The 132253-nt window shown below is 37.3% G+C and overlaps 1 protein-coding gene across 2 annotated transcripts; it reads right to left on the bottom strand.

The window, feature by feature from the left end:
- Positions 1 to 16865: 16865 nt before the first annotated feature.
- SV2C (synaptic vesicle glycoprotein 2C) lies at positions 16866 to 114884 on the bottom strand. 2 transcript variants are annotated; one of them, XM_072416285.1, is made up of 13 exons: positions 114730 to 114884; positions 79744 to 80412; positions 57816 to 57996; positions 50873 to 51024; positions 34484 to 34617; positions 34010 to 34099; positions 31436 to 31546; positions 27862 to 27950; positions 25920 to 26084; positions 24956 to 25089; positions 21750 to 21953; positions 21492 to 21651; positions 16866 to 19138 (listed from the first exon to the last, which is right to left on the bottom strand). In XM_072416285.1, exons 2-13 carry the CDS (start codon positions 80300 to 80302, stop codon positions 18955 to 18957), a joined length of 2163 nt encoding a protein of 720 aa, XP_072272386.1. In that variant the 5' UTR covers positions 80303 to 80412; positions 114730 to 114884; the 3' UTR covers positions 16866 to 18954. The 2 variants fall into 2 exon arrangements, with proteins under 2 accessions (XP_072272386.1, XP_072272385.1); XM_072416284.1 differs by lacking the exon at positions 114730 to 114884 and adding an exon at positions 100818 to 100952.
- Between the last annotated feature and the right edge of the window lie 17369 nt (positions 114885 to 132253).

The raw sequence follows: 132253 nt of genomic DNA, 5'->3' as shown, positions 1-132253 counted from the left end.
ATATATATATATATATATATATATATATATAAAATATATTTAAATAACCATTACAAATATGTAAAATTTAAATGAACAAATAAATATGCAATATTATGACAAATTACAACAAACAATAACATTACAGTACCCTTTTAATTATTGTTGTTTTCTAGTTGCAGGTCCTTGGAGGTCCACCACTTTTAACAAACCTTGGACTCTGCACCTTACAACAAATTGGTCCCAGCCGCCCCATACTCAGATCGGGAACGCAATAACCTTACTTGTGCAGACCCACCAACAAATTTACTAAAACCGTTAACTAAACCGGGGGACTCCATACCTTAGATGTGTCCCCCCCAACATACTATCAACAAAAAACCCACTCCCCCCTAGAACCTCAACCGCCACAACGCCCTCAGAGGGACACCCCACTCTAAACAGGGAGGGAGGGTGGGAAAAACTTCACCCTTCCTGCTGTCTCTTGTGAAAAAGGATTCTATTTCCGTTTTCTGACCTTTTTAACTCCTACTGACCCCTCCTATCATCCCCTCCTTACGTCTCCCCCTCCTCCTCGATTCCGGATCGCTAATACGAATGCGCGACCGATAATCCGATTTTGCTTGATGAATCAGGGGCAATGAGAGAAACATCTGTCCTAATTGCATTTATTAAACTAATGTATATGTCCTGACTTACATACAAATTCAACTTATGAGAAGCCATGAGATAACCATTGTGTCACTGGTAGGATTAGAAAGTAAGCACTCGGGCATGTAGTTTGCAGGTAAAGTGGTGGTGGAGGAGGTGCACTTGGGAAACGAGAGATGGCGCTAGGAAGGCGAGGCCTTGGTGTTAGTTCTGAGGGATTATATGCTTTATTTCTGCCTGGCGGCCATACTGAGGATGGTAAATACTATTGCTCCCTGCTGTCAGTGCTGTGGGATGGTATACACTGGTTCTCCCAGGTATTAGTGAACTTGCTATTACTCCCTGGTGTTAGTACCGTGGGGGGGGGGGGTTTACACTATTTCTCCCGGGTGTCAGTACAATGGAATAATATTTGCTATTGCTCCCTGGTGTCAGTACTGTGGGATGGTATTTGCTATTACTCCCTTGTGTCAGATCTGTGGAATAGTATTTGGTATTGCTACCTGGTTTCAGTACTGTGGGATGGTATTTGCTATTACTCCCTGGTGTAAGTGCTATGAAATGGTATTACCCCCTGGGGTCAGTACTGTGGGAGGGTATTTTTGTATAACCCCCTGGTGTCAGTACTGTGGGAGGGTATTTTGTATTACTCCTTGGTGTCAGTACTGTGGGATGGGATACATTCTTTCCAACAGTTGTCAGTACAATTGGTTGGTTTTTTGCTATTACTCCCTGGTGTCAGTACTGTGGGAGGGTATTTTGTATTACTCCTTGGTGTCGGTACTGTGGGATGGTATACATTCTTTCCAACAGTTGTCAGTACAGTGGGTTGGTTTTTTGCTATTACTCCCTGGTGTCGGTACTGTGGGATCTTATTTGCTACTACGCCCCCGTGTCAGTACCGGGGGAATCTGTATGCTATTGCTCCCTGGTGTTGGGGCTGGGGGATGGTTTACACTATTTATCCCAGGTGTCAATACAGTGGGGATGGAATTTGCTATTACTCCCTGGTGTCAGGACAGTGGGATGGTATTTTATATTGCACCCTGGGGTCAGTACGGTAGGCTGGTATTTGCTATTACTTCCTCGTGTCGGTATTGGGGGAGGGTATGGGAGGGGAAGGTAGACTCGAGTACTCCCGGGGTTCAGTGCTGTGGGATGGTATTTCCTATTACTCATGTGTGTCAGTGCTGTGGGTTGGTATTCACTATTTCTCCCTGGTGTTGGTACGGCGGGATGGTATTTGCTATTGTCTAGGCTCTATAAAGATTTTTTTGTTTGTTTGTGATTAACTCAAACACTCAAAGTGAGGATTTTATACATTAACTGACACTTCACTTTCTAAAAAATATATTGAGAGAAACATCTGTCCTAATTGCATTTATTAAACTAATGTATATGTTCTGACATACATACAAATTCAACTTAAGAACAAAACTACAGGCCCTATCCTGTATGTAACCTGGGGACTACCTGTATTATTACCAGCCCTGCAAAGTTTACTGTTGCAAACTACAGAACCTCCCTAATGTGTTATGCAGATGATGGGAAGCCATGAGATAACCATTGTGTCACTGGTAGGATTAGAAAGTAAGCACTCGGGCATGTAGTTTGCAGGTAAAGTGGTGGTGGAGGAGGTGCACCTGGGAAAAGAGAGATGGCGCTAGGAAGGCGAGGCCTTGGTGTCAGTTCTGAGGGATTATATGCTTTATTTCTGCCTAGCGGCCATACTGAGGATGGTAAATACTATTGCTCCCTGGTGTCAGTGCTGTGGGATGGTATACACTGGTTCTCCCAGGTATTAGTGAACTTGCTATTACTGCCTGGTGTCAGTACTGTGGAAAGGGATACATTCTTTCCAACAGTTGTCAGTACAATGGGTTGGTTTTTTGCTATTACTCCCTGGTGTCAGTACTGTGGGAGGGTATTTTGTATTACTCCTTGGTGTCGGTACTGTGGGATGGTATGTGTGTTGTGAGGGGGGGTGAAGTTACGGGACAGAGTCCGGGGGGTAGGCTCATTGTGGTTGTTTTATTGTTGGTTGTTGATTTAGTTAGCAGGTGATTCTGGGGTTGGTGGGGTACAAGGAGGCAGTTGGTGGTTTACTGTGCACGGTTCCTGTTGGGGGTTCAGCCGGGGTTGCATTGGGTTATATGTTGGGCACTATAGAATTAGGCAGTGTGCTCACCTGGAGCGGAAGTGGTGGTATATTGGATCAAAGTACCTGGATTATCATGAAGTGGAATTGTGTCAGAGTCCCTCCACATTTAGGTTGTGTGAGTGGCCCCTGGCCTAGTAAGGTCCATGCTGGGGGAGGAGGGGCAGTTTCGAGGTGTCAGCTGAGGGTGCCCAGGTGTGTTGCGGTCTGGTTGGAGACGGTGGCCAGGACCAGATAGATGGGCGCCCACTCGAGGGCATGGTTGAACGCTGGTTGGAGTGAGGTGAATACGGTGGTGGGCCATTTCCGTGGCCAGGAATGAGAGTAGCCTAAGTTCGTGGCAGGTGAGCTGCTCCTTAGCATGGTAGGGCTCCATGCTAGGGCTGGCTATGATTCGGGTAATATTCCAAGTGGGACATATTTTGTGCTGTTAAGCTGGTTTTCGAAGTGGCGGCTGGAGTGACCTGGTGTTGCGGTCTGGTCGGTTACAGTGGCCAGGACCATTATGGGTAGTGCTACATCATGAGTTGGCAAGTTTGTGGTGGGTGAGCGGCCCCATGGCATGATAGGGCTCCATGCCCAGGTGGACTATGATTTGGGTAATCTTCCAAGTGGCACATATTTCGTGTTGTTAAGCTGGTTTTCGAGGAGGCCGCTGGAGTGACCTGGTGTTGCTATCTGGTCGGTTACGGTGGCCAGGACCATTTTGGAAGGGTGATGGCTTAATGGAAGGATTCAATACAGCTCGGAGTATGGTGAATATTGCGGTGGGCAATTTCTGCAGCCCGGAGTGAAGGAAGACTAACTGGCATGCTGGAATTCAACAAGCTGGGCGAGTGTGGAGGTAGCGCTCAAGTGTAAGGTTTTACACCTGAGCGCTGTGGTGGTTGGGGCCTTGGAAGGCAAGGATCCAGTACATTGTAAAGTGGTGGATTTTGGCAGGGGGGGTTCCTCTTTGGTGGGGTCTCCCCCTTTATGGTGAACGGATCATTAGGGCTCCTGAGGCGGTCCTGGGCAGCTAGGGGCCAAGGTGGAGATGTTGGAAGGGTTCAATTCTTGTTGGGTGGGATTTTGCCTTCTGAGACCTGCAGCCTTGTTGTTTGGGTGTATACCTGGGAGTTCGGAGTTTAATAACATGGATATAGTGGTTATGGGTATGAATTATTAAAAGTTGGGAATAAGGTTGTCGGCTAATTAGGTATATTCAATGTAATATGTTGGTGTTATATAATCCCGGTTTAGTAATAATAATTATAATAATGGAGTGATATGTTAATGTATGCTTGCATATCAAAAGTGTAAAATGCATTTATTTATTTGTTATTTATTTATTATAGGATATTTGTATTTTAATTACTTGAATGGTTAACTTCTTTAATGATGATTAAATAAACAGCTGCTTGCCAGCCAGTTTAAGATTAAGATTGGTGTATTTATTGGTGGGGCAATGGTTGGTAAGCAGATGGGGGGTCTGGGGGAGGCCGAGGTTCTGATGGGGTGATAAAGGATGGGCTAAAAGGTCTGAGCTACCCTGGTCATGCCTCTTAGGTCTACTTCCATTCTTTAAAGCTGGTATGAGGTTCTTCTGAAATGCAGTCTTTGGTTTGTTGTAAACATGTCTGCCAGTTCTGTGGACAAAAAAAACAGCCTGGTTTGTGCCTGACTTGTGTGTCTATCTATGTTCAATGAACATTCAAACTTTCTGATTGTAGATACATACACGTTGACAACAACTATGGAATAATTACCTGCAGACCTCACAAAATTTCCTGAAGAAAGTTCCCGAAAACACAAATTAGCATCCATTCGCCATCAACACCATTTACAGATAGTTTTTCATATAGTGGAATGTTTACATTTAATACAGATAATTTGGTAAACTTTTTAAAGCTCCTGCCAGTTCATGGACAATCATAACCTGCCTTACAAGAGCCTTTCATCTCATCAACCATACGCATCAATGTAAAGAGAACACCAGAACCTATACACGTATATATGGGGTTGAAATGCATACTCATTTAATCCCATAATTTGGAACATTTACTACTAATTTTATGGATTTGAAATTGTAGCAAATGTAGAGATGTACCTAATTTTTCATGTGACAAATTTGTATTGTCATTCATTTAGATTTGAAAAATGGGTATATATGAGAGATATGTGTCATTTGATCAGATGCAGGTGTCAATGTTATTTGTAGGTCTTGACTCAAATACTAATGCTTAGCAAGGCACAATTTCCCAATCTAGTCCTCAGCTTCAGACAAGGCCCTGTTCAGCCACAGGAAGCTATTTGCACTGTTCCAGCATTCAGTTGTCCCCAGGATTGACCTCACAATCAGAGGGACAAAGTAATACTGAAGAGCCCAGAGGGCAGACAGGTGTGATATAACAAAAGGGCTATAACATCAGTCAAAACCATACAGAAAGAGATGGTCAGAGAACAGTGCCAATGTTATATTATATATATATGAGCCAGGCTAAACACAAGGTAAGAGTACAGGCACAGGCGTATCCAGGTGGCAAATAGGCGGAGGATCAGGCAAAGGCAAGATTAGCACTGGTCTGAGATAAAATAACACACCGAAAACACTCTGAAATTCACTTGTACTGAGGAGTAGATACTGACATGCTGTTTCAATGAAGATCTAACGTTTGCCCGTTCAAATATTTTGGAAAAAAAATCCCATGGAGTGTCCTTTAAATCACTATAAAAACATGCAGTTAGGTTGATTGTCTTCCCCCAAATATGACCTTAGACTGTATTAGAGACATACGACTATGGTAAGGACATTACATTGTGAGCCGCTTTGAGGGACAGGTAGTGACATGACAATGGACTTAGTACAGCGACGCATAATATGTCAGCACTATATAAATACTGTGTAATAATAATACTACTACTAATAATAATATAACACCGGACCATTGTAAGCAGTGTTTTATTATGCTGCATCACATGTAAATATTTGACTTAGTATAGTTATTTAGAGACTCTGAAACCTTGCCTGTTTACAGGAAAAATGAATATCAAATAAATATCATAATATTTATATTATAAAATAATATATCATAATCAGGCTGGGTTTCTACAGAACCCAATAGGAACAAAATGACTGTGACTTCTGGAACAGTACATCTTTGCAGATTGACAATACATTTTATGTAGTGAGAAGTTTGTAAAATTGTAAAAATCCAGTTTACCTGGTGAAAAAGCAAATCAACTGTAAAACATAGTACATGACCACATATTGAACAGAATCCAGACAGTACAATTAGTTAAACAATCTGACACAACCTTTTTATTCAGTGCTGAAAGTCGTGCTGTAAGCTGGCTGCCAGGATATAAGAAAATGTATAGCTTGTGTGAGCTGAGGTATGCACAACAAATCTTTTTTAAATAGCTTCCATGTTATTTCTTTTTATATCTTCCAGGGCAAATTTATTGTGGTGGCTTTCCAGCTTCAGTGTTATAGATAGATAGAGAGTTAAACCGCTTCCTGATAAAATGCTAAGAGCTTTTGCCTTTACTTTAAACAAGCAACCAGTCTTAGTGTTCTGATAACAAACGTTGTCCGCCTGCCTATCCTTAATGCAGAACAGCTTTACTTTGCTATAATGGATGTACTTAGAATTAACTCAAAACTTCACTTTATCCAGAAACTGCAATTACTTTGTCAGAAATATATAAAGTCATTGTTATAATGGATCTGGTATTTATAACACAGGTACTTGTCTGCTGATTAAAAATGTGAGTTTAATGCAAAGTCTTCTTAATGAAAACTGCTCACTTGTGTGCAGGACCGAGGCTTGATAGGGGGCCGGTTTGCATGACTTGCAGAAGAAATCTTTTGCTTAACACAGCTAAGTTTGTGGGTGATCTGAAGAAATGAGCTGATCTGTAACTCTTTAATGACCAAGACAAACTCTGCAGTTGTTTCTTTTTGCATATCAATGCACAGCTTGCTCCAGAAGTTAATGAATGTCTAGGCTCCATAAAGTTTTTTTTTTTTTTTTTGATTAACTTACAGTGAGGTTTTTTACAGACACCATGTTGCCTAATAATATGTGGAGACAAACATCTGTCCTAATTAAATTTATTAAAATAATGTACCTGTTCCGACTTACATACAAATTCACCTTAAGATCAAACCTAGAGTCCCTATCTCGTATGTAAACCAGGCATGTGGCAGGCGCAGCACCATGAGGTGCCTTGTGCGCTGTGGCATTAGAAGAATTATTATCTCTGTCTCTCTTTAGTCTGATCAGACTGTCTTTACCCTATAATTCCTCTAATACCGTTCCATAAAAGTAGTAGGTTTAAAGAGCACACCAAATACTTCAAATAACTTCTTTAATAACTTCAAACTTTCTTCATATAACACTGCTGATTCTGCAGCAGAAAGTCTATGTACAAACATATGTTGAATGAGATATCACAAAATGTTGAAGTTGGATAGTTTGTTCAGCAGACAGTCCCAATCACTATTAAACTACAGTAATCTATATAACTGCATTAAATACCTTTTTGGCCTTTTGTCTACTTCTATGGAACTCTCTGGCTGGATCTCTCTCTCTCTCTCTCTCTCTCTCTCTCGCCCCCCCCCCCCCCCCCAACCATAAACACAGGGCACTACCTGTATTGTTTTCCCACTGTTGTAATATTGTAGTATTGTATATTGTACTCTGTACTAGAATAGTATTGTTAAAAGGATGCGCACAGATTTTATCTGTTACCACCTCAACTTCCAATGTTTTATTTTAGAAAGAGTAGCATAGAATATTCTCCTATGGGAACAAACTTTTTCCCCCTATGTCAGACTTTTTAAACCTTACAGTTTTAATACTGATCATAGAGAGGAGCAGCAAAACACATCTCTTCATATAAAAAAGAAATTAGATGTGTCAAAGAAATATTCAATTTATTTACATAGGAAATGTTTCCCTGGAATATATTATAGTAGTTTTTTTTTTTGTTTAGCTAAATTTATATTTTATATTTAGCTTTAATATTTAACTGAAGCCAGTATTGGCAAATGTAGCAACCATTCTACACAACTGTTTGCACAAAGGAAAACGAATACATCTTGTATAAGGAAATCTTTTACAGACTCAGTATATTTTCCTCTATGAATGTTCTTGTTTTTGTACCAAATGTACATGCTGTACTGTGTTAGAAACATTTCTCAACAGACATTTTACAATGACTCAGATCTGTAAAATTCATAGCAATTGTTTCAGAGATGCCCAGTGGTTTTAGCTAAATTTTTACATGCCCTCTTTTAAAATGGTGTTTCTATGAATGAAATAAAAATTCTGTATAGTTTGTAAATTACATCCCTAGATTATTCTCTCGGGTGATGGAAAAATCCACTATCAGGCATCTGTGTGCCATCTAGTGACAACAATCTTATAATACTGATAGCCTATTATTATTATAGTAAGTATTTGCTATTATTAAAGTGTATTTATATAGCGCCAGCATACTATGATGTGCGTGCAATGACACAGGAGGAGGAGGGTACCCTGTTCAAAAGAGCTTACAATCTAATTTACCTCTCCACTGCCTCCTCAAATGCTACCCCAATTTAGTTTGATATTATACATATCATTATAGTTTACTAGAAATAAAGTGGAAATAATTTTTTTTTCTAGGACTAATACAATAACAGCATCAATAGCAAAATGAAATTTTGTTCTTTCCTGAAGAAAATGCTGCTTTGGCTTCCCTTCAGTGCTGATCACTTGAAGGTTGAGATGTATGATTATATGATCTCTGCTAAAATTGAAAGTTAGTGTTAGTGTTAGAATAATCAATCATGATTTTAAGATGCGCAGCTAGTGGAAAGTTAGGCAACTACAGTATGACGTGAAATAATACAACTATATAAATTACAGGAAATACATTACAGGTTTTTTTCCCCCCAAAATAAATATACTAACCTGCAGTATGATTGTGTGCTTGTAAATTATAGTGGAAGGGTGAAGTGTATATTTAAAGAAGGTAAAAGGGCAATTCAAACCATTCACAGATCCCATTGCAGAATAAATGAATGAATGGTTGAAAGCCCTGTGACTACCACTTACCAAAACTTCCTCTATGAATATACTTACAATTTCAGTGAGCCCAGAAGAAGGCAAAAGGGGTCAGAAGTGGCAATTGGTGTCTATTAATGATAACAAAACACCAAGTAATCAGCAGTAGAATATGTCTTCATCTTGAAACTTTTTCCCAATCACTTTTGATAATTTATTGATTAACTCTATATAGTTATTGTTTGTTTGCTTTTATCCTTGTAAGCTCCTTCTTGTGTGTCATACTTCTGTACTTAATGCTGTAAAGAGCCGGTGTCCTATGTACTATATACTGTTATATATACAGTATATATATATATATATATATATATATATAAATAAAGGAAGGAAATGATATGGTTTCATTAAAGCAGCAATGATAAATGATAATGAACAACTACATCAGGTATTATTGCAGTACTACATGTGTTGCCATTATTCCCCCAGTGATCCCCTTCTTTAATGTGTGGGTGCTTCTTGCTTACTGTTAGCTAATAGGAGGAAAAAAAATCATGATTAAATGATATGGTCACCTTTAAACCTTGATGATATTCTTCCACACACATAAAAAAGAAAACTCTAGAAGGAGTAGTAGCTGTCATCCATACTTGTTCATTATTTTTCCCATATAGGAGTACCTACAGGCAATCATAGAGCAAAAGTAGGCAGGCCCGCCATCAGTTCCGGGTGTACTTCTGACCTAGACCCTGATGAAATGAGTTTGATTTTTGTAATGCTGAAACTTTTAAACAAGTGGAGGAGACCCAGGAAAATTTCCGGATATTCCTAATGATGGCCCTCCAGGTAGGTGTTGAGGGACTTTCTAATACCCTGTATAAGTGAGTTGGAATGTTGGCGAGTTATGTGAATTTTCATTCTGATTGTAAGCTTTTATTCCCAGGGGACCATGATGATTTCTCAGCAATACCTACTAGTAGGGGTTCTTTAACAACAAACTGCAGGAAAACTGCTAAATACAACATGATATAAGTGTAAGCGAGCTGTTTTACCTGCCAAAGAATTTGCATTACTCTCCATCCAGACCTGAGGTTTAGACAGCTTAGCCCTGGCTGGCAGGAAAGAAGACCTGATTTTTTTCTGCTGTTAACACAGGTCTTGTTTGCCTAACTTGTAAATGGACAATGAAAGGAGAAGCAGCAAACTCATGCACTCCTGTCTATGTCCCATATTTCTTGCACCTCCTATCAGCATATTTCTTGTTAGTACAGCAGCACAGCTGACCACTTCCATTCTTCCAACCTGAGCTCTGTTATATTAGGATTGAAAGAAACTTATACGAAATGCAAGAACTTATCCAGTCTATGTTACAAAAAAAGAAAAATTACATTTAATGATGCATTATGACTAAAGAGCTGAATTATTTGCTTATTTTATATTTGATTAGGTTTGATTTTATAACTTTCATACAACATATCCGCAACACCAATCTCATTATAATGACTTCATAAAGAGTATGAAAATAGCTCTGCTCAGTCCATAAATCTAACGTTACGCTGCTGGTCTTTTCAGTTGATTAATCCCATATAATATGTAATAATGTATGTGGCTTAGAAGGTAATATAGATAATCAATCTTTATTAGTATACAGCAGGGGGGAAAAATACTCTTTTTTAATTATTTTGTGTGTCAATAAATAGTTTTTGTGTTTAATTACCAGTAGAATGGAAGGTTGTGAGATCAATGTGTACACATGTGATATTTTATTGTACAAATGGTCATGCCACACACAGCATTCCTCTTCAATTATACATAATGTATTGGCTTATGGTGCCATGGTCTGTGAAAAGGTTGGACAAAGATATGGCAACTGGGCACAGTGGACTATGAGAGCATACACGACCATGAGGACACAACAAGCATATTATGAACAATCAGCTCTGACCACAAGAAGTAAATAATGCAAAATAATAATATTAATAATAATAATAATAATAATAAAGGGATGAGGTAGGGAGTACCAAACCTTCAAGGAAACCTGTAATGAAGGAAATATAGGCTCATCCATTGTTTATCACTAGCTGCCTCTCTTTAGCTTCTCAACTATAGGAGGCTGACCTGTACTGACCAACACAAGTCACAAAAAAATCAGAGCCCCTAAATTGCAAAATTGGTCCAAGTCAATGGATTAGACCCGAGTTTTACCTGGGGTTCCATGGAGCCATAAGAGGTCCAGAAGCTGCTAAGGGTTTTTTGAGCAATTAGCAAATTGAGCCTCTTGGGGAAGTTAAGGTGACACCAATTATCTTTTTTTCTATCTGACATTCTTCCCAATGGCCAGCAATGTAAGAATTATTCTCTCCTTTTTGACCACCATGCTAATGAATTGTGAGCTGTAATTAAGGAAAAGGTTCCCTGAAAATTTTAAAGTTATTTCAATGGTTCCCCCATGTTAAAAAGGATTAGGCTGGCTTAGACCACAGTATCAGCATAACAAACAGGAAATTAGTATATTTGGAAGGAGAAGTCAACAGTGGCAATCTATATGATTCTTCAATATAGGTTTCCTTTAAAGAGACATTGCATTTTGCTGATGCAGGGCAAAGAGACAGTGTCTTTGTAAAATGCACCCTTATTTCTAGCCTATGCTACTTCACTGCTGTTCTGTCTGTCAAGCTATGCTTGTCATCGTATGTATGACCCAGAGAAGTGATAACATCTCTCCAGCAGTCATTGGCCATTGGCTTTTAGGTCTATGCATTGTCACAATGAAGAAGGTAACATGCTCCTTTTATTCCCACAAGCAAAGGTAAGAGAGCGCAGGTAAGATATGAGGGGGTACTACAGTATTAAAGGGTCATGGGAAGGGTCTCTTTGCAGGGACACTGTCTCTATAAAGACCTAAACATTAGGTCAGCAAATGCCATACATCTAAAGACTTTATAATCACTTTTCAGCTACACAGTAAAGGAGTTAACTCCTGGGCTGGGATACAATGCCTGACACACTGATTGACAATTCGTACCAGGGAGAACAGAAATTATATGCAGTCTATCCACAAAAACGTTTACATCAAGCTGCCTTCAAGCTTTAAACAGATCATTAAAAGAACTCAAGCTGGGACGGCCCAGTCAACCATACGAGTAAACTTTGATAAACAAGCAGAAAAAAAATTCACTTTCAAATAGGAGTTTTTAATTGCACATATCATGCTAGCACATTCATTAGGGAAAAAAATGAAAATACACTCTCGGTAAAGCTGGTTTTGCACAATTATTACAAGTTAGTCTGCAGGGCCTGGCTTCAGAATAAAAAGCAGTGTGATTGTGATGAACTGATTCTTTTACAGGAAAGGCACACTCAATAGTAGATATGTTAAATATGTTCAGTTCCTTTCTATTTAATTCATAGTTTTATGGCTCAGCATTTCATAAATAAAAAGTTACAAAAAAACTTTAATCATTCTGATCAATGATCAGCAAGAGTGACAGAAAGCATTATAATGCTGTGTGACATAAACAGGAATAAAATGCAGGACACCAACCATGTCTAAGTACAATATGCTGTTTTTTGGAAGTCAACCCAGAACTAATATTTCACTTTTGGGTAGATGTTGGTGAACTTTATCATCTTTTGGCCTCTTGTATTTGTACAAATGTGTGATGTCTTAACCAAAGCCCTGAGCCCACATGCTGCAAGTGCCATGAAGGGTTGTGCAGTCACTTTTTGAATTCCATTCTATATTAATTACTGGACCCTACAAAAGAAGGGGTGAGACTTTTCAAACAGAACTGGGAGCACCATGGTGAGACATAGCAGACTGGGAGATGTGAAAGAGGAGACGGGACGTTGCAAAAGCTGGGTCTTCTATTGTGTCTCTGATTTTGGTCATCTTCCAGCCCCTGTTTTTTGGCAGAGTGTTGGGTAGTTGGAAAATCAACACCTATAGGGCTGAAAACTTAATTAAAAATGCATAGTAAGGTAACTAGGCACAAAGAACCCACATGGGATTTGCTGCAGGATGTTATAAAGGTACTTTTTTTGATACGCTTATCTGCTAAAAAGACTTTCTGTACGTCTTCTTCTAAAGATCATCCTACCCAAAACTGACATGAATGTTTGGTTAACTAGAGCCTAGGGATCATTCTGTTTATTTTCCGAAATGTAACCGAAATGTCAGTTCACAAGAAATCAAATAATATTGCACTAAAAAGCTTATGAAAAAAAGAGACACCTGCTCTCAGTAAATAATATGAAATAGGTACAACCAACTAAACCCAAAACTGAGAAAAGTAAATCATGCTGAATAAAATCATATAGTGTAATCATATAGTGTGATCATATTAGTGTAAACTTAGTTATCCTTGAACTTTTCAAATTCAAAACCATATTGTGTGCCATGCCTGTAGCTGTGCACCTATCGGTGAACTTTAAGACCCCTGGTGGCTTTTAGTATCCTGTTAACAGATTGAGATCTTCTTCTTGTTTACCAATTAAGTCCTATAAGCTGTAAGTCCTGCCCTTCTTATATAGACACATGATTTCTGCTGGAAAGCTTGGATGTTGGGAAATCATTTAGCATCTATTGTTCTGCCTACTTTGGGTGTTACATGGGTGCCACACCATACTGACCTACTTGCCAGCCTAATCCAGATATTAGAGGAAATGGGCTGTAGTGCAGTTTGCAAGCACATTTGATCCAATTAATAGGAATTCTGCCACCCACTTTTCTTCTATTTCCTATTCCTATTCCCTTGTAATCAACTGTTTTTGTGAATTAGATTTTGTCTTGTTCAATTTTGGATTTAGTTAGGTGAGCAGGATTATTATTTCCGGGATAATTTAACATACATGAATAAACACATTATGTTCTATATATGATAATAGAGTGGAAGATCAAGCAATAACCCAGAGGGCTAGCACACTGATCTTTGCAAGGCTTTTCTTTTAAAAAAAGGGAAAGAGCAATGTACAAATTTCTGTCTTTTTTAAACTAATACAATGTCATATCTGATTGGTTGTTTTGCATCACTTTATTACAGTCCTAAAATTCACAAATGTATCTTGCAATGATGACGCTTTATATACAATAAAAAATATTTAACACTTTGTACAATGTAACCACAAAATAATAATTTCTTTTCAGCACGATAACAGCATATAGTGTAAACATTACAGGAAGTTGTCATCCCCTGTTAAATCAGCATTACATAACTTCCGCCTAGTTCTGAACTGGTTTGTCATAAAAACACGTATGAATTCAGAGACAAAAAGATAAAAATGAATTCTGTCTCAAATAAACACTTACAAATAAACAACAAAACCTGCGGTGTATAGAAATCTGTTCAGCGTAGTAACTAAACTAGGTCTTACCCCATCTAAAACTAATGAATGAGTTTACAGAGAAAATGTAAAAAATGTAACTTATTCTAATGTTTTGAAGGTTAAACATTGTTCGATTGTTTGGAAAATAACCCTCTAAGTTTTACTGACATAGGCCTAAAGTGTAATGTTATCTATCTAAAAAAGTTTTAAAGCCTTCTTGAAAACATAGATTTTGTTTCAAATTTTGGTAAATTTTCATAAATTCTAGAATACCTCATTTTGTAATGCATAAAGGTTCTCCTTTAACCAAGTCATGTTTTATCCAATTGTAGTATGTCACATACAGCTAGATGGTAACCAGATTCTGTAATGTTGAAGACATTTTTCTACATTTCCAAGAAGCTTATGTAGCATTAAAATCTTTATGTGTAATTCACCCTTCTGCACCCAATCACCATAGAATATGTCAAGGAATGTGCTACTTGGCAAGGAACTTGATGATGTAATATGAAAAGGGAGATTTTCCAACTTCCATACCTCCCAACATCTTTTTAAAGAACCAACAAATTTCTTATCTCATTTTACTCTGATTGGATTTAAATGGAACTAAAGTTAATAATGAAAAAATATGAGCAGGTTGGTTCTTTATTGCATAAAGCTACATACACACTTCCAATTTTTATCGTTGGTAAACGAACGACGAACGATCCTGCACGATATCTGCGAACGATCGTATGGCACAGATCCTGTACCTACAGATAACGACACGATACAATATCGTTCAAAGATATTGTACACACGATAGATGCGATCGTTTGAACGATACAGGAAGTGACGTGCACCACAGGAAGTGAGCGAACGTTAACTGCTAACACTTTCTGAAACTTACAAAACAGGTAGGTTTGGCATTTTCTTCAATATGGTTACATTAATATGGTAAATTATTTTTTAAAAATACATATTTCCAAATATATTCAGATAGTAACACATGAATAAAAAAGGTATGAACTTAAAACAAAAATAAATTAGACTTCATTACAGAGAAGCCACATTTTTTATCTGCTGGTGTTTTTATGTAACCCAGAACCTACCATTATTTCTCATTAATTCTTCTGAACAGATTCTCATACCACCCACACATTAACCTAGTGCTAACCTTGGCACAAACACCATACAACAGGATAACGTTACATTTAGCCACCTCTATATTTCTTAAAAGGATTTGCAAATCTTTCACATTTTTATTTGCCTTTTGTTTTATGGATGTGCATATAATAAATGTTTATTACTATTTCTCCACGGCCCAATTTTCCTATTGATCACAATGGAATCATACATACTTGTTACGTGTTAGGTCAGTAAAAATATGGATGCACTTACAGCATGGTATAGTGGCATAAGTAAAATGATAATATATAGTCTTAAAACAAATATAGATATTGAATATATATCATAAATTATTTCATGGAACATAAAACATATATTTATTTTGTTCAATTTCTTATTTCTCTTGTTTATATTACCCTTTTAATCCAAACATAGCTAATCAAGTACTACCTACACGGGAGATTGTTTACTTAGCAGCATGCTATTGATTCCCATATTTTTCGAATGCAGGTATATTGAAGTGTTCAGAGCAGATCACTTACCCCTATGAGATTTAGATCTTCTGCATAGCATAGTCCTTAATTTAAGGTGTATCACAGTTCTTATATTATGCTTATTTAAAATAGCCAATCAGGATTTGTGGAAATATTTTTTTCCTTAAGAAAAATCATATTGTGTCAAAAAAATCAAAAAATGTTACAAACGAAAATGTAATACAGGAAAGTCCTGTATTGCATGTTTGGAGACAAGATATGTGCAGCTGAATCAGTTAGGACCATTTCACAACTGCAGAGGACTCAGCATTCAGTCTTGGGCTCACAGTCCCAATCTCTCCCATATGAATGAATGGGAGTAGTTGGGAATCATTTCATTTCATGGTATACATGCGACTGCTGCAGATTCTGGTGCGGTTCTAGAAAGAGACAAATTGATTCAGGCCCATGCCATCCCATGACTGCAACCAAGTGCAACTGCGTTACCTGTGTTGCAGTTTGCAGTATGATGTGTGTTCAGGATTGGTCAACCGTGCAGTTTTACACTGCAGGGATCACATATCCCATAGACCAGGGGTCAGCAAACTCTGGCCTTTAGGCCAGATACAGTCTAGCCAGTAGTCCATAGTATAATCCCTCTTTCCTTTCAAGGGCGTTCCTCGTGGGTGGGGGAGCCATCAGTGTGGGACTTGAGAGAGACTCTGGCCTAGTGTGCCTTCTTGACTCCTAAAATTGCCTAGTAGCCAAAAAAGTTTGCTGATTCTGCCATTGACAGTCTGGCCAGACCTAACTTTATTTGGAGAAAGAGGTCTCTCCTCTGTAATTTAATCTGCAGTGTTTGTAATCTCCCTGCCATTCAATTTCATAATAGTAGGAGGAGTAGATGTTGTTTAAGCCTCTCAAAATCTGCCGGCTCCAAGTGGTAAATACACTACTTGTTTTTATAATAAACTTTAACTTTTAAATTATTTACATTTGATTTTATATTCCCCGTTCTACAAAAATGAATATATTAAAACCAAATATATACCGTGTTTCCCCGATGATAAGGCAGGGCCATCAAATAAGACAGCCCCCCCTTTTTAGAGAAAAATGTAAAATAAGGCCCCCCCCCAAATAGCTTTTAAAATCTATAGGGCTTCAGCATCGCTCACAGGCCCAGTTTTTGAACATGTGCAAAAAAGTTTTAATTTCATCACAAAATAATTTATTTTAGTTTTTAATTAAATGTAAAATGGTTTGCTTTACTTATACATAGATATTTCAATTATTCTAGATATTGTTTATATAAATCCTATTGTAGCATTGATCTTTTTTTCACTGAAATAAAATATATATCTGCCCAAAATATAATAATAGAGTTTATATCCTCCAGAAAGTACAGTAATTCATGATATTTGAGCGTTTTCATTGATGTTTAAACAGTATTAAAATATAGCAGTGTAAATTGCTGCTATTGCGTGGGCTTATTGCTGTGAACCCATCCCAATAAACTTTATGATATATACAACAGCATACAAGAAATAAGCAAAAAGTCTGCTTATAGCAATCCACTTAGGCTGTAATTTTTATAGTGCAAGTTAGAAAATGAAAGAGATATTGAGATTGGTGGGCCTCTGGCAGCACCCAAACTATCAGTTATTATTTATTGGTTTGCTGATTTGCATGGAAGAAGCTAAGTACACACACTAGATCATCTTGGGGGAATGGAACTGAACAGTGCTGTGTGTACAGTGCTCACTCATTCTTCTGTCACAAATATAATATGTATAGAGGACACAGCAAGAAAAAGCAGCACAGGACATGTGCTGTTTTATATTGTTACTACATAACATTGTTTATTTAGTTCTGTGTGTTTATTGTGACACATTACAACTGAACTGTGGCATGAGAATTGGATTTCTGCCAATGACATATCAGTTCCATCATAGGTTTACCCTTGGTATCCTCTTTGTCCACTTTATGAGCATGCATACCGGTAGTTCTCTGCCTGGCTCCTCTGAATCCCCATTAGATCAAAGGATTAAAAAAAGAATAAATGACACCTATTTAGGTTGAGTAACACATTAGATTATAGAAAAGAATATAAAAAGCATTAAAGCTAATGATTCTAATTGGATGTAAAAAATCTTTTTGTTCAAGTATTTACCAAAAGTTCCACAAAAATCCATCAAAAAACACTTGTAACAGATATAATTGACAAAACTTAAATCTTCCAGTTACAGATGTACCTTCATAGAGGCCTGACTGAATGGAGTAAGGTATGAGGTCAGTTACATGGAATCAACCCCAGAGAAAACCTTAAACAGACCAGTGCTTTGTCCATGAAGGGCAAAGGAATAACTTTAATACCATCTTCAATGCCTCCCTGTTTAACTGCCAAGAGAAAGGAAAATACCTAGTATTTCCAAGTATACATATTCCCATTTCAAGGACAATGCTGGTGCTTGGTCTAGCGCTGTCACACAGATCAGAAACAGCCCTCGGCCTTGTGTAAGCTCCAACTATAGCAAATCGATATAAGCACAGGTTTGTCTAAGTTCCAAAGGACATTCCTAACAATGTAGTGTGATTATGCCATCACAAACTGCACCCCATGACACTGACTTTATATACTTAAATCCAGGGCTTCCAGGTATCTGCATGGCTCATTCATTGGACATCTTCTCATGCACAGGAATAGAAGATGGGGACCAAGATCTCCTACTGCAGGTGCATCCGTACCAGCTACCTTGATGACCCTAGATAAATAGTTTCTGCAGTATAGCTGTTACTTTTAACACTGCATAAAGCTAGTTTTTTAATAACTGAAGCATGCAGAATCTTGGGCAATGGGGCGGGAGTGGGGGATTTAGCTTCATGGCCCATGCACAGATTGTTCTGTTCCTATCCATTTGTATAACTTAATGTAAGTGCCTGTATTCTGTGAGGATATACATACTGTATTATGCTGAAAAGATCACTCAAAAATGTACATTTGGATGAAGTAGTAAAAAGAAACACACACTTTAAAGCTTGTGAAAATGGTAAGTAACAGCAGGGTAAGTCAGACAGATTTTGTTCTACATACATAACACAGCAAAAACATCTATATTTGGGAACAGAATGTTTGGTCTTCTCAATGAATTTTTGAGTATTTTTGTAGGCTGATTGGTATGAAGAACAATTAAAAAAAAAAAGAAATATCGGAGATGGCTTTTGTTTCCGTTTACATCAACACCTGGTTTCTTGTGTCTGGCAGTCGAAGTCCCACCAGACCACCGCAGACCAGCACGGCTGAGGCAAGGAGAATCGGTATGGCTTTGGTGATTCCAACGAGGGAGCCAAATATTACGTTTCCTAGTACAGCTGCTGCTTTGCACAGTGCATTCAAAAAGCCAAATCCTGTGGATCTGTAAGGAAACATAAATGGCAAGAGTGTTTGTTGGCAACACATGTTTGTTGGCAAATGTTTGTAAGTGTATCCTCCATGTCACACTGTATGCAGTCATTTTGGAGCGCAATTTATAGTGTAATGTCTCTAGGTAAGAATTTAAGGATTTCTTAGTCTCTAATACCTAAAAAGTGCCTTCTAATGTTTGTTTCAAAATTTTTAAATTGCACATATCTGATATGTTGGGGTCAACAATAGAGTAAGAAAAAAGCAGTTCTAAATTTTGTATTTGACCCTTCTATGTAAAGTGTTTAGAAAAACAGATGGCCAATTGTATCATTTTCTTGTGCACTGTATAGAAAAGAAAACGGCACTAATTCTTGGTGGTATGTTCACTGGTGCTAGAATAAGCAGGTGTCTGATCACTTAGCATTCTTAACTGCATAAGGTGTGAAACCATGAAAAAGGGAGCAGAGAAGTCTGAAGATGTCATGGCTGTCAAGACATATAAATGTTAGCGTTCAGTAAATAAAATTACTGCAGTTGGATTATGTGGACCTATTTACAGGATACAAAGGACAGAGAGGACTTTTCTGATTTTGCACTGTAACAACAGCTTTTCCGGACAGCCTTACTTAGCTTTGTGTCTGGTCCATATAGATATACAGAGCTAATGACCTCCAATCTCCTTCACCACCTTCCACGTGCCGGGGTTTGATGATTGGCCTCCAAAGTATTGAGAATTACTGAATCATTTAATGAGAAATTTGCATGTTCCACAAAGGTTGTAAGGTTTTGACTAATCCAGATTTATTCATTCAGACTTATCCATCCTTCCCACTGCTCCTCTTAGGCTGCTTCTCTTTGTATTTCTTTTCATTGGCTTCCATTTCACCTTAGAATAAAATTCAAGCTTCTCCACAGTTCTTGTCCCACTTACCTGTCTGCTCTGATAGGAAATATAACCCCCATCAGCTCTCTTCGTTCCTCCAATGACCTACTACTGATTTGCTCTTTCATATCCTCATCACACGCACGTCTCCAGGACTTTCTAGAGCTGCCCTAACTCTATGGAATGATTATCCACATCCTATTTGGCTTAATCTTACTTTCTTCTTATTTAAAAGAGCAGTCAAACCCATCTTTTCAAACTCACTTACCTGTCTTCTGTCTCTTAAACCCTCACTACTTCCCACCATTCCATATCCCCCTCTTATTGAATGATACTTCCCCCACTTTCTAGATTGTAAGCTCTTCTGGGCAGGGCCCTCTCCTCCTGTGTCACTGTCTGTATCTGTACGTCATTTGCAACTCCTATTTAATGTACAGCGCTACATAATATGTTGGTGCTATATAAATCCTGTTTTTTATTATTATTAATATTATTATTATTATTAATAATAATAATAATAATAGTGAAGAAACAGCAGGAGACAATGGTAAAGTTGAGTATCAGTGTAATGGGTAAAAGTATTTTCAAAACATCCAGTTATGTTGGCTAATATAGGGAAATGGACAGGTTTACTTATTACATTAAATTGAGAGAGTAGATGGGTGTGGATAAAATTGTAAAGGTTTAATATCTGCTAGCATTTAAATAAAATCTATTAATTAACTCCACTGACAACCTCTCCTTATGACTACCAATGGTATCAAATAGGCAATAACTGTATATAGGCAATAACTGTAACTGTAAATAGGCAATAACTGTAATAAAATCTATAGGCAATAATAATATAGGCAATAAAATCAAATAGGCAATCACTGTATATAGGCAATAACTGTTATAGGCAATAACTGTAACTGTAAATAGGCAATAACTGTAATAAAATCTATTATTTAACTCCACTGACAACCTCTCCTTATGACTACCAATGGTATCAAATAGCCTTTAGGGAATTTTCCACCTACTGTATTCTATAGAAGCTATTAGAGACAGTGTCCATCATTCAGCATAAATGATAGCAAGATACAGACAACAGAAGATAAGCGCTTATGGAGCTTTCTTGCATTATTCTTGTGAGTTTTAACAGGTCCACATTTTAAAAACTTTCCTTCTCATCCTTTTCCTATATATCCTTTCTATGTTGATGTTCGTTTCTGGCCTGTTTTAAAAGCCCTGATGCCAATTATGTTCCCTGATGGTTAAAAATTCAATCAGACTTGTAAAACCAATCACTCATAACAAAATGCCAAATGTTTCTAAAATTGAATGAAGGATTCTTAATAAATGGAAGAACAACCTTGTTAGAAGTAAACCTTTACCAATGTTGATTATAATAATTCCACCTGAATGAGGGCAGATCAATAAAAGATAAAGCTTTTCCACGATTGCCTATACAATATAGAATCTTTCTCCTTGTTGTGCTTACCGTTTATCTGTTGGATACAGTTCCACAGTGACTACATCAAGGGAGTTCCAAGCCGAAATAGTAAGACCATTATATACACACAGCATTCCCACCATCATTGACTCACTTGTACCAAACCATAGGAAGAAACAGCTGATGCCAGAAAGTACCATAGAACCTCCTACATAACACAAAATAATAGACACATTGCATCAACTGGTTAAAGTACTATAAAAATTAATATTAAAGTAATTTTAGTGGTGAGATATAATAACATACCCAGCATAGTTAACCTGCCAATCTTATCCATTAGAAGAGCTGATACAATATTGCCTGGAAGAACAGCCAAGGTGCCCAGGAAATTCACAAAATAGATCCAATAGGCACTGTAATCATCATCAAAGGTGATCTGACATCCCACCTTCATGTCAGTAAATGTGCAGTTCATAAGTACGCTGTCAGTGAACTTGTATTTTTCAAAATCTGAGGAAACAAGCAAATAAAAAATAACAACAAAACTCAAAATATATACATATATATATATATATATATATATATATATATATATACACACACACACACACACACACACACACACAAACACCAACATAGACCGAGAAAAAACATTCATAGTATTGCAACTAGTTAAATCATTAATAATTAAAGTGTATTTGTTTTGTTTTTTTTGGAGAACAAAATAAACCCATTCATTCCAATATTAACTTTTTTTGGGCGAAGCTAAATGATTTTTAACTGCATGGTACCGTTTAAAGAAACCATTAGTGTGGACTAGCCTATGGAAGAACTCACCTCCCATGCCGCTTCCATTCATGCATCATAATGCAAAGGAAAAATTGGGCATGAACACACTTTTCTTCACCAATAAATTGAAAAAAAACTCCAAAAAACTACATGCTAACAATTGTTAACTAAATTAGCCTATTATGTGTACCTATGTCTGTCTGTAATTCATATCCAAGTTATTCCTCAGAGGTACAGTAGGTGGCACTATACTCATATGTTCCAGGCCTGGGTAAAAATAGGCAATATCTGCAGTAATAAAACACAAATTGGTGGGACAACACTATTTGTTAGAAATAGGTTTCTCTACAAAATTCAGGCTTTGTTATTTTATATTCTGTAGATTCTATGAGGTTTAGTCCTCCAGCAGTAAATGACCACAGAACAGACTGTAATACCATTTGAATTGGAAACATTATTAATTTGTTCTGTGTATGGAGGTTTCTGATTTACTTTTCATAGCTACAAATCCATACAGACAGCTATTTACTAGCATGGTATGGTAACGTGAATACAAAACTATTTGTGATGATTTTTACAAAAAAGAATGTATATAAACTCAATATTGTATTATTATTATTATTATTATTAATATTATTATTATTAATAATAATAATAATAATAATAATAATGATAAAAAACAGGATTTTTATAGCGCCAACATATTACTTAGCGATGTACATTAAATAGGGGTTACAAAAGACAGACAGATACAGACATACAAGCAGGACTCACTCCAAGATTTGTTTAATTACTGCTACATTATACTACAAGACTGTATGAACTTATTAAATGTATTAGGTACTATTTTATTTTGCACACTTTATATAAATTTCACAGGCAGATGTGAGTGAAATAGTCCTGGGATTTTTACAGCAACATGGATGACTGGAAAAGGGAAAACAATAATCTATGGTATAATCTTTCTTTAACACAGTAGCATGATGAAAATGATAAGTTTCCAGCACTGCTAGTTTTAACCATGACTGCAGTAACAAAAATCTTATCTCTAACTGCTTCCCTTCTTCCATAATTACCACTTTACTTACCCCTAAAATAAGCCCTTAATTATTAACCTCTTCTTAAAGACAATTGCTTCCTGAACAGAGCTGCTGATTAAATCACTGGGCAAGAGGCAGATGTCCAGGAAATAAAAATGAATTACAAATAAAAAAACGCCATCCAAAATTTTTATGCAGCTTCGATTCACCCAAAATATATTTTGTTTTAAGAAGGAGAGAAAATGAGAAAGTCATGTTTTGTCTGTTGACTTTCGCCCTATTTTACTCTAAATAATTCATTTGAAGAGGCCACAACTTTTAAAGGTGGATGAAGTAGGACTTTCCGAGATTTTGGTGTTGTTTCATTTTGGTGTCAGAGTGCACTCATATGTACTTCTGACCTTCACACTCAATTCTAACCCCTAAAATAAACCTTAACAATTACCACCTTACTTCTTAAATTCTGAATCATACGTTTAGGAATTTATGTTTAAATGTTGTTATTTATGTGTAACTGTAACAGTTTATCGAGAGATCTTCATCAAGAACTCAATTTTTATTTGTTTTGGATAGTTCTAAATCTGTTTAATAGTAGTACAATCCAGAGAACCTGACAGTTTCCTGAATTGTATGAAGCTCACGGTGATTTAAAAGCAGTTGTCCTTGTGTAACCAAGCTAGGCCAAAATGCAAGTTGTCAACAGGACAAGAGATGAGGAGAAATCTATTAATGCCCCTGATAAATTCTAATTCTCCACATCTTATCCAAAACTAGAGAAAAGTTTTTTGAGGGACATACACTGGGCAGCACGGTGGCTCAGTGGTTAGCCCTCTTTGCAGCCTTTGCAGCGCTGGGTTACAGGTTCGAATCTTAGCCAGGAAACTATCTGCATGGAGTTTGCATGCTCTCCTTGTGTTTGTGTGGGTTTCCTCTGGGTACTCCAGTTTCCTTCCACACTCCAAAAACATGTAGTTAGAATAATTGGCTTCTACCCTTTACCTTAAACTGTGGTAAAGACATATGATTATGGTAGGGGGATTGTGAGAATTGTGATTGAGTCACATGACTATGGACTTTGTACAGCACTGTGTAATATGTTGGCGCTATATAAATACTGTGTAATAATAATAATAATACACTTTAGATCAGCCAATCCTTATTAAGGTTCCACCAGAAGTTGCTACGGGTTCCTCAAAGCCTGCCTGCATAGTTCTGGGGCCAATACCACCTGGTAGAGTCAGCTTCTTTCCACCAATTAAAAATTATTTTTCCCCTCTGATTCCCATATAAATTGGTTTAATCACGGGTTCACTAAAACCTGAAACTTGTTTCAAGGATTCTTCAGGGGTAAAAATATAAAGACTTCTTTAGGCTATATTCACTAACCACTACAACAGAACACTTATCCTTTTATTTGTTGGACACATTAGTAGCAATGAATGCAGCTAAAAATGAATAAAGATGGTTTCTGGGATTTGTAGCTTAGTTAAGTAACCAGAGTCCTTTGTACAGAATGACAGCAGCAATGCGCACTCCCGCAGAGAATCCCCATAACAGTGTGCTATAGTAATAACTGACAGTACTTACTGAAATCATCTCAACCACCGGCTGTGCAGAAAAAAACAAATCACAGGTGATCAGAGCCATTTTTGTAGTTTACTGTGTGAATTCATGAAGCCCTACCTGTATTTTTAAAATGTGATTCTATGAAGGTGCAATTCCTAAAGTATGTATTCAGCGATGTCACATCTTCAAAGTAACATCTCTCAAACAGTGAATCCTGAAACACCACAGACTTAAATTTCATCGACATGAACCTGTGACATACAAAGGTATCAGTTAAGTGATGCAAGAAAGAGTAATGGTAAATAATCACATGCAAATAATAACTTGTCAAATGTTAATCTGTACTAATCTATTGGAATGAAAAGCAAGGAGCTTACTTGTAAAAGTAAAGAACAAGAATATTGCAATAAAAATCCACAATATGACCAAAAGTTTACAAACACCTGACCATCAGACCTATACAAATGTTTTGGGCTTTCTATTCCAAAACTGTGGGATTTAGGTAGATTTGTCAACCCCCTCCCCCCATCCCAACCTCCAAATATACAGGTATACTAGCCTACACTGTTCTAGAAGGGCTTCCCATGATATGATTAAGTGTGTTTGTTGGAATTTGTGCCAAAAAACCTTTGTGAGGTCAGATACTAATTTTCAACCAGAAGAACTGACCCAGAATCTTTTTTCTAAATTATCCCAGAAAGTAAGTGTCAGGGCTCTGCTTGTTAAATTGTGTTTTCATGGAACTGGATTTATGCACAGGAAAATATTCATAGTGAAACAGAAAAACACCCATCACTAAACTGTTGCCACAAGGTTAAAATTGTACAATTGTCTAAATGTCTTTGTATGTCAAAGCATTAACATTAGCCTTTCCTGGAAACATCTCAGGTGGGAGTCCACATATATTTGGTCACAAAATGTGTGATGTCCCAGTGTCTACATATGTTTGGCCTTACAATCCAATACTTCTAGCACTAGGTCCATAGATCAGGTATTAGGATCACCTTCCTAGGTATCCTGTGTCATGCTTGCCCTTTGTAATAAAGTAGAATCAAAAAGCATAAGAAACAGAAAAAACTACTTGTCATTGATGAACTCTCCGTTTTTATGGATCTGATTCTCCAAAGTGAAATTAAAATTGTAGTTGGATATATTTTCTCCACTGAAATTTTTTACTCTCAAGGCATATTCATTAGCTTGGAGGTGTTTAATGACATCTGAGAACCAAACAGATAGCCCATAGTAGCTGCAGAAATAAAACAATATGTCATAAGACAAAGATAAGAAAAATAACAAAAGAGAAACAACTATCAAAGCTCAACTTCAACCATAACTTATGTCATGTTATTATTGGTGTCTGTGTCCATGCTGGGGGAAATATACTTCAACACTCACTCCAACATAAACTCCAATTTATTTATTACAAAAAAATAAACTTGGCATGAGTGAGACTTTTACAGAGTTCACTGCCATTGCTTGCCTGATTTATTAAAGCTCTCCAAGACTGGAGAAAATAGACTATCCTTGGAGAATAGGGTCATCCAACAAACTTGGAATGTATTTCTTAAAATCAATTGCTATTAGTTGGCAAATGTTTTCAAACCTGAACCAGATCCATTTCAGGTTTGCTGGATCACCAAGATTCTCCCATGACAGTCTATGTTATCCAGTCTTGGAGAGCTTTAATAAATCAGGCCCATATAATTGGATATAGACAAGAACTGCCCCTCATTTGTAGGACTTTTCTCCGTTAGAACTGAATCCCTCTGTCCCTCCTGCCTCTTTAGATGAATGCATCTCAATAAGAAGGTTGTCTATGTTAGCATAGAGTGACACTCTTTCTCATATTTAATTTAGTAAGTATGTGTACACATTACATTAGGAAATACACTACTTCCCATCACTCCATATCACCCTTCATATTGTATGAGACTTCCCCCTGCTGCCTAGATTGTAAGCTCTTCGGGACAGGGTCCTCTCCTCCTCCTGTGTCCATGTCTGTATCTGTCTGTCATTTGAAACCTGGTATTAATGACAGTGCTGCGTAATATGTTGGAGCTACATAAATCCTGTTTAATAATAATATTATTAATAATAGTAATAATAATATTAATAAAAAATACACTGCTTGGCCAGAAAAAAGGCCCTAAGCCTGTGGTATCAGTGTTATGACCTAGGGTTGCTTCAGTTGTTTCAGTTGGTTGGTTTAATTGCAGCAACATGATGTGCCCAAAAATGTGGTAGTCAGTGGACTACCCGAATATACTGAATGACCAGGTTTTTCCACCAATGGATTTTTCTTATTTTCTGATGGCACGGCCTATACAAGTCGACAATGCTAGGACTCAAAGGGCTCAAGTTGTAAAAGATAGGTTCAGGGATCATGAGAGATCGTTTTCTCGCATGGATTGTCCACCACAGTGTCTAACTGTTGTCCAAGTGGTCCAACAAAATGTTAGAGTTTTCTTTTTGGGGCCAGTCAGTGTATACCAAGTGATAATATAGTAATACACCCTTCTTTGGTATTTTTTTACTCATCTATGATTCCCTATAGAGAGGTGCTTGGAACACGCATTCCTAACAGGCTATAAATGCTCTTTGACTCCTTTCTAGTAGTTCTATCTATGATTCTCTATAGGAAGGTGCTTGGAACACGTGATAAGTGCTCTTTGATTTTGTTCTAGTATTTGGGGTACATGGCACATGGGTGTGTAGTCTAGTACTGATGTGGGTTAATACAAACATTTTGGGAAGCACCACCAAATGTAAACTGAATAGACATAATAGGCCTGATTTTTTAAAGCTCTCCAAGGCTGGAGAGAATACACTTTCAACAGTAAAGCTGGGTGATCCAGCAAACCTTGAATGGATTTCCTAAAAGTATTTTATTAACAAATATGTTCAATCCTGGACCAGATCCATTTCAGGATCACCCAGCTTCAATGGTGAAAGTGTATCCTCTCCAGCCTTTCAAAGCTTTAAATAAGGCCCAATAAATCTTTATTTTAACAAGTAATCCTTACCCGAATGACAGAGTGAGCCACACCACAGTTAGTTTAATTGTGTTCTCTTTGACAGGATAATCAAAGCACCTCATGAACGTTAACCATATCTGCAAAATAATAAATAATATTAACAATAATTTCAGTAAAATGATAGCCCACATCACAACACAACACATCTCACAACAAAATGATCAAGAGTAATTAGTGGACTAGATAATTACATGCTTTCACTTTTATTCATTTTTCTATGAAACTAAAATAGCAGCAGTGTAGGAGGGAGCTTTATGCCCTTTACAAGATTACAGGGATGTAGTTGGAATAATGCATTCACAACATTGTGAAATCTGCTATTGTTTGTTTAGTAGTAAGGTTTTCGAAGCAAACAAAAACTTTTTTTTTTATTATAAAAATGTTATTCATTTTTTTTTGACCATTGATATTCACAAGCTCCCAACTATTTTCTTTTACTGTTTGTTCCCTATCACTGATCCAATAAATGGTCAGTCGTACCATACATTTTAGCAAAGACAGATTAATGAGTTAAAGATTGCTGTACCAAACATAATGCTACACCAATAAAAGTAAGTTTCCATTATCAGTGCTAGGAATAGTTTGCATGACATTTTGATATAGTGGTAGGAGATGATTATCTGGCTGCTAATCCCGTGCTGTGCATCTTCACAGTATCAAACAATGTATATTCTGTGCAGCAATGTCACTTGCAGCAGCAAGGATCACTAAGAAATTGCAGCAGCCCCTGCTTCCCTTTAGCCGTGCAGCCTGATGTATTTTATTGGCATCCCCAGCACACACTGTGAGGCTGTGCACAGCTGAAGGGATGTCTAGAGGCAGATTCGTTCCTGAATCTACCCTGTGCTGCTATTGGCTGGTGGGGCTTTAAATCCTCTCTGCTCCCATTCACCAGTGCCTGTTGTAGTGTTAAGCCAGGCTGACTTGCCGCTGGTCTATGTATTCACATGATTTTCTGTTGCTGACTTTGTCTGTTCCTGGCCCTTGGATTGTACACTGCCTAAACCGACCTTTTGCCTGAGACCCAATTCTGCTTTCTGTTTCCCCTTGCTTACCCCGTCTAGTGGACTGTTTATTTGTGTATGACCTCTGGCTTAGTATTCTGGATTTGCCTTTTTAAGAACCTTGTGCTGCTTTATCTGTGGGCCCCTGGTGGTCTGCCAGCCCCTCCCCAGACACCATCCCTTTTGCACAAGTCCTGGGGGCCCCCGTGTACTGGGAAATGTAACCAGTCTCTGAGGCTGAGCTGGGGCTTGCTATAGGCGAATACTATGGGCCTGGTGTCAGGCAAATACTGGTGCTGGACCAGGGCCTTACATGTACTGTTTGTAGATGAGGGTATCAAAATAGATAGCTGGACACCAGAGCAAGGTTGGTCAACACACCCCCCCAAAAAAAAGAAATGTGTTTATCCATAGCACTGTAACCTGTATACCCAGTGAAATAGAATAAAAATGTCCCTCACCAGAACTGTGTATATAGTCAGAATAGTACAATAAAATTCATTCAAAATTCAGGAAATTATTGGGATAAGAACAAAACTTAACATTTTACCAATATATAAACATTAAATGGACACATGTAAAAATATGGACAGTGATAACTATTTTGGAGAATATTTGGGACAGTAAAACAAATTTACTGTTGGTATTTTGCAAAGACAACAAGTGAGCATATGTGGCATTATTTGGACAAAAATGGACAGTTGTGACAATATACAGAATAAAATGGGCATTAGACCCCACAACAAAAACACGGACAATACCTAAAATTCAGTTAGTGGGAACAAAGCCAATTGGCTAGAGAGAATGAATTTCCTTATGTTGGTGGCAGGAAAGAATGTTTCAAAGGCAATCTTCCTTTCCAAAATGATCAAAGTGAATGGGCTTTTTGCTACATTGTGAATTTGAAAATTCCCTATAGGGGGCAAGTAGGAGGAACAGCCCCCCACCATGTATGCAACCCCTTCCTCCCAGTTTCCATTAGCATCAAATGGAGGCTTGGGATGGGTACTCCTGTTTTTGGGGATCTTTTTTTGTGCTGGACTGGTTAGCTCTGGTTGGGGGAGGGACATAACTTTTTTTTTATTTGATAGGATAAATGCTATACAAATCTCTGGAAAACTGCATAGTACATTTGTTCTTGAACTGAGCATAAATATAACTAGTATGCATGGTTTTATTACAACAATACAGGAAATACTGTATGACAAATGCTATATTTGTGGAAGGTAGCACCTATCTTCAATGCAATCCTTTTTTAGCAACATGCCCTTCAAAACCACAGGTGCTCTTTACAGGTCAATGATGACAATGTAGTATGCATGTATGTTTTATTATGCAAAGATTTTTAAGTCATTCTTTGCTATCAAACAAGAGATCTGCTAAAATGCACGCTTGATCATTGAATGTGCTCATGGTTCTGCTCTGTGTTCTGCTTTAAAGATTGCTATCTGCTTTGCACTTCAAAGGTTAAACAGATTTGTATTATTTGAAAGCTTTTTTCCTGCTTATTCTGTGTAATGCTGTGTTTGCCTTTTCATCTTATAAGGAGATACATATCTGAAATTCACTTTTGAAATACTGTGCATATACAAATACTGAGAGCTACAGAGAACTAAGAAGTAGTCAGAAAAATGCTGCTACTGAAAGTATTTCACTATCCTAAGATTATCCATGTAAAGTATGTTTTATAATATTAAAAAAGGTGTATTTAGCTTTTCACTCATGGCTTTTCCTTTGGCGGTTTTGCCAAAAAAAAGGTTGACATTGGCACTACATGCAGTGTCGAGTGTAAATGTGACCCCTAATATTGGTAGGTAATTAAAATTTGCCCCTTTGCATTGGTGGCCAATGTAGAGGTCAAAATGCTCCCTACTCAAGCAACCCCAAGCAACCATTAGAGGAATCTTAGGCTGTGCACACACATAAGATAATTTTCTCCTGAAATGGATAGTTGTGCTCATCTCAGGTGAGAATATGACAACAATCTACAGTGGTTGCCCAACCTGGTTCATCAATCTGCCATGGCGGATCCATTAAGAATGGAACAACTGTTATGCATGTCAATGGAGGTGTCGCTTGTTCACCTTCCCTTTCCATGTTTCCCAACCAGAACAACAGGAAAAAGGCTCAAGAAAAGAATCAACACTCTAGAATACACCAGCAACAACCAAATGCATGCCAACCACAATACTTATTACTGCTTTGCTGAATGGCACTGCTATAGGTAGGAAGGTCCCTGAGATGTATAATCAATACATTAGCACCTCTGGATCTGTGCTTGAATAACTTAATAAATATGGCCAAAATCTTCGGTTTGTAAAAATAATATGGAGGGAGCACAGATCATTTTGTGATCTTTAATAAAGGTTTTCTTGTGTGTTTTATAAAAGATTTTTGTAAGGCCGACTTAAAAAAAAAGTTTAAATTGAAAGCAAAAAGATTGTAATACAAATCTTATCTCTTTGGTTGTATCAAGCAGACTTTAGCTATATCCAGACTCTATGTACTTACTGTATGTAGATAATAGCGAATATCAAAAAATATAAGGAATCACTTACACCATACAGCTCTGTGCGAATCCTCACAAAGCATCTTCTGTACCAAGTCCCTGTGTCTGTTTCAATTTCAATAAAGTCATCTATTTGCTTAGGAGTCTTTATTCTTTGAACCTAAAATAAAAAAAATATACCTTATTATTGTATGAATTAAATAAAGCTGGATCTTAATTTATATCACATTACACAGTGTGGTTGACTGAGGGGCAAAGCATGTTCCTTATGCAAACTAAATGTTGTGAATGTACTAAAAATTCACTTTGCAAAAATAGCTAAATATGTGCAAAGAAAAAAACAAGTCTATACCCAAGAATACGTACTTGTTAAATTAAATGTATTTTATATTGGAATTTACCAGACCTTAGACTAAAAATAGTTTTTTATTTTCACCTGGTTATCTCAAACTTCCCATCCTAGGCTAACAGGGCACATTTACTGTACTATACAGAGAAGTATATAACAGAGAAGCTGTATAGGCCCTCTCCTCTTCTCCAGATCAAAGAAAGGACTGCAGTGTTCAAATATCTTAGAGACAGCTAAGAATAATAAAATCACCCCCAGTGTTACATGCAGTGAATCAAGAATGCATAAATGTGTAAAATTTGCAACACGAGACGCCTCCTAATAATAAATCATATTACATAATAATGGCCTGGAACTAATTGCTTATTAGGACCCATTGACCATAACACTAGTTGCACAGAAAGTGGTAAGGGAAGCTCATTTCATTGCAGCCGAACCTCATTAAAGCACCCTAATTTCACCCACCCCACACTTTGGATTTTATTCATCATATGCACAACAAATTCAGCGTACATTTTGCAGAACCAACATTTTTAAAATTTCATATTGTCCTATGTTCATTCCCTGTATTTCAGACTGTGCCTGATAGTGTTGGTGTTCGATTTCGGGTTGTCCTTATATTCGACCTGAATATGGACATTGGAATTCAGATAGACCCGACCCAAAAAACACGGGATTTGATGGCGCAAATTCAGCGCTCTGCGTTTTCCCCAACCATGGGGAATAAATACAGGGGTACATAATAGTATTATGTATTATTAAGTATCTTTTTATTATGTATCTTTTTAAATGTATTTGGAGGCTGTACAACCTCTACAGAGTCCCGAATATCCCCCCATTGACTTTATGGGTGTTCATACTCGATGTTCAATCACTAGAACAAAATTGGCCTATTCGATCGAAAAGCCATCAAATCGAATAGTGAGATATTGGACCAACACTAGTGCCTGATATTTGTATCTGCTCTGCCACATTAGGTCCTGGTAGTCAACAGCTGGCATGTTACCATTTGTCCGGGCTCATCTTACATACTTGCATTGTCTACAGCAGCTTTGTACTCCAGTGTCTGATTTACAGATATCTGATAAGGACTGTGGTAATAAACAGATCAATATCTGGCCTTGGTTGACCTAGTAATACATGAGCGGCCATGGCCAAGAGCATGAGTTATCTGTTCATACAGAGCTATTTCTAAGACGGGAGGAATAGTAATCGGCGATATGAATGGGAATGACAAAGCACCAGGTAAGAAATGGATTTTTTTCAGGTATTAATGAATGTTGTTCCAGAGTAGTGATCTTTAGATTATTTCTCCTTCTCTTTCTTACATGAATGTTTTCTACATTGGGCCATTTTAGATTATAATGGGTTAGGATTATTTAATTGTAAAAAATGTTTTAACAAAATAAAAAATTGAAATGATAATAACAGGAACATAACACAGAAATAGTCATGAATTGTCTTATACAAGAGTCTCACTTTGCAGGCTTATTTATCAAAGACTTACTTATCTGTTCCCTTTATTTGCACTGATAATGCTGGCAGAATATGAATTGTAAACATTGCTGTGTGTCTGAACCTCATGCAGTCCCTCTAGCAATTTGGCATGCATAATAAAAATATTGTTGTTGGTTGCAGTCATCCTAAATATCTAATTTAATGGTGAATGGTCATTTCTTTTAGTTAGCAGAGTTCTCTTCTCTTAGCGACCACCAACCTTTTTTTTAATACAGACCAGTTTCAAGCAACACATTTTTTACATGGGATTGGTTTGAGAGAAATAAGTTTCAGATAATAAGGATGGAAATGACAGAGGACACAGATCTTCCAGTCCTAGTGACCAATGACAGCCAACAATGATGGCTACATCCCATTTCGGAACAGCCAATGGTCCATTACCAACCTGCTGACTGGTGCTTGGGGATCCCGGCTGCAGAACACAGACCATGTTAAACTGTGTCTGACATATATCAATGTGCAGCTACTTTTTTATTCACAAAAAAAGATGAACATCTTTAAGCAAAATGATTTGCAGAACAGTTGATCTGATGAATTTAGCTAACGAAACGTACAGTTTTTATTTTTAAGGATTTATTAGGTGTATGATTCCTAGTGGATGGAAGAATCTGAGAATCCCAATTTACCAGGAAAGGTTTAATAAATTCAATCCCTAGGCTACTTATTTTAAAATTTTTATCTTTGTCATTGGTTGAAGATTTCTTATAATGTGAACAATACAAAATTTGTGTGTTGTGACAAATAAAACACACTTACGGTAAAGACTTTCTCTGGTTGTCCACGAGCTCTCATATTTGTGTCGTGAATCTGTTTCAGAATCATCCAGGCTTCATCGTGCTTTCCAACCTATAAAAAAAACAAATGCAGGAACATATTGAAGAAAATAATTAGCAACACAACATTAACACATTTATTTATTTTATTAGAAAATCTGACAGTTAAGGAGTTGCACTACAGTAGTTCAGAGTGAGTGCTGAGATCCTTGCACTGACAACACACTCTTCCCAGCACATAATAGTAGAAATGCCGCATGCACTATAAATTTTATGCATTGCACTCTTCGTGTATTGGTATTTAGGCGCCATGGATGACGAGGTGCTGAATATTCAGAGTACATTTTGTGCCCTGGAGGTAAAAACACTCAATAAGTACCAGATACTGTATATCCCTTACATTCTTATCTTTGAATATAACTTTTTAGGAGACACGAAATAAAATATCCATCCTCACCTCTAAGAGGAAGCGTGGACTTTCAGGCATAAAGGTGAGTGCCACTACAGCAGATACACAAGGCAGGGCGCACACAATGACAAACACCCTCCAGCTGTGGAACTGATAGGCTGATCCCATGCTAAAACTCCATCCTAGAAGGAAAAATATATGGTTTAGAAATATAATAATATCTAATAAAGATACCACCAACATATAAATACAAATGTAGTTATCTTGAATCATTCCACCCAAGCTACACAAACCCAGCCTAGTCCATTCAACCATATCTATATTTATTCTTCACAACAACTGTTTTGTTTATTAGACAATCTTGACATTGCTTTAAAATGAGTACTTTGAATTTAAATAAAGTCTCTTTAGGTAATTTAGACATATTTTGCAAGTATTATTTGCTTTGGAAAAGAGTCACTGCTTTCCCTAAAGTAGAACTAAACCCGGGATTCTCACCTTTCCCTGTTCCACCACAGGGCCCCACCATGTTCCATTTTTGTTTCTTCATGAAGACAATTTTCAACCATGCCAATAAAATGAAACTAGAATAGCGTGCACAGCTCAGCAAAATTTGACAGCTCGGCAGTGATCAGGCAGGAAAAAACAGTTATTGTTATACATCGCTTGCCTCTTTCTGTGTTATCCACCTGCCTGAATTGTTCCAAAGTTCAAAGTGGGACTCTAGTTCAAAATAATCAAGACCATGCAAATGACAGTAAAATGATGGCTGCATGTGATCAAAGGATCAGTCAGATCACAAGTAATACAGTAAACATATTTACTTTTTTAAGTACACCTGTTCAACTGCTTGAATGTATCTAATTAGCCAATCACTTAGTAACTCAATGCATTTAGGCTTGTAGACATTGACATTGACGACCTGCTAAAGTATTTTAGGTGACTTGGAACATTGCATGGTTGTTGGTTTCAGAATGGCTGGTCTGACCTTTCGATATATAAAAATAGCCAGGTTGGTTGAAGTTAGCTAGCAAGCAAGTTATGCAGCATCTCTGAACACGTCAAACTTTGGAGAAGATGGGCTACAGCAGCAGAAGACCACACTAGATGACACTCTTGTCAGCTGAAAACAGGAACCTGAGACTACAATTTACATGGACTCCTCAAAATTGGATAGGAAGAGAAGTTTGTAAAAACTTTGACTTGTTTAATATGTCTTAGTTAAGTCACACCAGTGCCGAGATGTATCTCCTGCTAATAGGAGTCTTAGTCACCATCCTGGTTTTGGTGCTTAGTTGTAAAAACAAGAATGGATAGGGATAGGTTGCTTAGTTGACATTTCCTCCATTGTAAAGTTATTTGAAGATCTTTTAGTGGTGTCCTTTTTACTAGCTCCAAAAGATGAACTTAATAGAGGACCCCATGTCAGTCATCACATTTGTGTAATATCTCTTTAGTAGCCTAGTAGTCTTACTGGAGGACATTCAAGCTGGCCTGGTATCTCTGCAACCTCAGAGATTTATTGATGATGGTAATTGATTTTATTATAATGGGAAAGTTGCTTTAACAACAGTATTTTTGCTATAGATAAAAGGTAGTAATTCTAATATCATTTGCAAACAATGAAGGGGTTGCCTTATGAACAATGTGTAGTACTAAGTTGCAAAAGATTATTGTTATATCAAAGATTTAAACTCTGTCTGCATGCCATCCTCATTGCCATGTTCAGTTCTTATTCTACTATTCAACACAGGCAGTGTATTCTATTTATTACTCTTTGTCCTTTGATGACATATCAGTGTTACCTGCTGAGCCTGGCTGTTCTTGTGGCTATTCTCCATTCAGACCATACACCATCTATCACTGACTCTGCATTCCAGATTTATTCCTGTCACCCTTTAGCTCACAAAAGGTGCAATGAATGTAGATTCCTCCTTGGCTATAATAACAGCATAATGCAGAAAGTGGCCTTGATAAAATGATTAATGATCTGCAGCTGAGTCATTTTCTTCATCCCTATATCCACGCTGCGGTGAACGTATTTCAACCCTTTGTATTATGTGCTTATCTTATCTGCTACAGTCATGGATGAAACCGTTTAATTACTTTCCTCTGTGTACCTAGGGCTCTGCTAACCATTTCCTGCCATTGCTGTAACTGCTTTGCTCCATTGGGTGTAAACAGATTCATTGATATTAAAAGTTTCTCCATATTTGTCTCTCACTAAAGGAGAAAAGGATTTCTGTGTAAAAGTTATTTTTACTTTGCAGGACTTAACACCAAAGCTTACCCTGGCCATGGCTGGGCCAGAACACTGACCATTGTATAGTACTGTTTAGAGACTAGCCTTCTACGGGTGAGGACTGGTGGTTCTGATTTGCATGAAATGCAATAAAGGAATGATTTAACTAGTGAAAAAACGAATATATAGAGAAATTTCCCAGATTTTACCATAAAAGCAGAAGTAATATCAAAGCATATAAAGCATGTGCTGAGAGCAGAGCTGTGGCTGAGCCAACATACTACAGGCTGCCTGTAAATTACTGTGACCTACCAGCCCTTGCTGTGCATCCTGATATGTCCTGGGTCCACCATCTGTTGGGTCTTGCTGGACCCTAGCAATGCTGGAAGATTTTATTGCTTCCACTGACACCAATGCGTGGGGTATTTTTTAGCCACTGACACCACAGTGCAAAACATGCAGCAGGACCCAACATTCTTGGGTGTTGAGGTGCATTGCTTCCCATAACTTTTTGAATTAGCTACCTAACTTGACGTAATGCACCATAAGGAATGAACATATTCTGCTAATGTGCTGACCTCTGTACATGTTGGTTGCCACACTTCAGGCTTTTTATAATTATCTAGTTGACCACCACTATATTGGATCATCCGCTCTACACATTGCTCTCAAAAGCTTGTAAAGGATACAATTTCATCAGTGAAGCTGGGTGATCCAGCAAACCTGGAATAAATCTGGTCCAGAATTGAAAACATTTGCTAAGAAATAGTGAATGACTTTTAAGAAAATCCATTCCAGGTTTGCTGGATAACCCAGCTTCACGGATGAAAGTGTATCCTCTCCAGGCTTGGAGAGCTCCAATAAATCAGGCCCATAAGGGGGAAAGTACAAGTGACCACTTCTTGTATAAGGAAACTTCTGTATAGAAGCAAATAGTTTTATGTAGAATTACTGTATAATTCTGCAAGAAATACAGAAATGAAACACAGATTCAAAAAGTAGGAATATATACGGCTCTTGTATTTAGATAATATTTATTAGGCCTAGATTTCAGGTTCCAACATTACTTTTAAAGGTCATAAAGAAGTGCTCTGTTTAAAGCAATTATGTGATTTTCCAATGCAGAGTTAAACAGTTTCTTTTATGGCCACTTTCCTGGAAATATATATTGTGCTTTTTATTTAAATTAGGCATTTTGTCTGAAGTTGAGCTTTCATTTCATTTTTGTTATATTCTATATTTGGTCTTTTTAAACTAAGACCTTATATTACTTGTGTATTTATCATTACCAAATTCTACAACACATTACAACGTGTGGGCATACAGGGACTATATTATTTACATTGAGAAAAAAACCCTACCTATGGCAGGATAAAAGTATATTGTTCCCAAAATCTCAGACACGTGTGAAGATACAAAGATATATTTACCGTACTTACTAGTTTATACCTTCTTTGGTTTATTAGTTTTTTGTTTAGAAATAAACTTGGTTTGCCTGGATTTGCCCCTGCTTTATCCAATAATTTCTAAAAACCAGCAATCAGGTAAGATAGAACTTAATGATGCAGAACAGTTTGTTATTTGCAGTAAACCTTGAGTGGAATTTGTACAATAATGTATGTGTTTTGTTTTACCGAATCAGTGGAGTCTAATAAATAACAGCTTGGTCTTTCTAGATGCTGTGCTTTTGAATAAACTAGATTTCTATGCAATGCTTGCAAAAAAAAAAAAAAATTAAACACATAATCTCCAAAATCAAATAAAAGCGTCAGTTGAAAGAGAACTAATTAGTCTTAATTGACCTTATATTCAATCTCTTTAAGATTAGATGTAATTAAAGAATTCATCCACACAGTGAATAAGACAGATTTAAAAAAAAATGAACATAAAGAACAATTTTGTAGGGTTGTTTTTAAACTCTGGTGTCTTTACACTCACCCTGCTTGGAATTTGTATTACTGAAAAACCTGAACGTACTAATGGAGGCAGCAGGGAGTCAGTTTATTACCAATGAACCATGCAGTCTAGCAATGATAAACATGCATTGGGTGTTACAGGAGCTGTATGAAAACTAAACTCTGGGCAAATGGCTTATACACAAAATAAATCTTTTTCCAAAGAATTTGTCTTTGTCTAAGAATTTACTCTACAGCCCTATGTGTCAGCCTCCAGATCCAGTCCTTCTCTTCTGCAATTCCATGTACAAGTTTGCTGGATCACCCAGGTTCACTGATGATAGTGCATCTTCTTCAGTCTTGGAGAACTTTAATAAATCAAGCCCAATGTGTGTTGGTTGGCTCTTTGTGTTGTTTCGCCTTCCCACAGGTTTGCTGTACAGTAAACTGTAGAAGGCTGGTTCGATGCCAAATGTAGGGACTTATAATGCCTAATGATAGAAAACATGTTTTCGGTTTGTTTATTGAATACAGAGCTGAAATATTGTGTGTCTTGTATATCTGCCTAGAGTGAAGCTTTAAAAAGACATTGTTACCTTCAAAAGCAAAGGGCTACCCCAATTACCTGGTAGTCACCTTGACATTGCTCACCTGGTTTTCTTTGCTCTGGCTTGGTCAGAGACAATACAGCTTCCAGGTGATTTTACTGTTCAGAGAAAGGCTAGCAAGGAAAAAAGGCCTTCTGTTTTAAATGAATTTATTTATAAGCACCTCCTATTAAAGCCAACAACTATGTATATAAATAAATTCAAAACTGAGATATATTGCAAAGAGCAATCTTTTCTGGAAATAAATCATTAACATGTGATCCCGGAATCCAGGTAAATTGTCTCCTCTAAAACATAGACAACACTTGGAGAAGAGGCACCATGAATAATCCTATTGCTCTAATATTACGCACACAAAATAATTTTTCACACTTCAATGTCACCTAAACTTCAGCTAGAGAACTACAATTCTCAGATTTATAACCACAGTATAAGTAGCCTGGTGCAGAGACTTACTCAATATCACCTTCTCAGTCTGCTGCTCTCATGGAATGACTAAATAAATCACCAAGACTCGCTAATCACTCAAAGTGATTGATTATAAAGCAAAAACTGAGAGAAAAAACAGCTAAATGAATTACTAGAAAACCGCATTTACTAATGGAATCTTATGGTAATCATACCTACTTTATGCTGTCCATTGCAATTAGCAAAACCATCCAGAGTATGTTTTTATTTATGTTTATTAACACTCTGCAATTCTAAGAGTATATTGTTAAATATGTGATTTTATTGCGAGCAAGTCTACATGACCTCGAAATGTCAGGTAAGGCCAGTTTGAGATAATTTCTTTTCTTCTTTTATTACTTTTTTACACAAGTCAATGTAAATGCATGGCAAATGCATAAAAGCAATCAACTTTTTGCTGACGCTTGGTGAATGCATCCCAAACACCTCTATATACTCATGAGAAAAAAAACTTTTCCCTTTGTTAATTCCAAGGCTTTTACTTATCAAGACAAAAGAAAACATCTGGTCGCTACAATTAGGTTAATACAACGTCAGGTGACAACAGTACATGGCATATTACACGGTGTCATTTATTTATTTAGGTTAAAATGCAGAAGCAGCGTAGGATGAATTACCTACACACTTACCACGCTTATTGGAATTGAGAGGGTAAGTAGCCAGGTGCCTGTTTCTCCCCCTGTAATTGTGTTACATTCAGTCACAGTCGACAGCAAGGCTAAGAGGATGTGAATGCAGCTGTGGACCTTTACATGTCACTTAGACCTGGGGGACTCTCTATTATAGAATGTCGATGAATATCACATTGACTGCTTTATAAATAGACCCCCAAGTCTTTATCAGTGTATCAAAATATTTGTGTGACATAAATATGACTGGTAGTGTGGAAATGTGGTCAGCGTATAAGCTAAAAATGAGCACACCCACTATTATTAGCACTATTATTATTATTATTAGTAATAAACAGTGTTTATATACGTCACACAGTAGGAGGGGGATATGGAATGGTGGGCAATTAATGAGGGTTATAACAGACAGAAGAAAATGGTTGAGCAAGTTTTAAAAGTTGTTTTTTTTAGTTTTTTTTTAAATGTTCGGAAAGTAGGAGAAGGTGAATAGGACAAACAAGTGAGTTCCAGAGAGTCAGGGCAGCTCTAGAAAAGTCTTGGAGCCAGGCATGTGATGTGGTTATGAGTGAGGAACTCATTAGTAGGTCACTGGAGAGTTGCTATGGGTGCACTAGGATCCTAGGTTTGAATCCCAGTCTGGACACTATTTTGATGAACACACGAGTTTGTGTGTTCTCCTCCGGTTTGCATGGGTTTCCTCTGGGCACAATGGTTTCCAACCATATCCCAAAAGCATACAGTTAACTGCCCCCCCCCCCAAAAAAAAAAATACCCTAGACTTTATTAGTGGCATATGACTATGATAGTTTAGATCAGGCAACAATTTTTACATGGTGGAACCCTTGAAATAACTTTCAGGTCTTCTGGGAACCCCTTGTATAATTACTATATACACAGCTCACTTTGTATTAGAGGGGTGGTCAATAGGAAGAATGTCTCTCACATTGCTGGCCATTGGGAAGAATGCCTCCCTTACAAAAACATCATTGGTATCAGTTAAACTGACCTGACAGGCACAAACTGTTCATTCCTCAAGGAACCCCCAGTAGCCTCTGGAGGACCCGGGTTGAGAAACATTACTCTAGACATTAGAGTAGGAACATCTCTGAAGAATAGTTAATGATATCACTATGGACTATGGCGCTATACAAATACAAGTTAAAAAACCAAGTTAGTAATAAGGATATCATTCTCATCATCTTAGACTACATACACACGTTAGGTGATTCTCGTCTTATAATCTTCTCAGGGCTGATATCAGACAAGAATCTGCTGTGTGTACAGTGCTCGTCATTCATGGATCCGTCCTGGTGATCGTAATGGAAGTGAAGGGGAGAGAGCGCTCCGTTGTTCTACCCCTCCCCTTTGTATGTACAGCACTCATTCTTACATCGTTCATGAAAGATCCTTTCCCGTGACAATTATTGAACATATCTGCACAGTCTTAGAAGTTTTCAAGGTATGTTTTTACCAATGTAAGTTTACTTGTAATTACTTCACAAGAACAAAGCAGCACAATGATGCCTTATGATGGCTGTTGTGCTGGGAAGCCCCAGAAGGAGCTAATGATAAGCTGACACTAGTGAAAATCTCATTACAGTGATGTAGTCATGTGGTGCAATTGAGCTGCTATATGGCTGACTGAGTCAGCAGGCAGAGAGATTTATATACCCATAGCTCTCTAGATTCAGTTTACTTCAATGCTGTAATTTACTGTGAATGCTCTACAATGTAAGAGAAAAGCTAAGACATTCTCCATGAATCAGCTACAAAGCTGTTACGCAGCAACCTGCCAGGACAGTTAATGCCGGTGCTATTCTGGCCTTTCAGGTCTTACTTTATATGTAGCTAATGGAATAAAAGTGCTCTATAATGTAACTGCGCCATTTCATGCATAATGCAAAGGTGTACAAGTGGCCATACATAGACTAGAAGGTCATTTTAAAATTCTGGTATAATAACCAATTATATCCCAAAAACAGGAAAATGAAGAATTATGGTACCTCTACAATGGAGCAACAAATTATTTCCAAAAATTGCTGAGAAACATTGGCATATTTATCCATTTGTATGCCCACATATATTGTCCCAATCTGAAAGGTTCATTTCTTTTTTTACTCATGGTAAATCTTGATTTTCTCATTATATTGCACTGCAAATCATCACCTAATGTTATTATTAGCCCCATCTCTCTGGAGTTAAGGTTTTGCTTAGATTGGGGATAAAAGTATAATATTGTGTAAGTATATAGAAGAAGTCCTCTAAGCTACATCAGATTTATACACCTGCAGAAAGAATACACAGAGAAAAAAGTCTAACAAAATTAAAGGGCAATAGTTTCTGAGAACATACGAGTTTAAAAGGGTATGAAAAGAAAAATTATGTAAATGCATCATACTGATAAATACAATGGTACTTGTCTAATTTATCCAGGCATCATTCCAAACTATTAGCAAGTGTCAGTCTTTACATTCCTATAATTCAACAAATGGAACAAAACATATTTAAGTATATGCTAGACTTCTTATGCTTATTTTTAAAGAAGAAAGAACAAGGACATCTACTAACACTTCAGTGCTTGCATTGTGTTTAACCAACTCAAAACCAAATGTCTGATGTAGGGGTGTACATAGAACTGTTCATCATGTGTAAATGCACAAGGGTCCCGGCAAAGCTTTTTAAAACACTGTCTGCCACTTTGGGGCCACAGCTTCCTTGTGGACTCCCAGGATTTTCTTGATATGTGAGCTCAATATTGTCCTCAGTGTGTACTCCCCCTAAGCCTGCCAGCACCTTGCAACAGCTGAAAAAGTGTTTAGGGATGGGAAGGGGTATTGCGGGAAGTGATTGCAGAAGGTTGCATTGGTGTAGAATGTGCAATAAGTATTCCTGATCTTTCTGCTTTGTGTATTGGGTATAGAGCAGCCAAGCGTGTGTAACATGCAGCACAGCATACAGATTGCAGCAGTCAAAAATTGAAATCAACATGGTGTGCACATTACCTATACTCATTAGTTTTTTAAAAGGTACATCTGTTAAACTGCTGTTCTCTAATTAGCCAATCAAACAGTAGCACCTCAATCTATTTAGGTATGTAAACAACATAAAGACATTCTGCTAAAGCAGCGAGATACCACACTTGGTGCCACTTCTTTCAGCTAAGAACAGGCACATGAAGCTACAATTTGCACACACTCACCAAAAACGGACAGGGCGCTGGCGTAATGGCGTGGGAGATATTTTGTTGGCCAAATTAAGCATTGTTTAAAGGCCACAGCCTACCTTAGTACTGCTGATTACCATGTCCATCCCTTTATGATTGCAGAACTTCTGATGGCTACTTTTAGCAGGAAAACATGTCACAAAGGTAAAATCATATCAAACTGATTTCTTGAACAAGAGTGTATTGACCTCAGATGGTCTCCAGAGTCACCAGATCTCAATCCATTACAGTGGCTTTGGAATGTGGTGGAACAGGTCAAAAAAACGGCAGTTCTGTTTTCATCAATATGTACCAAATCCCTGAGGAATGTTTCCAGCACCTTGTTGCTTATGGCTGTTGTGCAGGAAAAAGGAGTGCCAAGACCTAGTAACGATCTGCCTACTAGGTAAAAAATATGGTACCTAATAAAAAAGTGGATATTCAGGAAAGGCAAACTTTGAGCAGAATAAACTTAAGCTTGTGTCAGTTATTTTTATTTTTAGTAGCAGTGCATTTGTGGTAAATATTGGGTAAAGCTGAAGTCTCTTTGGCTGTAGCCAACATTTAATTACAATGACTACAAACTCCAAACACCCGCCGTTCGCTGATTAGTAAAGTGATGTCAACATGGCTTCTTCAACAGTCAGAGCCGGACTAGAAATCTTTGATTGTGTACTCTGCAGATGCAAGAGGTGTAGACAGCACATACCACCTACAGCTCTTCTCTCCTCTGCAGTGTTCAATTAATGTTGTCAGAGATTCAGATTGTCGATGGACAGAGGTAGGGGTAATGGCTGGAAGAACAAGTAGGAATATGCTGTGTGTGGCTATGGCCTAATGCTGAGTACTGGGCAGGGGATGGCTGGTGTCTGCTGTGGGCAAAGAAAGAACTTTTCCTCAATATGGCTTTTCCATAATTTGTCATTGGTTGCTATGAATAAGAACATAGCAGAATAGCTGTTTTTTGCTACAAATAACCACACACTTATCCTTGTTTGTAAGAGTAACATCCATTTGAGCACTTAATCATACTTTGAGCACTTAATCATATCTTTTTACTCCTACACAATCCTATTCTGCAAGATCCAGCAGCAGGGGATTAATAAATTTTATATCAATGGAATATAATGCATATCAAGTGCATAGTCATGTCACTAACTGTTTCTCAAAGGGGCACACAATCTAGTATCATATGTCATTATACAGTCCAGGGTCAATTTTGGGGGAAGCCAATTAACCTATCTGCAAGTCTCCAAGTTTTTATAATGAGAAAGTACTGTTGTAGCAAGTTTTTATTGAATTCTCCTGCTTCAATATTTCATGGTTCATTAATGAAAACCATTACTGAAACCTGATTCGTGGATTTTAAATCTTTTAGCTTGTCCCTGACATGGCTCAGAATCTCACATCTATGGCCTGTTTTTTATTTATTTTATTGGGGGACATCGTGTTGGTTGGGTCTTGGTTGCACATGACAGAGGCTGAATTTGGAACGGTATGGAAGCACATGTTCGGGGAAGGGTTGGGTTTGGAGAATACTATTGGATGTCAGAGGAATGACGAAGGCTATGTACACATAGTGCATAGTTGTTGCCTGAGACAAACAATTGTTATTGTCTTATAATATATATATAATGTCAGTAATTGATTCACTGTGACATTTTCTATGGAGGAATATGTAATGGGGTGCCTTGCATTCATCCTCCCCTCTGTACAGAACATCGCTTACTACTATCAGTAAACTATCATGAATGATCATTTCCAGCAAAAATTTTCTGTCTTTACATGCCTAAATGTTAAACGTCAATAATGCAGCCTCAAACTGGACATTACAAAAAGAAGCAGCAACCCAATAAGCTCATTTCTGTCACCACTCCCTACTCCTGGCAGCATGCTTATTTTTTAGCACTACAGCACAACCGAATGGCCTTTTGTATATTTTCTTCCACCCTGTTTGAGCTCTGATATAAAGGGACATCAAGAGGCTGATAATAACTCAAATGTAGGTACCTATACTACTTTCAATAAAACAGAATTATGTATTAGTAAATGCAAAGCTACATTTATTTATTGTACAGCGCTGCGTAATATGTTGGCGCTATATAAATCCTGTTTAATAATAATAATAATAATAATGTGCCTGGAATATAGCTTTAAGGACAATGGTAATAATAATGGTCTGGTTTATGCCCCCCTTTCCTTGCTGCCTCAGACACTGCTCCAGCAGATCCATGATAAATATAAACCTTGCCAAATCATTATGAATGTAACGGCATCAATGGGGTTAACAGAAAAAAAAGGCAGAGCTGGCACTGAGGTGTTCAATTATTATTTTGAAGAAGCTACACACTTTCTGATGCGCCTTGCATCTCCACAGTATATTCAAAGCAGGTAATAATCACTTCTCAACCCACACAATGTCTTTCATAGCTCTTCACACAATACTCTTATGCAACAGCATTATATGGGAGAGCTTTAAGTGGGGGCAGATTGTAGTGAAGACATGAGATGAATGTAAAGTTAGTTCTGAGTCGGGTAAGTACAAGAATGCATCTGATAATGTCTCTTGTGTGTTATTATTCATAGTATATACAAACTTTATTGTGCTATGCAGAAAATAATCTAAAAATTCCAAACAAGAATAGAAAAGCCATATCTGTATCCTGGTCCATTTTAAATAACCCCAGGGTACTTCAGGATATCTACTGGTATGCTATTGACAAGGAAAACTATGGACTTCCTTTGGCTTCCATTTCACCTAAGAATCAAATTCAAGCTTCTGTGATTTGCCTTCAAATTCCTTCATAGTTCTCTTCCCCCTTACCTTTCTGTCTTGAAAGAAAAATACTCCCCCAGCCGCTTTCTTTGTTACAGCAATGACTTCCTCACTCATAACCCCATCAACCACTACATATCTCCCCTCCTATTGTGTGATACTTCCTCCACCTCGTAGATTGTAAGCTCTTCGGGGCAGGGTCCTCTTCATCTCCTGTGTCACTGTCTGTTTCTGTCTCTCATTTACAACTCCTATTTCATGTGCAGTGCTGCGTAATATTTTGGTGCTATATAAATCCTGTTTATTATTATTGATAATATTATTATTAATAATAATAATAATAATAATAATATAATGGACTCCTACCCAACTGATCCTAGTTGGGCTACAGATTTATGTGTTATATAAAACGAATGAACACAAGATATTTTTAATTATTAATATTAATAATTGTCTATAGTAAGTGTGCAGGCATGGTTACTAATTATATGTATGATATTGATATTAGGTTGAATCTTTTTTATATTGATTTTTGTATATATCATATAATACAAAAAGGAACAGAAAAACAAAACAACAAGGGTAAATGAAAACACAAAGGAAAATAATATAAATACTATGTCATTGGAGTAGCACTGCTGCTTCAATGACATATTGGTTGTTCAATCATCAGTTTAAAAACATTTTAATAGTTTAAATGAGTATTATGACTGTTCTTGTCTTAAACAAATAAAACATACAGGCCCAAATTGCAAAATAAAAGAGGAAAAAATAACAAAATATTTTCCATATAAGTGTTCTCACTGATTTCACATCTAAGTCCCTTTTGGCAAATAAACCTGTGTGCCTTGAAGAAAGCATTATTGCTAATGACAGCTCTGCATTGTGTTCTATAAACCCTTGGCTGTGCGGTCAGGCAGCTGCACAGATAGGAAGACAGAGTCCTGAGCTATGGGTAATGAACTGTAACATGCCTGAATGATTTCACACACTGTAGTCACTTCGGTAATAAAACTCAGCAGAAAGTAGAAATTCACTGTACACTGGTTAGATAATCCAACACCAACTATACTCGAGACAAAACAAGCTTCCTAAATGAAACCAATCCTACAGAAGAAAAGTAAGGGATTTGTATTTTCAGTATCATTTTGCCCTTCTTGCTTGGATTTGTTCTACTGGTTGGCTTCTTATTTGTTGAAAAAAAACCCAAAATTAGCTGCATACTATGTATAAGGGATTCAAACAATGTAGTGTTTAAATACATTTCTTTATTTCTTTGTAAATTTAACTTGGCCTTAAAAGTACCTATGGTCTCTTGCTGCCTTTTTTTGCTTCACCTGCACCCTTACTTCTTTGCTATAATAAAGTGGGGCTATGAATGTGACAGTGCTGTGTCCTAAATCACCTGGGACGAACACCTATAATTATCCATAAACTAATAAACTTTACTTTGATCAGTTTTCTGCTTTAGTATTTATCTTGGATGTTTTGGATGTTAAACAAAGTATAAGAATAAATATAGGATACAGGCAAAATTAAAGACAATTGAAAAGAAGCACAAAGACATTCCAAAGCATGAATCATATACACAACTCTCACTCTATGAAAAACTATATAAACTCACAGATATGAAGCAGCATTAACAAAAGAAGCCATAAACAGCCATGTCCCAATAAATGCTACACGCTTAAGGTCTTGCAGCCTTACACTGGCTAGCTAGAGTAGAGGGTTTCAAGGTAGGAAGGAAGTAAGAAGAGGAAATGTAGAAAGTAATCTGTAGTCACGATGAGAGAATTGAGGAAAGTAAAGGGGAGGGTAGAGTGGTAGATTGGGTACAAATCAACTTCAAAGATAGAAATTGGTGTCAAAGTTGCTTGGAAAGTAATGTACAATCCAAGGTGATTATGTTTTTCAAAAAGCAGGCAACCTATTTGGTAAGTTGGCTGCCAAAGATTTATTAGAGAAATACTACATGACTTTCCACTTGACCCGAGCCTTGCTTGACCACCTAGGCGCTTGAGCACCATGCTTTTGCTAGGGTCTGTTTCGCAGCTGTAAATACAAACATAAGCAACTTGGTCTGATGTTTGGTCCAACCATGAGGTGTAACAGGAGGGCTTCATACAGGTCCTTCTGGAGGCTTCTTTCCAGAAGAGTATAGATAATCTGGTACGTGCTTATCCAAAAGCATTTTATTTGAAGACAATCCCATCAGATGTGAGATAGCGAACCTACAGATCCACAAACATGAAAGCAGAGAGGGAATACCTAAATGTAGCCAGGGGAAGTGGTACCATGTACAAGCATAGGAAGACTTCATTGGCTTCAAAAAATGTCACATTCAAGAAACCACAAGCTACCACATGTCATATTTGCTCCCACTGGGACTTGTCTAGTCGACAGCGGATATCTGATTCCCACTGGGAACAATAGATGCCCGATGATAGGTGGTAGATCAGAGAAGGGATACCTTTGCCGAGCGGGTTCCTGGTGCAAATGCTCTCAAACCAACAAGAACAAAGGGGAGCTTGAGAAGCCCATAGTGGTCTGTACATGTGCTTATTTTGAAAGTATGGGAAGAGTTTGGAGGGGGACATCATATGAATTCTGGAGTGAGGCAAAGAAGTAAACCCGGTTTTTGGTAATGAAGTCTTTGACTCCTTGAAAACCCTTCCCTATCCAACAAGAAAAGCGGGTGGAGTCATCCTAGGCAGGCAAGTTTGATCAATTTTCAATTTGATTACCTTCAATTTGATAAATGTTGACTGTTGATCACAAATCAATGAATCAAACTATTGCACACCACAATTAATTCTTGTAACAATTCTTTGTAACCAATGGGATTTCAAATCGATCACTGTATTTTCACATGATTGACTCGATTTCTCAGCTATTAAAGAAAAGTGTATGTGCACATGTTCCAAAATTTGTACAGTATTTGTATTGTATTTGTTCCCAAAACCTGAAGTTTTCTGACAAGACCCAGAGCCCACATTCATGTAAGCACCATGTACCATTATGGAAAGGAATGCTTTGTCTAAAACTTGTTTTGTATAGAGTAGATAATATATGGACCCATTTCAGGTTCCTGATACTTACTGAGTCCCTATTAGGGATGTCCACCTTCTAGATTGGACTTGGTGAACCACTGCTACTGCTATTTGTGTTAGATAGCATGTTCCCTACCGGCCTTATTTCCCCAAAACCCCAAATGTCACTACAGGACACAATAATGGTGTGCAGTCATTTGAATGAACCACAGCACCCATCAGGGGATCAGGTATCCAACACACCCAGATGGGTAATTTAGCTGCGGCACCCAGAGCTCTACGAAAAGGAAAATTAACCCGCCATCCCCACCTGCAAGCTAGGAAAGAATAACCCTTCTTCTTTTACAGAGTACACTCTAGGTTCTCAGGTTTTAGGAACCCCTTACAGTCACCAGGAGTGTGCTCTCAATACCATGTGCTGACTCTTATTTGTACAGGGCCTTCAAAGAAGAAAAAATATTTTAGGTGAAAAGAGTACACATATGCACAATGGTATTTGCATGCTGTCCACATTTCCCTTCACATTTATTGATAAGCATCTCTTGAATACATTTTCCTTAACGTTAGTTTATTTAATAAAACATCTGCCCAAACATTTTTCATTTCACTCGGGGCTGAGCAATCTGGATGTTTTACCTTTCCTATTAGCTGTTTTATTTTCTGAGAAACAGTTGGTGCATTTCCATTAATTTTGTTTCCTGTAGGCTAAGTGCAGCAGTATTTTAGCTAGGTGAATTAAAGTTATACAAGCAAAACTCATCGAACTGTCTGGAAATTGGATTCATTTTTTACTTTGGATTTCCCTAAACTGTTATGTCTGCCAGGGACAAACTAATCTAAATTAAATTTAGATGTTGGATTTATTATAGCCTGATACCTGAATAAGTAAAATGTATCCTGCTTAAGCCCTCAGATGCCCCAAAAGTTGCAATGAAGCTGGCATGTTCTACCATTGGAACAAGTTAAGCTCCAAGCATACTAGGGGAGGTTGGCATGCATGATAATTTGTGTAACTGGCATTTCCATGAGCATCAACATCAGAGATATGTTGCCAAAAATCATAGATTATCTCCTAAAATTCCCTAATAGATATGCCTAAAATGCTGTTCTGGCTTTTTAGAAAATAAGTTAATATAAAAAGCAAAGATATTACTAGATTTTTTGCAAAATCTCCGGATTCACTTTTGCAGTAACAATTGTCATAGTCACAAGAATGATTCTGGGTGTACCCATTTCTGTGTACCCTGGGATTCCGCCCAATGTGTGTGTGGGAAAGAGACATTTAGAATATTGCTACAAGGTAATAAAGTTATGGTTTTCTCAGTGCGAAAAGTATCAATAGTAAAATTTGGGGTGTTTTTCCTTGATATGTGGTGCTTCCGTCCCACCCAAAAACACAAGAAAATGATGAAAATAGCATGACATAGAATCTTTGAGCCACAGTTTAATAAATTACCCTCTTAAACAAATGACTGAGATTAAACTCCACTGTAGCTCCAATATATAAATTGGCACCATATATATGTGTTTTCTATCCTTCTGGGTAGGAAGAGAAGATTTTGCTTACCGTAGTGTGGAATTATAGCCCAGGCCATGGCTGATGCATATATTCCACCGATCATCCAAAACATACACAACCAGCTCAGGTGCTCCCCTCGCTTCTCTCTTGCAAGAACTTCCGAAAAATATGAAAATGCAGTTGGTAGTGCTCCTCCAATCCTAAAAAAATTATGAAATCATCAAAGAATAATAGGTATTTAATAAGTTAAATGACAACTGCAGTTTTCATATCTATACTAAATCTAAAAACGACACTCAGAAAAACATTGTTCTGCTCTGTTTTAGGATCATTGGGAGCAATGCCAAGTCTGTCATCAATAAAGGTCAATACCAGGAAATGAATAAAATCCCCATTTATTATGCAGTTATACATTAAACAATTTGCAGAGAGGTAGGGGCAGCAACATTTCCACATTAAAAATATTATATATGTAAAAAAGTTTGTGTGTGTTAACCCCTGAATTCTCTGTTATGTGCTACTTACGTAATACCTTACAGATTACTGACTCCTGCACCCTGTGTTAGATACATATGACCTTTGTTCCCTGTCTTCATTATGCATTCAAAATGCATATGTAATGGGTTTCTGTAGGTATAAGCTACTGTATGTGCATTGAATACTTGCTCTGCTAAGGATGCCCTGAGTCAGGTCATCCACATGGATCACTGAATTCAAATTTTAAGAAAACATTAAGTGATAGAAATTAAAATAAGTTGGTATTAGAGTAATTGTGGTATAACATTACCTATCTTCATATTCACTTTTACCTTTATATTTCTTGCAGACTACTAAACAATGACTTTCTGCTGATGCCTTTTGTGGCTGGGTTTAGGATATTTACTAAGGCTCACAGATTGCTAAAGGGGTGGTGAAATTCAGAGTACAGCAAATTTAGCTGCAAAATTAAGGTTAAAAGTAAGTCCCCTGTACTGCCCCCTGACCATACCACAATGTATGCACATCATTAGTCTTTGTTGTTGTACTGACTATTCTTACAGCTTCTTTGCTATCTGTCTTTGATTTAAGCATATGCTGAGAATAATTACAATGATCACCAGGTGCCACCTAAGGGAGGTCATTGGGGGTAAAAGGCATCAAAGCTTTGCTGTTGAGCCCTCGTGGCATGTAATTATTATTTGCATTATGGCTACGTAGATAACATTTATATAAAGGTTGCTTTAACAATATTTTTTTGAGAGTAAATTAGAAAAAAATACAAAATAAAGAGTAGTCACACATTAGAAATCAACTAACATGGTACAAGTATAAAGCAAACAGAACACAAAGAAGCTTGATCAATAAAAACATAGCAATAGTAATTGTAAAATATGTAAAAAAGAAAAAAAACAATTCCCTGGCACAATGAGAAGGTGAAAGTAATGTTCCATCTATTAAAAATGAGGAACAATACACACAGGAAAGGGAAAAAGGGGAAGGGGAAGAGAGGGAAAAGAGGCTCCAGACAGGATTTGATATCTATAATCTCAAACCAATAAAGATTCAAGCATTGGTTCAGTATGATCAATCCATGGAGACCATATATTGAGAAATATGGCATGTTTATCCAATGTAATGGAACTCAATGTTTCATTAATCATAACAACATTTATTCAATGGATAACTACTTGAATGCAAAGGGAGGGTGATTTCCAGGAATGCACAATAGTCTGTTTAGCAGCACTAAATATAAAACCAACCAATTCCTGCACAGCCTTAGAAATGGTGAGTATTGGTTTATTTAGCCAGCCCTATAGGGGGTTTCACCAAAGCTCAATGTGAAGAATAGTACATATAGGAATATATATACTCTCATCTACAATTTTACTGCTCTAGGACAGGACCAAAAATGGAACTTTGTGCCATCAGGTGAGCATTTCTGAAAACACTGCAATATGAGCAATATGAGAAAAAGAATCTTATAAGCATTTTCCTGGGTCAAGATATTAGGAAAGCACTTTGCAATAGCAGCCCAGATATCATCTCAATCTGAATAATCAATGCAAATACCCAGCTTCCCCTCTCAGTGAATTGAATATTGTATTAAATATATTAGGCCAGGTGCATGGGGGTCTCCCTGCCATCTTTGGTTGAAATCCATAATGAGTGGAGAGGAGTGAGACTTAACTACAGAAGAGATAATAAATGTTTTCATATGATACAACATAGATTTTACACTCTGCACTATTGCACTTGATATACTGACACTAAGGGCCTGATTTATTAAAGCTCTCCAAGACTTGAAAAGATAAACTATCACAGGAGAACCTGGGTGATGGGTTTGCTGGATTACCTAGGTTTCCTCATGATAGTATATCCTCTCCAGTCTTAGAGAGCTTTAATTAATTAGCCCAAATATATACATCTAACTTATTGCACCTAAAGGGTACCACTTTGTTCATATACTCACTGAAACATAAAAAAGTGTTATTAAATATTAACATGATCTATGATATACACAATATAAACCTAAACTGTATTTAGGATGAATAGGTGTGAAGGAGGATTGCTATTGACTTAGAATTCAGTGTTATTTATGACCTGTCTAAATTCCCATTATCTAAAACATGACAAATGGGTATTGATGAAGCTGGCATACAGACTGGAGAAGATCTTCACTCCATTAATCACTGATCCAGATTTAATAATACATGACACTTGTTATTATATTTATTTATTTAGCGAATATTTTTTTTTAGTAAAATAATATCCATAGTATTATGTGCAAAACCAAAAAATCACAATGATTGTTTAAAGCCCATTTTGGAGGTAAACTGGGAGGAAAGCAAAATGGGGGCCACAAATATTGTTTTATGTTGTAAGCTCTGAGGGCCATCATACTCATTCTTGCTTCACTTATTAGGGGGTTACTGATCTTTAAGGAGTTTACAGCCAGATCCTAATTCATCTCCAAACTCTACAAACTAGGGATAAGGTATAAATTCACATTTTAAATTATTGGATAAATGGTTTGCAAAATTTGCTGAATTATGGGGATAGTTACAGTCTCTTCCTGAATATTGTCAGGGAATGGTTTCTGGGACAGCTTTTAAACCAGAAATTATTATTTTAAATGTAAAGAAGCAAAATGTAAGCAAAAAAAACTTCACTTTAGCCAGATCTTTATGGGAAAAAACAGTCTGCCCATCTTATGTCAGTCCTATAACCATGATAATTTGAATTAATGCGTAACAATTAATTGGCCAAAGCCTGGAGCTGATAGCTATTTCATAAAAATTATTAAACCTGGTAAATTCACCTGCGGACCATTTGCTGGAAATTGAAGCTTGTGTATTCTCTGTAAAAGACTTATTAAAGCCATCCTTTATGCTAATTAAAAACCAATATAATATTTGTTTAAATTGAGAGCTGTTGCATCACTAAATATTCCAATTAACACTACAAACTACATTGCTCACATCTGTGACCAGTCCCTCGACTATACCATATGGACTGGCAGCACAACTCAGTCTATCTGCATCACAATTATTAAACCGTTCACAGCTCCATGCACGTGGAGAGCCTCTCTCTTGTGCGTTGGTCTGGCCACCTCCATGTAGAAATTACATTTTTTGGACTTTGGGAAATTGCTTTTCATACACTATGGGATAGGTTGAAAAGAGTTTTGCTACTCCTTTCAAGTATACTAAGGGATATTGGGCTAATGTTCTCTCGCTCATTTGCTTGCTCATAGATTTGTGTCTTTATCTCGCTCTTTTGAAGAAGCAGAAGCAAAAAATGTTGGTAGCTGAGAATATAAAATAAGCAGGGGTGTATTCAAAAAAAAAAGAAGAGGGGGCATGGCACATGTCCACCCCACTACACCCCTGCTTATGTGTCACTCAAAGGGGAAGAAACCTCCCTCGGAGTGACGTCATGATACCAGAACCACCAGAGACACAACCCACCCACCACCCTGAGCCTGCAATTCCATACGGAAGACGTGGTCTGCGGCTCTGGCCAGTGCGCCTCCACCTCCAGGGGGTCCGTCTTCTGACCCTGCTCTTGAGACACAGCTAGTTCTAAAAAGTCCTAAATGTGAATGTTCCATAAAAAAACCCCTCTTTTTAAAAGATTTATTGAGACTTATTTAAGTCAGAAAATATGATGAATCAAATCTATTTCAAGTATATTTATAGCCATTTTATTATTTTACAGATAAGGTTGAAATATTAGAATCCTTTTCAGGTTATTGATGTTTTTATCATCACATTCCCACCTCCATTCAAGTCAAATGAAAAGTTGGTCAAAATACCAACTTCTGAGCTGTCAGCAGAACAGGAGTGGAGGGAGATTTTTTCAGTTAGGAAACCTGTTCCAATGAGAATTGTGCTGATTTTCCTTTCCTTAGATACATTTTTCTACATTTGTTGTGTGTACAGGAAAGTAGCTGAAAAGAAATCTCTCAGAGGGACCTTGGGTAAATATAACTTTACATCTAAGTATACATCTTTACTTTCTGGCAGGCACAGAAAACCTGCCCACCATACCCACCCTTTTATCACTAATTGGACATAGTCCTTCACCTATTGTATGCTCTGCTACCCCACCTCTTCATCACTTATGTGTCATGAATGGTGCTGGTTAGTGTTGGTCGAACAGCTCAGTGTTCGATTCGGCAGCTATTTGATTGAATAGCCCGACATTTTTCGAGTGATCGAACACCAAATTCGAACACCATTAAGGTTCTACTGTGTAGAACTGCAAAAACAATCAGGGGAACGGAGCTGGCAACTCCATTGAGAGTTCATCTGCAGTCACACCTGAATGGAAGCACTCCTGTGCCTCCAATCAGCTGTGATTGGCTGAGGAAAGGTAAACCCTGATGATGCTTGAGCTGTCATCAGGGTTTACCTTTCCTCAGCCAATCACAGACCACTAGAGGTGAATGAATGGGGAGACTTGTCCTCATTTAACCTCTAGTGCCCGGGGATCCCCCACTGACAGGAGAATTCATCATGTCATTGTGGGATAACTTGTAAAAAAATATAAGGTAGTTACACAAATCACACACATTCAATAAATTACTTTAACATTAAAGCCTCCCCTTAAAGGGACTAGACATGTGCAGGAGAATATAATGAGAATGCTCATTAGGGGGTGGCTTAATTAACACAACCAATTACTTGCTTCCACATATCTTGGATGGCTTAGGGGCAAGTAAATACAATAACAAGTTGCAATAGCGAACTGTTAATACAACAATGGATTGATAACTGAACTTTTGCAATTACACATTATAAGGTCTTAAACCTTGGACATTCATGTATCTTTCTTATTTTTTTAGGAAAATCCAAATAACATTGATGCCCTTAATTTAGGTACTCAAAAATGTTTATGGGAAAATGATGTGTTTCAATTACGATTTATCAATTTATTGACAGTAAAAGTTAATGTTTTCAAAATTTGTACCAATACAAAACAACGTGCCGTAAAACATTACGTGCATTTCCAGAATCATTGTGATTTTTGTCATTTGAACTGAACCAGTAAAGTGTAGAGCAATCAATGCAAGCGCATGTAAACTAAAAGTTTTACCTTACAAAAAAGGGTAGACAGCCCTTTTATATAAAGTAAAATGTAGCTTCTTTTTTCAGGAGAGGGGGTTTAAATCCTTTGTTTTAAAAAGAAGGGATTCTTGTTCTGTTTTTATTGCCGCAGCAATCTAGACAGAATAGGAGTGCAGAGCCTCCTGGGATACATGCATCATAGATCCCTGGGGGCTTCTGGCTGCTTGGGCATGAACAGAAGGAGCTTTTGCTTCAATGGGGTAAAAATGGCGACATCACGCACGCATAGTGAGATTAACACTCTTTTTTTGCCCATCTAGAACACCTGATCTTGCGTCTGTGCAGTGCCAGATCGAATGGCGTAGGAATAAGGGGGAAGAAGAGAAACGAAAATGGCTGCACCCTGCATGGACAAAGAAGGATGACGCGGGACCCAGTCCAGAAGGGATCAACAAAATTGTGAAGGTAAAGGTGAGTGTTTTTTCTGTTTACTTCTGCTTTTATTTTACAATTTAGAAACATATGTGTCACTTGCAAACCTAGACTCCCGAATTACTAAGTGATATGTATAAATTGGTAATAAATTATTACTAAATAAAATAAAGGTTCCAGCACCAGAACAACAGGTGCACCAAAAACATTGGTTTTATGTAAAGGGTGCTGGTGCAGAAGAGGTGAGTGACAGAAGACAGTAGGAGGGTCAGTGCAGAGGTATTATTATTATTACTAATAATAATAATAATAATAATAAACAGGATTAATACAGTATTTCGCGTACATACATATTTCGCAGCACTGTACATTAAATAGGTACAGACTGGATTAATGTCAGGGACTTTAGAATAGACATATCTCTGCATCAAAACTTCTAGAACCAATCTCTGACACTGAATATATGTATGAATTATAGCTCTTGAACAATATTTTTTCCACACACTCCAATGGGAATAGAGAAGATATACCAAGGCAGCCTGCATCCATGTATGAAAAATAGTCTCCAAGCTGCACTACAGCCTATTCATGAATTCACAGGTAACAAAAGAGAAGAAGCCTCACCTGTCCATAATATATAATATATATAGTTTATATATAATCTAATTATTATATATTGTAAATATTGTTTGTTACAGGCTCAACTGATATTGGCAGCCGTGCACAAGAACAGTTCCAGAAAGTCTGGCCTGTAAAATTTTTCAGCAAGGGAATTTTGGATTAACAGAGTGAATCCCTGATGGGTTTTACTATTTTAATTTTTCTGTTAGCAGTCAAAACTTTGCTTTTTTCACATCATTCATAACCCTTGGAGGTCCTCACCATGTGTAGTCCTATGAAAACTTATACACATGACACAAACACACTGTCAACAATATATTTAGTGGCTGTCCACTAAAAATATATACAGTGTATAATAAATACATATAACAGAGAGAATGTCAACTTACCCAAATCCAGAAAGTAATCGGCAGACTAAAAATAATCCATATCCTTGGACAAAGGAGGACAGAAAGGCGAAGAATCCATTGACAGACATGCATATTAGTAGAGATTGTTTCCGTCCAACTTTGTCTGCTAGGCCTCCCCAAAAGAACGCTCCAATCATCATGCCCAGATAGACTATACTGCCTAGGGAAAAGAAACACAATCATTATTACAAAGTACATGCAAACTTAATATGTCTTCATATTTATCATGATTATAACTAAAGGGTTTTTTTAAGACACTAAAATGTCACCAGTTCCCTCTATGTAGTAAAATACACAAATAATTCCACTACATAGTCATTCTTACCATGGACACCAGCTGATTAGTAGACCAAGATACTGTACTTTACCTGCAGATGATGCTGTAAGTTAAATTTAAATTAGTGGCTTTTGACTCATGGAGAAAGTTGGGGGAACCCTGTGTCACTTATACAGTTTATTAAATGATTTTACAAGTGAAGCAGAAAATGACATAACAAAAGCACTTTGGATTATACAGCAATGTGGGGAAAGATCGGCTAGTAGTAGATCTGACTTGATACTCCTGGCCCATTAAACTAGAGAATCCCCATGCCAGCATTTCATCCCTCGGTTTCTATTACTGTTTACTGTCAGCACCTTATGTGACAAAGGCTTTTCTATTGCCAGATTATCTAAGCAGTATATTAGAAGCCTAACTTTTTTATGGACAGAATCAGGAATAAATAAAATAATAATCACTTGGAAATGCTAGCGGACGGAATATTCCATAGAGATTACTAAATGGGGGAGATAGAATGGTATACATTGGATGTGATCAAGACCTTACTTTCTTATTTTACTCTTGTAGACTTATTGGGCCTGATTTTTAAAGCTCTCCAAGGCTGGATCACTCAGCTTCACTAATGAAAGTGTATCCTCTCCAGCCTTGGAGTGCTTTAATAAATCTTTCCCATTGCATGTCTTTCCTCACTATGTTTGTACATTTCTGTTTTGCTACATTGTTATAGGTCTTTTTAAAAAGGCTGTTCTTTCACAATAAGGAATTAAAGGATAGGCTTAATAAATGAAGAGTTTAGAAACAAATATAGAATTATCTTTCCACCATTATCAATAATTTCCCCACAAAGAATATTAGTGATCGGGAAGGTGTTTTTCAAATGTAATACTAATTTTGTGCAATCATTGGTTCATGGTTTGTTCACACGTGTTCCCCTTATCAGAGCAAGCAGCTGTTCTCAGTAAAGTCCCCTTATGACAGTACATTTCATTATTTGTAAGGATGTTGTTTGTCATTTCTATGTTGCTAAATGCACAGCCAGCAGATCATGTAAGAAAACATTTACCTTTGTTAATACGGGATCCGCTATTTGCTATCAGACCCTTTTGATAAGCAAAAAATAGTAAAAATACAGACAGTAGTGCACTCACTTTATCCTTATCAGTTGTTAAACAGAAGCACATAATGTTTGCATAGGTAATACACAGGTGACAGGAATATAAATGAGTAGAGTACTTGATAGCAGTGATGCCTTTTATTGTATCCATTCACATTTGTGATATCGTACCTGTACATACTGAATACGCCTTGTTTCCTTCGTTTCCACTCTTCCCTCACTTGGGGGGGTTCAGTGTCATGCTGCTATAAACTTCTAGTCTATGCTAATGTAACTGCCTCAGTTTCAGTTACTTGGATAACCCATTATATAGTCCTCCCTATTTGGACCATTGTGATTCTAATCGTTCTTTATACTTTACCCGGGAGTAAGTTATACTCAGAAATTAATTGATGTCTTGTTGAACATATAGTTGTTTAATTTAGTTTTTGCTATATAGGGATATCGGTAGTTTCAAATTTGGGTTTAGCAGTTTCTATCTAAAGTGAGTTAGATCATTTGCCTTTAAAAACAAGGCAACTTTTAGGATCTCTCCCCGCATGCCCCTGCCCAGAGACATTGATTGGTCACATAGTAGCCCTTTGTATATTGCCCCTAAGGAAGCAACAAATTTGACTATCATGGCATTTTACCAGCTTGAGCTTCTGCAGAAATCTATTCTTCTAGGTAGACACTAGAAGCACAAAATATGCCAGCAGTGGAACAGGTTCTCCTAGGCTGGGATTTTGTTGGACATCTGCTGCTGGATACTTTTAGAAACTGGAGACATGTTACATGTGCCTGCTAGAGACCACTGCCTTACAGCCCATTTAAAAATAATTTCTCCAACTACTGGGGCTCAAAAAGTGTTGCATGCTTCAGTTTGGGCACCAGGTTTGTAAAGAGCTTAACTGAAATAAACTTTTGCTATTCTAGGCTGTTGTCATGTAATGCTCTGTCCCCGAACCATCTATCTTCCTCTGTTTACTGAGCAAGGGTCCAGGGGGTGTTCTGCATCAGTGGCTGTGTGACGTTATTAATTAAATCCAGAGACCTTATTGTTAATAGCCTGCCATGAAATGAGCTGATCTGCAATACACATCCCTAAGCTTACAGCAGTGACCCAAGGTCAACATCCTAATGCCATATTTCATTCTTAATCCCTAGCTTCCATGGTAATGAAGGTACACTCCTAAAAAGTAGTTATATGAAATAAGAATAATGTACACATTCATTAGGCACAAACTCAAAAAATATTATGCCCAGAAGACTGGGATAAATCATTAGCCATACAAGGAGTATTGAACATTATTGACCTAGCAAGACTTGTCTCTATAAACCCTTGTATTCTTGCTTAGAAAATGTATGCCTGTTTACAGATTGTAAAACCTTGTCATGTGGAAATATAGGATCACCTATATGAACGGCCTGTTTGATAAGAAATATAAAAGAAATCCAACCCACCTAAGGACACACTTCACACCTTTGGCTTGGGTGGGGGAATACTGAACAACCCCTCACAATTGTGTATCCCCCCACACTGCAGACAATGCTGAGGGTTCTATCTTTATCATCAGAAAATCATATACCGTATTTTTCGGACCATTAGACGCTCCGGACTATAAGACGCACCAGGTTTTCCGCACGGGAAAACAAGAAAAAAAAAATTCATTTGATTTCCCCTGAGATCCAGCGTGAGGCACTTGTGCCCGCCCATGAAGGCGGCGCCGATCGGCATTCATCAAATCAATCGGCGCGGCCTTCCTGGGCGGGCACAAGTGCCGCACGCTGGAACACAGGGGAACACAGAGGAGGAACACAGACATTGGCTGCTATCTGCCTCTGTCTGTGTTCCTCCTCTGTGTTACCCTGAGATCCAGCGAGTGGCACTTGTGCCCGCCCATGAAGGCGGCGCCGATCGGCATTCATGAAAACAATCGGCGCGCCCTTCCTGGGCGGGCACAAGTGCCGCACGCTGGAACACAGGGGAACACAGAGGAGGAACACAGACATTGGCTGCTATCTGCCTCTGTCTGTGTTCCTCCTCTGTGTTTCCCTGAGATCCAGCGTGTGGCACTTGTGCCCGCCCATGAAGGCGGCGCCGATCGGCATTCATCAAATCAATCGGCGCCGCCTTCGTGGGCGGGCACAAGTGCCGCACGCTGGAACACAGGGGAACACAGAGGAGGACACTGGCTGTGGGGACCGGCGGGGATACAGGTAAGTAAAAAAATATGCATTCGGACCATAAGACGCACCCTGATTTTCCCCCCACTTTAGGGGGAAAAAAAGTGCGTCTTATGGTCCGAAAAATACGGTAATTACTGAGGGTCACCAGTGACTTAGGCTAGGTACACTTGTGCAATAATTGTCGCTAGAAAACGAACGACTAACAACAGATCAACGATTATGCACGATTAATTTAAACAATCGTATTGTGCACAATTCTGTACATGTGGTAACGATATGATCGTTCAAAAATAATCCACCAATAGTGTACACACGCTAGATACGATCGTTTGAATGATGGAGGAAGTGACATGTAAGGGAGAAAGTGTACCGCAAAACCATCCACGATCACTGAACGACCATACACACAATAGATTGTGAATTACCATTGCCCAACCAAATCCACCGGGATGGTAGTTCATTTCCAGCGTTGTTGGCCAGTCATTGTGCGCTTTAATTGTTAATGATTTGCGAACAAACGGTCGTTCGTTTCAAACAATAATTATTGCACGTGTGTACGCAGCCTTGGATTGAACTCAAGCTTCAAACCATAGATCCAAACTCTGACTTAGTACCAAGCAGCAAGTGGACTAGAGCATAAAAAATGCTCCTTATGTTTATATCCTTTTGCTTCATATGTCTGTTTTATAGTATTTTTCTGTAAATATTGTATGCAGTTTTTTCTTTTATCTTGGTAAAATTATATTTAAATGGTTAAGTTGAATGCTCTATCTAGAAAGTAAGGTGTAGCAGCAAGTGATAAAGAACAGAACTGCAGCAGTGGTTGCTGTGACCTCTACATGCTTCCAAAAAAACAAGTGGTGGTCACTTTGTGTTTGTTGAGGGTTACAAGCTTAGTATATCTGCCTAAGCTACTCTTTCAGTTTGCTGGTACTTATATTGTTGCCTTGCAAACTGGAAAATCTTGGTTAAGGGTTCGGCTTAGAGAGTGTATGCGTCACATGTCACATTCCAAGTTTTGGTTTGCGCCATGATATAAAATACTAAATGTCTAGGAATTTCTGAGTGATAGCTCCTATATATTTGTATACCTTTATTTTATGCACTGGTTGATTATTTGTGTCAGGTTTTCACTTCTAATGATATTTTGCAGAACAAATAAGCCTTTTTGTAGTAAGTATTTGACTAAGCACTTAATTCAACAGAGTGTATTATGCAGAAAGAAAGAAGTGACAAGGTGTAGGCTGCACTGTGACAATAACAATCGCAAAGGGAATAGAGCTTCCTGGCAAGTACAGTAATTACACAGCCCACAACCGCTGTCAAATTCTTTTCCAGAAGTTCTCTTAAAAGAAGAAAGTTTTAGGGATTTTCTGCAAAACACAAGCTTCTTGTTGGCTTAAGTGAAAGTTTTCTTCAACTCTGCATCCATAATCTAACTCCCAAAAATATTATTTGGCTGAGACAGCAAGTATAATATGAACTGAAAAGGTTATTTTTACAAACCCAAAAAGCATGCACTTCTTTCCCTTTCTCTTTTTCTCCTTATGTTTCCACATCCCACTAAACTTTATAATTTCTAATTAGAACTGTCACACCTATACCTACCACAGGTATTTTTCTTTATAAAGTAATGAGATTTACAATCCTGCCTGGCAAAAAGAAGGGACTTGATCTTTCTATCCTGCGATTTCACTTTTACTTACTCTTTTCCTCCACACCCGACAATGAATCTGAAACTGCAGCACATCTGATTGGCTCCTTGTACTTTTACTCCCTCCCCCTTTCTGAGCTCTGCTGTAGAGTAGACTGCAAGGCTCATACTAAATTGGCATAAAGGAAAATGGAGAATGCCATTTCTGACCTCCTGTTTAATATGTGTCTGTGTGTGTAAAGTTGAACTGAATCTAAGACATGGATATGATTTTTATCTCTCTCTGGTTCTAACGCTGACAACTGGTTCCACAAATCTTCTCTATGTCATCACTTATAATACAGAAGCAGTGTGGACCCCTTATTTTGTACATGCTTGCTGGTCCTGCATTGTTGTTGAGAGATATTACTTTCTTTATTGAAAGATAATAATTTCTATTTCATCTCTGTAGACTAAACAATGGTATGGGTACTAATATTCTATATTGTTTAAACTGATGAGAGTGCAACGTTTAACATTTAGTCCATCAAAATTTTTTACTTGGATGTTGAGTTCGGTTAAAGTTTCACAGACCCCAAGTAAAGAGATTTCTGCACTGGAAATACAATGTTGGCACTCTTGCTGCCTCCATTAGGATGAGGAAATATTCTTTACTTTGTTTTCTTATATAAATAGTAGGGGCAGTAAAAAAAACTGTAAGCAACTCTTTGGCATTCCAGTAGTAAAATTTCAACCCCAGCAGTCGCCATAGTTGGTATCTCTTCCTGCTGGAGCTCCCCAGAGATATAAGGTTCCAGCTGGTGACTCGGACCCTAACAGGAATTAGAATTAGAATTAATTCCACGGATAGAAAGTAGCAAACACCTCCTTTGGCAGCAAGCTGTATTTTTAGAATTGCAGGTGGTGCATTTTACATGTTAATTGAACTATTACTTTATTTTCTTTCTTGCCAAAAGGGACCAATATACTCTTCTAATTGAAGCAGTTTCTAATTAAATCTTCTCATTTGGTTCTTAATGCCTAAATGCACCCTTTTAAACTGAAATGGGACCCACGTTGTCATCTGAGCAGGCTGTTTTGTTAATGTAAGGTTTATAAAAATAATATACTGTTTACTGACTATTTTTCTTAAAGCAATTTATAATACTGTTCATAATGTTTTGTATGATAATTTCAAAAATATACATTTTTTGCTTTTCGTATAAAGTCGTTTTATCTTTTTTTGCCACTGTTGATTTGTTTTACAATTGTAATACAAGGGTTTAAACCTTAACTAAAAAGGGATTCTTCGGCCGTAGGCAGTGGAGGACAAAATCACCTAGGGACTTCTGTGTAAGAACAAGGTGAGGCGTGAACATCCCGTGCACTGGGCCCGATTTATTAAAGCTCATCAAGGCTGGAGAGGATACACTTTTATTAGTGAAGCTGGGTGATCCAGCAAACCTGCAATGGATCTCATCCAGGATTCAAAACAACATATATACTGCTAACAAATAGCAAATGACTTTTGAGAAATCCAGTCCTGGTTTGCTGGATCACTCAGCTTCACTGAAGAAAGTGTATCCTCTCCAGCCTTGGAGAGCTTTAATAAATCAGGTCCACTGAGTCTAAGTAATCTCATGAAGCTTTATATGAAAGCTTTATATGTGGCTTACTGTTGGTCTAACGGAGAGAAGGAAGCACTGACTGGATAATACTACTTCAGTTTGACAAACCAGGACAGAGAGAGCTTCATGAAAAATAACCTAGTTCTCATCTGCCCTAGAAATTAACATAGGGGCAGAAGGGGATCACAGCACCCAAAAAACCCACTAGATGTACCCATATATATGATTGGGTGATTACCTTTAAAACTGTAAGTGACCACATGAACACGTCAGCTATATATTTTGAAGTAGAACAGTCAATTAGACCTGTACTGATCAATTAGTCTCCCTTGATTAATGGGCACCAGCTTCCTACACACCACTTCAGCTCTATATCTTATAACGTATCAACATTGCATATATATCAATAACATAATAATAACAAAACTTTCTACATATCCATATACACGTGTTTGTTCTCAAAATCCCATTGGATCACAGGCCCTGTGTGTCTGTGTTTTTGCCCCATCTCCTCCTAATGCAAAGCTTCTGTTTCCTCTTTCCTATATAAATCTTTTGCATTCTTCCTTAAATAGCATTTCACCATACTTTCATGGCTAAACTGGCTACTAAATGGAAGCACATGGCAACTAGATGCAAATTACGAGCCTGAATCTGAATACAAATCTCTCTCACTGGATAACTTTTCTAAACAGTGGTTACAATTTTTTGGATGTTCCCCAGGTAATTTGCCCATTAAAATTCAGTGCACCTGTACAGTTTCTAGAGCCAGCTCCTTACAGGTAGATACAGAACAAAATCACCAACAATAAACAGAGCTGGTTTAGAAATGAGTCATGATGAAATTATGTACTCTTTACTTTCAAGTATAAATTTACATATCTGTACAAAAATCCTTAGCCAATTCTTTTTTTAATAACGCTTATAAGAATAAATAAATTAGTATATATTCTTATAATATAAAAAAGTCACAAAATATTGCAGCACTATATTTATTAAAACATCATTAACCTCCCTGGCGGTATGAATATTTTAGTATTTTTAAATGTCAAATCGGTACATTTGACATTTAAAAATATTTTTTTTAAATATCTCACTGGTCCTGCCCCCTAGCGTATGCTGTCAGCACACCCAATTGTCGGTTGCCCTCCCAGCATCTGAATCCCATGGCCTACGTCCCTAAAGTTCACATGCCAGGTATGCAAGGCCAGGAGACACTGATGCCAGGCGTCACCAAGGGGATGCAGATGCCGGCTGGGCATTGCCAATGGGACACAGATGCGGGGCCAGCATCGCCTGGCATTCAGACTGGGAGTGGGGGGGGGGCTCATAACAAGAAATGACTGAGGTATATATCTAAGAAACAGCCCTATGAGGGTTCTTGTAAACCAGGGTAGATATGGCTAGGTTTTTTCCCTAATTATTGCTGCCTCCCCACCTTATATTTAGGCCCTTTTGGTATAGGGTTCTAACGTGGGCGTGATTGTGTATATAAAATATGAAAGAAAAATGTTCCTGTTTTGGAAAGGAGTTATCAGAATTATGAAAATAATTTGGTTTATGTTAAGTCAGAGTCTGCTAAACAGTGGCAGGGAGAAGTGAATACATACAGCAGCAATGTATTCATACGATGGAGCAATGTTAGCATAAAATATTAGGTACAGAAGGTAGTTTTAGAAGTTGCACACAGAAAAGAGGGGTAAAAGATCCCATAAAATGCGCCCCTGTGATAGGCATGGGATGTCCCATAAGATACACCCAGAACAGAAGGGTGAAACGTCCCTGAAGTTGCACACAGAAAAGAGGAAACACGTTTTCCAGGAATAGCATTCAAATAACAGGGTCACAGGGGTTGCATACAGTGTCACATCAAACACATCCCCAAATCTTCATTCTTCCTTCTAATGCATTTCGAACCCTCCTGGGGGTTTATTCAAAACGATAAATTAGGCCCAGGGAAGGGGTGAAATGCGTCAGAGTGAAAGAGTTGGATCTGGAGATGTAACTTACGGTGATCAACAGTATATATCATTTGTTTGCAGTGTTTGCACGTTTTCCTTTTCCTGACAATTCCTTCCTGCTTTTCCTTGTTGAACTCTTGTGAGGAGTTGGATGTGCCTCTTGGTGAGCACTAGCAGTCAAACATTTCTCACATAAGTGTACTCAGGAGCCTTATTATTATTATTACACAGTATTTATTTAGCACCATCATATTACACAGCACTGTGTAAAGTTGATAGTCGTGTCACTCAAAGGAGCTCACAATCTAATGTCCCTACCATTGTCATATGTCATCTAAGCAATTTTGAGGGGAAGCCAACCTTACTGTATGTTTTTGGCATGTGGGAGGAAACCCACGCAGACACAGGGAGAACCTGCAAACTCCATGCAGGTACTGTCCTGGCCTAGATTCGAACCTGGGACCTAGCACCGCAAAGGCCAGAGCCCTAGCCCTGACCCACCGTGCTGCCATACATTGCTTTCTGTTTGCTAACTAGAATGTCTTTTTTAAGACAGAATTTCTCCCCCTCAAGAATTTCTCAGGTTTTTCAGTAATGAGTTCTTTAACTACAAAATTGTTTATTTTTTACCAGCTAGGAAAAGAGTTCTATATCTAATATATATATATATATATATATATATATATATATATAGATATATAAAATCAACTATAACAAAATACCAAATTTTGTTTGAAAAACTGTATTTTCTGGTTGGACAAATAATATTAGCAATGCTGAACAGATGTCCTCCTATAATAAATTACCTGGGCACAGCATACAGCCAACCTGCATATTTAAATTTCCATTAGATATTGACGTTAATCCTGTACAGGTTCAGCACTATAGACAGCTCCCTGTTACAGTAAAAGCCTCTCACTAAAGCCTCTTAAAAATATTATTATTCACCAGCGCTGAAAGTGTTTAGATGTGCTGTTCACCGATCAAGTAGAAAGTTTGCTTCTTAATACCGTTTGGTCAATAAGGACATTCTCCTGCTGCGACTGTCCTCACCGATATGACTTTCTCTGCAGAATGAAATGGTTTCCTGCCGAGATAATGACTAGGACAGGTTGATGAATCTATTTCACTGAAGAGAATTGGCTTCTATGTACAATTTCAATGAAATCTTACTGCAGCGGAGCCTAAGATAGCTGAAACAATAAATTTCCCTTTATCTCTCCAACAACACTGTGTGAGAGAGTCCATCAAGGCTAAGTGAAATTCAAACCACGCAAATGTATCTACCTGGCAAACAAAAGGCATAAATATGAAAATATTGTTTTGCTTCACCTACATCCTTGCAGAGGCGGAACAGCACTGGCCTGAATGATGACAATTTTTTATTTCCATAAATTACTGTCAATAGGATTTTATGTTGTTTTCTTCCCGTCTTAGTATGAGACCACTTGAAATCTGTCAGGACACTGAACTAAAGGAAATCTAGGTGACCACTTTGATTTGTTTAATTCTTCTCAGCTTCAGGCATGTAAAAGATTTTGACACATGTTCAAGACAAGTGTGATCTATTTATATATACAGCTGGTCTGGTATAAAGGATGCCATTTAACATCATAACAACATGAAAAATATTAAATATCATGTTGGCTTGGTCACTAATAGTGATTTTAGGCTAAACAAATTTTGTAGCAAATTTTGATTTCACCAAAGCACAAAATATTGTTGATATGCTTTGGCAAAATCTATTGGAACATGTATTTTTCCTATTTATTTATTGTATATATTTAGTGTAGATTGGGGGCTGTATTTACAGTATATTAGCGTTTTTGTGTTTGTCTCTTTTTTGTTTGTGGATATTTGATCATTATTTCTGTTTTCTTTAAAATGCTATTTATAGGCCATGTATAGGTCCAGAATAAAAAAAATAACCAAAACATTTTATAACCCTCAGGAACAATTTAAAGCAAACTTTCCCTATTGACATTTGCCAAAATTATTAAAGTGATGACCATTTGCCAAATATCCCGATCCTTACACAAATTTTACTGTTAAAACTGGTAAAGTCACACAAATGCTGTTTAAAAAGATAAGCAGACCTTTAATTTTGGTGCAGATATTTCTTGACTGCTGAAATCAGCAGCTCTGCTATCAGTTGTACATGAAGCATTACAGATAAGGTATAACTGTTCGTTTTAGAGACAGAATCTGACAGCTTTTCAGTGGAGATCACAAAGTGGGTCAAACCAAGACAAGTCAGGAAGTCACTCCATTGCACCACAAACCGAGCTTACATTTTCCAGTGGAATTATGAAAGTGTGCCATACAAAAAAATTAAGGCTTACTGTCCAACTCCAGCTGAACATTTTTATTTAGCCCTGGATAAAATAGAGAATGGTTAGACTGTCAGCTTCTTAACCTGTCTCTACTGGGAAGATGTTGTCACAGAAACTGTGCAAAATTTCTTCGACAGATGTGAAAATAGATTTTAAGTATAGTGAAGAAAGATAAAAATATTTGACAATTTTTGACTTATTGAAGTTGCCATTCATTTAATATGGAATTACTAGAATTATTAAAATATAATAATACTAAAATTATTAAAATAAGAATTAATGGGACTGTGAAATAAATATGCAGTATAGGAACTCCCTGAGTCAAGGACATCTGACATACAAACGACTCCTAGATATGAACGGGGCTTCCCTACTCCTTCGTGTGCAGGATGGAGGCTTGATGGGGGGGGGGGGGGGGCTGAGGTTGTGGTGATCTTAAGTTCTGAGCAGTTCTGCAACATTATGTAACTTTTTAAAGACCAAGACAAAACCAATATCAAAGCACAGCTTGCTTTAGAAATAATGAATGTCTAGGCTCCATAAAGTTTGTTTTTTTGCTTTGTTTGTGAATAACTCACAGTGAGGATTTTATACAGTAACTGGCTCCACACTGCCGAATAATATGTTGAGACAAACATCTGTCCTAATTGCATTTAATAAAATAATGTACATGTTCCGACTTACATACAAATTTAATTTAGGAATAAACCTTCAGTCCCTAACCTGAGGACTACCTGCACCAACTGCTCTAGGTTTCTAGAGGATGTGGGAATGTCATGCTAGGAAAACTGAACAGCCCTCAATTCAAAAACCCTATACAACTGTTAATCAATCATCTCAGACCAGATTGATCTAATAGCCTACAGAATGACCAGTAAAGCTCTGTGTTATCTGCAAAGACTGTCAAATCACATCATCAGTGCAAATCAACAATCATCAGTGCATATGGCAACAAGACTTTCTTGGCCATGGATAGGACTTTGACTATATCTGGGACTATAGAAGTGGAGTACCTCTGTCTTCCTGGAGTGAATGCAAATTGGTACACTGACCTTTACAGTGACCTGCATCTACTATTATTGTTTCATTCGAATTCTGCAGCCTTTGCCAAACTCTTCAGCATTTATCACTTCCAGTAGTGTTGGGTGCTAGTGTCCAACTTCACATCCTGTGGTTGCATCCTCCAACCTCTACCTCTGTGTGTCCTGCATTGACATAGGGCCCAAAAAGCATAACCAGAGCATATGGAAAGGGACTCAGACATTTGACCCTCCTGGTAGTGTTGAATGCTGAAAAATCTGATGGTGGCTACAGCTTTGGAACACAGTGCACAAGAGCAATAGACCTTCTAAGAGGTAGGTATCTATTCTTCTGTAACGTACTACTTTAATAATTAATTAACGCACATTGACATATTTTTATATTCTATTAGATATCTCTGACAGAGTTTATCCAGTAAGCACATGCAATACAAAGAGCTGAAAGGATTCACTGCTGCTGGATCAGCATGTGTGCACATTCACAGTACAGTCCCAGAAGGGGTTATGATAAGTCTCAGGTAAAACATGTACCTGTCTGTCTCTGCCTGGCTTGTGGAACGCCAGCTAAGCTGATGCATCTGACCTGCAGCAAAAGAGAGGAAGTGTATCTGACAAGGGACACCTGCTTGCCAGTGATGAAGTGCTGCTGTAATCTTCTCTCTAGTGCCTATTTCTGCTGAAGTGCATCAATGAAAAACTGGACAGATGTCTGGGGAATACAGATTGTCTAATGCAATGAGTCAAACATTTAACAGCATGGATGAACATTTTGCCACCGCAAGGGAAAAAAAACAATTTGTAAAAGTAAAGAGCTCTGTTGTATATAGGCTCTCCTATGTCTGATTGATCAATATGTCAAAGCTTTGCAAACATACAAGCTGAAATAATTGGAAGACAAATTTTTTGTAAATATAATATTTTTGGTGTGTTTTGGACAGTATCAGGTCCTAGGGGGCTGCATTTGTGGAGACTCGTAGTACTCAGGTGGGTATTACAATGGAGATTCTTTGTTGTATACCATTTCATATACATACCAGAATATTATTTACTTTTTTTTACCTTAACCACAATTTTGATAAAATTGGCCTAATTTTATTATGCGACACTGCAGGGAAATTTTTCTTTAAAGTAAGAAGCATGGTGTGATTATGAATATTGATGGATAAACCCATGGACCAACTGAACTACAACCACAATGCTTTGTTTATTAACAAATCCATGTGATTGTCATATTTGCTTTGACATTATATGACATTGATTATAAACAAAAGATTAAGGGTATTGTTAAGGTTAGTGCTAGGATTACAAATAGAAGAAAAGGATAGTTTTATGGCTCTTTCGTAACTTTCATGAGCCATTTAAACCTTTTAGTTATCGCCCGCCATATGAACAGAAAAGAATGTGTACTGCATACACAGTTACAAAACAGTGATTATTATTTATATAGGTGGTTTATATATAAATTGTGTTTAAGGTGTAATTTGTGCAAATTATGTGCATTTTGTGCCCTGGCACTACAATAAAATAAAATACATAGACACATCAGACACTATTTTATTTCACATTTCCTAATGACAACAATGACCAAAATTTCAAAATGTTATTTCCTAGGTTAGCTTTTTACTGTTTATTCTTCCAATACCCGCCACTGCTTGCTTGTTCTGCAGCTGTAGGTGGAAAACAATTTCTGCTGTAACGTATATAGATGAAAAGGAACTAATGCTCCACCATCGATTGGAACTTTTGTTCCAAGAAGGGCTTTACAGTGCTATAAAATCAATTAAGTTTGATTGCATGCCTTTCCTTCAACTAGGTAAAATAATGCAGAAAACTATGCTTCATACTTCTTTTGGTTATCCAATCATGTGTCCAGTGCAGAGGCAAGATATGTGTTTAGCCCCTTTGGCACAGATCATGTGACCAGTAAGTATTGTAGTTCACCATTTTAAAATTTAATAGTGGCATTGGTTAGTGGATCTTCTTCAAGTTGCAAATTGAGCCTTTAAAATCACTGCCTGTATATAATATCAGTCCTAATCTGTGTGAATATTTAAAATGTTCCATTCTTTATATGACACACAACTTCTTAATTAAAACTGATTCCATTTATCTGCACTGCAAGATAATTAGTACCATTACTGTTCAATATAATTACACAGGAATTATGTATAGATTATACATACATTAATGTAATTACCCTATTCTCTCTTCAGTTTAATTACCTTCCCATGCCAAAACAATTTTATATAACGCACTATATCTACAGTATTGTGTTATCCAATCTGAACAGAAATAAACGCACTTTATTGAAAAAGTTTGAGCACAGCCAAATAAAATCCCTGTTGCAGAAACAGAAATAATTAGATGGTCAGAGAGTTTTACAGCCTCCTAGATTTAACTTTCATTTACATTTTTTTAAAAAAAATGTTAATATATTTAAATATTGTATAATATTTAAAGTTTTTATTACTGTGTTTTTATTATTGTAACTGTAGTTAACAATTAATGTAATAAATGGAGGCATAATTACATTGAGTTAAAGCAGAACTCCAGATTGCATATAATGATTAGCCCCAAACTCCCCCTTTGCCTCAGGTTAAAGTAAGATCAATATTTATTTATTTAAAAACATTGATGACATTTTTTGTGATGCTAAAGCTTTGGACTGAGATCTTCTTCCTGGCCTTACTGCTTCTGGTAGATGTTACATTATAGAGGGTTGCTAAGGATTACTGTATTGTCTTTATACAGCTAACATGGGGGGAAAGATTGAAGTCACCTCACACTCCACTAGCTCAGATAATATCCTTTTAACACTCATTTTTTTTGTTAATTTTCCTAACAGCCTGTTTGCGATCACATAGTTGGTTCCCGGTCCTTGATGAAGACCAAGGTTGTCAGTGACAGCCCGATCCAACCAGCTAGCTGCTGTACACCGTGTTGACTACTAAGGCTATGTTCAGACTGGCAGTAAGGTTCCAGTGTGGTTACAGCCTTGGGGAAGATACTACATGTTGTTTCCACCTGCAGCAACCCTATAGAATGATTGGGGGCAGCAGTGTCTGGGTCAGTACCACTCAGTGCCAACCCTTGTCAAATCTGCAAACAGCCGAGCAGCTAAGTGTCTAGATGGAGCTACGCGGGGATCATTTCTTCTGTTCCCTCTTCCCGTCATGGGTCTGAACCTGCCCTAAGTGTCAAAGGTAGAATTGAAGATACAAATTTGGTCCCATCACAGGGCATCCTGTAGAAGAACATGAAAGTTCTTTTTTAAATCAAGCAGTTAAATTGGACTTACACTCAAAATTTTAACATTACATAAAAAGGTAGACAACCCTTTTATCGAAAGTAAAAATTGTATTTTTTTAAGTGCAACAAGGGTGTAGCACCTCCCCTTTCTGTCTTGATCGCCGCGTTTAGCTCCGCTTTAAATATGATTATTAAGGACAGCATGTGCAGCTCAGCATTGGTTTCCAGGGCACCCGGCAATCCTGGCTTCCCATGTGCTTGCCGTTACGTCATCCCATCCTGGCCAATCGAAATGGCTGAAGATCGCAATTAAGATAAGAAGAAGGAAAAAGATTGTGGCACCCAACGATGGAATGGGGACAAATGAGTAGGGTTTAGTTCCACTTTAATGTACAAACTATAGATGAACAGCAGGTTGATGTTTTTTTTGTATCTAAAACTTGTAACAAAAAAATTTGGAATTTATTTAATAAGTCTCAAATTTGAATTCTTTTGGAAATTTTTAAGTGGATCATACAAAGTATATTTCTAAACGTATGCTTGCCAAAAGATTTGGAGAAAAATCCAAGCTTGGGAACAATGTTTTCTGGATACAAGAAAGTAGTGAAGCTATGATTTTAGCCATAGGGGTATCATTAATCACTGCTTGACAGAATAACCAAAACTATTGGACCTGAAAAATGTTATACCCATGAAAATAGGCAAATACATACAGTACAAATAATATTGCAAAAGCATTAAATCCAATCACTAAAAGGTCAAATAAAAACTGTTAATGTAATTTTTATTTTTTTAATCCACAGCATTCATGATAAAATTAGCTAGTGATCCTGTCCTTGTTTAGGCATTTCCTGTTCTAGAATGACCAACAGTATCTCCATCTCCTGGTTGTACCACTGTTTTGTTACCCTGTCACACACCTTCTGAGCTTCTGGTGGGCACTACATTTAAATACATATTATACAAACATTGCCCACTGCTGTCACCACCAGGAAAACCTCTCTAGGAAAAGCTATTCACTTATTCATATAGTACATGGTTGAAAACAAGCTGCTGAAGATCAGCAACGCCAAGCAACAAAGGATAGAAAAAATGAATTAAGGAATTTTAATTTTAATTAGGGAAAATGTTTAATTAAGCTAAATACTATTAGGGTTTTCATCCATGTTAAATGTAACTGTAGGTAGTGTGTATCACCCATAAATGTATTAAAGGCGGCACTATCGGGTGAAGTGAATTCCAGCTTTACAATCATCTAACTTGGAGAGGAGAAGCATGGGTTGTGAAGTATATTATTAGGTTATTGCCACCAAAAATTTTTCTAAGGGGAGGGGTGTCCTATACCTATTGACACCAATAATGAATGAGGTGTTTGCACATGTCAGTGACAATAATTGTGCACAAGTCAAATCTTTGAGTAAAGTACATACCTGTAAAGAAGAAACAGAATAGTTACCAGCTGCTAAACACTGTCCTGCTATTGGAGACCCTACTCTGATGTCCACGTCTGGTCCACCACAGTTCTCTCTGCAGACCTTCACAAAACCACCATATCTTGAAGTGACTTTGAAGTCAGCAGTTGGAACCAATGAACACTGTGGAGGTTCTCCAATGCACTTTGGGGAATTATTGCTACTAAATAGAGTGATGATCAGCAGTGCAGGCAACAGGATTAGTCAGTATTCTCTTTCTGTCATAAAGGTTACTTTTGCATTAGCCTTCATTCTAAACCCAAGTGTATGACTTCTCAAGATCCAGTCCAAATGGCAACACCACACACCGATAAAGTGCTATGACTTAAACCATGCCTGTAGGAATTATATCAGCTACTCTTATACTTGTATGTCACTCTAAACCATACAATTCACATTACAATAAATTATTACATTTAAAATAACCGTCTCAGAACAGCTAACAACATTTAACCTAGATGACAGATTTATTTTTAATCCTTTGACATGATAGAAGTTAGCGTATGTTTGATAATATTGAGCAGTATTACATATACCTTCCAAACTGTCTTGGTAAACAATCATTATGCTAATACATCTTACTTTATTAATATGTATTTGGTGGGCTGTCAACATGCATTAAACACACTTCTTTCTGATATAAGACAGTGAGTGACAGTAAATGGATTCAGTAAATTCCTTCATTACGGGCTATTCCACCTGCTACCTATCAATTATTCTATGTACATAAGTATTAAGCATGTTTAAGGTTTGAAATCAACTAAGCTCCTTGACTTAGATTTATCAAACTTGACTTATTAGTAATTTCTCTTTTAGCAATATTTAATGATATACGTAACATGAAAGATAATCCCACCTACCTAAAAGAACAGGGAGGAAAGTGTTCAAAAGGTTTTGTCTTAATGTACATATTTTAAGTAATATGTATGGAGGTAACCACCCTACTTTTATTCCGTGGGGATTTATTTTGGTGGAAAAATACTTGTTTCCATTGCGGAATGCAAGACATGGACACAGGAAGGATACAATTACATAGTCTTCTTAAGCAAGGGCAAACTCACCTTGGGAAGTAAAGTGACTTTAAAAATTGCACTTACATAATTGGATCCTTCAGAAAAGAAGGCACCTTTTAATGTAATTGTATTTTCATTGTATTTTCAACACTGACCTTGCATTTATATTTCATTTTAGAAGTGAGTATTACAAGAACATGTTCTCAGTAACACGGAGAAAAAGTTTATGGTTGGAAACTAAACTCTTTCTGTATAACCACCCCTCCCTGTCACCCTGAGGACTTGACCTCCTGTTCAAAAGAATAAAATAATATACATACCTTGTATCTATTCATTTTGCAGATTGTCTGGTGACATCCTACTCAATTAGCAATGGTGGTGGATGGCCCTTACTCCTCACATCTATGCAATGAAATGTGAAAGCTATTCAGTGCAGTAGTATTTTGTACCCAAGCTGGCATGGTGGTGTTACTAGGGGGATGGGTTCATGATAGCATGGATGAAGTCAATTATCCTGCCATTAAATCCAAAACATTGGTGGCAGTTCTAGGTTGGAGTACATTTGCTTTAAACTGTGTGTTATACCAGTATAGGCATTCAAGTTGATGAACTCTTTTAGTTGGCTTTACTTCATACCTAACAGTCTACCAAATGGTTAAAGAGTTGTCATCCAAAAGCTCTACAATAATTTTAATATGATTACTTCTACTTCTATGACCTGGTAGGGTATAACTGCCATTGGTGGAATTCTGAAAACAGCACTAGATAAGGGGAAAATGTAATGAAATCTGTGCATGGATTAGTTATATCAGCACAAAGCAAACAGAACTTACTTTTTATTATGTCCTCAAGGGGCTATGCCTAGATGGTCTATCAAGGCCAAACTGAAAAGCACAATCTAAAAGAATGGTGCCATAAGCCTACTTTAGGCAATAGGGAACATTCCCTTAGTCTTCTCTGTCTTTTGTGAAAACCTTGTTCTAGGTGGATAAGAGGCAATGTAGAAACTGAGCTATGTGAATATAATGTATTTTTACAATGAATAGTTTTAGATTCAGTGGCTGCATAAATGGTAATGGACCATGTGGGACAAGAGTATGTGCAACCAAGAACAGAAAAGGCTCCTGCATATTATAATTTACAGCATTACATGTGTCAGCATTTCACTGGTCTTTAAAGCTAAGTTTTTGCTCTTCCTTGCCTCTACTGTACTGAAATGTCTTACTTTGATTTCACTGCACATTGTTAATTGTTTTACTGTAAAAGCTGCAGAAAGTCAGGAGATACAAAAGCAGAGTACCATTTCTATGGATCTAATGGATTAAATCAAATGCCTATCACAGTTTTAAAATCTGTATGTGCGGTTTATACATTTTTCAGGTTATACCGTTTATTTAGACTGCATTTACTATTGATTATTGTAAAATTCAAATAACAGTTTTACAAATCTGTTATCTATATTTTTATTATAGCTTTATTTTTTTAACATGAATAAGGGCTTTTTAGCAAAACTAATGGCTTCACAATTCGTATTTAGACTTGAATACAATGGAGAATACAAATTACTTTCCCGTATCCCCCTCTGTCCGGTATTTTTATATTTTGTATTTCAATGTATGCATGACAAAGATTACATAACCCTCTAGGGTTATTATATTATTGGGAAAGCATCAGACGTTCCTCTCCACTGTTCACCATAATGACTGCCCTGCAGCCACCAACCCTGTGCCATTCCCATCCTTTCTTGAGAATGTGACTATTTCTTACAGAGTGTTCATGTGGCTGTTATTATATAACATAATGTATCCATTTCATGTAGCTCTAAGGTAATTCCCAGAAGTCCTTCTACTGGTGAGGGCCAAAGTTTAAAATCGGCACACATTCATACTATTCAAAGGGCTGCTAATTGTACAAGCATATATTAAACCATGCCATCTACTGATATTCCTGCAAATTTGAAGATGTTATTGGTTCCTAAAAAGAAAATCCAGACAGATGTAATAAAATGCCATTTTTTTACATATGTAATTATTTAGAATATTTTAAATATGTGCATTAAAGTTGGAGTGGTTGTTAAATGTTTGGTGTCAGGTAAAATGAATTACAGGTGATAGCTGGTTTCTGTAGCAATCTATGGCTCTCTTGGGGAGGTCTAGCCTTTTTTTTTAGGGTAACAGCCTATCCTGACCATAACACTTAACATTGGCCCTAAGGCCCCTTTCAGACTTGCAGTTAAAAAAAGCAGCCCGTTAGCCGCTCCAAGCCACCTCTCTTAAACTAACTATGCTCCTACCACAGAGTTTGACAAATGTTTGAAATAGCCCTAATAGTGAACAAAAACTCTAATCTCCTTTCAACAACAATTAAACTGGACAGATATGAACTGATAAAGAAGGCATTTACCATGTTATACATAATATTGGGCTTGGAAGTACTGTGCCTAAGTCTCTAGTTGTATGTCAGCAGTATGATAATATCTAAAGCAGTACCTCTGACAGCCTGTCCCACAAGCCTTGGAGTGAGAGTTATTGATGTCTCCAAAGTATTGCTCTTTTTTACAGTGCCAGCATCTTTCAGTCTCACTATTTTAACAAGAATTTCAATGTACATTTTGTCAGCAGTTTTCCCCTAGATTTGCCGTCTTCAAAATGTACACATCCAAGGAGCTAACATCAGTTTTTTGACCCATACTTGCACTGCAGGGTTTCATCATGCAGGTTACTTATGTTTGATGTTCAACACATATTGGGCCTGATTTATTAAAGCTCTCCAAGACTAACGTGGGAGTACCTGGGTGATTCAGTAAACCTGGAACGGATTTGGTCCAAGATTGAAAACATTTGCCAATTATTAGGAAATGATTGTAAGAAATCCATTCAATGTTTGCTGGATCACCCATGCTAGTCTATCTTCTCCAGTCTTGGACCGTTTTAATAAATCAGGCCTACTGTGTTTTCAAAGACAAATTACGTCTTGTGCGTCTTCATGTTATGATGCTAACTATTTTTAATGGCACATAAAGCACTAAAGCAGCACACCATCACATAATACCATGCAATGTGGATCACTTCTTGGGAAGAAAATGTTTTTTGTCCAATTTTTTTGTCAAGTGGTAGTTCATTTTATCATTTATCTAAAGATGTCTAAATGGACCTTTAAGGTTGTCACATAATAATCTTGGATCATTTTCGAGTAATTTCTTTTCAACTCTTACAAGTAACTAAAGCTGTGGGCTTTGATATAAGCCATGGTGAGAAAAAAAGCTTAAATATATACTAAGTATAATTAGAGGTCTTTTTATCAAGCAATGGATCTAACATTCACCAACCATTCTCTGGTGGAGAATCAACCACTGTTATTGAAAACACATAGATCTAAAAGATTCTCTACCAGAGAATGTTTGGTTCTTTATTTATGATTAGAACCCTTGGATTCCACTGAACCCTGGTTGAAAAAATACTGGACTAAACCACACACATTTATAAATGTTATTTTAGTTGAATAAATATATAATGTTGCATTGGTTATTTAGGCTCTTTTTGTTTGTTTATTATGCTAACCCTAACTGCTGTTTACAATGAATGGTCATATGGTAAATTAAAAATGGCTGAATATTTTAGAGGAATAGGTTAGTCTATTCCAAATTTGGAGACCTAAAAAGATTCAATGAAGGAGAGACTGTCACAATTGTAAAAAAAAATGGGTCCCTTCTTTCACAGGGGTGTAGTACTTTTTTCGGGACCCCCCCTATAGGCTCTCCCTGCATGCTCGCCATGAATAGCCTTCACTATTACTGTGCCCCCTCTTCTTTTTTTTTACAACTACAACCCTGTTTTTTGAGTCAATCTTTGGGTCATGGTGCGCCTTGTATTTATTATTCTTTTTTCAATGTAAAATAAAATATAAAACCAATAAGAGGATCAGTATTCATATCTTAACGGATAAAGTGGACCAAACCATTAAACTTTTTTTTATTTTTATTACATTTTAAATATAAGTAATTGAAACTACTCACCAAGCCACCCAGAACCTGAATCCGGTATACACATATCAGTCTCTGCACTGGGCAACACAAATCCAACGACAAACACTTCAACTCCATCAGCCATAAGAGCCATGCCAAGCACAAAGAAAAGAGTCCACTGAAAACGTCCATGCCCACATTCTTGGATAATAAGTTCATATTGCTGTGCTAGTTCTTCCTCATCAGCTTTTCTTTCACTTTCCAGTTCATGGCGGGCTTTATACTCATCGGGTATAGGTTGACCTAGAGCAACCAGGCCATCTTTTCCTTGACCGGGAATTCCCTGATATTCCCCATCATATATCTCATCATCTTCATCATGTCCTTCTGTTGCTTCACTTGATCCCTCATCCTCAACTTCTTCATTGTAATTGCCATGTGAGTAGTATTCCTCTTCATCTGGGAACTGACCCTGGGTCCTGTGGGCATATCCGTCTTGTTCTACATCCCTGACTTTGTGTGGGCTTTTGGTTGTGTGTCTCTTGGCTTCTTTAGCTATGTCCTTAGCACCTCTCACCAGAGAAGTCCTGTCTCTGTAGGTATCTTCCATTGTGTACAATAACTAAGTTTTCTGCAACTGACAGTGCAAGTCTGGTTTGATGGATTAGGTGCCTCTGTTGTTACAGAGATGATATATTACAGGATACTTGAAAGATGCATCTGCAACATAAATAGGACAAAACAGTTTTTAATAAGTCTCAGGGCAGCTGCTTGTAAAAAAAGTGCTGCAGAACTGCCTTATGATAACATTATGAACACATGTTTTGTAAATAATTTATGTAGAATATTCATTTACTGCTCAAGCCTGTGGAATGAAATGTGATAGTAAACATGTATTTCATTATGGCTCATTCATGTTTATTTTAAGCTGCACCCTTTTTACCTTTTTGTTGCCGGTTAAGACTTTTTGTTAACATTTTTATCCCAGGAAGAATTTCTCTACAGTTGTGTTCAGAATGTGATTGTAAAGCCTTTGGCTTTGACCAAGTTTCCAGCTGTGTAGAGGAAAATCTGGGATGTTTCTGTTGGTCATTTGCAACTCCTAGTACAGTGCTGCGTAATATGTTGGCGATATATAAATACTGTTCAATATCCAATAATGTCATGTTGTTAAAGTCTGATCAAGGGGCTAGAATGACCAGTAGTGGTGGCCGTGGCATGTATTACCTTCCATCAAAAAAATGCTCCCTACCCTTTGGTCTAGGTCTAATTTTTTTTGTGTATCATTGTTTTTTTTTGGGGGGGGGAGGGGGGAAAACTATCTGGAGTTCATCCATTACTACTGCTAACTAAGTGGAATGCCCAGAATCTATTAGTCCTGTTAGTTCACCCGGACCTGCCCCAGCACTGCTGTACTTAAAGTGGTAGCATGTTATGTTTTGCATGCAGAAAAGTATATGTAACAAAAGAAAACTCTGATTTTACAATAATTATTCTGAGGTTTATGCTTGTCTGTGCTACTTTCTCTTTTGCGGGTGAAAAGCTATGGCAAATATGGGCTATGCAATCAATTAGTAGGATCAGGTTTTCGTTCATTTTGCTCCCTTAAGCTTCTTCTGTTAGCACAGTGCGAACACGGCCAGCGTTTACCATGGCCTGTATAATGTGCTGCATCATGGTTCTCCTTGGGATGTCATTTAAGCATTTACATTGCAACTACACTCAGGATTCTGTTCTTTTTTAAAATGTAATTATAGTTTAATTACCAATATGTTGGCTTTCACTTGACTTTTTGCTTAAGAACTAGAAACTATACTTCAGGTATTATTATAATATTTTATATTAAAGATACATTTTATATATTAAATTGTAACATTATTCGAGACATGACTGAAATTTTTTTTATTAATTTAATGAATTACCTGGTGATTTTAGGTGGACTATTTTATTAAATTTAACTTTAACTTTTACATTTAAATTTGCTTTAACATTGTCTGACTGTACATCTAATACCCAAAACCTAGCTCAGCATACAGACTCTATGGATCAATGTAGGAGTGTTAAAGGAATCCAGTGACCTCCATTCAAGTTACTGACCTAGAACAAGCAGCTAGTAAAATCAAACTGGTTCCAGGTCAGAGGCTTGGAAAATGCTGATGCCATTAAATTATCATGACACCCATGACATTTTCAGAAGAAAAGGTCAGCAGTGGCAACTTCCATTTTTCTCCAAATGTAGGTTTCCTTTAAATCCCCAAACTGAAAATAAAAAAACTGTAATACTTGGCCACCAGTTGACTAGAATAGAATAAAACACATAACATCCTAATACATCCTAATGTGATATTTAAAGTGGACCTGAACATAAAAGTAAAGATTTGCTATCTTACTAGAAACATATGAAATGGTCATTGTACCAAAGTAGTAACCGGAAAACTCTTTATTTAGTCTTGAATTCTGAAAAATAGCAGTGCATTTACTGGACCTGATTTATTAAAACTCTTCACGGCTGGAGAAGGTACACTTTCATCAGTGGACCTGGGCAAACCTGAAATGAATCTAATCCAGGAGTGAAAACATTTGCTAACAAATAGCAAATTACTTGTTAGAAATTAATTCCAGGAATTCTGGCTCACCCAGGTTCACTGATAAAAGTGTTTCTTCTGTAGCCTTGGAGAGCTTTAATCTTTAAGGCCCATAGCGTCTTTGCCCTTCTGTGCCTGAAAGACACAAAGCTGAAAAACTGAAGTGCATATCTGCAAAGTGAAAGCTAACTGATTGGGTTACTGTTGAATACTACTCCCAGTAGACTTGGTTTGGTGACTTCACTGGATAGAAGAGCTCACTGTTCTCCATGCTGAAGAGAAAGTTATACCTTAAGAACTAAAGTGCAAAAAAAAAAAAAAATTGCACACAACACAAAATTACAAAGCACACATTCTTTCTGTCCTTATTTTATATCCAAGAAGGTCCCAAGCCTATTAAAGAGTCTGTTTTAAAAAAAATAGGGGGACCCCACACTGTCTATATTATTATTTAAAAATTGGTGCAGGAATGTAGGCAAGCTAAATGGACAGCCAGCCAAAGCAAGGGGGCAGCACAAAAAAAATTAGGCTTTAACAACTCAGGAGCTTGGGGAGGACCACTGAAATGCCCTTGCGATACCCCTGGTCATGGCTCCTAGTAAGAAATCCAGCCCTTATCGCAGACCACCTACTAATGTAGATAAGGTGTCATGTTTGTAGACATAGACAATTCATCTTTCAATGCTTAGATTAATGTTACAATGTAATACAAAGATCAGACTGTGTGCAGTCATTTTAAATCATGGTGCAGGGTTTCTTTTAACTGTTTCTAGGTTGAGCCTTCTGCAAACTGTTCCTTTACTAGTTTAATGGTGAACATACTTGAGAAATGGGGCTTCAAGTGTGATCGCTGACATCACTAAAAGGCCACACGCAATTCTTCGGTAATAAAAAGCTACAGTAAGCTTTCAGGCACGTTGTCTTGGTGTCACCTTTGACTCGGCCCTCTCATTTACCCCCCATATTCAGAACATTTCCAGGTCCTGTCACTTTCATCTAAGCAAAATCTCCAAAATCCGCCCCACCTGTCCCCTGAGACCACTAAACTCCTTGTACATGCTCTTATCATCTCTCGTCTGGACTACTGTAACATCCTTCTCTCTGGTATTCCACTAACACGACTCTCTCCTCTACAATCTATTATGAATGCTGCAGCCAGACTCATCCATCCTTCCCACCGCTCCACTTCTGCTGCTTCTCTTTGTAGTTCTCTTCATTGGCTTCCATTTCACCTTAGAATTAAATTCAAGCTCCTGTGCTTTGCCTTCAAATCTGCAGTTCTTGTCCCACTTACATTTCTGACCTGATAGAAAAAAACTCCCCCAGCCGCTCTCTCCGCTCCTCTGAAGACCTACTAATGACTTCCTCACTCATAACCTCATCACACCCACGGCTCCAAGACTTTCCTAGAGATACCCCGACTCTCTGGAATGGTCTTCTTCATACTTTTAGGCTTGCTCCTACTTTCTGCTCATTTAAAAGGGTACTCAAAACCCATTTTTTTAAACTTGCCCACCCGTCTTCTTCTGTCTTTTGAAACCGTCACTACTTCCCACCACTACATATCTCCTATCCTATTGTGTGTAAATTCCCCCACCTACTAGATTGTAAGCTCTTCGGGGCAGGGTCCTCTCCTCCTCCTGTGTCACTGTCTGTATTCGTTTGTCATTTGCAACCCTATTTTATGTACAGTGCTGCGTAATATGTTGGCGCTACATAAATCCTGTTTAATATTAATATTATTATTATTATTATTATTATTAATAATATTATTATTATTAATAATAATAATAATAATAATATTAATAATAAAAGCTGTGAAGGATTTGCAACAGGAGATGGAACGAAACTGCAAACATTCTAAAGAATTTGTTGATTTTTGACAGAAAAAGACTAGAAAAGATGGACTATAATCGGTAAACCTGGGTTATCAAGCAAACCTGGAATGGATTTAGTCCAGGATTGGAAACATTTGCCAACTAGGACCGAATGATTTTAAGAAATCTATTCCAGTGCAAGGCATGTCCGCAAGAGACCCAAAATAAAAAAAAGTACTGGTAGAACCATACTGACACATTTATAAACCACATGTACAACAGGAACTTACTGCAGCGTCTAGTAGTAATAACTTGCAGGCCATTAAATATCAACACTGCAGCAGGGAAACAAAAGGTCTGAGATAAGGTTCAAAGCTATATACAAGATTCCATAAGGGGTTTCCCTATAAATATTAATAGTAAGTTATTTTGTGCACATCTAGTCTTTGTAGTGATAGAAGCTTCTTTACCCTGGAACCAACTCAATAGAATTTTCCATATGATGCTAACAGTTTAAACAGTGGTGGAAGGTAAGGGGTGAATTACAAAGGTCTCAGAGGACACTGGGACCCAGAGAGATGATTCCCTATATAAGACACTCCTGTTTGTTTCCATTTTTTTTCCTCACCTCTCCCTCACTTGACTCTTTCGATATAGAAAGCCATTGTGACTATACAATTGCACTGTGCAAATTGCAAGTATTTTCTGCACACCAATCTGTTTTCTTAGTTTTTATATCCATACCTATCTGCCACCATTTCATGGCTCTGTAAGTATGTGATATACCTTGGTATGACTGTGAAGTAGGCGTTAGTCCTAAATCCCTAATCTCTGATTGTGGAAAATAACTGGTTTAGGCTTAGTACATACAGCACCGTTCTGCTCTATGAAGAGGGGAGAACGACGAAGCGACACCCCGCTATGCTCTCTCCCCTTCACTTGCATTACGATCGTCTGTCGTCTGTGGATCCACCAGGGCAGTCTTTCAGACGAAGGACGAAAAGCACTGTACACACACAAGATTCTTGTCCGATATCAGTCCTGAGCCGATTATCAGACGAAAACCATTGCACATGTGTACCTAGCCTTAGTGTATAAGTAGGTAGGCTTTTATTATCGGGAGTCAAGAAAATTTACACAAAAAGATGACTAGTTGCGGCTAGCAGGGAGACTCCTGATTAGATTCAATTACTTTTCCTCACTATTCATTTTCTTTTCTCCTGCTTTATCAGAAAGGCTCTGTTGAATTTATGTTAGCACACATGATAGGAAATCAATGTACTATAAAATCACTATAGGCACAAGACATAGTCAGCATCATTTTGTCTTAGGTAAAGGTTTTCTTTGTAAATACATGAATATATTGTGTTGTGTATTGAAGACAAGCCTGCTTTATTACAGTAGCATACATTAACTATATCAATGACCATATTATAACAAGAAAGCCATAATATTTGCCAGCAGGTTGTAATATACCATATATCTGTATCTCAATTAGTGGTACATGAAACCTGGGGGAAATGTCACAAGTAAAAGTAAATTTACTATTACGGCAAACAATGAATTACAATCAGGTCTGAGTAAGTACTTTTCAAGAGATTATTTGGAAAATGTTTATACTTAATTAGAGGGTACTCATAATTCTAAAAATGTCAAGGGGTACTTCAAATAAACACACCAGAAGGTGCCTAGTGAACAGGAATACACACTTTAATATCCTTGAAAACACTGCAACTATATATTACTATAAACTATATTACCTGGGTTTGTAATTAATGATAATATTATTAATAAACACATTGTAGTAGTATAGCTACAGACCCAGCATTCTTCTTTATGGAACTAAAATAAAAACATTGTAAATTCACCACTTGGAAAATGTAATAGAAATGAAACAGAACTTTTTACAATTCTTATTTGTTTCAATGATAATGACAGGGCTTGGCAGGTCTTTCAAATTTTAAGCACTAAAAAGCCAATAAACCGCTTTAATAAACGCCTAAAAGCAAACCATGTGAACAGAACCCTACAGTGTCCCCTGGGCCCTATTGCACATGAGTAAAATGTACCTTTAATGACAGAGTCAATTACAGAACTCTTCAGTGAAGCTACACAGCACATGCATGTGAGGATGCTTTATCATTTTGATGATCATACTTTATCATCATCTTCTTGGTTATGGTGACACTGGACCAAGTTCAAGTCATGTATAGAAAAGCATCTGTGTGATGGCTATAAAACTTCATTGTGCAGAATAAACAGAGTGCTAGATGAGCTGCTGCTCTTTCAATGTCCAGTCCAGCAGGCTGTGGGGTTGTCCTTAACTCAACAGCTGCACCATTAATGTGTCAGAACCTGCACTCAGGGATAGCAATTTATAAGTAAATCTAAATGGGGCATCTCTGATTACACAGATATAGCACAACTTATTTATATAAAACACAAATAGATATTTAACACAAAATTGATAAAACTTTGACCCCAAGGGGTTATAACAGATGCATAATATCACAAATACATGTATAAAACATTTACAGAGAAACCGGGATGTTTAATTTAATTTGTAAACCGTTGATCATCATAAGTATTACATTTGATAAAAAAATACTATAGGGTTATTTGTATAGCAATATTTGCTGAGCAGAAACACCTACCAGTCCACCTACAGTATAAGTATTTTGATTGTGTAGTAGGTTGTATTCTGCAGTTTAGCTTTATTACAGTCAAGGCACTAAGCAGCAACGTCTTGTCTTATCTGCAAATATGGCGTAGGAGATAAGCCTCACATATAGCTAAAGGCAGAAAGATCTGCGTACATACTTCCTTCTTACTATTTTATTAAGACAAGTGTGGAATGCATATCTTCAGCTAATTAACTAAAATCTACCAAGCTTCTGCTGAGGAAGTCACATTGATTTATTGCACTGTCTGACCCAATGTTTCTAAACAAGTACAGTATCTAGTCTAATGAAATGACTTTATAACAAGATGACTTCACTCAGTAAATTGCAACCTTCCAGGAAGACACCAGCAAATGGGGAATAATGATGACTTTAAATGATAGTGAAGTCAACTAGATTAATGGCCAGGCAGCAAAAAACCTGAGATATCTATAGGTCACTGATTATATTGGGACAAAAAGGGTTTTATTTTTACCATTAAGCCATAGACCTATTTATATTCTGATATTTTTTTAATATGTTGTTATTTAATTTTCTTTTACCCTTTTATTATTTTTTGGAATTTAAAAAAATGCAGTGTGACTACCTCTGCTGTGCAAGTGGTAAAAAATTAGCTCTAGAGTGAATGTAAAGAGCAAGAATACTTATTTCCCTGTTCCCATAGGCTCCTCCTTCATTGGATAGGTCCCTTCTATCTTCTTTTTACAAGTTTATCTGTTCTGCTCTCACTTCACTTCCTACAATAAAGGACCAACAATCCTGCATTGTAAGTAAGGACACAAAAGGAATTTTCATAACCCAAAGGTTAGGCTGAAGAAGAGAGGAAAGAAAGGGTTGAATGCACTATGTAAATTTTCTTCTTATACCCCCCGCCCCCCCAGACTTAATTAATAATATAACTCTTACATTATGGATAGGTATTTTTTTTAATTCCTGGAGTGTAGGTTTAACGTTTAAATAGTTTGTTAAAACAACAGTCCTGATAAATGTTATTAAGTTATTTTTGATATGTAGTAAATCTTGATATATTATTTCATGTAATTTTATACATTATTCATAAAGTGGTAAACTCACAATCAATATCTTATTTCTATTTGAGGTTTACATTAGCAGTCTACCTGCTCCTATTGGTCCACCTGCTTTTATATCATCTGTTCCAGTTTCTGTTTCAATTTCTAACTGTCCACCTCTATGGATACAGGATACAAGATGTACCTCTTTTTTTTAAAACATATCTTTATTGGCAGAGTATATAAAAAAAGAAAAAATACAACAGACAGCAAGGTACAAACCATACATGTAAGACATAATCAACATACAGAGTAGAATGCAGTACCAATTCGTTACTAGAATAACTAAAATACATGTGCCTCCCCTCCATTTTTCATTTTCAAATAGAAAATAGACATTTACAATTCAATAAAAAAACAACTAAAGGAAAGGGTAAACAAATAACCAAACAAAGCCCCTTCTAAAGAACCAACAAAAAAGAGGACCAGATGCTTCACTAAAAAGAAACAGTTTTCCTGTTGGTAAAGTTATAGAAATACAGATATATAATGACCAGATGTAACAATGGATATAAAGTTTACATTTTCACCCTCCAAAGATAAGATATCCCCAATGCTCTACAGTCATATAAGCTAGTGTGGCGAAAAAAAAAATCTATAACATCCTGAAGTTGGTCCGGCAACCCCTTTTCTTTTTTACCTGTAATATTATTCCATTGGGTTTCCCTGCTTATCCCAGACAGTCAACACACAATTTCCATTTAAAAGTCAAATGGGTATTCTGACTCTCGTACTCCTAATGAAGAATACCTATGCAACATCTCGTGTACTTATCTTAGCTGCAGAATTGTCCACCTGGGTGCTCTTGCCTATTCCATCCACAGCAATTGCTAAACAGTTTTAGTGTTATACTTTGTAAACAATCCTTACAATGACAAGTAATGGTAAGAAACCTGTCTTGATAGCTATACATAAGCTGTCATTGCTGATCACCAACATTACTTGCCTGTCTGTCATGCTGATGTTTTGCCTTCAATACTTTCTGAGTCCCAACACAGAACAAGTATAGAAAAAATATTTGAATGAACTTTGCATGTTCTCCCTAAATTTGCATGGGTCATCAAGGTGCTTTTATTTATTCCCATAATTCAAAACAGGTTAGTTGGTTAATTGCCTTCCTCAAAGCTGGCTCTACAAAGCACCCTGGAGGGACACTGCAAAAAAACTGTCAACCTTGTCTCTGTACGTTTCCTATAGAATTATAGAAAGAAAAAAGCGATGGAAATGGGGACAGTCAATTTTTTCCTGGCTAAAACAATAATGCTCAAACTCTCATGCCACCATCTGTTGTTATTTTAAGTACCAAACTATGGATTTTTGTTTTTTAGTTTAAGGAACAAAATATGGCACTTTCACCCACTTTCATGTGTTTCACCCAAGTGCCATTTACAACGTGAAATAGGAGTTCACAGGCCAATTGTGAAGTAAATCCTTCATATTATTGATACTTATACGCCAGCAATACAACTCACAGCAGTGCCAGTTCATAGTGCATGGGGATGAGAGCTAAGATCTACCTCGAGATGTTTACTTGGGGTTTATCTGTTGATTATTTTTCTCTGTAACACCTAACTGCAGACTTTGCAAAAACTTTAGAGTTGTAAATTCAGGTTAGGAACTCTGGGCTGAAAATAACTCCTACAGAAGGCTTTACGAGGAATACAGATTAGCAACATAAAATGAGAATTCTCAGCACATTCCAGAAGAGCAATAGGGCTACATCTATGAGCTATCTAATATAAGGTATAAAGCATATATAATCTGTCATTACTATAAATATTAAAACCCCCTTATATAGAAAAATATCATTATTGTATAGGTAAATTGACATCAACTAGTGATGACTGAGCCCTGAAGTATTCATTTTAAGTATGCAGTGTTCATTATTATATTAATACCTGGAGACTACACTATAAAGGTCTTCATTCCTTTTCTTATGTAGTGACGGGAATGTCTCCAAACTGTGCTCTTGTGTTGTCACTTTGTCACATATGCCCTGATAGAGACTACAGCAGCTGTGCGGACACACATTGTCACTCTCAGCAAAAACTCCCAGTGCAGCCAACTCTGGAGCGACGCAGCAATAAAATGCAAAATTGCATAAAATAAGGTGAGTACAGTAAAAAAAAAAAATAGGTAATTGTTCATTATACGAAAGCTAAATATTATTCAGTCAGAGTTTAGATCTACTTTAAAATGGCAGCACTATCTTTCTCTGTGCTGAAGATATCTTAGCTCACAATCGACATTCAATTAAACATTTAAGTATAATACAGTTGATTCTGAATAATATGCAACAATAATGGCATATTGCAAAAAATGTATTAAAAAGAAAACTAATATTAAATGTTTTTCAAACGCTCAATAGCTCAGTATAATGGTAAGGTACGTTTGGAGTGCCATTAAGAATAAACAGTTATTCAGTGTACCAAAACATGATGGGCATTTCTGTTCATTTTTAAAAAAGTATGTGCATTGTTGTACATGTTGACTGCACATGCACTGATTTAAGGCAGGGCAAGTATTTGATTGGACCCAATACCTAAAGCACAATAATGCATAAAAAAGTAATTTTTAACTAACACTAGCGCATTTCATTGTGCCGGTAACATGCGTTTGGAGTGCCATTAGAAATGAACATCAATCCAACAAACTAACGCATGTGAACATTGCTGTTCGTTGCAGTAATGCACCCAAAATAAATGCTTTCATTACTCTATGCACTAGCGGGATGATGGTGATGTTGAGAAAAGTCATATGGCTTTTTATAGCTTTAAATTTTAATGTCCTTTATGCTGTTTATTTAACTGAAAATATAAACCAAACAGAAATTTGCTTCATTAGGGCATTCTAAGAGTAATTTTTATTAAATATTTATAAGATGGAGTACAAAAAAAAGTAATCATTCCTGTGTGAAGGGTGCAGCAGTATGTCATTATACAGCCCTATATATATATAATAATGATAAACAGGATTTATATAGCGCCAACATAATATGCAGCGCTGTATATTAATTAGGGGTTGCAAATGACAGACAGATACAGACAGTGACACAGGAGGAGAGGATTTATAGTATATTGATTTATACTATAACTAAATTAAACTATAACACAAAAAAAATATCAAATCATAAAGTAAACAAATTGTGTCCAGATGTTATAGAACAGGGGTGCCCAACAGGTGGATCACAATCTACCGATAGAAAAGCCCTGCCTTTTTAAATAAACTCTACCGCCCACAGGAGTTATTAAGTCCAAGTTTTTATTCTTGGTAGATCATTTTGACTTGGTCATTTTAAAAGTAGCTGACAAGCCAAAAAAGTGTGGGCACCGCTGGTATAGAATATCCATAAACACACATATTTGATATTAGTCATCAGAAATTACTGATAGTTTACTATTAATATTGAGTATCCCTGTGAATTGGGTATTGAGTAAAATCAATACAAAATTAAAGACTCCAATCTGGAGCATAAAAAACACTAATGGACGTGCCGGTGTCTGAATCCCATATGTGACTGTTACTTACTCTGATCTCACACATTCAACCTCTTTAAAGCAGGCTGACCATTGACTGAAGAGGTTATTACATGGGATTAGTCCCTGGAGCACCATGAAACTGATCACTGTAGAGTATCTCCATTGATATGGTGATTTGCCTTTCCTGGTGGTGCAGCTCTATTCTGTGAGCTGCGATAACATATGTGACTGCATTGTGTAGCACTTGTCATCAATCTTTCTCTAAATCTGTTTTACAAGCGTTTTCTTCTTCTGCACTTGCCATTTTTACCGTATGCTGATCCGTTTGAACCATTGTCTTTGTTCTGCAATTCAGACAGTAGTTATATATCCAATGAATATTGGCACTTTTTTCAAGTTCTATTTGCATCATATACATAGTAAGTATTTATTCATAATATATTGTATTTTCTTTTGTAATGTAAGTAAAATTCAATAGAAAGCTTGGAAGAGGTATTAGTAACAAAACTGTATGAATGCACGGGGATCTGTTCGGTCATAACTGTGGAAGGTCATTTTATGTACATGGTCTAGACTGGTCCATCACTTAGACCCTGAAGACTGATTCTCATTTTCCCATCCCTGTTCTCAGCACAGAAAGTGTGGAAATAGATTGGTCAGATAATGACATATATGTAAGATTTGTCTTGGTCAGCATGAGTGAAACACTATTTGTTGAATAGCAATATAGGTAATTAAAGGTAGCATAAGAAATTCAGTGTTAGTTTGATGTCACATTTGTTAGGATAAGACCCCCCACAATAAAAATTCATGCATTTCATTGGTGTGGTCATTGTTTTGTAACAAAACAAGGAATGGTATGGGGAAAGGACTCATCAAAAGAAGATGCTCTGATCATGCTGATAATGATGTGACACTGGGAGAGAGATAACCTAAGAAAAGAGTTGTAAAACTAAATTAATATGGCTGTGTTTGGAAGCAGAAGATAGAGAAGGGAGAAGGCAGACGAAGAGGTATGATCCATGTGGGGGGCACAAAGGATGGTGACAATTGCAGACCCTTGTAGACACTGTCTTCTGAAATATTATTTATTATATAGTATTTATTATGTGTATTGTATTTGTATTAGTGTTATGTACAGTAACTCTTTTTCTGCATATATGACTGTATAATATTTTTATAAATAATTGTTGTGTGTTTAATTTAATTATTATTCATATCATATTGGAATAGTGGGGTAATCAGAAGCTCTAGGACCAAAACACCTTTTAAAGCGCAATTTAATGGGTAAGCACCAGTGAATTAAATGTTGCTGATTGAAAAAATTTGTAAATATTTAGTTGTCTCCTAATCAGGCCAGCCAGGTGCAAATACAAATTCATGGGAATCTTTTCATTCATCACTAGTGCCATTGAGCCTGATTTATAAAAGCTCTCCAAGGCTGGAGAAGTAACACTTTTATCCATGAAGCTGGGTGATGCAGCAAATCTAGAATGGATCTGGTCCAGGATTCAAAACATTTGCTAGCAAACAGCAATTTACTTTTAGGAAATCCATTCCAGATTTGTTGGATCACCTAGCTTCACTGTGGAAAGTGTATTCTCTCCAGTCTTGGAGAGCTTTATAAATCAAGTCCATTGTGCCATGTGCAATAGTGAAATTGAAATAAATAGAAACAGTAATGCGAGATACTGTAACAGTATCTCTCATAACAGTAATGAGAGTTCCTAACATGGGGGAACCCTTGAAATAACTTACAGGTCTTCAGGGAACCCCTTGTATAATTACTATATCCATAACTCACAGTATATTAGTGTGGTGGAGATTGAGAAAAATGCCTCTTACATTGCCTGTCAGTAGGAACAATGTCACATTTACAGCAAAAAATCTCATTGGGTGTTCACCTAATCTGATCTGGGAGGCACAAATTGTTCATGCAACCCCTTAGCAACCTCTGAGGATATCTAGGGATTCCAAGGAATCCTGGTTAACAAACACTGAGATAGACTGTCATGGAAGAACCTGGGTGTATTAATTAATCCTGGAATGGATTTCTTAGAAATAATTTGCTATTAGCTAGTATAGTTTGAATCCTAGACTAGATACATTCCAGGTTTGCTTGATCACCCAGGTACTCCTAAGATAGTCTATCTTCTTCAGTCCTGGGGAAAAAGGTGAATTCAGGTGGAGGAGAAACTTCTAGAAAAAATAATAGGCAAGCTAAAAAAAAAAATATGAATGAAAATATTAGTTATATGGCATATATGCTCTCAAAGATTTTGACTAATACTGCTTTTAATGAAGCAAAATATAAAACTATATATGGTGGTATATGGTCCTGTATTTTCCAAACCTAACCTGCACACCTCCCCTCTTAACAACATTTGGATGGTGTTCCATGTTTGACAGCACTGTTCCAAGGTAAGCAGGTTCTGGATGAGGGTCCACAACCTAATTTACACATAAATTATTTTCTTGGGGCCCCAGGCAGTGCCCAGTTTTTGAATTCTGACCCGGCTTAGTGAGAACATATCACCCCTTTAATATTTATTGGTATATCTTTGTTCACTAGACACCCGAGATCATCAAATTTCGCTCTTAGTGAAACAAACATTTTATGGGATTATAATTAATGATGAACTAACATGCATGTTTAGTAACATCCTAATGTCTTTTTATAGAATTTGGGATCCTAAAATCATACAACCTGGTGGGGATGTTCTTCCCTTTTTCTGCTTTCTTCCTTCCTTCTCTCTACCTGTTTTGATCTGTTCTTACAGTCTCTACTTCTTCTTTGCATCTCTTCTCTCAGAAGAAGTTTTCCCACATTTATCCTTTTACAGAGCTATTGGTTTACTCTGTTACATGCAGTTATGTTCACCAGCTAGGTTGTATTTATTCCCCTCCCAATCCGGTGTGTTCTTCATTGCTTATAATTCTGTTGTCATGCTAATAACTTTTACCAATATAATGTATGTTTTGAAAATGTTTAAAGTATTGAAATACAGCTACAGATTGCATTCACACCTTTCTGTATGCATTTGTCTTTTTTTTCTCAAAGTATTAGGAATCACATGCATTTTCATGGTGTGCCATTATCATCAATGGACTTTACACCGATATGTCTAGTTTATGTACATGCCTTGACATATGGTAAAACTCAAGACTAAAATCATGTTAAAAAAAAACATGTCTGGGTTATTCTTTTAAATTTGTACTGTTGTATCCAGTCTTTAGCACTCTTTCACATACTGTGACATACATTTTATTCCCTCATTCTGGAGTTTATGCAGCACTTTAAAAGTATGAAAACAGGAATAGCAGAGTATAAATAAATCACTGCATCTGCAGATATTGTACATGGAATGCAGCATTAATAATTTAACATTTTAAATTATACATCTTTATGTGGTACATTAGATCTCAGAAGCTTTGATTGTACATTATATTATGCACTTACTTACTCTATAATAAAACAAACCAGATATTTTATGATCAGCTATATTTTAAAAATATGTCCTGGTACTATGAATTTTACACTGTTTCTTTGTCCATTGCCTTTGATAATGTTAGCTTTAACATGGTATAGGAATGTGCCTTATAGAATTGACCATTCCTTATTTAATAATGTAGTATGCATTTTATCTAAAAGTAAGTAATCTTACGCTTGTGGTTTTATCATAGTATTGATGATGGGAGAGTAAAGCTGCGTACACTCGTGCAATAATTATCGTTGGAAGCGAATGACTAACGACCGTTTGTCCGATAATCGTTAACAAAAAAAGTGCACAATGACGCCGATGAACGAGGATTGTCACTGGAAACAAACGACCATCCCAGCGGATCTGATTGGGTGACGATTGTTCGTAATCTATTGTGTGTACGGTCGTTCAGTGACCATGGATAGTTCTGCAGTACACTTTCTCCTTTACATGTCACTTCCTGCATCGTTCCAACAGTCATATCTATTGTGTGTACATTATTGGTGGATTATATTTGAAGGATTGTATCATTACAGCATGTACAGAATTTTGCACAATACGATCGTTCAAAATAATTGTGCATAATCATTAGTGGTTTGTTTTCTAACGACAATTATTGCACGTGTGTTTCTAGCTTTAGACGACAGCAAAGAGTCTTCTCCAACACAGCCCAAAGTTTTTTTCAGTGGGGTTAAGGTCTGGACTTTGTGGATACCATTCTATTAATATTATACAGTATTTATTTAGCGCCAACAAACTATGCAGCGTTTTACAAAGACCAAATTTATGTCATTAACTGTCCCTGGAGATTACAATCTAACGTCTCTACCATAATCATATGTCTTTAATACAGTCGAAGGTTAACTGTTAGGGGGGAAACCAATAGATTAAACTGCATGTTTTTGGAATCTAGGAGAAAACCGGAGCACCTGGGAAAACCCACACTAACATGAGGAGAACTTACATACTCCATGCAGATAGAGCCCTGGCTGAGATTTGAACCTTGGACCTAGTGCTGCAAATGCAAAAGTGCTAACCACTAAGCTATCCTGCCACCAATCCATGAGTGTAAATCAGTGGTCCCCAACCTTTTTGGCCCTTTGGACCACTAAACTCACGGACTGCGGACTGCGCATATGCAGGGAGCCTTGTGTCACTCAAAGAGGAAGACCTTCCTCCAGAGTGACAGCATGATCCCAGAACCTGCCCAGTCTCTTATCGCAGGTCTGAGCCCTGATACATACGGGGGACATGGTCCGCAGCTCTGGCTGGTGTGCCCCCCCAAGCGGTCCACAAGTTGGGGTCTCTGTACTTTTGCGGTCTAGCTGTCAGATGGCCGCTGATCGGGGGTTGGGACCCCTGTTGTAAATGACGTCTCATACTCCCTGAACTGCTCTTTCACAATTGAAGCCTGATGAATCTTGCTCATTTTGGAATATGCCTTTGCCATCAGGGAAGGAAAAAAATCCATTGATGGAATAACCTAGTCTACATCAATATCTTTGAGTATTTCTTTTGGCCAGGTAGTGTAGTTTCCAATGATTGTTATGATATTTTTTTTACATATATCTAAATCTTTTTTTTTTGGACAAAGTAGGGCTAAAAAACTATTCTAACTTAGGTGTACCTGAACTCAAAAAGTGAATATTTGCAATGTTATAGGAACCATGAGCAAATGTTAACTGACCTTAAGCATCACCCTGAAACTTGTGCATTTTCTTTTCAATTACTTCCAAAAATAGTAGTGCGGTATGAGTGTGCATTGCCAGTCTTGCGCCTACAGCCCCCTGGATACATATATGAAGTATGACAATATTCTGCCTCTGTTGGAGATAATTTAAAGTAAGATTTGGTGATATTATTTATGTGCTTCCCACTATTCTTCTGCCTTTTCCAAGATGAGCAGGAAAAGATCAACTGTAGGGAGAGCGCAGGCTATGCTGATCCTTAGCCCTCAGCCTGTCTGTTTTGGGCACAGCTTCCAGAGTTTAGCTCTTCTTTTACAGGTTTGAATCATGGAGAGAAAGATAAGCCTGGAGTAAAAGGATTAGTGTATTCCCAAGTGAAGGTTTTGTGTAAGTCGCCCTAACTGAAATTTATTTTTGCTACTGAATATGACCTCTTCTAGTATAATAGAATTTGGTAACAGTAAGGTAGAGCTGTGTTACAGTTTTCTATGTTTGTGATTGGTACCATAATATGGGGAAAATAAGCTAAAGGGGGGAAATGAAGAAAAGAATGAGAAGATATGTAGGTTTCCCTACAGCTTATTCTACATGCTTATTATCAGAAGAGTCATCCAGACTGTGAATTGTAAAGAAGACAGCAGGGGCATTGGAGGTGGTAACCTTTCACTGTAGGACAAATATACATTATCTAGGGGATACTTATATCTAGTTAAAGGCCAATTTTTAAGCCGTGTTGGGAATCCAATCACTTAATGAAATTCAGATAATCTTCTTTCAGTTACTGATGCATTCTCAGCAATATCTCCCATGATAATACATTATCTAATACCAAACTGCATTTTATAGGCATGTGAACTGGAATCCATGTGGATTTGGACAGATCTGGACAACATTAACACATCTAATATAACATTGAATGTTATGTTTCTAAGCAATGTTAAGCTTTTAGCTAATGGTTCTTTAGTCAGAACAGGTTAATGAACAGCTTTGCAATTATATAGGAAATAACCCCCTCACAATTTATTCAGGCATTCTGAATTGGACAGCCAGTTGGTCTGCATCTGTCACAAAAATGCATACACACTCATGCTAGAAGTTGGACAGATAATAGTATAAAAGTTTATTTTAATCCAAAGTGGATATTTCAGTTTTTTTAATTAGTATATTTCAGTTTTTTTAATTAGTATATTATTCTGGTAATAACCAGATCCTAAAATTTACCATTTATCCTAAATTTAAAAAAAAAATGTAGATGTGCAATTTCTCCTATTCAATGGATCTCTGCTTTGTGAACCTATCCTGCTGCTGCATTTTGAAATCTTCCCCTGCAAATTAGCAGAAAACCAGTCATCCGGGGGCATGAAAAGGCAAAGCTCTACCTCTACCAAGGTGGGTGTCCCCATACAGAGACAAAGTGCAAAACAAAGCATAGTAATTTGTAAAGTTGAAAAGATAAGGTGGAGGAAGCCTTAAGCTGCGTACACATGTCAGATTTTTATCGCCCGATAATCGGCATCGGCCAGATATCGGGCGAAAATCCGGCGTGTGTACAGTCAGCGTCGTCCATGGTCCGTACGACCGTCCTGGCGGATCCTTGGACGATAAACGACGACCGATCCTAATGAAAGAGAAGGGGGAGAGCGCGCAGCAGGGTGCCGCTCCGTCGCTCTCCCCCTCCCATCTCCATAGAGCAATACGGGGATGTACAGCACCGTTCATGCATCGTGTAGTCCTTTGTCGTTGGAAAGGATCGTGAAAGATCCTTTCCAACGACAAAAATTGCACGTGTGTACGCAGCTTAAAGGCAGTTTGTCTTTTACCCTCTGCCCGCCTTTTTGGCACACTGTTCTTGTCCCATGCATTGTTGGTGGCATCAGTTTGACATTTGTTTGAGATGCTTCTAAGATTATTCGGACTGCATTGTTAGGTGCATACAGTATGGGTTGCAGTTGGCCTCCTTCTGACCTGAATTTGACATTCTGTAAGCAGGTATATGGAAATGCAAAATCTGCTAAAAGGCTATAGAAAAACTTTCTCAACCTTTTTCGAGAAAACATAAGGAAATCTTTGAAATACCTTTCATGTTTTCTGGGAACTCCTGCCTAGTTTACTATATCTAAAGCTCACAGATATAATGGGAAAAATGCTTCTTAACTTGATGACCAGTGGGGAAATTGTCCCACTTAAAGATACAGCCAAAAAGACTATTGGTGTCAGTGGTAACTGACCTGAGAGGCACAAATTGCTTATTGTTCAAGGAACCTCTAGCAAACTCTGGAGGAACCCAGGTTGAGAAACAGATTTCAGTTCACTTTTCAGATGTGTGACATGCCAATATTATATATGCTAATTTTAATGCCATTGCTTTGTAAATATTTTTTGGCCATTTCAGAAATGCCATTCTTTTGAAGTTACAGGACTTTATGTAACCAGCATTCTACATATTATCATACTAAATCTACTTATTTCGAATGCTGGTTTAAAGCCCATGGGCTATTTTCTTTTTTTGTAGGCTACTATAATGCTATGGATGTTCAGAGTACTGAAACTGTAATGGGAAATGGGACCTAAAGGAAATGGCATAAAACTAATTACCTTCTCCACAAGAGATCTCTCTGATGAGCACCTATTTAGTTTTGTCTGCGTTGTACTGTATTTTATCTTTACTGCCCTGTCATGTCATAAAGAAAATCTCTAGTGCACTTATCACCGCAGACCAGCATGAAATGCACACCTAGACTCTTTATTCATTCAGCAGTTGCACCTAAACCTCACCATTTAAAACACATTTATTGTGTTTGGAGACTTGATTACATTACTAAAGCAGTGCCAAATTTTCTTTATGTGTTACTGGCTATGTAGGAAAAAGGGGAAGGGTATATTTAGGTAACACACACAATAGGACTCCATGGAAATGTCCGCCCATACAAATGTAAATTCAAATGCAATGCATCTGACAATGCAAATGTCACAAATTATAGTTAGCGCAAAGTGTGATAAACTGTTCTTACTTTCAAAAAACGAATAATAATAATTTGAAAAAGAATCTCACATTGCCAAAAGGCTATCTAACATAACATTTTTTTTATTAAGGTACAATCAAATATAAAGTGCTGGGTCCTGTAACAACCAAGCAGTAATAATCATTCAGTGATGTGGCTACAATCAACTGAAATCTAGTTCCTATGACCTATTGAGTATAGGTCACTTTTGTAATCCTATATAGAAATGTATATGTATGTATACAGGTTTGAAACTCTTTCATATCAAAATTTTCTTTCAATAAAGTGACCCTGTCATGTGTTGCTATAGATATAAAGCACACAATTACTGTTAGGAATGAGGAAGAATATACATCTTTTTGGTGGGAATTTCAACCTGCATGGGAGAAATGGATAGCATGTCTGCTCACTGAAGTTATTTACTAAAGGAGTTTGGCTTTTCATTCTCTAAGGGGTAATTTACTTTAGCTTGGTGTATGTACTGTACTGTACACTGTACTGTACACATGTTATATTTTTGTCTTTGGACGGGATCCTTTCCAACTACAAAAGTCTAAAAGATGCATGAACGAGGGCTGTGCATACAGTGCTGTTCTGCTCTATAGAGAGCAGGGAGAACGAGTGAGCAGCACCCTGCTGTGCCCTCTCCCATTCACTTGTATTGCAGCCATTAATACCCATTCATGTGCAAAAAAATTAAAACTAGAAACATAATTTTTGATGGCGCATAATTGGATGGTGAAGCTTCACCTAATTCACTTTGCTAAGTGAATAATCTCCTGCAATGTGATAAATCACTAAATGAACAGTCTAATCACATAAGAGCAAGACACAGTAGTACGAGTGATTTGCAGAAGAACTACAGCCCACAGTGTCAGGTAGCATAGATGACCGTAGCTTAAAAATGAAATGAATCTGAAGATGCCACCTACCAGAAAGTTGTTCTATGTTCTAAAGTTCAACAGCAAATTACAGGGTCACTGTAAACCGTATATGAAAGCAACTGCATAATTTTGTAATAATTCTGACATTTTTTTTTTCATTTACCGTAACTCCAGGACAAAAAGTTTAAAACTTTTAAGTTAAACTTAAAACAAAAAAAGTTTTGACTTTACATGCACTTAAAATTAGGATGTGTATGTGTCTCAGTAAACAAGAGGCTTTAACAATCAAGCATATACGTCTGGTTGAAAATGTGATGTGCCATATTTCCAATTTAAAAAATATTAATATTAAATATGTCCAAACCACTCTATAGTCATTTTTAATGGAAACAAGAAACCAGTGAAACAATTCAAATCTGAAAGCCCAGTCAGCTTACCCCAAGAAACACGAATAGAAAGATGTATGAAGTTGCCACTGATGACCTTGAGGAGAAGAGGCTTCAAATTAAGGCCATTAACCAGAAATCAAGCATAATCCATCTATTTAATATTTAGTCTCTGATATTGATGCTTTGAACCACAGGATAAATGTAGTGTGATGATAACATAAAAGTTCAGGGTTTTTTTATATATCATCTTCAGCACAGAGGCATGTCTCGGGCATATATCCAGGGATACAGAAACTCCAGACTATTTCATATAAACTTTGGCATTATTGTGTTACAATTGTCTTTGCGTAATTTCAAGGAATTCCAAAGAATAACTGACCAAAGGTGAACACATCACCATCTAGTTCTCCATATTATATCTCCATTGTGTTCTTCTAGAAATCAGAGTATATTTAGATCTGACCTATATAATTTCTATGGGTGGATGACTAAGAAAACATTTAAGCCATAGGGTCAGCATGATTTCTAGAGGTACCTATCATTTTCAGGAGACAGCAGATTTCTACAGGAAAGGTTTTCTTTAATAATTTGAGTTTTTACATTGCCTCTGAGAACAACTACATCCCTAGCCAGCTTCACTGTGACCTTCCTTCTTGCCTTCCTTTCATCCGTTTTTCTGCAGAAGGCATAAAACAGTGTCATCAATAATTAGACTTTAGAAAGTCTTAGATGCAGATGAGTTGGGAAATCCTGTCTTGCAGAATGAGGGGGCTCATTAGCTTCCCCCACAACATTGTTTTACAATACTCAGGCTCAAACCAACAGTTCTCATAGGCATGCTATGTTCTCTTCATATCTCATTACTAATATTTAGGTTTGATTCATAAGGTGCTCCATGGACAGCCCATTATTACTTAATTCTATGAAATTTGCAAGCATTCAGCCAAAGACGTCCAATATCTATGGGTGTCTTAAGTACATGTTCAACTTGGTTTTATTTTGTCCTAAACTACTGTTAAAGTGAATATGTGTTATACCTCATATCGGTCCTTGTGTCTCTGTAGAACCCTTTCACTTGTGGAACGTGCATTGCCGTTCACCTCTTCCACAGTTTGGTACTTGTCCCTGCTCAGAGGCCTTTGCTGTTCGGTCGGCTTTCTGGGAACACTATTTTAAGAAAAGACAAACTCTCCTCAGTATGAAACGAGAATTTATGAGAGGAACTGGACTTGACTTAAATAGGTTGTGCAGCCTCAGGAGGTGGTTGTGATGAAAATTGTACCCCAATAAGTTTAAATCCCTTAAAGTCATTAATAGAGTCTTGCATTCTCTTCTTTGTGTTGCCATGCCCTACTCCAGTCAAATAGCAGAGCCCCATTGGGTAACATTTGCATTACAGTTGCAGTTCGGCATTTATTTTAAATTTAAAACACAGTGGGATGTTGGAATGTAGCACCAAAGAGGGAAAAAGGCTTAATCATGACATAGTGAGATGAGTCGATATATGTCCTGTGCATGGGGTCCAAGGTGCTCCATGGGCTCACTTGGAAAACTAACACAGGCATTTCAACAATACATTGCAAATAGGTAAAGAAAAGGAACAAATACATTGTGTTTTTAGATTAAAGAAATGCACGTTGTTCATATCATATCATGTTCAGGAATCATATTGCTCATATGTCTCAAAAAGGTTACAGCAGCATTTGATAGTCAGACAACATTTGATGGTTTTGCTAAAAACACAGATTTTTGAGTAGCTAAAAGCACAGTGTCTCTAAGTCCATTAGATATACACATGTGTGCGCATCAGAGATAAATTCATCAGCAGATTGTCAACACTCATAACACTGACATTTATAGAACAACCTAGTATACATTTGCTTTATGCAATCCGGTATTACTCAGTTCCCTGTAATTTATAATATGCCATGCTGTCAGTATTTGTTAAGACATGTCTACATGAAATAAACCATGGAAAATTCCTGGCAACATTTTATTTGCAAATTTAGTTCCTAGCATGCTGTTGGAGCAGTCCAAGGGGGGTTTGTTAGGACTGCCGGGAACAGTGAAAGTATTAGCCTACGGTGCCACTGTTAAGGTGGTTGTGGCAATATGGCTTGTTATTTTGTTTTTACCTTAGAAATACCTCCCAGAATTCATTGAAGAGGAAGAGGAAGAGAAACACCTTTCAGTACAAACAATGTTGGCAAAGTTAATTGTTTAAACCCAAAAGTGTCTTTTTTCTCAAAAGTGTCTTACCTTATACTGGCTTTTCAAATTTACAAATGAAAAAGGTTTAATGATAACAAGCACACATATATTTTAGCCCAAAATAAGGGGAGGAAAGACGGACAGAAGCATTCAGTTACAAAAGGGGACTATCTCTTTAAACAAGGAACAGTTGGGAACTATACCTTTGTGGCAGATTTATGAAGGTTGGTATAGGTAGTCCCCAGGTTACATACAAGATATATACTGTAGGTTTTTTCCTAAGTTGAATTTGTATGTAAGTCGGAACATGTACGTTATTTTATATATAAATGCAATTGGGACAGATGTTTGTCTCAACATATTATTAGGCAGCATGGTGTCAGTTACTGTATAAAATCCTCACTGTGTGTTAATCACAAACAAAGCAAAAAACAAAAAACTTTATGGAGCCTAGACATTCATTAATTTCTGGAGCAAGCTGTGCTTTGATATGTATAAAGAAATAACTGCAGAGTTTGCCTTGGTCATTAAAGAGGTACAAGAGGCTGCAGAAAGAGCTCACCCCCCTAAGATCACCACAACCTCAGCTGTGTTTAGCAAATGATTTCTTCTGCAAATCATGCAAACCGCCCCCTCCAAGCCTCTATCCTGCACAGGAGTGATCAGGGAAGCCCTGTTCTTATCTAGGAGTGGTCCGTATGTCAGATGTCCTTGACCTGGGGACTAGCTGTATTGGTATACTTAAAAATAATATTTGACTAGCTGATGTTTCCTAGTTCCATGACCTGGATCATAGAATAGGAATTATGAATTGTTTATTACTTTTATTGCATGTTTGTTCCTGAACAGTAAGTAATTCAGAAGTTTTGAAGTTAGATTAAGACAGGCAACTAACGTTTTTAGAGGGAGACCAGCAATGGCATCCCCAGTTAACTCTATCTGCATGTATTTTCAATAGGATTTACTATAGTCCACCAAGCAATAAAAACAATAGTGACCTTAGCCTTTTATAAGAAGGCTGTCCTAATGGTTGGAACCCTTTCATTGCTGCTAAATAAAGGTAAATAGAGGTTAAAGTCCAGGCTAAACAAATATATTATCAATAAAAAAGTTGTGTATTTATAAGCCTTGTACAGGCGCAAGAAATTATTTTGAGTGATCATTATGGGTGACAGTAGGAACAAACTAATGCTGTACAAAACTGGATATTGCTAAGCAATCTGTTCATTCTAGTGGGAGGTGGATGAGAGGGACGCACCGCAATGTAGGTCAACAGTAGCCTATGTTAGTGGTTGGTTGTTTGGTAATCTTGCATAGTTGTTATTTAGGTTTGCAAAGACATTTGATGCACACACAATGGGTTTATTGAGAAATTAAGGAACATTTTGAAAAAAGTTTTTGAGCCTAGAGTATGGTTTTTAAAGATATGCTAGAAAACTGGATATAATCTATGCTTTAAACTTCATTTTGAAGGAATTTGCCATTTCATTTGTGTAGTTTGGAGTTTACCCAAGTTACCCAGGAATCACATCTAGCACTGAATCAGGGGTAGGATTAGGCTTTGGTCAGATTTAATTGTTAGCAAACTATGGAGAAAAATCTAAGAATAGGATTTACCTGGAAAACTTTTTAATTTATTTATTTTTTTGTGAATGATTAAACTGCAGCATATCAGTTGTAAGCATTGTAAAAATACTCAATTATTTCTATGGGTTTCAAATTGTGGGAGCTTTGTGTGTTTAGTATCTTAATAAGGTAAAGAAGCTGTTAATTGAATATTAAGTAATTTACTATGAATAAAATAGGTACTGAAAGGGCAACATTTTGTATCTGTGATTTTTAAATGATGCTGACAACAGATGTTTAGATGTGCAGATAGGTATCATACAATTATCCAAGAAATAAAAACAATATTCCGAAGACTAGTAAGAAGGTCGTATCCTCAGTCCTCCATTCTCCTTCTTTTCTTTTTAAGACAGAGGTGTCAAATTCAAATCACATAAGGGGCCATAAATTTAAAACACAGGCAAAGTCACAGGCCAAAATTTTTATTGAGATACATAGTACTCATAGAGGTATAGATCTTTTCCCACCCGGAGACACCATATCACATGCCATTCTTGTGCATTAATCATGTTCTGAAAATAAGAAGCATGAACATATATTCACTTTTCCATCTTCCCCAATTGTCTCCCTTCTGCATCAACTTTTCTCTTGTTGGACATTCTGGGATTGATTGCTTTTTTGTTCTTAGCAGCTTTTTCTGAGGTTGGTGTACCTGACCTATCCTGGCCTGGCTATGTGAGGGGAGCCACCGACATTGCTGAGCTGGAGGCCTGTGTCTCTGAGTCTGGAGACATTGGTAATGTATCATCCCACTAAGATTCCATTCCTGGAGCAGCAGCAGCATACTTCTGGCAGCAGCATCGGGACTCTTGCACATTCAAACTTAGTGCTAAGTCTCGGCAGGAGTGTGAAGAAGCAACTGGGGTCCAGTACACTGCACTGCAGTCAGACACTTTTGTGAACCACTCTGCTTCTTTCTAGCTTTCTGGGACAGGATACCCATATCTGCAAATGTCAGGCACTTGGATGCAGCACAGTCACCGTGAGCCACATAAAATAGCCCTAGAGGCCAGATTCGGCCCACGGGCCTTGTATTTAACACCTGTGCTCTAAGATAAAATACTAAACTCTTTAATTGCTCTGCTAACCTTTAACATGAGATGACATTCAGTGACTGGAACGGTGACTACATTCTGTTTCTATCATTTTCTTTGACCAGAGACTATCAGGCTTCGAAGACTATTATTATTATGAATATTATTGACTGTAAACACTGCCTTCTCACATCTCAGCACGGGAGGTTAATGTTTTTGTTCTTGTTTTTGGGTTGAAACCCTAGATAGCTTATTTTTGTTGTCTGTGTTCATTTTAGATGTTCCAAAACTTTGTACAAAAGAAGAAATGAAATAAAGTCTTTGCAAATTTTGAGGAATTTTCCCACTTAGACAGTTGATATGAAAAAGATTTCACCATTGAGAATGCACTCTCAACACCTTTTCTAGTGGTAGCAATATTTTTTTTAAATTATCTATCACATATCAAATTCTTTTTTTTTGACAACAGAAAGCATAGCAATAATACAGATAACAATAAAAAGCTGACAAGGGCTATAGGGTATACTACTCTATCCAAAAGGTAAAAATACATTTTGGCTAATCATACAATTAATACACTATTTATAATGGCAGGCATTACTGTTTTAATAAATTTTAACAAATGTAAACTGGGCAAAGGCTCAGTGACCGGGATAAAGATTAAAAGTAAAGCTCTATCGTAAAGGCCATGTAACTAGCAACTCTAATGGGAAATCTTCCCTGTGGACTTTGGGAAGTAAATGGAAGAATGTTAGGTGTACCCTTCACAAATAACCCATGGCAGCATTCATCCAAAACTGTAACATTAGTTATGTACTTACTTAGCTTGAAGGTATTAAAAATTATTAACATATAACTATTACGATTACACAAATTACTTACATGAATTATTTATGTACTACCTTACATTGAATATTAAATATAGCTCTTAGGAAATTCTGCATTCTTTTTTTGCAATTGAAAGAGGGAGTTGAATAGGTCAGAGAATGCTGGATGTTCACAAATAAATTCATTTTTACAGAACCAGAAATAAAGAGAAGGGAAAAAGTGATATCTGAGGGGTAGGCACTGATCTTCTGCCATTTGTGATCGGTTTACTCCCTTCTACCTTAAACACATAAAAGACTGCTTGGTCAGAGTTAAGGCAATACCATTTAGAATTGTAGCAATACAATTTGGATTGGTGATAAAGTAAATTAAACCTAAAATAATACACTATCATAACTATAAAATATACCACATGGTTTAAATGCTTAACCATACCTGGCAAAGCAATGTTTATGTATTCAATGGGCCTGATTTTTTAAAGTTAGCTAAGGCTGGAGAGGATACACTTTCATCAGTGAAGCTGGGTGATCCAGCTAATTGTTAGCATATGTTTTCAATCCTGGATCAGATCCAGTCCAGGTTTAACAGATCACCTAGCTTCACTGATGAAAGTGTATCCTATCCAGCCTTGGATAGCTTTAAAAAATAGGCCCAATATGTCTATATTATGGTGTTTTTTCACAACTGCAAATCACAGTGTATTTGTTTAATGAAAATTCTTGTTTACTATGTGCAAATAAGGTGGGAAAAAAGTTATTTAAAAATACTAGAAGGGTACAAAGTAAACATGGGTGAATGTTCTAAAAAGTGCATTATAATGTCTTCATTTGGGGTAAATGTATATTATAATGTGCTTTCATGTTATCCGAGGCTTGAACTACATTTAAATGGTTGTTAGGGTGCATAACATAGTAATACAACATGAAAGCACATTACATAATATATCCATGTACACATAACTAATACCTCGTAGTGCACTTTTGAGTATATTCACTAGGTTAACATCCATTTTAACTAAACCAACGCACTGAATGTGAATGGTTTCTAAATAAACTCCATAGTATATTTACTGATTAGATGTATGAAACTGAACTATTATAAAACGGGGCATGCATATAGGGATTCCCCAGGGGTAAGAAAGGAGAAAGAGGGTGCCCTACGTTTAATTATTTTAGCTCAGTACTCTGTAGGGTTTAGGCCTCGATTATACTATTTATATAAATTATACACAGGTATATAAATTACACACAGTTGAGCAGATAGGTAAAGCCTAGGAAAAAGAACTCATCCATGTATACAGTCACTAATGGAAAAGAATTGCAAATTTAATTTATGTCAATAAAGTTTGGCATGCACCTACAAGCTGTTATTTTAAATGTGGAACAATTAGGAAACATTAGGAAAAAGAGAAACACCAATAAAATTGATGTGAGAAAGTCAATACGTTTTTATTTTTTAAATAAAACTAACAAATAAAAAAAAGGAAAAGGGGCTAAACTGTGCCAAAATGCCTGCCTACCTGACAACTGGTGTTTTGATGACTACTAGAAGAATACAAAAGTAGCAGTAGGAGGAACAAAGAAAGCAAAGATCCACAAAATGAAAAGAGAAAGGCAAGAAGATACTTTCCTACTTTTCATCAGGTACAGCTTTCTATCCAGCAAGAAGAACAGGGAAGAGCCAAATCTGGTGAAACTAACAGTCAGAGACAGCTTAAATATCAGCTATTTAGGCCCAAGGCACATGAGTATTAGTAGGAATAAAAAAAGTACATTTTAGCCATTAAGCTGCCCCTATCCTAATATGCCTCACCCCATTATGCTGCTGCATCATGGCTGGTGTAAAATGATGTACCTTCGCATGAAGGGAAAAGCCACAAACTTTCTTCCTGCTCACAAACAAAAAGGAATTACAGTTCATTAAAGAGTTACTACATGCAATAAATTAAAACTCAGCAGTAGTAGCAAACTTCTCTCCTACTGATATGCAAAGTCAGTTCTCAGTGGGTGATCGCATAGGATACATTATTATATTGCAGGAGTTTAGCAGGTGCATAAGGTCTGCTTATCAGTGTGAATCCATCAAAGGTAGAAAACAGCTTCTATGCTTGACTGCATTTTAGAAGGGTCCATTGATGTGTAAATACTTTAAAGGACAGTATTATTGAACGTATTTATTAATATTAATTTCATTGACTTGAAATTATGCACATCAGTGGGATACTCCTATCATGCAAATCTGGAAACTGATTCCTGAGAAAATGTACATCTGTCACAATATACACTCCTCACACAGCAGTGATATCCCCTATGCGCTCCCATACTAGTTGCCATTGTATTGTATTATCATCTAATACAGGGATCCCCTATCAGCAATTTGTGGACCGGTACCAGATGTAGTAGGGTAAGTGACCTTTTGGTACTGACTGTGCAGCCCTCAGAGCCCTTGCAGACAGTGGTTTGTCTGAATTTTTTTGGGCTGTTCATTATTTATAATGGATCTTGCTAAAAGCAACATCAAATATGGCTCAAGTAGTTTTTAAGAAGGCTGCATAAATATCAATGCGTTAAAAGGGTTGTAATAGTGATCTTCAGCAGTCTTACACAGAGGGCCTGATTTATTAAAGCTCTCCAAGGCTGGATAGGATACCCTTTCATCAGTGAAGCTGGGTGATCCAGCAAACATGGAATGGATTTCTTCAGAGTTTTTTGCTATTTGCTAACAAATGTTTTGAATCATGGACCAGATCCATTCTAGGTTTGCAGGATCACCTAGCTTCACTCATGAAAATGTATCTTCCCCAGCTTTAATTAGGCCCAGAGTATCTAGTTTATGACTCTCCTCCCTTTATATTATGTTTGTGGCCTTCTATCCTCTCCTGCTGTATGTCAGCAGCCTCTGACAGCTTTATGTGGCATTGTATCATGTATGGCCCTTTGATCATGTCAGGGGTCACACTTTAGGACGCCTTTGTCAAGTAAATTTATTACTTCTTTAAATAGAACATTATATTGTGGATGATTTTAACTACTGTGTTGGCGTCAACCACCTTATCAGACATAAAATGTTTAATATTATTACATGGTTTTAGCTTTTTGGTTGGGCAAGTTTAGCTTTATGGTAATTATGTATCGGTTGCACATTAATGTGGTCAGTATGACAGTAAAAAAATAGATCTAGGAACTCAGAACTCAGAGTGCAGAAATTGTATCAATGGGTTACAAAGTGATATATAAGAAATCTGAGTTTGACTTGACAAGCTACAAAGTACTCAAAACTAAAATATCTGTTTTGGGTGGCATAACACATACAAGTTATCTCTAGGATTGAAGCTTGGAGGACCCAACCGTGATGCTCCATCACTGTATGGACATGGTCACAAAATCACCTAATTGCTATGACAGAGCTAAATAGCTAGCACTTAACGTATCTTCAACAGCCAAGTTTAAGGTTAATGCTAGGAATAGGGTTACCACTGGGGTTTAGAGGGAACCGGTTTTTGGCTTTTTTCTTTTAAATTTTGGCCTTAATTTAAGTGAATAATTTTACTCATCAATAGTTATTACTAGTTACTTCCATGCTTATAGGCCAAAAGACAGATATGTCTCTGCTCTCTGGGGGAGAGACAGTGGGGTTGATGTGCTACAGTAAAATAGGCCGTTCACAAAGTAAAGTGAATTATCATCACACAAGGGATATTTTGCTTAGCTTAGTAAATGAGTGGTGTTTAGCTTACTTCAGCCATCCAATCATGTGATTGGGTATTCTTTGCAAGGTAGAACTAACTAACTAAGCTAGAAGAGATATACCCTGCAAGGTGATAATTCACCTTGGTGAGTGAATAGCCTGTATTCCTTTAGTAGATTAACTTCAATCCCCCATCAATTATAGGCATGTGACACTAGTACGGAGTACATTATTACATCAATTGAAAAGAATCATTACAGGAGGGAAAATAACCCGGTCAATAAAATTCACAATTAGCTCTCATTATGTATAGCAAAACTTTTTTTAGGATACAGTGGGGATTGAAAATCCTGGCAGAGACTCTGAGAGATTCCTTTACTTCCTATCCGGTGATGACGTTGTCTGCAGATTGGAAAGCGAGGGGAAATCTATTGTGAGGCACAGATTTATATTTTGCATAGGGGACATTAAGGTGGATGGGCAGCTTTTGTAAATGAACCAAAATTTGTAATTAAGATGTCTAAGGATTATTTATTTCAGCTGTTTTACAGTACTATTTTTTGAACTAAATCACTCTAATCCGAATCTGATCTGATTAATGTTTTAAAATTTAAACCTAGAGCTGCAGTGACACACAGGGGGAATCTGATTGTTGATAAAGGAACAAAACCAAACCATAGAAACCCCCCTTCACGTGATACGGATATACAGTATTTAGCACATAACAGGTTTTACAGCCTATGTGGAATTAATTAGAAGCTCCAAGTTTTCTCTTTTTATTCCTGCTTTTTTAGCCGTAACAGAGAATTAGACAAAAAGTCCAAACTATACTAATAAAGTGAATGAAGATAAACTATAGGCATTGTCTGAAGCCGCATGATTTATTGTAACATACTTTTTATAGTGCCTGCTAAAAGAAGGAAGGGTTGCAAGGGGTGAAATGTAAATAATAAAGCATCATTTGACCATAATAAGTTGATTACTGAATACAGGGCAGATAGCTAAATAACACCAAGCAGCTTTCACTAACTGCAAGTCCAACTCTGCTAAAAGTCAGAATGGAGGAATGTCTCCTCTTAGAGCCAGCAGATCAACATAAATTAATTGTACAGGTTCCCCTTCATCCTCATACTCAAATACCTAGTCCTGCAGCTCAGTCAAAGAATCTAAAATAATTACCTAAGCGAACGTCCAATGCAATATTCCACAATGTTCCTATAATTAAGCAGTCACTGGATGAAAAGTTAAGGAAACCCTACAACAACTAATGCACCAACGCTTCTATAACACATATCAGCCTAATGTATTGCTGCATTACTACCACACAAGAATGCATTTGTTAGAATGAAATTCCCTGGGGTGGAACCATTGTGCACCATGCTGGCCCTTTTGGAATAAATATCACATCAGTTCCCTTGAGAACACTCTGAAATTGCTGTCATTGACTTGTAACAGCAACATTTGCAAATGGGATCAGTAAGCACTACCGTTATTAAAATATCACATTTACACCCTACCCACAGAAATTCAAATGTGAAAAGTGGCTTTCCATTTTCATAAATTTTTAGGGATAAGAGTGCGGCAAAAAGAAATAAAAGCCTAAACGTTTTTTATGAGAGAATATGTTCAAAGCTACTTCTGATACACCATTACAATCAAAAGCAAAAAGCTAAAGGTAGGTTAAAAAGTAAAGGCATGATATAACATGACAAGCATCATTGTGCAAATGACATGTTCTTTTATGATTTTTCTATTGATGTCTGCTTATCACTGGTTCTGATTTAGGAAGAAATAAGCTGATATCTCATAGATACAGGAATGCAGAAAAATGCTTGTTTGAAACAACAGTAGAGTATAGTGTTCATTCTTAAAATATTAAACACACAAATTTTACACATACACAAAGAACGAACATTCATATGTTTTAGAATATGTCCAATATATGGTATATATACATTTACATAAAAACAGCATAAACAGTACACATTTTTACCATTTAGATATCAACATAACTAGTTAGGCCTATATGTTTTCTGCAATCTAAACTGTTTTATAACAGACCCACCTATACATTACATACATCAGACATGTAGATTTGGTTGGACTGCAAGATCCGATATAACCTTACTTTGTCCTAGGCCTTACAACCAAAGTGCATGACGAAATGTAATTCTAAATGGGCTCAATGGAGGAGCTTATCAATATGAATATTTCTTTATATTGTAGATATTCTATGTTTGTGATCTGTTGCAAATGAATAAGGTTTTGTGTAGTCTGATGAATGAATGATGCATGAATGATGCAATGCATACCATACCCACAGAGCAGAGCTGTAAACTATGAATGTATCCGCATTGTCATGCCTTAGTCATGTCCCATTTTATTTTGTCCTATAAGGAGAAAATTCACCTATACACTAACAGCGATTAAAAATGTATGGAATTTACATGCTTCTTTCCCAGGCACCATAAATATTGGGATTTGTACCAGAATATAATTGGCTAGTCTACATGACTCCACTACTTTGATGAAATGATTGTCTGAAATGTAATTAATAAAATAAACCTTTAATAGTGACTGATCAATCTCTGTAGTAAATACACCTGAACAATGGCATGAGATCTATGCAGTATATTGTTATACAAACAACAGGTGCACATAAGATATCATTTAAAATAAACGATTTTAAATTTAAAAAGAATACCACACGATTGTATCATGCTGCCGACTCTGAAAGGTGTTTTTTTTCTTTAATGTACTGTGAATGCTGTTATTTTCTCAGTAGTAAAATGCATGTGTAATATACTGCAGAGCTCAGTCAACTAGTCATTTAATAGGAGCGGATTACACAGCAGTGAGTGAAAAGTCTAATTGGTAATAATAAGATGTAATGGAACCAGTGCACACCCAGTCTGGGAAAACTGGCAATAGAGGGTTTACAATAAAGCAAAAATAGATAGCGTGTTTCTTTTCATGATTGCCTTTCAGCTTCATAAATAAAATGATACTTTGCTTTCTTTAAAATTTTTGTATCTTATTAACCTATTTTATTATATACATAGAGTACTGAATAATAAAAAAGCAAAAGGATTTCCTAATGTACAAATTACAGAGGAGTGTAAAATATAAGCACAATAATGTATATTTTCTATATTTAATAAAACTTTTTCTCTTCTCCATCAACAACTAAATGAATGCATTTCTAATTACGTAATTGTATGCCAACCTGTACCTAGTTCAATGAGCAGCCAGGTCCATAAAAAGATTAAAATTGGGGGATGGGAGTAAAGGAAGCTGCTAAAAAAAATCCCTTATTGATAGGCTGTTAGTATAGCGTAAATTTACGTTCTTCCAAATTAGAGAGTCCCAATCGCTTTCTGTGCTGACACCACAATTTTCTTTTATCCGCAGTTATAAAGAAATTATATTTATTTGCATCAAAAAAATGCCACCCTGAAAAAATAAAAACTCCACCCTGAAAAAATAAAAACTCCAACAGCTGGTAATTTAAAAATCAGCTATTACCATTCTCAGCTTTTTTTTCGCAACATGGCAGCTGTGGGTTTACCAATCGTTGGAAATCCAGTGGACCAGAAATAATGGTCTAAACTGAGAATTCACAATACTGCGAGGGAATGATAAATGTAACTGCAGATCAGTTTGTAAAGACAATGCTTCCAGTTAAGTTTGCTAAGTAATACACTACTTGGTGCCACTGTACAATGTTGGAACCACATACACACAACCACACAACCCTATAGTATCCTTGTGCCTGGTTAGCCTAAACACTCTGCACTGCAGCTGACTGCAGATTATCCTGTTCTTGTCTACTAAGAAAAAGGAGAAAACTGATTGTACTGTTTGGACCCAGCCAGCCTGTCTAGTATTCTTTTTTTTTTTTTGCGCGAAGAGCGACTACTATCAATCACAGCGCACCCTTTGACGCACACTGATTCTGGTAATGAGATTTTGTTTGCCCTGACACTCTGCATTTGGCTCACTGTGCAGTAGTTTGACAAATGACAGCTCTTGGGGATGACTCAGACTCTGCAATACCAGCAGGTCCCATTTAACCCCTTCCCTGCCATAGGGACCTTGAGCAGGAGGCACTGCAGGCAAGAGAGGCAGTGAAGAGTGGAGACATGCTAGTTCTGCAGCAAGCTCCCTGCACTTTTTTTTTTTTAGCCAACTACTGCAATAAGTAAAAAAGCAACCATCAAAGTGTAGTAACCCATAGCAATCAATCTCTGACTACTTTAAACTTATTGCTGCTTTAATAAGTAATGACCACTCCATGTGCTACAACATGCCAATATCTTTGCAAGTCTTACAAATCTACAGACAACTGAATTCCATCAGCATGCAACTAAAAAAAACTAGAAAATAAGTTGTATGGCAATGAATTGTAGCAGTAGATGAATGCAAGCACTAACATACCATGATAAAGCAAACACATGATTGTTACTAGTGAGTCCCTGTAAGGTAAAAAGTTCCTAAGTTGTCCCTTGCACAGGATAAAGCCTTGCCAGTGGTAGCAGTGATGGAAGTCTTGGTCCCTGTGCAGCTGTACTTACCTCCATGCAGCTGGTAGACCGCTCAGCAGCAGCTCTGGAGCTCAGGGAAGGGAGCTGTCCGCCTCTCAGTGCTGAAAGGGCCACCGAATAGGGAGGACTAGAACATTGGGTGGATCTTATGCTGCAGTTCTATTCTGCTGCAGTGCTGAATAAGAGCAAAGAAGGAACAAAGTCTTTCAGTCACACACACACATAGCTTTTTGTAGTGGAGAACAGGAGAGGTAAAGGCGTACAGATGAAATGAACAGGGAGGGAAGATTTGTGGGCAATCAATAATTGAAAGGCTGGGAGTGGAGTGGGCAATCCCAGCTCATGCAAGGAAGCAGCCAGGAGCAGCTGTGGGGGTGGAGAGAATGCAGGCATAGGGGGTTATCCGATCTGCTTGAATAACAATGGAACATCTAGCATGCTCCTCATCATTTTCTGGAGGGGTCACACAAAGTTAAGAAGTACAGGAGTTCCTTATATATGTTGGATTATTGGGAAGGAGGGGGGATTTAATCTTCTGTGCTTGGGGAAGCAACCAGGATTTCTCCAGAGGTTGCTGGGGGTTCGTTGAGTAATAAGCAACTGGGGATTTTCCCACTCACTAGTTCCCAATGTCCTGCTTCTGAAAAAACACATTGCCTGGCTGTTGTATTGATCCACTGGCTTCAATGTTGTCACTGATGTAGAATGGTTTCAGCAAAAAGTCAGAAGTCATTGTTAGCATATTTGTCTGTGGAGAGTGAGTAATATTTTAAAACGAGTGGGACAGTATAGAAATGATAATTTTCACACTGCTGACTGTCAATGTATGGAGCATTTTTCTTATTGACCAAGGATCACCAGTGAAGGAAGTTAATCTCCCAATGGCCACCAATATAAGAGAGACCTTCTCCCTCTGACCAATGCAATCCATGTTAGGGTGTCCTTCCCTCAATGATCACCAACAAAGGGGTCCAAATCATCAACATTAGGGTGTCCTCCTCCTAGGGACCACTAATACCCTGTTTCCCCGATTATAAGACACTGTCTTATATTTTTTGAAATGCCAAAATATGCCCTAGCTCTTTTTTTCAGGGGATGTCTTATTTTTCCATGAAGAAGACTACAGTATACATTTATTGTTGAAAGTCACTCATGATCACTCATGTTCCATTGATTGTCCCCTTCTGATCACTCCACTCTATGCAATGATTGTCCCCTTCTGATCACTCTATGCAATGATTGTCCCCTTCTGATCACTCTATGCAATGACTGTGCCCTTCTGATCACTCTATGCCATTGATTGTCCCCTTCTGTTCACTTACCGGTAATTAACTGTAGGGATCTCCGTTAGGGCAGGGATCTCTGTTAGGGCAGGAATCAGCAGCTTGCTTCCTGGTGCAGATTGCCGGCTTGTTACTTTCAGTTTCACTCTGCACTGCTGCAGCCAGCATCAAGGAGACACACACAGGATCAAATATCGGGGGATGTCTTATTCACGGGTGAGTGTCTTATTTTAATTATTTTTTCAAAAATCAGGGGTGGCTTATTTAATGGGGATGTCTTAAAATCGGGGAAACACGGTATAAATGTGTTTGTATATATATATATATATACTGTCTATTTTTTAGGCCAGTGTTTTTGTTATTAGTATGACAAATTATATTGTTGTTTATTTGTTCTTTTATTTATTTTTCTGAACTTGCACTAATGTAGTGTGAGCTTTGTATGCTGCAATTATTAGGGAATGTTTCCTCAGACATAAAAATGTTTTCAAAAGTTTTTCTGAGTTAAAATGGTTGACAGAGGCTGGTATGGGGCAATAATGCTCTGTATTATAGGTTAGAAAAGTTACAAAAGAAAAGAGCATAGCCATTGTGTCATACCATGTGCAGCCTGCTGCTTAGTGCCACAACGTCCTGTACCCCCCATCCAGGATCAGAAACACATAGTCCATAGAAACTCAACAAAAGAATATTCTGAAATTGTGGCTTTGCCCATTTTGGCTAAGAACACTGAGCACTGCTCAGTGCCATAATTCATAGGAATAGAGCCAATGATGGAGGTTAGGAAATGTTGTTGAAACGTTGGAAAGTTGAACTCCAGCCATATCTTTAGTCTTGTTCAGTCGCAGATGCTCCTCTGTTGTACTGATATTACTTACTCAAAATTCACTGCAACCTGTGAGCTTATCATAGTGTGCATTTGATGCTGCAGCAGGTCCGACAGGTACTGGCTCTTTTCCAGCATCATTTAGCCCTTTCTTCTGCAGTTGCATTGACCCTGGACCACTTTTCATTTGTGCAGTGACCCAGTATTGACATCACTGAAGGTATATAATGAAAACAGGCAGTATATTAAAACGTAATTTTAAATCTGCCTAAGATAACTAAATTTAATGAAAAAGTTCTGGCCAATAAACTTGTTACAGTTATATAAATACCTGTGGATGACAGGCGGTATACACTGTACAATATCACATCCTTTTTGGTATTTTGGTCACGCAGGAGTGCCAAAGATTGTGCAAGATTGATAAGCGTTCATAGAAATGTGGCCATAGGATAGGCTATGATAGATAGCAATGGGAGTTAAAGAAAAATTAAGCCAATCAAATGCAAAAACTACTTATATTTGATCATCTTCACCTTACAAATGACCACATCTATAAAAACAATGATCATTGTTACTATTTATGTTTTCGGTTTGGGCAAGTCACATTAAAGCTGCGTACACACTTCCAATTTTTATCGTTCAAAATGAACGACGAACGAACGAGGAACGATCGATTGGGCAAAAATCGTTCGTAAAAAAAGTAACCAACGACGCTGACGAACGAGGAAAGTCGTTGGAAATGAACGACCGGACCGGCGGATCGGATTGGACGACGATCGTTGACCATCGTTCGTGTGTACGATCGTTCATTGATCGTCCATGGTCTGAGCATGCGTGATGAACGAACGTTCGTTCACTTCCTGTCGTGCACGTCACTCCCTGTATCGCTCAAACGATCGCATCTATTGTGTGTACAATATCTACGAACGATCGTGTCGTTATCTGTATGTGCAGGATCGGTGCTATACGATCGTTCGCAGATATCGTGCAGGATCGTTCGTCGTTCGTTTAACAACGATAATAATTGGAAGTGTGTACGTAGCTTAAGAATACTGAAACCTGCTGAACCATGTAAAGTATGGGCAGATAATGGCAGCAACACTCATTTCAGTCTGCTACAACAATCATCAATCATGTGTTTGGATCTAGTACCCAAAAACAAATATTCTCTCCAAGAATGATTGTAAAAACCAGTAAGGACTTTCCTTGAGTAGTGGTGATTCTCAGCTTATGAACCACAAATATCCCAACAGCAGAAAACAAATTGTTTTTGGGTAGAAACTTAGGAACAAAATGAGAGTTAGACCCTCAGGTGAATACCCACCACCTTCACCACTGACATCCGAGAACCAATCACAAACTGAGCAAAGTTCTGGCCTTGATAAAAAAAAAAATGATGGTCAGATCAAAGGGAGAGTTAGAAAGTTAGGCACCTATCAGACTTTGTACTGCATGCCTAACTACACTCCCAACTACTGTACATATGAGAGCTTGGAAACCACTTTGTGCAAGCGATTGCATTTGCTTTGTGATGTGGTGTTAGATGTGGAATAGTTCTTGGAAGCAGCACACTGCTTTTGGAGATGCTTTTTCTTCTCTGGAGGAAACATCATACCTTCACTGCAATCACAAGGGCAACTCATGCAAACACATTTACCTGCAGTGTGGTTTATCACTCCTGGAAGCATAGCGGCAGTTTGCTTTGCACCTGGGAGTTTTACCCACAAGTCTGAAAGTAGCCCTTATTAGAACTGTCTGAACTAACAGAAAACTGTGATTGTGTGTTTGCAAACTGTGTGATTTTCTTGTATCTGTAGTCTTTGTTTCTGTAGCAAGCTAGACATTACAATAATTCCCACTTTCAACCACTATGCTTTAATTACAGAGAACACTATATCTAGACCTAGCTAGAATTGATCATTACTGCCATTCACAAGTTAATAATGTAATTAAATGTTTGTTTGGAAATTTCATATACAGATGTAATTTTATTTGCTGCTGATCATTGTTGGACCAGACCAAGTATGCATGGTTTTAAATAAACATGCATTTGTTACATTAAATAAGGTTTGTACTTTCCATTTAATTTGATAGAAGAGGATAGAATACAATTCTGCAAATACTTGGCTGTAGCCAGTCTGCAGGTCTTTGAACATAATTCAGTTTGATCATGTCTGTGCAGCTTTGAATAGGACTGAAAAACTGTGGTACTGCTGGAGGTCGCATTCAAAATCTGAAATACCAAATGCAAATAGTTTGATACTACCTTCCCATCCACAGGGAAAATTGTGCAGTTGGATGCACTGCAGGTAACCACAATTTGCATTTTTTTTTGCAAAGGAATCTTCCAACAGCAACCAAACTGGCAAAAGCAACTTGCCACTTTCGGGAACAACATTGCATTCTTCTGCAGCACATCCGCATGCAGTAAATGGTTTGCAAATGTTCCCTTTCACTTGAATAGGAGTGGTTGGGACCTTGGTTGAGCCAGCTTTCTGCTGGTCTGAAATAACCCTTAGTTGTATAGACTTTGACCTGCTACGGGTACATTGAATTTAGAGTACATTCAGACAATAAAGGTCTGTGAAGCTTGCTAGCACCTGCACTGAGGTGTACCCAGCAAAAAATACCTGCTGACCTTTCCACAAATCCAGCGCAGTCCTGTGTCCTGTTCACTCTGCAATGATATTCTCCATTAATGTTATGAGCCCTGGCCAGTTTATGTCCTATGTTATACAGATGAGGAGAGAGGAAACTGTTCTGTAGTATTAACCTTGCCCTAGTGTGTCAACGCTGCTTCTCCTTAAATACAGTACAGTATGGATTGTTACCCAAGCACAGCACATGTGTTACTTATAAGATCACCAAGCTAAATCAAATACAAAATATAAAAACCTGAAAAAAGAACTAATACTGTAACTACATGTATGGGCTAAATAATAGGATTTTAAACTTTTTTCAGAATGATAAAATATTTTTATGTATGTTCTTTTATATTAATAAGAATATCTATAATACATAACACATACAATATTTCTTGCAATATTATAATTCTGATACGGGTTAATAAAACAATCAGCAGCTTATACCAGTAGTGACTAATAATCATGATATGAATTACCCTCAGATTTCTAGGTAGCAATGTGTGTTTAACCCATAGCAAACATTGTCAGGAAGTGGCTGCAGTCACACTTACAGATGCAGGGTTTTCATTTAGCAGAACATTGTAATTTGTGTGCTAGCATTTTACAAATTAGATTGAGGACTACACAAGTAGTCAGGGTAATGAAGGGTGAAATTAATTTTTCATGTCTTGTAAGAATGGCACTGGCTGGAGAATCATTCTCTGCTTTTCTGTGATACTGTACAGCTGACCCAGCATTCTCTAATACAGGAATACAGATAAAAACTAACCTATACTGTGTGTTCTAATGCCAGGAAAGATAGAACTAAAGCTTAACAGCCACAAAAGGTTGCTACAGAATTCAGGTTAGAGGCACATTCAATATCTGCAAAGGATATTTTCCCTTTTAATACAAATCCTATGTTCCTTTTTATCCATACAAAATATAAAGGGAACACCTGAGCCCATCTGTATAAATGTTCAAGATATCTAGTTGACTTGCTATGCTACCGAAAGATTTTATTATGAAAGCTAGTGCTGTGGTTCACCTTAACACCCCATACACAAATTATGTTGTGGCATGATTCCTTTTAAAAAAAAACCTACGTACAGAACAAGTGTACATAATGGTGTGCTGAATTGCTAAAAAATAATGATGTTTGGTCATATAATAATCTGCATTAAGTCACCACAATGAAGCAGCTTAATGTCATTGGACACTCTGATCGGGTAATGCTTTGTATTTAAATGAGGGTTCTGTCCAACCCCTATTTTCCCCATATCAGGTCATACTCATTTTTCCCCAAGTATCATGGACCCTATCTTTCAGTCCTGGATTGCTTACGGAATATGCTGTATCTTGCATTTTCTTGCACTATTTCAACTTTTTGCCACAATTTGAACCTTGGAGATGATTTTAGTCGGCATATTTCTTATGTTACATCCCTCCCTCCACACTCTAGAAATTTAGTAGACCTCTTTCCTTTTTGGAATCACTTTGTCTATCAAAAAAAGGTCATATTATGTCATATTAGAGGTACTCTATCCTACTGTTGTCTTTGAATGCCCTCTTTAATTGCTCGTTAGGAACAGGATCTTAATCTTACCTTCCCCACTCAACAGGTGAAACAACTTTTATATTATGGTCTCAAAACAACTTTTAGTAGTTAATAAAAAGAGCTGAATTATATGGTTGTATATGGTATAGAACAATTCCTGTTCTGGCCAAAATTTACCTGCTTGAGAGACCCCTGTGCTGAAAGTGTGGAAACTCTGCAGGCACACATTTTTTGATTTGCCTAGTCTTGCCATTCTTGCATTTGGTGGGGTATAGAAGACATTATATACAGGCTCGCAGGAATATCCATTACCAATAACCTGGAACTCCTCCATCTTCCCACACTGCCAAGGAAGTAATATTGCAATTTTATTATGCCACCTATTGATTGCGGCAAAGACATGTATTACACCTTTTTTGGCAGCAAACTTCCCCTCCAGCTTTACAGCAATGAATTCTCAGGGTAAATGATAACACTGGTCAACAAACATTTTCTTGACAAACAGATTAATGTCATTTTAGGTTGTTTGATGCACAGATTCTAAATTTGGTATTGGTTTTATTAGATTGGCTCTAGTTTTTGAAATAATGACCTCAATAATAACCTCATAGAAACCTAATGAAACATGACAATTAAGCAAAATTAAATTAGAGATTCCTACGTAAACAAAATTACATTTTTGAAATACTTAATGTCAATATTTTTTATATTCTATATTCAGTATATTTACAGAACTAATCACAAAGAAGTCACTGAAAAACTCTGTATGATTTCCTTTTATGCTGATGATCAAGACAATCACCTTGAAGGCTCCAGCAGTAGTCTGCCATCATGGATTGAAAGTACCATTTCTGTGTTTGCAGATGAAACCAAACTGCGTAATGGAATTAAGTCCATACAGGATTTCTATTATCTACAAGCAGACCTGGATGTACTGTTTGATTGGGCAGCCAAGTGGCAAATTACATTTAATATAGATAAATGTAAAGTAAGGCACTTGGGGACTAACAACATGCATGCTTCATATTGTCTAGGGGGAATACATTTGGGGAGTCAGAAATGGAGAAGTATCTGGGGGTTCTGGTGGATCATAGACTTAATAACAGCATGCAATGCCAAGCTGCAATATCTAAAGCTAGTAAAGTACTTTCTTGTATTAAAAAAGGGACTGCAGAGATGGAGACATAATCCTGCCCCTGTACAAAGCATTGGTCAGACCACATCTGGAATATGCAGTCCAAGGAATAGAGGAGCTCAGCTATGAGGATAAATTAGCTGAACTGAATCTTTTCTCCCTTGAGAAGTGACGTATAAGGGGGGATATGATCACCCTGTATAAATATATAAACGGACCATATAGAGAACTCTCTTCCCCATTATTCACTTTGAGATCATTACAAAGAACAAGAGGGCACTCTTTGCGTCTGGAGGAAACAAAGTTTAAGCTCCAGATAAGGAAGGGATTCTTCATTGTAAGGTCTGTGAAAATATGGAATCTGCTCCCTCAGGAAGTAGTTTCAGCAACTACATAGATTGCTTTAAAAAAAAGCTGGATGTTTTTCTAGACGCACAAAATTTAACTGGGTATTAAGGCTTTAAAGAAAAAAAAGCAGTGACTGTTGATCCAGGGAACATCCGATTGCCTCATGGAATCAGGAAGGAATTTTTTTCCCGTTTAAACAAATTGTACCAGGGTTTTTTTTGCCTTCTTCTGGACCAACTATGTCTTATAGGGTTTTATATCTGGGATATATTTATTTCTCTAGTGGTTAAACGTGATAGACTTATCTCTTTTTTCAACCTAACCTACTATGTAACTATGTAACTTTGTGTCTATCTCATCTGCCCTGATACCTTTCTTCCATCACCTTGATATCTTGATGGAACCTCTCCCCTTATTCCTCACTGAAATCACCAAGGTTTCCTGGAAATTTTTTGCTAATGGCTATGGAGATAGTGTACCTTTATGCTCATAGTAGCACCCAAATCTTTAAAGTTTAGAAGCAAGTTTTGTACCAGTTCTTCATAATTTTGTGTTTTATGGTTACCCAAGGAGTTCTTGACAACCATGACATAGCTGTGCCAGGCAGAAGCTTCAGTATCAGTCATGTAACTTGTGAAATTTTAATCATTTATCAGTTTCCGAACCTTGGGTCCATCAAAGATTCCTGCTTTTAATTTTTCAGTACTCAAGCCAGGGAAGAATCTACAAATGTATTTGAAGCAATCGCCATTCTTGTTCAGAGCTCTAACAAATTGCGTCATTAATCCCAACTTTATGTGTAGTAGAGGGAAATCATCACATATGGACCATTGGTGTTCATGATAGCAAAGCTTTTGTAGGGCCATTTTGATATTTTCATATTCTTCTTTAAATTTTGTTGAGTGACCAATTGAAATTGATGCATAGCAGTTGCCATTATGCAGTAATAAAGATTTCAAACTTCGAGTAAAACTGTCTATGAAAAGCCGCCAGTCTTCTGCTCGGTAGTCTGGTACTCCCGTATGGGCTAGTAGTCCAGGGATGTTACAACAGTACACAAAGTCTCCGTCTTCACTAAAATATGGTAGGAGTGTCACCTCTCTTGTCCTATAAACCGCTATTTTAACTTCCGGTCTCAGACAGTTCTTTTCTTTTAGCCTGGATGCTAAAAGTTCAGATGCTTGTTTTGACAGACTTAGGTCACGTATTAAATCATTGAGTTCTTCTTTGGAGAACTGCTGGTTTGATGAAACACTTCCTTCATATTCACTTCCACTGCTAACTCCTGGATTACACTCCAAACCCTGTATATCCTCCATGTCGGATACAGGAATATCCCGGAGTGTACTGAACACGGGTATGGGAACATCAGCACCATGCGACACAGGTCAACTTGCTGATTCCAAATCAGGGTGCTCCCACTTCATTTTTCTGTAACGATTGAAACCTTTTACATTCACAGCACAAAAATAACGATCATTATGATGTTTGTTGGGCTCTCGCCATACCATAGGTACACCAAATTTCAAACTTTTCAGTTTTACATTTTTCCACTGATGTAGACACTCTACACAAATTTTGCATTCCATATGGGGAGCCCAATACTTATCTTGGTCCCCCAGTTTATTACCAAAATATGCAAGATATGCTTGTTTCACAAATTCTGTAATGTTTCTTCTGTTTTTGCTGAGAATATTCACCACAAATGTAGCAAAATACATTAGGGTCATTTAAACAACCTCTTCTTGAAGTACTCATATTTCTGTAAAAAAAGAAAATAAATGAATAAAAAGAAGGCAAATGAAAGTTTCATGAAAATAATGCTACATTTAATATTTACAATGCAAAACATTGATGTAAATAAAGATTGATAATAATATGCTGTGTTAAGATTTTTTGTTGGTAAAATCGTCTATTCCGATTCCTGTACCACAAGAACTAAAGCCAATTCAATTAAACTGATGCCATTTCTGGATTCAGCAAACCTGAAATACACTAAATATATTGAAAAATCCTGGGCAAGTGAAATAGTTTTTTGGTTGAGCTGTGAAATATGACCATGGAGTAACTTGTCACTTCTGGGGATCAGTTAGCATAGAATTATATAATTATATGTCTATACTGGTTTTATTGGATTCAGTTTTGCTCCATAATTAAATATCTAGAATTGATTCATGCACTTCCTGATAGCTTTTCTGACGCTATAGGCTCTATTTATAAAACAGGGAATCTAACATTTCCTCAAACATTCCCTGGTGGGTATCTTCCATGTCCATGTGTTTCAATTGCAGTCAGATTCCCTGTTTTATAAATAAAGCTCTATATGTGGGACTGAATAAATATGTGGTAGCCCAGGGAAGAGGACGAATATTCTTGCTCTCTCCTCCTACCCCTCCCCTCCTCTTATTCTTATTATTACACAGTATTTATATAGCGCCATCATATTACGCATCGCTGTACAGAGTCCATAGTCATGCCACTAGCTGTCCCTCAAAGGGGCTCATGATCTAATGTACTCTTTTATTCCTCCCTCTCTTTTACCCTCTTTTACTTGTATAATATTATTTTATAATTCCCCCTTTATATATCAAAAGATCTCTTGGCTTCCTTCTATCCATAATAATGGTTAGTATCTGAAGAATATATACTTGATTTATATACTTATATATTATCCTTTGTCAACTATCTTGCGTTCAACTAACCCTGTTTAGTACTGTTTCTATATGCTGGTTGTATATATATATCAAACATTTTTAATAGCTATTTAGTTGCCTTCTAAAAATGAAAATTAAAGAATGAGACACACAGCCATGTGTTATGATACCATTTTTGTTTATGCTGCCCTATTTTTTATTTATTATTTATGTATTATTTGTAGCAAAATATATTTGTTTTAAATATAAAAACCAAAATTCTGCAATGGAGAAATCACATTGGCTTGGTAATAGGGGGAGGCCGGTAGATGAGGAGTGGGCTGGGGGAATAAGGGTGCTTGGAATGTCACTCTCACCTTCCAAGTATTCTTGCATCCATGCAAATCTCTGCCAGTATGCAGACTGCTGACCTTGCATCTTCACTTTCATACTTCTCCACTGTTGTGATTAAACACTGGTGCCAGAAGAGAATAGAAGTGGTGTGGGAATGTGTGGCAGGTGAAAGACACTGGCAGGCCCATCAGATATCACAGGTACCTCCCCATGGGCCATGGGAGAAGGAGGGAGGATGGGGGTCTAACCTTTGTATATAGAGAACTTACATTTTAGCTTCACATATTGAGCCTGATTTATTAAAGCTCTCCAAAACTGGGGAGAATACACTTTTATCAGTGAAGCTGGATGATCCAGCAAACCTGAAATGAATTTGGTCCAGGGTTGAAAACATTTGCTAACAAATAACCAATTATATATTTAGGGAAGGATAGAAAAGGACGGGCTTTTATAGGCAATGTGATGTTTGTGTTTATTTTTGTGAACAGTTAATATGTGGTCCTAAAACTAACAAAGACCAACTATTTTACACCAAAAAGTACTGTAATAGAATGTGAATACAAGTGATAATAAAATTAATGTCATTCCAACATATGCTAATTATTGTACAAAGTTGTCCTAATTACTATTTTGCTGGTCAAAAAGATATCTCAAGGTGCCGACGGGTTTCACTTTTTGGTTTCCTCAGGGGACAGTTGAGCTCACTGCTTCATATGACATCACAATATACAAAGTTATATAAGGGACATCCCTGGCGGATTATTAGTGAAGTAATTTTCTAAGATCTGGCTGCAGATATGTATGAACAAAAGTGCATAAAAAAGACTCCCAGATGAGTAAACTAGCATCGGATCAATAATCTGATTATTGTAGAGATTGGGGATATATTCATGTATTATCAAAAATGTATCAGGAGGTGGATTCTCTTATAATGTTAGAGTATTAGTTATCCTAATACCTCACACTATAGCTATTAGGTAGTTCAAAATCAATGTATTGTGGGTTAGTATCCAAGCAATGTAGTTGATTTTAATTCTAGTTAAACATGATTGCTGTAAATTTCTACCAAAGTTTCCAGTTATGATGAAGAGATTTTGATGAGTATCTCTTTTTTATGCACTTTCGTTCATACATATCTGCAGCCAGACCCTGCCAGTCCCTTACATAACATTGTACATTGGGATGTCATATGAAACATTGATCTCAACTGTACCCTGAGGAAGCCAAAAGGCGAAACGCGTCAGACACCTTGAGATATCTTTTTGACTAGCAAAATAATAGTAATTAAAACAACTTTGTACAATAATTAGCATATGTTGGAGTAAGATTAATTTTATTGTCACTTGTATTCACATTCTATTACAGTACTTTTTGGTGTAAAATAGTCACAAACATCACATTGCCTATGAAAGCCTGTCTGTTTCTATCCTTTCCTAAAAATATATGTACTTATCAGGCTAGGCAAGTTATATCTTATTTATAGTAGAAATCCTTCCTACCATTCAGTCCATAATAAATACCAAATGGCTTTTGAGGAATCCCATCCAGGTTTGCTGGATAACCCATCTTCACTGTGGAAAGTGTATCCTCCTCAGTCTTGTAAGGCTTTAATAAATCAGGCCCATTATATCAAGTTAGACAAGCAAACATTCAAATCAAAATCTGTTTATATTACATTTTATGAAAATTATCTTCAAAACTTAAGCTGCTCTTTGAACAGTCAATTTACCAACAAGGAGTTAAAGAGTTTGTTGCAGAGTCACTGCCGGGGTGACATTAGCATTTTTGATTGGCTGACCAGTGGTGGGTTATTTTGGATCCTGACAGTTGAAGCAATGTGATGACATCACATGGAGATTTTGCAATGCTGAACCTAGACTGATGATGTTGCCAATCAGTCTAAGAAGAAGAGCTGCAGAGTGTTAAGTAACAGCAGACTTAGCTAAATAATACTTTTTGGGGAGGGTAATGTTTGAGAGGAGGATGCAAGCCTTACCAATGGGATTGGCTTTATTGTTTTTTTTTATTATTTTATGGATTATTGCTGGCTAAAGCTTAAAGGGTGGACAACAAAGAATCTGTATGACAACACAGAGAGAAGTCAGCCAAACCAAAAGAAAGAGCTTGGTTTACAATGAAATGATCTGGCAGGTTTCCAGAATATAATGAGTGGTACCAAGATTGAGATTTTTACTTTATACTTTACTGTGAACTGCATTCAGCATTTTCACAAAAATTACAGGAATCATTTCTAAATACAAAGCGAACAGGTACGTACATCATCCCTGTTACCAAGACAACTTACAAATTCAGACTTCAACTTGTGTGGATTGGCTTGTTCATCTCCATTAAAGGGTGGCAAGATAAAAGATGGACTTGAAATTTATTATTTCAGGTGTGGATCAATATATATTTATATATATATTTTATTACACAGCATTTATATACCACCATCATATTACACAACGCTGTACAAAGTCCATAGTCGTGACACTAACTGTCCCTCAAAGGGGCTTACAATCTAATGTCCCTACCATAGTCATATGTCTTTAATACAGTCTAGGGTCAATTTTGGGGGGAAGCCAATTAAACTATCTGCATTTTTTTGTAAGGTGGGAGGAAACCCACACAGACACGGGAAGAACCTGCAAACTCCATACAGATAGGGCCCTGGCTGGGGTTCAAACCTGGGACCTAGCACTGCAAAGGCTGGAGTGCTAACCCCTGAGCCACTGTTCTGCCCAAATATTTATTGTGGCATGGCAAAAGGGGTCATCTTGGAGGGAAGATCTATTTCTCCTTGTTTCCTCCCCTATGGGACAGATTAACCAGCAAGAGGTCTGCTAGGATTCCAGACCTGGGTTTTGTATGTCACTCAGAGGTGTTCTGATCCAGGCCACAGTTTGGTTTTGTCTGGTTAACAATTACTGCACAGCTGTGAGCAGCAGGTAAAAAGGGAAGGAGAGGAAGGAAGCTCTCTCTGACCTGGGGCACAAGGAAGCTGTCTGTGAGAGGCATTGTTGTACTACATGTGAGTAAAGGTTGCTGGAATGTTTGTGTTGAGTTGGCTGGGTTAGCCACCAACTGGTAGAGAGGAATCTGCCTGCTGTTTAGTTAGTGCCTTATTGGCTAGCATTTATTTTTGTTTTGTTTTATCTTATGCAACCTTTTTAATAAAACTGACTGTGGGTCAATTTCAACCTGATCTACTGTCTCCAGTGTGCTTCATACACCTCTCCTGCAGTCTAAGAGTTCCTTTTACCCCAGAAAAGGTGATCCCACAAGGGTGGTATACCACAATCTGTATATGTACATATATATAGGTAGTGCCAGAGTTAAGGACATTCAGATGACTCCTAGATATGAACGGGCTTCCCTGTTTACTTGTGTGCAGGATGGGGGGATTAATGGGGGGAGTGGGCAGTTTGAATGACTTGCAGAAAAAATCCTTTGCTAAACACAGTTGAGTTTGTGGGGGGTTGTAAGGACTGACCTCTTCTGCAATATCTTGTAATATCTTGTTGTGTTTATAATGACCAAGACATACTCTGCAGTTGTTGTGTTATATATACACAACTTGTACTAATCATTCTGCTATAGAAGACTCATTATTTCCTAGCAAAAAAAAAAACCCAAGGGTAGCAACATCTACCTAACCCCTTTATTTTTTGTTGCTATATTTGTAGATTATTAAATCTACAATTTCTTTGACTATAACTTTGTTGAGACTAAAAAGCATCCCACCAGCTCGCCAGCTCTCCATTCCAGCTATTGATTGGAGAAAGACATGCATTGCAGAATACTGTTGTAAAACAAAAATCCAGGGCATTTACCATAAGAAAGAGTTTAGGCATAAGGAAAATAGGCTAGAAGGTCATATGTCAAAAAGTACTCAAAAATACATATATTTTATTTTCAGATCCACGCAAAATAAACATCTAGTTTTTAAACCAGGACAAATATTCCAAAATCTTTTTCACTGTGAATGTACCAACAACAAAGATTTGGGTATCTACAAAGTGTGTGCTCAGCTTGTGGTTGGACCAGTGTTCTTTAACCAGGGTTTCTCCAGAGGTTGCCAGGAGTTCGTTGAGCAATGAGCAGTTTGTGCCTCTCAGTTTAGTGATACCAATGATGTTTTGACTAAATGTAAGTCTAACATTTTTCCCATATACCAGCTTTGTAAGAGACATTCTTCTCAATGACCACCACAATAATATATTGTGAACGGTAGATACAGTAATTATAAAAGGGCTCCCTGAAGACCTGAAAACAGTGAGGATTTTATACAGGAACTGACACCATGCTACCTAATAATATGTTGAGACAAACATCTGTCCTAACTGCATTTATTAAAATAATGTACCTGTTCTGACTTACATACAAATTCAACTTAAGAACAAACTTACAGCCCCTATCTCGTATGTAACTCGGGGACTACATATATATATATATATATACACAACTTGTACTAATCATTCTGCTATAGAAGACTCATTATTGCCTAGCAAAAAAAAAAAACCCCAAGGGTAGCAACATCTACCTAACCCATTTATTTTTTGTTGCTATATTTGTAATTTATTAAATCTACAATTTCTTTGACTATAACTTTGTTGAGACTAAAAAGCATCCCACCAGCTGGCCAGCTCTCCATTCCAGCTATTGATTGGAGAAAGACATGCATTGCAGAATACTGTTGTAAAACAAAAATCGAGGGCATTAACCATAAGAAAGAGTTTAGGCATAAGGAAAATAGGCTAGAAGGTCATATGTCAAAAAGTACTCAAAAATACATATATTTTATTTTCAGATCCATGCAAAATAAACATCTAGTTTTTAAACCAGGACAAATATTCCAAAATCTTTTTCACTGTAAATCTGTGAATGTACCAACAACAAAGATTTGGGTATCTACAAAGTGTGTGCTCAGCTTGTGGTTAGACCAGTGTTCTTTAACCAGGGTTTCTCCAGAGGTTGCCAGGAGTTCGTTGCGCAATGAGCAGTTTGTGCCTCTCAGTTTAGTGATACCAATGATGTTTTGACTAAATGTAAGTCTAACATTTTTATCATATACCAGCTTTGTAAGAGACATTCTTCTCAATGACCACCACAATAATATATTGTGAACGGTAGATACAGTAATTATAGAAGGGCTCCCTGACGACCTGAAAGTTTTTTTTCAGGGGGTTCCTCCATGTTACAAAGGTTGAGAAACACTGGGTTAGGCTAACAATGCCTTTTGGTAAAAGTTTTGTTTGGAATTAAATTTTGACTTCAGAATACTTGTTAGTTGTGACTCATTAGGCAGTTTAGAGAATACAATAATTATGCATGCATCTCCATCCTAGCTGTGATAGCTTTGTAATATCTCCTCCTTGAGTTGATATCTAAGGCCCCTTTGAATACTATGACAAATTGTAATTTGAGCTAGAGTTACAGTCCTCAGAATCGATATCATCATTATCACAAAACAAGTTTTGTATTTAAGCACGAACATGATAATTTCCATAATCTACTTGAATCATTCATCTATTATCTGGCTTAGTTTTAACTTTCTCTAAAGTACATTGTGTCCTTGTATATCTGTATCAAAACCTGGCAAAGCTGCATTCTGGGTTATTTGGGCTCTAGGACAGACGAGCAGATAGATATGACTTGTCTTCATGCTGGGTACTTATATTAAAGTTTCTAATCATTTAGAGTACAATGCAACTGCATACATGTGCCACTTTGGCATATTTACAGTTTGTTTCCTTATAAAAATTTTCTGTACAGTCAAAAATGCAACAAATCATTGAATTCCAATGTGTTCGAAAGGAAAACCCACATGCTGCAGTTTGCTATTTAAAGATATTTAGAGGCTTCCGGTTCCGGCGCCTCTTGACTTGCAGAGGGACTTCCCCCTGCAGACTGCCTGCTGTGCCTCTACATTGCTCCGGGGCCTGGATGGACCGGTTTGTAGAGCGCTCCTACTCTTCAGATCCTCAGCATCTCATGGGCAAAAGAGACAAACAGCAGACCGTGCCTTCCAAGATGGCGGTTGCTGCAGCTTCTCTTCCACCACGCACCTCTGTATCCTCTCAAGGAAGCCCTGCTGACACCGTGACACCACCAGACCTGGTAAGGATCGCGGATGCAATTGCAGAACTGCTGAAGCCTACGCTCCAGGAAGCTATAGAAGCAGCTGTACACAGGAGCATCCAATCTATATGTAAGGATATGCGGGAGCAATCCCAACGTATTCACCAATGTCATCCATTGTTCAGCTGCCTGGAGGATGATGTAACCAGAATGCCTATTTCCACATTAGAAGCTAAGGCTGCAGGACAAAACAGAAGACCTGGAAAATAGATCACGCAGAAACAACCTGCGTATAGTCAGTGTTCATTACATCAGCTTATTTGACTGAGCTCTGTGCCTCATTATACCTCCCAGCCTAGTTGAAAGGGCACACAGATTGGGCCCTGTATGCAAGGAAGGGTCTACCCCCAGAATGGTTTTAGTGGCCTATTCACATTTTACAGATAGGTCCTGGATTCTCCAAGCATTCCATTCTAAACGGAACCTGCAATTTGAGGGAGCCTCTCTACTTATATTCGCAGATTATTCAGCAGAAATATCCTGAAAAAGTGTGTTTTCCATACTGTATAGAAATAGGCTACGCTTTACTTTGGCCTACCCGGCAGTTCTTCACTTTACTGATTCACACGGGCGAAAATACTCCCTTACCTCGGCTGAGGAGGCAGAAAGTCTGGTACATTCTCTACTGTCGGATCCGACTTCAACGTCCTCA

The sequence above is a fragment of the Pyxicephalus adspersus genome, chromosome 6, assembly GCF_032062135.1.
Source record: "Pyxicephalus adspersus chromosome 6, UCB_Pads_2.0, whole genome shotgun sequence".
NCBI classification, from domain to species: Eukaryota; Metazoa; Chordata; class Amphibia; order Anura; family Pyxicephalidae; genus Pyxicephalus; species Pyxicephalus adspersus.
This window is presented reverse-complemented; position numbering and strand designations above follow the sequence as displayed.

Bases quoted from the DNA above. Each gene is read 5' to 3' on its own strand.
- SV2C (XM_072416285.1), bottom strand. From the start codon at position 80,302: ATGGAAGATACCTACAGAGACAGGACTTCTCTGGTGAGAGGTGCTAAG. The intron at 57,997-79,743 runs GTGAGTAGTTTC...TCTTTTCCCTAG, and splicing joins TTCAGGTTCTGGGTGGCTTG to GCAGTATAGTCTATCTGGGC. The intron at 51,025-57,815 runs GTAAGTTGACAT...TAATTTTTTTAG, and splicing joins CGATTACTTTCTGGATTTGG to GATTGGAGGAGCACTACCAA.